Source organism: Pyrus communis, chromosome 13 (genome assembly GCF_963583255.1).
Source record: "Pyrus communis chromosome 13, drPyrComm1.1, whole genome shotgun sequence".
In the NCBI taxonomy this organism is placed as follows: domain Eukaryota; kingdom Viridiplantae; phylum Streptophyta; class Magnoliopsida; order Rosales; family Rosaceae; genus Pyrus; species Pyrus communis.
The window spans coordinates 916618-1053523 of record NC_084815.1 but is presented as its reverse complement, the minus strand read 5'-3'; the positions used below and the strand labels follow the sequence as shown (position 1 = coordinate 1053523).

Genomic DNA, 136906 nt, shown 5'->3' with positions numbered 1-136906 from the left:
TTTTTAGGCGAGTTAATAGAAATTTTTCAAATTACTCAGTATTTGAGCAAATACTTTATAGTGGAGGTACACAAAAAAAGATGTAATTTTCTCTACTTGTATTTTAACATGTATAGTACCGCCTAATGTCTGATACTTGAAAAAATCTCTCTAGTCAAAGCCGCAATGCTGTTACATAATACACAGAGCAATTTCAGGGGTCGGTAGACCTTGTTTCGTTGCTCGGGTGCTCTATTTTTAGGAAAGAGCTAAATGACCGGCAGCGAGATCTCCGAATTGCATTGCATCATGTAGTTTCTAAGTTGCGTGCAAGTATATAGGGTGGCAGTTCTCATAGCCATTTATACATTTAGACTGATTATTTCTGGCTTTTATTTTTTGAGAAATGAATAAGTAAATCATAAACATAAGTAAAACAACGTAAAAAAATAAAACGAAAATGTGAAAATTACTGTCTAGTATGTGTTGTTACTATAAGGGGCCACGCACTTTGGAACGTGGTCTCATGATTGTTCAGAGTCGGAAAAATATACATGAGAAGATCTTCTGAAAATCCTCCAAATATTTTGTACAGGTCCATTTTGTACCTTTTAAGTGTTTGAAGTAATACCTGTGTGAAATCCCGTTTTCGGATTTCACTGTTATAATCTACGTATTTGTATTATTGAGATTTTTTTATTATTTTTCAAGAATTTATATTTCTTTATTTGAAATTAGATTTCAATTAAATTAGTTACGAAGAGTGAAGTTTGGAAAATTATTATTTACTCGTTGACCTTTTGAGGTCACAAGTAATGTTTTCGAATAGGTCTCGAAGCCACGAGTGAATAGGCGAAAGCCGTTTGCGAGTCCGGGTTATAACGGTATTTTTACGGAAGTTTGAATTTATGAAACTATAAATTGTGGAAATTATTTTAATTTCCACTTAGAGGTAAAAAAGGCCCAAACACTTTTTGGAATTAAAGGACCGGCCATTTTAAGTGGAAAAGGGGGATCAATTAGAAAGAGGAAAAGAAAGGAAGGACCAATGGGGGAAAAAGGATTTTTTTTTTTCCCTCCATTCCCGTGAACCCGCGCCAACCCGGAGTGGTTTTCGGCCACTTCCACCATTTTTTAAGGTAAAATTCAACTATCCACCACCTGCAACCTCTTCCACCATCTCCCATCTTCCATTTCCACCCCAGGTTGAGGGTTTTGAGGTCCAAAACCGTGTAAAAACCGTGCGGGTGACCCATGGAGCTTTGACGGCGATTCCGCCATTCTGGTGAGTTTCACCACCCACCACCACCCTTAGTCAACTCCCCTTGGACCCAAGAACAAGATCCAACAAGTTGTAGGGGCGTTGGGACACCAAGGAAGTCGAATTAAAGAACACCCACCTTAGGGTTCTGGCGGTTCGTCGCCAGTTTGGGGTGGCCGCAGGTATAAAGTTTACTCTAGTTGTTGAGATCTTCATTCTTGTGAAATTTGATAATTTTTGGAAAAAGTCGAATTTTTCGATATGTAACATTTGATTTATAAAATGTTGTTGGTTGAGTATATTTTCGATAAGATCCGCCACTTGAATATTCTAACAATTGACGATCTTACCTTTGAATTGACACCAAATTTTAGTATGCTATTGTAGATATGATTTACAGACCTTAGGGTATTACTAGTGAAAATCTAGTGGGCCTATATTAGTTTGTTAGCGACTTGAATATATAAAATATGTTTATTATCTTAATTTCTTTTATTGGTACCAATTGTGAATAAGAATTGGTCTTATGAATATGATTTATATTGAAATGTGATTTTATATATTTAGCCATAGACCTATGTTTATTAAACATGATTTGGCTTATGTACTGATGAGGATTGTGATATGTGATTTGACTTGCATATTTGAATGGTGGTTGATGTGCTTAGATGGTATGATATGATAAGATGTGGGTGACTTTAATATATGTGATATTGGTAATTACCCATGTTTGCATAATTATGATCCGGTGTGGATATGAATTGGTTTTATGAATATGTTTATATTGAATTGTTATTTCCAATACTGAGACATTGATTTAAGTTTATGGCATGAGATTTAACATGTATATATTGAAAAATGGTTTGATTGGTTTGCTTGGCATGTTGTAATGAAATGTGAGGACTAGTGGTATACCGTTAACCCGTGGTGATGGGGATTTGTTGCTTCGATATGGTTTTATTTCCTGTTTTGTTGATTCGTTCTAAATTTAGTATTTGTGCCTTATTTTCTTTGGTTGAACTTTTGTAAATTAAGTAACTTGTGCTTGTCTTATTTCTTTGAGCCGTTGTATATATGGTTGTTGGCCCTCCACGATTCCGTTAAGTGATGGTCCGAAATCGTATCCACTCGGATTCCGTGAAGAAATGGTCTGGAATCCCTCCTACTCCCCGATTTCGTTGAGTGATGGTCCGGGATTGTATCCACCTTGGGTTTCATTGAGTTTGGATTGAGATTGAAGATGTAGGCTTCGGCCGAACTGCATCCCTCGAGCCCTAGATTTTAATGTACATATGAACGATCGATTTTGAGAATCTTGTGCTTTGAATTAGAAAAGTCGTTGGATGTTCGGGTGACTCATTTGAAGTTGTCAGTGACTTGATTATGATTTCATAAAGCATGATTCTATATTTGATGTTTATAGATTGTGAACGATGACACTAATTTTACATGCGAGAAACTGATTGATAGTTTTGCATTCCGTTGAGTGGTCCGGAATCCCTACTCTTGCTCATTTCCATAAGTTAGACTTGTACCCTGGATTCGAGTGAATGGGAATTACCCACAATAAATCTTGTGAATATAAACTAGAATTATCAAGTTATTACTTGAAATCCAGGGAGGGAATTATACATAAGTCCTTTATTAATTATGAGCATTGAGATGTGATCTGATTTACTGATTAACATAATTAAATGTTAATATCGTGCCTCCTTGATATCTTGGAATGGGTTACTTGAGATGATTGTGGAAGGATGTTGAATATGATTGTTGTTAAAATGATTAGATTTGTGATCAATGCGACTAGAGGATACTATTGTGCTTTATTGATTCGTTGATATATTACATGATATGAATAACGATTTTATGTTGAAACATAATGATTTATATGATGGATGAAATAGAAACCTTGACTGTCTTGCGGGTTGTTATGTAGTTTGAATCGAATAATTCATGCTTGTCAAGTCCAAATGTTTGATTGAGGAATGTTATGCATTTTGGCTTAAACAGAATGTGTTATATGTCGAGTTATAGCAATGGTGAACTATGAATGGCTTGATCCCTAATGAGGGTACGTAGGCAGTCTAACGAGGAGGTTAGATGTAGCCATAAAGCATACAAAAAATTACTATGAGATTTGACTCTCGAGTTGTGATTTGCCATATCTCGGAGATGGGTATGTTGGATATACGAGTATTTGGTGAAATCGCGTGTCGATCCGGGACGTATGTCGGGATTGGGGCGTGACAACCTACTAGGCATATCTCAACATATTGCGTTGACAACACTCGATGAATTCTCTCAATATCACTTATCAGATTGCTTTGACATATGTTGATATTTGTTGATATGTGCATTATATGGTTTGCTGATGACAACAAGCCCAATAGGTGTTCAATGAAATGTTTTAGTGAATAAACTGAATTTTTTTGTGCGCTTCGCTCAGCTTCTATCTAAAAACTTGACCTTTAACACCAAAACGCCCAATATTTGAATCCTAAATCTGCTACCGATTACTACAACTACTCAAAAGACGATTGGTGTAATTCTCTTTATGTTATTTGTTTTTTTTTTTCTTTGTCCTTCTGAAAGGATCCAAATCTTGAGCCTAGAGATCATTGATCCGACCGGTTGAAATTTGATCCAACGGCTATAATTATTATAATTTTTAGTGAGACGATATGTTTGTAGCCGTTTGATCAAATTTTAACGGGTCGGATCAATTGATCCCTAGGCTCAGGATCCATAGATCCGGAGAGGATCTGGATCCTTTTTGAAATAGTATTGACTATTGAGGCATTTACAAAAAGGCAAATAAAAAGTAAAAAGAAGCAAAAAAGGGAAGAAATGTAGTCGGTCCAAAAATCATGTAAAAGCATCGGTGTTGGTGTTGGCGTTGGCGTTGTCCGTGTCGATGGAAGGAACAGCTCAGAAGGTTGAAGGTTCTCGTGTGGCAAAACCTTTTGGTGAACAAAAACAAATTAAAAAGAATAAAAAAAAAGAAGATGATTATGTTTGAGAGTATGGTCTTTGTTTTGTTTACTGATCTCAAAACCCTACTTCTAAGCTTAAATATTTTGTATTAAACATAACAATTATTGGATGTATGGTTATTATTGTTGAAATATTTCACATTGATCGTATTTATTAGAAAAAAATTTAAATATCTCCACCCACTTCAATTTATACTGAGGTCTTTTGTGATAAAACTTCAAACATGACAGGTTGTACATGTGGTAATTAACAAGTTGAGGATACTATCAGATTGTTGGAAATGGAACTTGAGCCTGTCGCTCTGATAATTTGACAATCATGTATAATTTGATATAATTAATTAGACAACAATTTATCAATCTGGGCATTTTGATAATGAGCTAATTATGAATTCGTCTAAGCAGAAGAATTAGGGGTGGGCGCGAGTTGGTTTGTGTCGGTTTTGGGCCAAAATCGAAATCAAACCGACCTATTCGGTTAGGCCAAAATTGCAAACCGAAACCGATAAAGTTGGGTCTAAAACCGATAAAGCCGGTAAACCGACAATGGAGGGTTGGATCGGTTTTCGGTTTGTGTGAAGACGAAAAATACATAACAAATTGTTTTTCCAAAAGCTACATAACGTAGCACCAATATGAGTGATTGCTCAAAGAAAAACACAAATGATGAAACTCAAGGAGAGCACCAAAGAGCAACTACTACCTTCTCCAAATGGTGGCCCTGTTTTCCTTTCATAATTTCATTCCTCTCAGCTTTTATAGGCACATAAAGGTTACCTTTTCTTTTTGCTGTTTGCCTTTTGAAAGAAAGGAAAATGGACTCTTAAACTAATTATGTTTTATTTTTATGTGGTGGATACAGAGTAAATCATAAATAACTATTTATTTATATTACTACACACGTATTAATTATGGTTATAAAAATAAAACAAGTATATGCGGGTCAGTTTGGTTAACCACATTCGAATAATTTGGAAAATCGCCTGCCAAACTGATTAAGATCAATGCGATTCGATTTAATGATCGGAAAAAAAAAAAAAAACCAAACTAAATCAACCCATCGGTGCAGTTCAGGCGGTTCAATCGATTTTTTTTTTAAATGCCCAACCCTAAAAAGGTTGATACGCATAAATCGAGAAGTTGTTTAAATTTTTTTACAACCAAAAAATTTAGAGGTAAAGGTATTCACCACTTAATTCAACCATACACTAATGTGAGACTACTCTTTGCGGTCTTCGTAGATTTATATCGAACCGACGTACACCAATACAATACAGTGTACATAATTTAGGTAGAGATATTGGCCTTAAAAACGACAGAGAACGTAACAAACTTGGAGGAATATGAAATTCAAAAACCAAATTGAATAATAAATGACAAGTCGCCGTTCACAAACACTAAACCTAACGACTACCACTTACCCTTATTTGTGTATGACTGTGAAAATTTGCGTCCAATTTACAATTAATTAATAGTTATCTCTCTGAAAATAAACTCTTAATTAATAGTCACCTATCTATCTTTTTCATCACCTAAAACTAGTATGTTGTTCAAAGCATATCCAATTTACAATTATTTGCATTAGCATTTTAAATTTTTAATGTCACCAATGAACAAAATTTTTCAATTTTGGAATGATCCCCTTTCACATTTCAGTCTGCAGTGAGTTCATCCGTATTAGAAAAATAATCAATAATGTAATTAACTCTGTGTGTCTAGATTTATTATGTCAATTATATCAACGAAAACTATTGATATTTTTCTTAATTTAGAGGAGATGATACAAAAAACTAGTTAAGATTTCTTTTAATAATTGTTTTTAAATCAAAGGGCAATGTTTGACCAACTATTTAGACTAAATTTTGTAAACCATATGGCATGGATGTTGATTATTGGAGTATTACTTAAGTGTTGATTAACATGTTTATTTATTATTGAAGACGCATCACATGATTAACCTGTTTCTTTTTTTTATTTTTTATTTACTTTTATTTTGGAAATAAATAAATAAATAAAAAGTTAGTATACTTAGCATTACTCTAAAGGAAAACCAATCAAGTGAAGTATTTGATTTTGCTATGTTTTGTACATATTTTTTTAAGATAGTGCTATTTACACACTTATTTTCACTTCCCACACATGATTGTTAATTTTTTGCCATTAATCTTCTTCCAATTCATGACTGTTGGAAATTAAGAGAGGTGTGTAGGAGGTAGAAGTGGGTGTTGGATAGCACTGCCCTTTTTTTTTTCTTTTTTTTTTATTGTGGTTAGTGCACTTAACTTTTTTTCTTTTCAAATAGATATATAGCTCGTTTGGACTTTTTAAAATGATTAAATGCGTTTTTGGTAAAAATGTTTTTTAAACTAATATTTAGTGAAAATACAAGTAAATCCTAAAAAAGTACTTGAAGTACTTCCTAGAATAAACACATAACAGACGTTTCTTGCATAAAGCACTTCAAATGCTTATAAAGCCCAAAAACATTTTGTCAAAAAATGGTATATTTTAGTCACGTATTATTTATTCTGTAATTATTTTATATTTTCTTTTTTTTGGGGGTCTGAGAACTTTTTGGTGGGCTTGAAGCCCATATGGAATATTGTAGAAATGATATCCCATCTACCATGTTTTAACAAACTTGTTATATAATTCTCTTTGATGTTGTTCACTCCATGTTATCTAATGTGGAATATGTCTTTGTTGAACTAGACACCTTACCATATTCCACTCATCTCACACCCATTTTGAATTTGACTCGGAAAGTGTGTTCATAAGTCCCTTTCACCGTATTGTATAAATAGAAAAAAGTGAGAATAAACGAAAGGCGAAAAAAAAAAAAAAAATCAGCGTTTGGACTTTTAAAATTTGTATTTTGGCCTAAAATGAAATTATAAATAATTTGCCTTGGAGTTAGGCTAAATGTTGAGAAGGGATTAGGTTAGGTCAATGATTCGATTCTTATTTTTTCCTCTTAATCACAACAAACTTTATGAAAAACTTGAAGCTAGTGCACAACATGTAGCAATCTCAACAAGTTAAGTTTTATCTTTTTCATGGCTAATTTCTTGTTTTGTATGACATTAAGAAAATTGTTGAACTTTGAAATTAAGTAACCTAAATGCGTACATTTACAAGCAAAATTCTACAGTAAGGAGAGGGAGAAGGTTTGAACCTGGTAACTAGTGGGTTGAAGTCTTGAAGAGGAAAACTTTAACCAACAGAGTAATCCACCACTTGTAGCAAATTTCATATTTTTTTTCTTGTACAAAACTTGTTATTTAAGTTGCATTTTGACTTTCCGTTTCATTAAAGAAATAATTTCAACAAACATTTTTTCTACTCTTTGTAATTTTTGTCTTCTAATTTGGAAAATGTAAAGATTTGTACAAGTTATCCCTTAGTCACCATTTTGTGAAAAATCGTTAGGTATGAATATGTTAGACACCTGTAACTTATATATTCTATCCAAATATCATAAATAAATAACGATGTGAAGGGTAGAAATTGAGTACGCAATTCATTTCTCTTATAGATTCTAAATAGTGAGCTTCAATCTAGATGATTAACCATAAGAAATTGGCCGAAGAGGATGGTGGCTTAAAATATTAAATTTGTGATCACTTTTTGAGTTGATTAAATTTGCGATCTTCACTTTGGATCCCTTTAACAACTTTTTTTTACATTTTTATGGCTAATCATTTCAAAGATCATTTCCAAGCCAGCTGAGACTCCATTGACGAATGCAATGCATGCTAATCATTTCTGCCATATTAGGAGATAAAGGGAAATAGATCCCATTGCTTAATACAAATCATTCGACACGCACATTCTTGAAAAAACTTCCCCGTATTATATCTAATAACGGATCCAGGAATTATCATTTCGGGCGTCAATATGAATAGTGTGTGCTACGGGGATTTTTTTTTAATGGAATAGCATGTTAATTGACATGTCATCGAGTCTTGGTAGATCTGATGTTATTTGCTAAATTATATTGCACTCCTATCGATAGATGCCAACAACTTTGGAGCGAGTATGTCGACAGATGGCAACATATGTCGAGTGAGCCTATCGAAAAATGCCCATAATAACACATACGAGGTATAAGGCTAACCACTACCCTGTCCAGTGCCCGCATAAGCAATTCGTCGAGCAGTTGGAAGACAAATTTCAAGAGCATCTTATATTTTCAAAGACTAGCACCCAGCTCTCGTGTGGAGGAATTATAAGCTTGTGGGGTCAGCTAATCCACCTAGTTCCAAATTGGATCTGCCCTTGATTATATCTAAATTGCCAGTTTCATAACATAACATTTCATACCATTTTTTTTTTTTTAATAAAGAAAGATTAGGTGAGATTAGTTATTTGACAATATTCGTGTGCGAGACACTTACTCTTCCCCAAGATTAGTTCCAAGTGAAGACCATTACACCTACATAACCCCCAGTCCGTCCATTCTCCACCAATTTTATCATATTGTTTAAAAAACAACAATACTTCATCGTATGATTAAAAATTGAATTGGCGGCAAACGAATACAAACACATAATTAACAAACTTAACGTAATTGTTAGTTTGTCAATTATCATTAAAAAGGTTGGAACGCCCCTTTTGCTTCAGATATGCAGAGAGCCAGAGACATGATTCGTTTCAGCAACCAGCCATCAAATCATTCTCTCTTTAACTTAAGACTCCTTGTGCTGTCATCCATTTTGTTCTTCTCTGGAATAAAACCTTGCATATGGCTTTCTTTATCTTCAAATAATAAATTCAAATGATTGGACAATTCTGGTGAGAGATCCACAACATCTCTAACACGTGTCACTCGAGCGGTCAAAATATCCTTATACTACTTGAAAATTCAAGAGCACAACAATATAACGTGCATTGCTGTATTTAACAGCTAGGTATTTACTGCAGAATTCCAAAAAATTTAACAGGTGAAACTGCACCGCATAAAAGACAATGCATGCTATACATCGATGTTTCGTAAAAATCTTGTACTTGTTTAATTGAAATTCACAAAAAGTCAAGATTAGAAAAACACTTTCAAATAAACTTGCCAATAAATTTGGATTTTCAACGAAATTTGGTGTTTTGAACAAGGTGGTCAATGACTAATGTTAGCTTCATATAGGAAGTTCATATATCACGAAAACAAAATGCTGAGACGATGATGAGTCAAAACACTTACTCCATAAGATTTTTTTGGGGTGAAATAATCCATAAGTTTAGAATATGGAAAATGATGTAAAAAAGACTATAGAGTTGCATCAATTAGCCTATTTTTTCCATACGGTTCAATATTTTAGTAAATGAGTCTCGAGTTAGAAACTCTTTCTTTTTAATTATTGTAATAATTTCGAACTTTTTATTCTTTTTAACGATAATAATTATTAAAAAAAAAAAAGTGTGGTATCACTCTTGAACTTCCATGTTGGACAAGTTAATGCTTCACCACGAAACTGTTGCATGGGAGTGATGTGATGAGCTGGGTCACCATTTGGATTTTATCAATTAAATACTAGAAGATCGCTTCATTTGATTAAGGCCTTAGCTATTGAACATGATCTTTGTTATACAGTATGATTCCCTCTTCTTCAAAATTTTCTTTTCTTCGATCTCCACTTATTTGAACTGCCACAATTAAATCACGTCAACATTTTGTATTGACCTTTTTTATAGAGAGAAAGAAGAAAGTGAGGAGAGAGGAGAGAAGGTGAGGCGAGGGCAATAGGAGGGGAGGAGATTGGTTGGACAATTTTTTACATGACTCGTTAACTCAACAATAAATGACATGAAAATAACAAATTTCGGGTCAACCTAATAAGGAGTCGGGTCCTTATCAAGTAACCCATTAAGAACCTATTAACGTGTTGGGTTGCTATTGTGTCACAAGTTAAGAGCCGAATAAGATATCATTTGTCAGATTTAAACATCAAGCATGATAATTTTTCACACGACCCGTTGAATAGGGTCCTTATTGGGTCACATATTAAAAACACGTTAAACCTGTTACGATAACAATTATGACACGAAAATGACACAAACTAAACAAACACAACTCATTTCCTAGACCTAAAAGAAGGGCAGCTAGACAAGCATAAAATCAACAAAGAGGCTTGAGCATGAATTCTAATGTCCACATGATCTGTATAAAGACCCGTTGCTTTGCCCTTGCTTTGAAACATATGGGTGCTTTAGGCCGAATTTCGTTGTTTACAAGCCCAAAGCAGCATTTTTTAAGTTTTAAGTTTTCCACTTAATACTACATTTAATAATATTCTTCTTCACTTGTATGTGAGCTGACACACCCTGATTCAGAATGTCCACTAGGACTCCGAATTAGGTTGTGTTGGCCGACACCTGGAAGATGACGAAGCCATAAAGTGTAGTGATGTGGAAAATGTAAATAAATTTAAAACCTGAATGTGCCTAAATACAAATTGCGCTAGTGAGCGGAAATGAACCCATCTCACACATGACGTCAGAGCATAAGTAAAGTACAATATAATGTATAAGGATTATACTCTCAGAGGTAGCCACCTACGTTGAGATTTGCCAAGAATCCTTATCGATACAATCGCTCAGCAATTAAAGCTTGGAGGGGCGAAAAACAGAAAATGTGAGTGGGAAAATATAAAGCTTTTGAAAACACATTTCTCTTTCTAAACATAATAACCCATCACCGTAAAACCTGTATAATTTCCCAGAAAATAACAATACGTACGTATATAAAAATCATGCTCGAGAGCAGTGAAAACCAAGTATATGCTACGTCGAGTATCTCAGTAATATATATGTAAGCTAGGTGAAATGACTCAATGTAAAATGATATGTCAGCCAGAGTCATCTAACGTGACCTGTACAGCTGAATCTATAGCTTATAAATCTATTCCTGCACACGAGTCGGAACCACCTAATATGGTATGTACGACAGGCTGGGTGTAAATAAGTACGCTCAAGTGCTACAATCACGTGAAAGTTGTGCGAAGTATCACAAATCACCTACTAGTCGGAACCACCTAATGTGGTATGTACAATAGGTTGGCACCTACCTTGGATCCAAGGTGAGCATGTGGTGCGGGAGGTGAACAATCACGTGAAGGCTAGGCCCTGGCCTCGAGCAGAGCACTAACATCGGAGGGCAGGATAATGAGTACTAAATGTATCTAATCACAATCATATACACTGCAATCTCTATCATCAACATCTACTCACCTGAAACTTACCTGAGCATCTGTAGCGTCATGCAACATTATGCATATCTATACTATAAATTAAAATGTTATGTATTTGACATGGCATTTAAAATGTAGATCCATTTAAAACAATTTCTGGGAAAAATGTAAAGCATATATACATGTGTGTGTATATATATATATATATATAACACCAAAAGCCCACTCACCTGGATTTCGCACTACAACTTCCTAGCACACACATCGAGGCGTCACGAACGATCAACGCCTAGAACAATTATCAAATCATGTCTTAGAAATCTTATCAAAAGAACACGTAATTTACATAAAATACATTCCCAAGGACGTTCTAGAATGATTTGAGACCCATTGACTAAAAATCAACCGTCGATCAAAGGTCAAAGGTAGGGTCCATAACCCTACATAACTCGATTCGGAAGATCCGCACCTCGGATTTCCGATCCGTTATTTCCAAAGATCCACATTATGCTTCTATAGTAACATACTAAAATCTTACTATGATCCGACAGTCGGATCTCCGCCAATTACAAATTCAAGTGACGGTTAACATTTTATTTTACAAACTTACAAATTTAATTCGGAAAGATCCGTACATCGAATTCCCAACCTGTAAGTTCCTATGATCTTCAAATATTACATACTATAATGTATTAAAATTTGGTAACGATCCAACGGTCGGATCGTCAAGTCCTATAACGACCCCGGGTTTGGATTTATTTATTTTTTTTTTTCTTCTTACTCCTCACGAAAACCTGCATTTTGCAGGTTGAAACGAACGACTTCCAGAGCTCATTTCGAGCTCGATTCTCACCCAAAATCAGTGCTACAAAAACCCACATGAAGCTAGAAATGTAGGAAACAAAATCATACAAAGATGGAGCCGAGATAAGATCGGTGTTGGCCGGAAAAATGGCCTGAAAGTGGCCAAATGACCACGGGTCCAAGTTTTCCAGAATCTGGGAAATTTCATCCCAACTTCCAGAGCTAATTTCTAGTTCGATACTTAACCATTTTTAGTGTTCTACCTATGTATTTAAAGTTAGTAATGAGGGAAACAGGATACTACCAAAATCATAGCTCAATAGAGGTCGTAGACGGTCGGAAAAGGGATCTGAAAGTGGTCCAACGACCACGGTTGGTTCCTTCCAAAAAAATCTGGAAAATAATCTCCGATGTTCCTGTGTTCCCAGCTTCACCAAGGCGACACTTAAGGTTAAATATGAATAGATCAAGCTATAACAAAGAAAAGTTTGAGGAGTCTCGAAGCTCACCATGGTCAGAGAGATGAATGAACAGTGATGAAAGTCACTGTGTAGTTCCATTTGGGTGTCCTGAGTAATTGGGTACGAAGGAGGTGGTCTTCCGCGAGATTGATGGTTCAGGTGGTCTGAGGGAGAGCCAACAAAGATGATGATCATGTTGGGTGGTCCTCGGCATGGTTTGTACAGAGTGGGTAGAGAGTTTGAAAGTTGGAAGGTGAGGGATGAGAGAGTTAGAAGAGAGAAAGGATAAGCGTTTGAAAATACCCTTCACCTTCCTAGTTTCATAAAATTTTCATCGTAGCTCTAAATTTGATTTCGCTTTGGACTACGCATTCGTATCATCGAATACTTCAAAAATACGCTAAAAGAACATTTCGTAAGTCCCACTATAATCTGACCAATGAAAGTCAACACCCTCACTTCTAAGACATTTTCATCAATTAAAATAAAAAAAAGCGTAAATTTATGAACGGTTTGTCACATGAGCAATCTTAAATTTGAAGTTTTGCCAAACACAAATTTGAATTATATTATGACTAATTCTATCGTTTCTTTTTAAAAAAAAAAAAAAATTGGAGGTGGATGTGCAACACAAACCCGAAGGCGCAGTACATGCTTTATATAAGCCCACATGATTTGATCTCCCACAAGATTAGGTACCAAAATTTAGAAAGGCATACATAATTTTTCATGCAAAACCAAATAATTACACACAAGACAGGTCACAACATTTTAATTTTAGTAAGCTCTTCTAGTACACCGTTACGATCTGCAACTTAAGTCTTGAGGTGACGAGGACTAACCACCTCAACTCTAGCAACCCCCTTCCTGTCCTCCGCCGCCTTCGCCACCTCCACCTCCCCCACAACCAACCCCGCCGCATCAGCGTCCTCCCCCTTCACAATCTTCTTCTCCGTCTCCTCATCCACGTAGTTCGGGTCCCTCTCGTCGATCGCCGGCGGGACCGGGTCCATCTCAACTTCCACCTCGTCGCCAGGTCCCTCCCACGTGTACTTGCCGCCGTGGCCCGACTTCGGCGGCCGCCTCCCGATCCCAGTTCCGTCTCTGGGGTGGCGTTCGAGTCGCTGCACGCCTTTGTCTATGAGCTTCTTCTCGACGTACTTGATGCTGTCGATGTTGTGGGTGGGGAGCTCCATCTTCTCCACCCTCTTACGGCCCTCCTCGTCGTGGGTCACCGCCCGGATCGTCACCTTGTCTTTCTTGTCGTCGATTGGCTTCATTTTGTTATGCTCTTCAAGTTTTGATGTTATGCCTCAGTGAACAAAAACCCAGGTCTCCGTCTTCACTCTTGGGTGTGTATATAAGAGAGAGAGAGAGAGGAAAGAGAGAGAGAGAGAGTGCTAGAAGGTGCTGGAAAGGTGAGCTGTTACTACAACCTTCTGCCCTGTGGAGGTATGGGAGACTCCCACGTTTTGTTGTGGGGATTATTATCCTTTTTGTGGTAACTTTGAGAAGCTTCTGCACAAAATTTGAAGAAGAATTTTGGACCATGGTGCATGAATTCTGTCTTTACAAGCCCAATTGTTAGAAATCTTTGTTGTTATAATGGGCTAGCAAGAAAACTGCAATTCGGGCCTCTTTACTCTTGGGTCGGTTAAAAGAAGTGGATATCCTATTAGAGTTGTTGGTTGACTATGCTTCAATACGTGTCGCGTGACGAGAAATAAAAAAACATATAACTCCATATGACAATTGTGTGAGTAGTGATGCAGGGGCAACTAGTCCAGACTGTTGAATGTTGGAGGATTTTAACTAGTTATGGGAATAATGTTCTACTTTAAAAGTGGGAAGATTTGGACTAAAATAATCAGTAATTACAATTAGATATTAAACTCGTCGTCTAAATAAATAAGATTTGAGAGGCTCTTTTTATAAATGAATAGTAATATCATTAGATCACGATTAATTTTTTTAGTCAAATATGCCACGTCACAAAAAATGAGTGGCATTTTTCAAGTCATTCTCGTCTTTCTACTCGACTAAGGTTTCCAAAGCCATTTGCAAGACCATTTTTCTATTGACTCTTTGGTTTTTGCCACCATTTACTCGATAAAAATATACAGAAGATGGAAAGCCAACAGTCTCTTCTTCCTCTATAAATTAACTGACAAACATTTTGCTTTGGTTTTTGCCACCATTTACTCGATAAACATATACAGAAGATGAAAAGCCAACAGTTTCTTCTTCCTCTATAAATTGACCGACAAACATTTACAGAAGATGAAAAGCCAACAGTCTCTTCTTCCTATATAAACCGACGACACCATATGTTACTCTGCAAAATTGCTACTTGATACATCATTGCTTTGAACAATGGCTGATGAAAAGATCTGTAAAAACAAGCATGAATATGACAGCGATGACGGCGACGATGATGGCAACGAAGACACCGGAAGCGATTGCGGCCTTTCTCTGGAGAAGCTAAACATAGGATCAAGGAAGAAGCTTGTAATCTTTAGCCTCAATGGGTTGATAGTCCACAGAGTTTACATCCACAACAAGACAGAAATTCCGAGCAATCGTACTCCTGATTTCATATTTGGAAGCTATCTAGGTACGTACCACAATCTTTGAATTAGAGTGTTGTTCATAGCATTTAAAGGTAATTTAAATTATATTTTGTAAACCTAAGGTGGTTGATGATGGTTGAATTATTATTTAAGTGTTATTAGACAGAGGAGAGTGGAATTTCATGTAGGAGGACATCTGAAGATCTACTAACATGCATATTTTTTATTGCTGATACATCACATGATTTGTAAATGTAGTTTAAAAAATTTGTCTACCTAATATTACACCTTTAAAAGGTTTACCAACGACAAGTTTCTCTTGTCTGCTAGAGCTTGTTGCATGATGTCTACCAAGTTTAACTTGTCATTCTCTTAGTGTGAATTATAATAGTAATATCGCTTGTACTAAAAAACATCAGATAAAAAACAATACTTTGAATACTACATGTTACATTCGCAATTTACAATGTACATTCGTTTTAGGTTTGACCACCCTCTTCTTTGACGTTGCAGTTTTTAAGAGACCATTTTGTGAGGAATTCATGCAATTTTGTTTTGAAAGATTTGAAGTTGGAATATGGAGTTCTGCCCAAGAGTAAGTGCACACACAATGTTTTAGATTCTAATTAACTTTTATGGCATGTTTACTATCAATTATGACTTTTGGAACTTATAGTAGGGTAACTTAGACTGGCGAACTGAATCAATTTTTGTCTAGTTGATCCAATTTTTGGCACCGAAAGTATTTAATTCCTGATTTTTAGATGAAATCCACATATTATTTTTTTAGTTCTTTTTCGTTTTTGACTGTAAACATGAAGAAGTTAGGAATTAGCACGATATCATTTAGTCTTGGTTCTCGTTTTTGGTAAGTAAACGTGCTATTAATGTTCTTGTCTATCAGTTATCATGCCTAGTTATACTTCTGTTTCTTCATGATTCATTTGTTATATACTAACTATTCACTTTGTTTATTATGCTATGATGACTGATTAACAGAAAAAATGTGGATGGTGTTTTGGATTGTGTAATGGGAAAGCTGAGAAGACGACTGTCATTTGTTTGGGTAAGAGCTGTAAGATATATAAAGCTATACACACATATACGTATATTATTGGGATATATATATAGTTAAATGTTTGGTGACAAGATTTACTGATATGTATTTCTTCAATAGGATCAACATGAATGTACTGACTCCGGGTTGAAGTCGCTAGAGAATAAAAACAAGCCTCTATTTTTCAAAGAACTGGACAAAGTGTGGAGCTATTTTTGCGGGAATTATTCAGAATCTGATACACTTTTCATTGATGATCAACCATACAAGGCTCTATTGAATCCTGTATGGTCATCACAACTCTGCCTTTCTCCCGTTTTCTCCCTCTGCACTCCATTTTTTTCCTAGGTTTTGGATTGAATTTTGATGGAGAATCAAATGACAGAAATGGAAGGAGTGCAGAAGGGGAAAATGAGAGTGTGACAATGGCTATCCTCAATTATTCTAAAGTTGCTTTCTTTTTTTTTATGTCACAGCCTAACACAGGGATCTTCTTGGGGTCATATAATGCTGAGAATGACTATGACAAAAAATTAGGTATGGCGAGAATTTTGATACATTTATTATTTTGGAAGTGATTTTCGCATTCTTATTTTCTTCTTCTGCACTGTATATTTTTAGCATATAAATTGGCTTATTCGGATATCATCTTCTTTGATAATTAACATTTGAAATTCTACACCTGCTTAACCTAAAAGCCGATTTTTCTTTTTCTTGGACTGTTGGAAATAGATCCAAAGGGAGAACTTGGGAAGTATTTAGATGGCCTTGCAGATGCAAAAGATGTGCAAATTTATGTGAAGGGAAACCCTTTTGGAATGCCTGCAATTTCACCTACTCATCCGGATTGGAAATTCTACTCGAATGTTCTTCGTAGACTCGGAAAGATGTACAAGCGTTGAGAGACTCGGCTTTCATGCTTTAACATGAACTGTTATCAACTTTAAATTTCAACATATGCTTTTTGTTTGCAGCACCTGAACTGTACATGTTGTCTTCTGGTTCTTTCTGTGTTTGTTTAGCTGTTACTCTTGTTGCAATACTTTCTGTTGGATCGTGACGGAATCTTTCTTTGATAATTTTGTTCAAGTTATTTCTAAGTCATAAATGTATTTCGTACAAAATCGCCAATTTATATTAACAACTCCGATCGAAGGGATATATCGCTTTTTAAATTTCAGAATAAATAAATTAAGAAATTACAACGAATGGCGACTTGTAGAGAAGAATGTAGCCATTGCCAAGCAGTATGGGGGGCGTGGCACAAGCAGATGACGGACCTAGTTTCTAGGTTTTTGGATGGAAAGGACGCACTAGTTACAAAGTTAGCTTCTCTAAAGATGTGTCGAAAGAGTATATTAAAGAATTGGCAAGAAAGACATTTTTTGTAGTTGTGGGAGTGCTTTTCTATCCCTCCTAGAGTAGGGAATTGGCCGAGCCGAGTCTAGAATTTCAAAATTAGGTTATTTTATGACAAAGATAGTTGAGATTTTATTATAACACGAAATATATGTGGTTATTGAAAGAGTTGAGATTCTATAATTATATCATCCGCAATAAATAAAATAATTTAAATCTTTATACAAACACGTACTTTTTGAGATATTTCTTCACCACCAGTTAGATTTTTAAATTCTAGGCCCTAGATTTCATGCTTATTATTTTAGTTTTTTTTTTTTTTTTGGAAACTATTATTTTATTTTTATTTGAAGAAAAAAATTGATCAATATTAAAAAAAAAAAATAAATAAATCTCCAACCCAATAAAAAGTAAATGTGAAAAAATTGGCAGTAAAAACAAAAGATAAAATAAAAATACATGTACTTGCTGATAGAATTTTTACCACCTGCACAAAAGGGTTAAAAACACATAAAATACTTGCAAGAAAATCAAGGTTATTGTAGTATAATTGGCTCAAGTAAGGTCGTTCTTCACAAGGATTAATTTAAAGAGATCAAAGTGAAATCAATTCTCAACTAATTAATTAAAATAAAGTTTTTGAAAGAGGTGATTTAATGACCTAAATTAAGAAAAACGAATTTAATTAAAAATATTACTTAAAAACGACAACTTTAAAGAAGATAAAGGAAACAATTTTTAGAATTCAAAGTGAGAAAGTACTAGGGTTCTGCCGTCACCCTAACAATCCTATGTAGCTCTTCTAAATTACTTACGAACCATACATGCATATTTTGAAGGTCAGGTTTTCCTACAGTATATCCTACTTGGAACCTCCAACATAGAATGTATATATAACATGCAACCCGTCCATGGTGTCCAGATCGAATGTGGATATGCAAGACTCATTAAGTTTTTTTGAAAACCCTTAGAAAAATCATATAACCCTTAAAACGTGTCGTCCATCCTAAGAGGTTACACATATTAACCACAAAAAGCGTTAAGTCAATTTTAGGGACAACCCTCCGCTAAAATTGCATCAAATTACTTTTCTAAATATTCTAATGGTCGCGAATCACTAAGACAAATAGATAGTTTAAAGCATAGTGATTAACAATCCAAAACTTGCATGCATAAATTCATAAGCAAATTAAAAAGAAACTACATATTTTTGCTCAGGATCATGACCTCACCCTAACAAAAGAAAATTAGTTACGCATATTCATACTAAAAATCATAGTCTTTATTGAAATAGAAAAATAAAATAAAAATCATAGTCTTTGCCCCAAATGTTCTCTCTAAAAATTGCATGCGTTCTCTCCTCTCTAGAAACCCTAGATCTGCCAAAAGGCTTATATGTTCTACCCTCATTAAAACCCTCCTAATAAAATGGTCTTAGAATAAGACTAGAGAACTAAATAAATTAAAATAAAATAGGAAACATAATTCTAAATTGACTTGGTAAATTCATTCAGAAATCTGCACAATCACATTTTGGATTCATATCAGCTTCAAAACTGGCTCAAAATAGCTGGATTTAAAGCTTTGACTAATCTGAACACTTCTCCAGAAAACCACGAACCCATCTGAGGTCATCTTGAGCCCAAAAAACGCAGTTCAAACCCAGAAACGTCACTTTCCAGTAACACATACTGCTCATTCATTTAATCTCTGACAAATAACCGCTTGGTAGAAATTGCTGAAATTTTGACACGAACAAGCTAAGGAACACACGAACGTCTTCCAATTTGAATCACTCCAACATTTATCTGTTTGGTCACGTTTTGCTCCAAATGAAGTCTAAGGTCCTATGTTAAAAATATAAAGTAAAATATCAAAATTCTACTGTAATAATTATCAAATTATACTAGAATAAGGTGAAATATATAATATAATATTAACTCATTACTTGCCGCCGTGGCCGGACTCAGGTGGCGGCCTCCTGATCCCGGTCCCGTCTCTCGGGTGGCGTTCGAGCTGCTGCACGCCTTTGTCTATGAGCTTCTTCTCGACGTACTTGATGCTGTCGATGTTTTGGGTGGGGAGCTCCATCTTCTCCACCCTCACGGCCCTCCTCGTCGTGGGTCACCGTCCTGATCGTCACCTTGTATTTCTTGTCGTCGATTGGCTTCATTTTGTTATGCACTCCAAGTTTTGATGTTAAGTGAACAAAAACCCAGGACTCTGTCTTCACTCTTGGGTGTGTATAAGAGAGAGAGAGAGAGAGAGAGAGAGAGAGAGAGAGAGAGAGAGAGAGTGAGAGAGAGTACTAGAAGGTGCTGAAAAGGTGGGGTGTTACCACAGTTTAGGTGATGTTAAGTGAACAAAAACCCAGGTCTCTGTCTTCACTCTTGGGTGTGTATAAGAGAGAGCGAGAGAGAGTAATAGAAGGTGCTGGAAAGGTGGGGTGTTACCTCAACCTTCTGCCCTGTGGAGGTATGGGAGACTCCCGCGTTTTGTTGTAGGAGTTATTATCCTTTTTGTGGTAACTTTGCGAAGCTTCTGCACAAAATTTGAAGAAGAATTTTGGACCATGGTGCATGAATTCTGTCTTTACAAGCCCAATTGGTAGAATTGTTTGTTGTTATAATGGGCTAGAAAGAAAACTGCAATTTGGGCCTCATTAATCTTGGGTCGGTTAAAAGAAGTGAATATCCTAGTGTAGTTGTTGGTTGACATTGTTTCAATATGTGTCATATGATGAGAAAGAAAAAAACATACGACTCCATAGGACGATTGTGTGAGTAGTGAGTGACGCAGGGACAACTGGTCCAGACTGTTGAATGTTGGAGGATTTTAACTAGTTATGGGAATAATGTTCTACTTTAAAAGCTGGAGGATTTGGACTGGTATGATCAATCACTACAATTAGGTATTGAACTTGTTGTGCTTTTTAGGATGTGCTTTTAAAATGACTGAATGCATTTTTAGTGAAAATGTTTTTAGAACCAATTCTTAGTAAAAATGCAAGCAAATACTATAAAAGCATTTAAAGTGTTTCCTAAAATAAGCACATAGTTGGTGCTTTTTACATAAAGCACTTTAAGTGCTTTTGAACCAAAAAAACACTTTTAACCATTTTAAAAGCACATCCAAACGAATTCTAAATGAGTAACACTTAGAGAGCCTCTATTTTATAAATAAATAGTAATCACTTATTAACTTTTTAGTCTAATATGCAAATGAGTGGCATTTTTCAAGTCATTCTCGTCTTTTACTCGACTAGGGTATCCAAAGCCATTTGCAAGACCATTTTTCACTTTACTCTTTGGTTTTTGCCACCATTTATTCGATAAACATATACAGAAGATGAAAAGCCAACAGTCTCTTCTTCCTCTATAAATTGACCGACAAACATTTACAGGAGATGAAAAGCCAGCAGTCTCTTCTTCCTCAATAAACCGACGACACCATATGTTAATCGGCAAAATTGCTACTTGTTACATCGTTGCTTTGAACAATGGCTGATCAAAAGATCTGTAAAAACAAGCATCAATATGACAGCGAAGACGGCGACGATGATGTCAACAAAGACACCGGAAGCGATTGCGGCCTTTCTCTGGAGAAGCTAAACCTAGGATCAAGGAAGAAGCTTGTAATCTTTAGCCTCAATGGCTTGATAGTCCACAGAGTTTCCCTCCACTACGGGACAAAAATTCCGAGCAATCGTACTCCCGATGGCACATATGGAAGCTATCTAGGTACGTACACCAATATTTGAATTAGAGTGTTGTTCATAGCATTTAAAGGTAATTTAAATTATATTTTATAAACCTAACGTGGTTGATGACGGTCGGATTATTGGTATTATTACGTAAGTGTTGTGAGACAGAGGAGAGTGGAACTTCCTGTAGGGAAATCTAAAGATCTACTAACATGCATATTATTTATGGCTGACACATCACGTAATTTGCAAATATAGTTTAAAAGTTTGTCTACGTAGTTTTACACTTTCAAAAAAATTTACCAACGATTCATGGATAACGATGAGTTTCTCATTTCTACTAGAGCTTGTAGCATGATGTCTACCGAGTTCAAATTGTCCTTCTCCTAATGTGAATTATAATAGTAATATGGCTTGTATTAAAAAACAATAAATAAAAAAAATACTTAGAATTAATACTACATGTTACATTCGCAAGTTACAATGTACATTCGCTTTAGGTTTGACCACCCTCTTCTTTGACGTTGCAGTTTTTAGGAGACCATTTTGTGAGGAATTCATGCAATTTTGTTTTGAAAGATTTGAAGTTGGAATATGGAGTTCTGCCCAAGAGTAAGTGCACACACAATGTTTTATTTTCTAATTAACTTTTATGGCATGTTTACTGTCAATTATGAATTTGGGAACTTATAGCATGGCTACTCAAACTGACGAACTGAATCAACTTTCGTCTAGTTGATCCAATTTTTGGTTCCGAGAGTATCTAATTCCTGATTTTAAGATGAAAACCACATTTTTTTTTTCCTTTTTCATTTTTGACTGTAAACGTGAAGAAGTTAGGAATTAGAACGATATCATTTAGTCTTGTTCTCGTTTTTGGTAAGTAAACATGCTATTAATGTTCTTGTCTACCGATTATCATGTTGAGTTATACTTCTGTTTCTTCATGATTTTCATTTGTTATATACTTGCTAGTCACTCTGATTATTGTGCTATGAATGACTGATTAACAGAAAAAATGTGGATGGTGTGTTGGATTGTATAATGGGAAAGCTGAGAAGACGACTGGCATTTGTTTGGGTAAGAACTGTAAGATACATAAAGCTATACATTCATATACGTATATTATTAAGATATATATATATATATATATATGTATGTATGTATATATATGTATTTGGTAAATGTTTGGGGACAAGATTTACTGATATGTATTTCTTCAATAGGATCAACATGAATGTACCGACTCTGGGTTGAAGTCGCTGGAGAATAAAAACAAGCCTCTATTTTTCAAAGAACTGGACAAAGTGTGGAGCTATTTTAGTGGGAAATATTCAGAATCTGATACACTTTCCATTGATGACAAACCTTACAAGGCTCTATTGAATCCTGTATGGTCATCACAACTCTGCCTTCCTCCTTTTTTTTCAGATTCCCGTTTTCTCCTTCGGCACTCCTTTTTTTCCAAGGGTTCGGATTGAATTTTGAAGGAGAATAAAATGACTGAAATGGAAGGAGTGCAGAAGGGGAAAACGAGAGTGCGACAATGGCTATCCTTGATCATTCTAAAGTTGCTTTCTTTATTTCATATCACAGCCTAACACAGGTATCTTCTTGGAGTCATATGATGCTGAGAATGACAACGACAAAGAATTAGGTATGGCGAGAATTTGATACATTTATTATTTTGGAAGTAATTACCGCATGCTCATTTTCACCTCCTACACTGTATATTTTTAGCACACAATGAACTTGCATGTTCGGATATCGTCTCCCTTGAGAATTAACATTTGAAATTCTACCACTTGCCTAACCCAAAAGCCGATTTTTCTTTTTTCTTGAACCGTTGGAAATAGATCCAAAGGGAGAACTTGGGAAGTATTTGGATGGCCTTGCAGATGCAAAAGATGTGCAAATTTATGTGAAGGGAAACCCTTTTGGAATGCCTGCAATTTCACCTACTCATCCGGATTGGAAATTCTACTCGAATGTTCTTCGTAGACTCGGAAAGCGGTACAAGCGTTGAGAGACTCGGCTTTCATGTTTTAACATGAACTGTTATCAACTTTAAATTTCAACATATGCTTTTTGTTTGCAGCACCTGAACTGAACATGTTGTCTTCTGGTTCTTTCTGTGTGTTTGTCTAGCTGTTACTCTTGTTGCAATACATTCTGTTGGATCGTGACGGAATCTTTCTTCGATAATTTTGTTCAAGTTATTTTTAATTCATCAATGTATGTCGTACAAAATCGCCAATTTATTTTAACAACTACGATACGAAGGGATGTACCTCTTCTAAATTTCAGAAGATATAAATTGAGAAATTACAACGGAAGGCAACCTGAAGAGAAGAATGTAGCCCACTGCCAAGCAGAATGGTCGTGGCACAAGCAGATGATGGACCTAGGTTCTAGGTTTATGAATGGAAACAATGCATCAGTTACGAAGTTAGATTCTCTATAGATGTGTCGAAAGAATATATTGAAGAACCGGCAAGAAAAACCTTTTTAGTAGTTGTGGGAGTGCTTTTCTATCCCTGCTAGCGTAGGCAATTGGGCGAGCCGAGTCAATTCTAGAATTTCAAAAGTAGGTCATTTTATGGCGAAGATGGTTAAGATTTTATTATAACTTCTTATGAGCTTATGAAAAATTTAGTAAACTTTATATTTTAGAACACTTCTCACAAACTAGGTGACGTGAAATATGTGTGATCGTTGAAAGAGTTGAGATTCCATCATAATATCATTTACAATAAATATTATAGTTCAAATACTTACAAGCATGTACTTTTCGTGTGAGATATTTCTTCGCCGCCACTTATACTTTTAAACTCTAGGCCCTAGCCGGCTGTGTTCGTACTTATTATTTTAGTTTTATTTGAAGAAAAAAGATTGACAAATATAAAATAAAAAAAAATCTCCAACCCAATAAAAAGCAAATGTGAAAAAATTGGCAGTAAAAACAAAAGGTAAAATAAAAATACGTGTACATGGTGCGGGCGGGGGCGGTCGAATAATCCGAGGGTCGGCCGGCAAAAGAAGACACTACCCAAAAAAAAAAAAAAAAAAAAAAAAAAAAAAAAAAAAAAAAAAACGATCCCAAAAATAAAATGCCTTGATATTCGGATACCCGATTAAAAAAAAAAAACAAAACCAAAAAATAAAGAAAAGAAAAAGAGAAAATTACCAGCAGCGAGCGTTTGATCGGCGAAGGAGGAGGAGGCGCAGACATGGTCGGTCAATGAGCTGCTGCGTTGCACTGGACTGCGTTGGACTGGATTGAGTTGGATTGGACTGTTAGCCCTAACCGCAATGGAAGGTCAGCCTTTCATCTCCTCCACTCTCTTTCTCTCTCTCTACTCGGAAATTTTGGCTGTTTCCTTTAGTGTTTGTCATCTCTAGGGTTTCTGTGTTAGGCAATTTCTTATTGTTTCAGTGTTTTTTGTGCTCAATTTTGAATTTTGAGTAAATTCAAGAGCTCGATTTTGTATTTTTAAAGTGAATTCAAGAGCTTCTTCCTCAAAAGGAAGTAACATTAATGTGGCCAGCTGAGTGTTTGGTGGATGAATTATGGGTTTCATTGCACAATGACCCCAATTGTGTGACTGTAAAATTTATGATATGAATTGAATGTCCAAAGGCAATGGGTGATGGGTTCACAATGTCATTGTTGCAAATAAAAAAAATGATCCAAATGATACGTGGATCCAATGTACATGGCACCTTGTTGCAGAAGAGACAATAGCTATGATTTATGATAGAGAGACAATTATTTATCGGGGAGATTTGGAACCATGTAGGTCTGTTGTTGGAGGAGGAGGAGGAGGACATGGTAAGTGAGGAAAGGTATTTCTTTTGGTAGAACTTGGGGATAGAATAGTGGATGAAGATTAAATGTAAAACTAGTTGGAAATTGAAATACAGCATACTCGAGAAAGTCAGCGAGGATAAAAATTAGGAGAGTGGTGTGAGAGTAGGAGTAGGGCCCAAGGATCACAACCATGAGATAATGCTTTACGTATGTCATATAAGGATGACCAAGAGCAAAAAAAAAGAAACAAATATTAAGTGCTAACGCGGGTTTTAGTAGGGTACGAAAAGTCTTATGAGTCTTTGATTTTTTGGATTTATGATCAATTTTATTTCTATTGTTCTCCGCTCTTCATAATAAAACTTGTGGTTCTTATAAAAGTGAATAGAAAAAGGTACAGATGGACTGATGGTCAAATTTTGGTAACTGCACAGCATTTCTATAATTTTTTAAGTCAATCAGCAACAATTGTTTCTGTCATTGGTATATATCAACTGTGTGGATGCACTTGTTAAGAAATAGTACACAAACACACATGTAGATTCATGTGCATTTTCTTGTTTCGAACCCCATTTAGCTGATCTACATTATTATACTTTCTTTGGCAGCTGTGTCGCCAGACCAGGAATCAGTTGGGTCTGGGACAAAGAGGTCTAGTGCATCATCTGGCAGTAGGTCTCGTAACTGCAAGGAGTTTCTTCATAGATTTGTAGACAGTGGCATGCTTACTGCACAATTAGAAGACTGGTTTGAATCTATATCCAACAAATCGGAACCAATGAAACCGGCCTTTGATGTGCCTTTTGAGTTGATAGAACTTCAAAAGTTTGACTATGCATTGGAAGGGATTTCATTTCAGCAGGTGATTAGGATGCCCAATTCCGTTTATGCTTCAACATCGGATGCTGTTGAAGAAACTGCTTATCTTGCCATTGAAGATTTTTTACATGCTGGTGCGAAGGGATTGTGGGAAGCATTCTGGAGTCAAGATGAGCCTATGCCTTTCTCTGTTGCTTGTCTATACAATGAAAACTTGAAATTCTACCAGGCTGAGAAGGCAATTGCAGATGGTAAACTTGGAGGTCTTTGTGCTACTGGTTTATTGCTTACAAACTCTAGACATCCCCGTGGGAAGTGGGATCATATTCTTGAACTGTCTCTTTTAAGGCCTGATATCAGAAACTTTTCCATGGATAGTGACAGGCAGCTTTCTCTATCTGTTTTAGGCGAGGCCCTTTTCTATGCTCTACTTGTATTATTATCAAGAAGCTTGAGCAGAATGAACTACTCTCAGAGTTCAAACTCTGTGTTTATTCTTCTTGTTGATTCTCAGTATGGTGGGGTAGTAAAGGTTGAAGGAGATGTAAATAAGATGGTGTTTGATGTCAATAATGTTTACGAATGTGCTGCTGAATGGATTACAAACCATTCTAGGATTGCGGTCTCGTCCATTGATAGGATCTGGAACAAACTTGGAAATGCCAACTGGGGAGACATTGGTGCTTTACAGGTACTCTTTGCTACCTTCCATTGTATCGTGCAATTTGCTGGATTTCCCAAGCACTCGATAGAGGACTTAGCTGCTGACCATGGTCCTCGCCTCCAAGCAAGAAGGACTGAGAGGCAGTTGGGGAATTCCCGGGCGAATGGAAATGGTCTGTATCGGTTCCAGCAGCGCAGTGTATCCCCAGAAATCGTTGAAGTTGAGGATGATTCTGCTAAAATTGAGACCGAACAGTTAATGAAGCTAGAAGCAGGATCTGTATTATGGTTGGAGGATTCTAACTGGCAAAAAGGTTACCAGATCAATCAAGTCTTGAATAACAGTGAACATCCATATTACATTGCTTCTCCGGTTGAAGAACCTCAGAAAAGTTTGTTTCTATATGTTGGTTCTCATCCTTCCCAGCTGGAGCCCGCGTGGGAGGATATGAATCTGTGGTATCAAGTTCAGAGGCAGACGAAAATATTGACTATTATGAAACAGAGAGGTCTATCTAGCAAGTATCTACCTCAGTTAAGTGCTTCTGGCAGGATTATTCACCCTGGTCATTGTCAGAAACCCAGCTCGGGTGGAAACTGTGATCACCCCTGGTGTGGCACCCCGATTCTTGTGACGAGCCCAGTTGGTGAAACAGTGGCTCATATGACAAGTGAGGCCAGATTTGGTATGGAGGACGCGATCAGGTGTTGCCATGATTGCTTATCTGCACTTTCAACTGCTGCTTCCACAGGAATTCGCCACGGAGACATCAGGCCTGAGAATGTGATTTGTGTCAGGTCTGCCGAGAAGCAACCTTATTTTGTTCTTATTGGTTGGGGACGTGCTATTCTTGAAGATAGGGACCGCCCTGCAATGAACCTTCATTTCTCTTCTACTTATGCTCTCCAGGAGGGAAAGCTATGCTCAGCTTCAGATGCAGAGAGCCTTGTTTACATGCTTTATATTTCGTGTGGTGGGGTTCTACCTGATCTGGATTCCGTTGAGGGGGCACTGCAGTGGAGAGAGACTTCTTGGTCCAGGAGATTAATTCAACAGAAGTTAGGTGAGGCCTCAACTGTGTTGAAAGCATTTGCCGATTATGTTGATAGTCTATGTGGGACACCATATCCCATGGACTATGATATATGGCTAAGAAGGTTGAGGAGAAACATTAATGAGGATGATTCTGGGAAGGAAATTGATACATCGGGGTAAGACCTTTTTTCAAGGGCCACTGTATTAGAATTGATCCCTTGTGGATCATCTGGATCATAAACGGTTCCTGGCTGCAATAACATGAAATTTTGTAATAAGTTTTTGATACCTGATGTCGGTTGTCCAATGTGATGGTCATCTGAAGTCTTTTGCTTGGAAGTTGGAACAGAATATTTGTGTAAAAGGACGGAGACATACGTTGGAACAGAATGTGATGTTTGTGCTGTTCCTTGCTCTGGAAACTATTTTGGGACTGCTTCACAGAATCTGCGCAGGTGAGCATCATTTTCGCGAAATTTCTGAGCTTTTAGGGTTAGAGTGTGTTCGTGGCGGACCTGAGGATTTAAAATTATATGGATATGTTTGCATACAGCTCCCTAGTAACAGTAGGGGATCGAAAAAAATCATTGATTTCTGGACTCGGGAAGAGTTTTGGTTAAAAGAATATTTGCTGTATCTATTTATTACCATTCCTTTGTAAAGATAGATTCAAAGTTGGCCGGAATATTTTCAAATGCTACGGCGCGAGTGGACTGAAGTATTCCATTGTGTCCAGGGAATCACCCTTTTGTGTAAATGTATGAGCCTTTTTAAGTGTGTATTGAAAAGTCATTTTAATGCAATTATCTGGCATCTTGGTCTTCCTCTAATTTCCACTAGTGGCTTTGGTCTTTCTTCTTCTCACATCAACTAAACCGTTACCAAAACGACCAAAATTATTGATTGAGTGGTACTTCTGTTCTCCATGTTGGAAGAAGTTCCAAATTGACTCGTTCCGGTTGATTAAAAATGGCTGGGTGGGGATTCTCCCAAAATATGCTTGACAGAGATCTCAAAGGAGTTAGCCAAATGGTGGATGTCTCAAATAATTGCGCGGGTTTAGGCGCCTTGCAAATTATGGTTGCCTTACAGTGTTTCCTCTCAACTAGGGTGGTTTAAAACATGCCGAAAGTAACAAGGGTATTCGACAACATGTTGCTGAACTTTACATCAAGCGTTAAATCCTGGTGTGTGGGGATCAAGTTGGCTAGGACAGTGTACCTTCCTTCTCAGCGCTTAAGTTGGAATCACACTTCCCGCAATTTATAAGAGTTGGCAATTCGAGCTTTACTAAGTATGAAAATTTGTATGCCACTTAGTATTACGTTCTAGTAGTATTCATCTTCACTTGTAAGTGAGAGATCTTAGGTGAGAACGATTCTCACCAAAGATGAATTTGAACCAAATGATTGTTAGCCTATTGTGAGGCTAAGCTCCTCCCTTCTCTTTAGTGTAGATAATATCGCTTGTTCATTAAAAATAAAAATAAAAAGTACCAAAATTTGTAGTTTTTTTTTTTTCTTGGCTTATTAATTGAATTGCCCCTTACACTACCATTTAGTTTCAATTCATTCTCTGATACTGATTTTGTCTCACTTTGCCACTTGAAGCTACCATTTTCAACTCATTAAATTTCTTTCTCTTCTTTTGTGAACCCTAATTTGTTTCGCCAATAAGATTAGTTGATTGAACTAAAAGGCAGGACAGAGGCAAGACAAAAAGGTGTGTAAAAAGTAATATTGTCCAAAATACCCTTGAATTTAAGCTTTCTTAAACGGATGAGGTGAAGTGAGACCAAAAAAGTTGAAAACGGTAGTTTCAGGAGGTAAATTGAAACTAAACGGCAGTTTCATGGAACAACTCAATTAAGAATTAGTTTTATTTTAAAGAAAAAAAAGAAGTTATGTTCTTTGTTGTCAATTCACACCTTGGTAAAACTGGAAAGTCTGAAGATAAGTAGCAACAAAAATAATACTGTATCTTAACAACCCAAAATTGCAGAGACCGATATCGTATGCCTAATGTAAGGTTGCAAAATCGAAGCACAAAAATGGCATGTTGGCTGCTGAATACTTCATATGACTGGATTACATTAGTTCGGATGAAATCCCGAAAAGGCAGCGACGAAGATTCATTTACATACATGGCTCCCTGGAAATTTCTGAATCCTGATTCAGAGAAAGTGAAGTAAATTAGATTATAGCATTAGCATATGAACAGCAACGAGATGAATACTATTCATATCATAGGGAATTCAACGTGAAAAACGGAGTGCCGGCTGTCGTTTCTATCCAAGATCCTTTCCACCATGCATGTGGATGATTCAAAGTTTCTAACTTGTATGGCAAGCAACATAAGAATTTAGGACAGACGGTTTTGTTTCCGTGAACTGCAGAGGTTTCGCTTTCTCAGCGTACCGCAAACCTAGATCCTCTCATGAACGTCAGGTTCAAATCTCTTTCTGCTCCTACAAGAACTATGTAACACAACATAATGATTTGTAGAATATCTAATTCGACCGCTAATGACCAACATTTCGAGAAGAAAATAAAATCTTCGTTTACGGTTTCTAGCATTCTCTAGACGAACCCAACAAAGTTTAAGTGAAATGATGCAACGTCGAAACTGATAACACGATATGCCACAACAGAACATCTTAAATCCAACAAGAAACATCTTAAATCCAACAAGCCACCCCAGAGAGAGAGAGAGAGAGAGAGAGAGAGAGTAGATGATACCTTGAATTTTTATGGTATTCCTTCATTCACTAGGCTGCATTGGAGTGTCTATCCGTACCCTCTACGTCATGGCATCTCCAGTATCGGAAGAACTGAAGTAGTATCTAAATGATATTAAGGTACAAGAATATCATATTGTTCAAGATACTGCACTTGTTCTGCAAGAAAAAAGTTCAACGTTCGAAGGAAACTATAAGAACAAATCTTTGCAGTATGTGAATGCACTAGTACTATTTAACAAAGTATGCTATACATGTTCGAAGAAACATATGAAACAGCGACGATAAAATAAGGATACAAAAATATCCAGAAGCATGCATCCTCCAGCATCCACCAGCCACGCGAGGTTCGGTCTGATATTCGACCACTCCATGCTGTTCACCAAAATGCTGCACAACAAGGAACCACAATCGTTCGTGAAACAGACTAAAACTAACACTTGAAATATTCCCACATTGGTAAGAAAATACATCAGTAACTTTCGAGCTTACGCTAAAGTAAATGGCTGTAAACCAAAAGGATAAACAGTAGAAAAAGAACTATGAACGTTTAAGCAATATTCACCTTGCGATGTAAGTGGTATTGCCAACAATAGCAATGATGAACATGAAAGGATTAAGTCCCTGCAAATTATAAAGGAAAATTATATCCCTCAACGGTACTCATAACCCCTATACTCGAGCTTATGCCTAACATAAACACAGATTAATTATTTTTCCACCCATTACTGACTCCGAAAAAAGAAGGTGAAAATGCTTACGTCAACATTGCCCTTCCGGATCTGCAAAAAAAATGATCAAGAATCAGAAGTTAACATTGCTCAGACAACTGAGACAGAAGACGCGGAAGAAATTAACTACTGTTAAGGATACTACTCACATTTAAGTAAATTTGAGGAAGCCGTCCGCCAATGTAAATAGCTGTCATTCCTGTTAGTGTGAATCTGATTTTGCTGGGTTTGTTTTTAGAATACTAAACAGAAGCAAGAAAGCAAGCAAGCAGAAGAAGCTGAACCGAAAAAGTTTTTCTTTTCTATATGTTCTCTCTGCAAAAGTATTGCAGAGGAATAATCTTTGTACAGCACACACTATGCGCACTCACCCTGCTTTACATTTAATTTATGGCCTTAGCTTTAGGACCACACAAAACACTACTTTTAATCTTAGTCACTCATCACCTAATTACATGGATCAAATACCACATGGCACTCATGGCCTTACATCATTTAACCTTACACTTGGCAGATATGCTCAAATGAATACACACATTAAAACTCATCTTATTTCTAATACTTAATCAGCTAGAGACTTATAATTCAACACTCCCCTTTAAGTCTTGAGCTGATTTCAATCCTAGCATGCTCCTGAGATAATTAAACCGATCTTTAGGCAGAGGTTTTGTGAAGATATCAGCAAGTTGTTCATTAGTTGGACAGTACACCAGATCAATGATGCCATCCTTCAGTGCATCCTTGATGAAATGATATCTTCTGTTAATGTGTTTGGTCTTCTGATGGAACACAGAGTTCTTGGTGATTGCAATTGCTGAGGTGTTGTCACAGTGCACTGGAGTGGCTTCGGTTTGAAATTCTCCAAAGTCTTCAAGAACAAATCTCAACCAAATGGCTTGAGTAGTTGCTTCTGAAGCACTGATGTACTCTGCTTCTGCAGTGGAAAGAGCAACACAATTTTGCTTCACAGATGCCCAAGAGAATACTCCACTGCCAAAAGAGAAAGCATAACCAGAAGTACTTTTACTGTCCTCAATTGATCCACTCCAGTCACTGTCACAGAACCCAATTAACATTGAGTTCTTGCCCTTCACATATTCCAGACCATAATCAAGTGTACCCTTAATGTATCTTAATACTCTTTTAGCAGTTCCAACATGCTTACTGGTAGGGCAGTGCATAAATCTGGCTAACAGACTGGATGCATACATAATATCAGGCCTGGTTGCAGTGAGATATAAGAGACTTCCCACCAAACTTCTGTATAATTCTTCACTTGCAGCACCACTTCCATCATCCATGGTTAACTTCTCAGTTGCAACCAATGGAGTAAGCACAGGTTTGCACTCTTTTAGACCAAATTTGTCTAACAAAGAGCTTGCATATTTCTTTTGGTGGATGAAAATGCTTGAAGTGGTCTGAATTATTCCCATTCCAAGAAAATGATATAGAAGACCCAAATCAGTCATCTCATACTTTCGTTTCATGTCTTCCTTGAATTCTTCAAGCATTCGTTTGTTGCTCCCAGTATAGATTATGTCATCCACATAGATCGACACAATCAAAATGCCTTCCTCTTCTGTCTTGATGTACAGTGTTGGTTCACTTAAACTTCTTGTGAAACCACATTGTGAGAAATAGGTATCTATTTCTCCATACCAGGCCCGTGGTGCCTGTTTTAGGCCATACAAGGCTTTGTGAAGTTTATATACCCTGTCTTCCTCCCCTTTAGCTACAAAACCATCAGGCTGCTCCACATAAACCTCCTCCTCTAGAACACCATTCAAAAAAGCCGATTTGACATCAAGTTGATAGAGTTTCCAACTCTTTTGTGCAGCCAATGCTATAAGGGTTCTGATTGTATCTAAACGGGCAACAGGAGCAAAGGTCTCGTTGTAATCTATTCCTGGTTTCTGGGCATATCCCTTTGCAACAAGCCTTGCCTTGTTCTTTTGCACAGTTCCATCCAGGTTGAGCTTTGTTTTAAACACCCATTTTACTCCAATTATAGGCTTGTTACTTGGCCTGTCCACTAACTCCCAGGTTGCATTCTTTTCAATCATGGAGAGCTCATCCTTCATAGCATTCATCCAAGATTCATCCTTAGCTGCATCTTCATATTTCTCTGGTTCTATAATGCACAGATTACATTTAGCAAGTACATCATCCAGCCTTCTCCATTTTAATGGAGTATGATCAAATGCCTGAGTGTCACTCACACCTGCACTTGACTGTGAGTTGATCTGTGTATCATCAATACCACTTGCAGCTTCTTCCAATATACCAGGTGATAAACCACTTGAAACTTGAATGTCATTTTCTGTATTCTCACTTCTTGATGTATCAACAGAGTCAAACTCATAAGTAGGCAGTGACATATATCTTTCTGTGCTTCTTTCCCATTCCCAAGCTGAGTTTTCATCGAACACAACATCTCTTGACAAAATCAGTCTCTTAGAGATTGGATCAAATACTCTATAGCCTTTCTCACATTTTGCATATCCAACAAAGACTCCTTTTATACTCTTGGGTTCTAGCTTGTGTCTTAGCTCAGATGGAGTATGGACATAACACACTGAGCCAAAAACCTTCAAGTGAGCAATACCTGGTTTCCTTTTGCTGTAAGCTTCAAATGGTGTTATACTATCCAGTGATTTGGTAGGACATCTGTTTAACAGATAGACAGCAGTATGCACAGCTTCTGCCCACATATAGTAAGGCATTCCTTTGTCATGAAGCATAGACTTGGCCATTTCAATAACCGTTCTGTTTTTTCTTTCAACCACTCCATTTTGCTGTGGAGTGTAAGAGAGAGACAGTTGCCTTTGGATTCCCTCTGTGTCACAGTATTGCTTGAATTCATTTGATAAGAACTCCCCTCCTCTATCACTCCTTACACATTTTACCTTCATTCCACTTTGCAACTCAGTCATGGCCTTGAATTTCTGAAAACAAATAAAAGCTTCAGATTTGAATCTAAGGAAATACACCCATGTCATCCTGGTTGCATCATCTACAAGCAACATGAAGTACTTGTTTCCTCCAGTAGACTCAATTCTCATCGGTCCACACAAATCTACATGAACCAATTCAAGTGGAGCACCAGCTCTTTGTGCTTGACCACTAGGAAACCTTTCTCTGTGTTGCTTACCATATTGGCAGCCTTCACACACTTTGTCATACTCATCTAGATATGGTAATCCATGAACCATGTCATTATCCTTCAATTTCTTGATTCCACCAAAGTGTAGGTGGCCTAATCTTCTGTGCCAAGTCAGAGAACAATGAGCAAAACTGGTCTTCAACACAAGTTGCTTCTCAGGCCTTAGAGATAGAGGATAACACCTGTTTTCTTTCATTTTTACACAGATAATTTGACATTTCAGAGAAGGACCATCAAAAACAGTACACATATGTCCACCAAACACAAGATAATATCCGTGCTCATCCATTTGTCCTACACTTAATAGATTCTCTTTCAAACCAGGTAGGTACATGACTTCTCGAATGTATTTTCTTCCTCTGTTAGTCTCAATTTCCAGTGATCCCATTCCTGCCACATTAACTAACCCTCCTGTTGGCATTTGAACTTTCCCTGCAACATTTGTATTCACATCAACAAGAAGATCAACATTTCCTGTCATATGATTACTGCAGCCACTATCTATGTACCAATCTCCATTAACCTTAGTCTCAGCAACTGCACAATTTGCATAAAACAAGTTCCCTGTTACTTCCATTTGACTTGCACAGTTTGCCTTTTGAACAGACTTTCCAACAGTACACTCTCTGGCCCAATGACCAAATCTATCACAGTTATGGCACTTGGATTTCCCCTTATACCTACATTCACCATAATGAAACTTTGAACACACCTTACATTGAGGTTTTACACTCTCTTGACCCATACCCTGTGAGGAAGTACTATTTTGTGCAACATTTGTGTATGATTTTTGCTGAAACTTTGGTTTTGACTCCCATTTCTTGCCCTTTTGATTCCAATTTCTTTGTGGTTTAAAAGTACTAAACTGAGCATAACTTCGATTCTGCCCTTTTGAACTAACAGTAAGAGAAGAAAATGCTCTCTCAGTTGCATCTGAGGAATGCAAATCAAACCTCTGCTCTTGACTCTTCAATATAGCTAATACCTCTTGCAGTTCAACAGATTCTAAACATTTGGTATTTTCTATCACTAAGCATATAGGATCATATATCTTAGTGAGACTGATTAATACCTTCTGTACTAGTCTCTCATTTGACATAGTTTCACCAAACGTTTTCATTTGATTTATCAGATCATTTAACCGAGTAAGATACCCAGTCAAGGATTCATCATCACGCATTCTAGTGTATTAGAATTCTCTTCTAAGATTCTGGAGTTTCACAGATCTTACCTGATCCCCACCGTGATATTCGCCATATAACAGATCCCATGCCATTTTTGCTGAGTCTGCGTTTGCGATTCGAGGGAAAATCTGGTCAGAGACTGCGTTTTGAATGATTCCGAGAGCTTTTGCATCTTTCATGAAGATTGCAGCCATTTTCTCATCATCGTCAGCATCAACATCTGTATCTTCATCAGTCTTAGCTTTCTTCTTCTTCGAATCAGAAACTGGAATCCCTTTTTCCACCAGGTTCCACAGTCCATATGACTTGAAAATGGTAACCATTTTGATTCTCCAGAACTCGTAGTTCTCACCGGAGAAGATCGGGGTCCTCACTTCAGCACTCCCAGATCCAGCCATCGTGAGCTTGTGTGAATCCAGAAAACACGTAGTTCTTAGATCACAGACAAGCTCCGGCAAACTTCACCGAGTCCAGAGACGGTGATGTTTGAGCTCACAGAAACACGCCCAGATCTAATCGAAACAAGGCTCTGAGGCCATGTTAGTGTGAATCTGATTTTGCTGGGTTTGTTTTTAGAATACTAAACAGAAGCAAGAAAGCAAGCAAGCAGAAGAAGCTGAACCGAAAAAGTTTTTCTTTTCTATATGTTCTCTCTGCAAAAGTATTGCAGAGGAATAATCTTTGTACAGCACACACTATGCGCACTCACCCTGCTTTACATTTAATTTATGGCCTTAGCTTTAGGACCACACAAAACACTACTTTTAATCTTAGTCACTCATCACCTAATTACATGGATCAAATACCACATGGCACTCATGGCCTTACATCATTTAACCTTACACTTGGCAGATATGCTCAAATGAATACACACATTAAAACTCATCTTATTTCTAATACTTAATCAGTTAGAGACTTATAATTCAACAATTCCCCAGCCAAGGAAACTTCCCATCCCACAGCTATCTTTAGTACCCGTTTCTCGCAGCAGCCCACTACTCACCTGAATTCAAATAGCAGTTCAACAGAAAAGAATAGAGCTTAATTTTTCAGTCTTCCACGTTGGAAAGGTTTCTACATAAAAACTATCATAAAACTGAAAAAATATGTATAATGAGCAAGACATTGACCCAAGCTTAAACCTTTTGTCCAAACTCGAAAGTTGAGAAAAATAATGATGATGATGATGATGAGAAAAGATAAAGAGGCAACCGAGAGCGAAAACTGCTTAACGATAAACACTAGTGCTCTGTGCAACAAGAACAATGCTGCTTGACCTGTTTTCTCTATAGAATCTTAAGAGTAATAAAATTGAAGTAAATTAATACTTTGGAATGTCAACTACCTGCAACAGCCATCTTCCTACTTGCATCACTACTCCTCGATTTGGATTCTCAACACTTAAATCAACTGATTGGTGATTAAAAGTGCCAAATAAGGTCATCAGCGAGACCTAAAGTCAAAGAGACAAAAGTTTACATCGTAAGATCAATATTAGAACGATAGAATATAAATTTTACGATCAGCAGTATAGAGCTCACCACACATAGCGTAGTCTTGACATTATTAGATGGTGCAGATTGTGTAGATGCAAGTGCACCAAGCAAGGGCACTTCATTGGGATTTCGATTATGATTCAATGTACGAGTTGTTCTTTGTGCCGCATGAAATTCTTCTGTAGAGGCGTGACTCCTTGATAAAGATCTTGCTGATCTGATGAATTCATAATAAAAAAGATTTCCAATTACATGATCATGATTGTCAACAATGAAAAGTTGATAGATCACTACACTGCAAATTTAAATTTTCATGTCAGAATGCATCTGATTATTGTTTCAGACGTTCTTTAAAAATGTTGCCAACTATTTCAGCTTGCAACATTTTGTTTCAAGTTTTTAAGCTTGAATATGTAGCAAGGGTGAGCAATTGACCAAAAGCTCCATCATGAAAATCAGAGAGGCTTGAGTATCAACAAGTCTCGAGCATCTGTAGACGCACTTGAGAAAATGCACATTTTGCTTTAGTGAGCCAAATCGAATTCTCCATCAGTTAAATTATTAAAAGCAAGACTATAAGAGAATAATATATGACTCTGATGGGAAAAATCAGTTACATGTAGTATGATTCTCGTCCGGGAGAAATATTGGGACAAAGAATGGGTGAACTTGAAACATTTCCTGCAGAGGGGGTGTCAATCACAATAGTCCTGCCACTAGCTTTTCCTGGAACCTCAGCGGGATTAGACTTGGAACCCTAAATTACAGATTAGTGCATTAGAGGTATTCGCTTGCTTTCTGATATAACGATCGTAGGTAAAGGGAAAAAAGAAATTAACAAGCAGAAAGTAGTTTAATAAGCAAATATACCGGTCATAAGTAAATTACGTGCACCAGTTATATACTACTGTTGTATACTTCAGGGATTAGGATATTCAAGTCTCTCTGAGATGAACTTGAACACCTCTCTAAACCCAAAGTTATAAACTTGAAATGAACATAAAAGAAAACATGCAGGAGTGTCTAAAGATATATAAGAGGAGACGAGGACGCCAGATGCTAACCTTTTTCAAATTGTACTTAAGACGAGGATATATGTAACGATAGTATATGGTCTGTGCAGAAAGAACTGATGTGGTTGCTGTATAAAACTGCATACCAAGAAAACAGTGCACATCAACTTATTTGTTAATGACCTTAAGTAAATTTTAATAAAAAACCTATGTTGGTTAGTTATCAAAGTGCAGCTTGAGTCGATATTCCTACCATTGCTGTATAGTATTGTGTTGGAAGCTGCATAAGCAAGTATACAAAGGCAGTTAGTCACCAAACGAATATAAACTGCCCAAATGAGCGCGCATTACACAACACCGAGTCACCAAACGAATATAAACTGCCCAAATGAGCGCGCATTACACAACACCGAGATAGACCAACACAAACTTGTCCCTGAGTTAAACGTGACCATAAAGAAAAACCACGACGCTACCACACCAACGGAAAGGAAAACAAAATGTGGTCTTCTTTGAAGCCATGTCACAAGTATTGGTCTTCCCATCAGCAATTAACGAAACTAATAGTGACTAAAGGAGACATGTCTACGGCATAAGTCCTAATGAGCCCTGGAGACATGTCTACTGCATATGTGCTTTCGTTGTAAAGTTGACACAAAATCATCAAGAATAATACATTTCCATACCAACGTTAATTAAAAGCTAAAAACCTTAAACAAAGTTTCGAAAGCTATGAAAACAATGAAACATTAAACACTCACAGTAGCTGGTTCCAACAGGCAGCCAAAAAGGTTAAACAGGTCTCTGCAAAAGAATTTGATATAAAATTAGTTACTGGTCCAAATAAGAAATTGAAATTCCGGTTTGATAATGTAACGAATGATCCAAACACATTCAAAAATTCAAAAAGTATACAAAATCATCAAGAACAAATGGATTGGTGAGAGTGAGATACTCTTGGACTATTACAAAGCAATTAATCTTACATCAATATCAAAAGTGCAAGGACGTACGAAAGCGAAAATCGTAGAAAAACACAATCCCAGTTTGTCATTTGGCCAAAAGATAAACTACAAGAACTTCAAGGTTGCATTTGGATAATATAGTTTGATAAAAACACTTGTAACTCAAGTGGTAAATAATATTTATGCATGCACCGAGGTTTTGTGTTCGAAAGTATTTGGAATGACATTGACGTAACTACTAAATAGACGTGCGTTAAGCTAGTTGGTTAGTACACTGTACTCCACCTTTTAAACCCTACACCCTAAACCCATTAGAATATTACCCGAGAATCCAAGTCATCAAGAAAGCAAGAGAGAGGCCGTGAGTGGATTTGGCTTTGTAGTTAGTGATGATTTGGGGAATCTCAGCGACGCCCCAAATGAGGACGCTGATTACACCCAGCGCCAACGACATGAAGTCCTTCACGCTGCAGAGTTTGTACCCCAAGTACTTCCTCCCCCATTCCCAGCAATGCTCGCCCACAACTCTTCCCATTCCCAGTCCCAATGGGATCGTTGAACTCCCAAGAAATCCCATTCCCGTTCCTTCTCTCTCCCCTCTTTGCTTCTCTCTCACTTCCCTGCTGTGTTCGAGTTTTTCTATATGTTTTGAGTGGGAGAGAGAGCTTTTTTATATTAGGGGGAGAGAGATTTATTAGAAGGAAATTCTAAGGTTTTAAAAGATTTATAAATTTATGGTGTTTAATGGAGTTTTATAGATTTCATGAGGTGTAAATTTTAAGTGCAATATTTCAAATTTTAGGAGAGACCTCATTTCTTAAAGTCTAAAAAACACTATAAAACCTTTAAAAAAAAAAACACTATAAAACCACTCCAAATTCATTAAAATCCTTCACCTTATAAAATACTCTAAAATCATATTTTATTGAATATAGAGTTTTATGAAATACTTTAAAATCTCATAAACTCTACACTCGGAAATTTATAAACTCTTTTACAAAAAAGGATAATCACACACAAAAAAGGGTTGTTATTCATAAGTTTATGCCAATCTTTGTTTGCTTAAGAAAAACATATCTTTGAATATCTTTTTATTTATTGAACAAAAAAAAAAAGAATATTTTTTTATTTAAAGAATGATTGGAACTGAAAGTTACTGGCAATTTTTGCCGGTTTTGCGAAACGTTGAATCGCTCGAAAATAAAGGGAGGATATTCTTTTCACTCTTAAATTGCAAATTTGCAAAAATTGGTTAAATCGCCCTTGTAATTATTAAAAATTATTATTTATTCGTCCTTGTAATTATTAAAAATTATTAGTTATTTTCCTTTTTGGCTTTTACTTGCCACCACTCCAAAATTGTCTTCACATGCAATACAAACACCAGCTGTGTTACACTACATTCTCGTTTGGAAGTAATTTTAAAATGACTAAAAACACTTTTGGTAAAAATATTATTGAAACTAATTCTTAGTGAAAATGTAAGTAAATCTGAAGAAAAAAAAAACATTTCAGTTAGTGCTTCTTGGAAGAAGCACTTTCAATCATTTCAACAACACGTAGATATCTCACCTTTAGTCGTTAGATAAGGATAGACAAGGTTCAATTTGAAATCAGTTTTAACCTCAAAATATGACCCAACCAATCAACCGTTAAGTGGTGCAATTCAGTTTGATTCGAGCTGAAATCGAACATGAAATATTGAAACACAGACACCGAAAAAGCACTGTTGTTCATTCCATAATATTCATCCTGCACTTCATAATGGAAAGTAGCATAGGTTCCGGGTTGAAGCACAAACACCGAAAAAAGAACATCGTGCTGATAACGTAAAAAATCAACCCTGGTACAGACCAAAGAAGTTAAGTGAAAATAAAAAATAAATCGTGTAAGGCTTCAATAACATTACCCACTGAAGGGCACAAAGAAGGTTGTATAACCTAAACCAAATGCTGATCCTACAGGAGTATTAACATTGTGGTTTACTTTTGGAGACCTGGTTCCATTGTCTGGACTGGTGGGGCTGTAACTACAGCCAGACTCAGGTCAGGAGCGCCGGAATCAGACTTTTCACGGATCTCCCGGTACTCTTGACAAAGTGCACACAGATGGCAGAAAAAATGAGTGACGAAGTCTCCACATGGTGCTTCCTACAAAATTCAAGGACAAGAAATGATAAGCCCTAGTGAAGTAAAAAAATTAAGAATAAGCAGTTGTCCCACAAAAAGTTTCGAGTAGTTCATGACCTCCCGCAAACAAATATTTCAAAGTAATCAAATACATTATTTTCCACCAATGAGCACAATATAAAGTCACATTCCCTACCACATGAATGATAATTACATCTTCCCTTAATGATATTATAATCCTGCATCAGCAACCTGAAGCCTTTCATTACTATATATGAAGAACCTTTTTTTTCAAATCTTAGAGTGGTAAGCCTTATATATGGTGTCATGCACAGGCATGAATTGCGGTTGGAAGCTCAAACTTGAACATTGTATGAGAGCACTCAATCAACGTGTCAAACCCAACTTCTACATCAATAATCAATCACATTTTTGGTAATCATTTCTATTTCTCAAACAGTCGAAATGCAGATTGAAACTCAGATGAAAAGTAAAACAAAATTCAAGACAGAACTGAGAGAATAAAAGCACAAATCAAAACTTTTCTACTCTTAAAAAGTTAACAGACTTTAAGGTTGTAAATTGAAAAACGATGTTATACCTGAAGATTATACTTTGTTCTTAGGGCACTGCGGTAGCCACAAGCATAACATGCAACAAAGCATCCCGGTATGCCCAAAAACAGGCCCTCAGTCAATAAGCAGCAGGCGGTATTAACAAGTGCCCACAAAATAAAATGAGTCATGCATGATCCTAATAATGTCCCAGAACCCAGAAATTCTGCATTCTTTCCAAACAGAAAGCATGGACAAAATAGACCTACACAACCTGTAAAATAAAAAAATCAGCAATCAGATGGTCGTTATTGGTTTGAAAGTCATTATCTGGAGACATGATGGATGAAGCTCCTGCTACTTTTACGAACATATTTGGCAATGGTTGTGTACCTAACAAGCAAGTGTTACGACTTATAGTGATAAACAAAAAAACAAAAAGTCAGATTACCCTCTGCCCATGTACATCCTCTAACGTATTCAAAACATTATCATCTATTTATTCACCACTAACAACACAGAGTATATACCAACAACCAATGCTTTACCTCACATCAAACTGGATATCACATCCTTAAAATGAGGTTTAAAGTACTCAATATATGGATCTTATTAATAATCTTTATCCGAATTTTATCCAAATTTTGTCCATGAAAAATTCAAGGTGTTAGTTTATCAATGTACACTTCGTAAGTTCTGTTATTCTAACCTACTGTTCTCTTCATGTTCTTGTCAAGTTTGATGGGATAGTATATACTGTTTGATCTATAAAAAAAAATCTGCGCATGGTTACTCGCCCGAAATTTAGATATTGCAATGGCTTTTAACTAACACAGAATGAATACCAATCACAAATTTAGACGTAAAAGAGGTCCTCCATATATTGAAGAGTACTCAGAGAACAGTAATGCATAAAAAATAAGAGGCGAGCATATAGTAACATATAGGGTTAGTTAAATAATTCAAGTCCTCTCCTAGCCTTGCTTAAAGAATCCTCGTAAAATTCATGTATAATGGCAACAGGCTAATTTTTGTTGTCCCTACTCAAGAAGGCACCTTCATAATTTTCCTTCTGATAAATCAAGGTCACAAGGCAGAAAGTAGCGTACAGCTCTGCATATCGTCACAGCATGCGCAGATTCCAGAAGACCATTGTTTGGGCCCATCAATGCTGTTCTGCTGATTGGGCGGGTCTTCATTTCGCAAAACAATCGCTGAATCAGAATCTGACATTCCCAACGGAATGTAAGCAGGTGGAGCGTAACTGCTTTGGCCTTTCATCTTCTTTCTGGTTACACAAATGATCTGTACCAGTACCCAAAAGCACTGGAAACGGATAAAAAAGAAAATGTAACAGAGTCAATGAATGTGCAATCCCGTAGATCTCAACCAGTCACAAAAACACTTTTAATAAGAATTACCCAACAAACACGAAAGCGAAACAAACACAATGTGAGAGGGAGAGAAATCATCAGTTGGGGCAGCGACGCTTTTGTCAAGATTTCAAAGGGTCAGACGAGCGGCCCACTACTAATCACACAAATACCATCCCCAACTACCATCTTATGGGGTTTCATCACTAAAAAGCCCCGGTATCATTAGGATCAGAAGCATTCGTTACATACTGTAATTTATTTTGTCAATTTTCGATGTGGGATTCTTGTATTCTTCAACACATACAAATGCTAAGATTGTAACTCTTTGAGTAACAAATTCAACGAATTCGAACACACAATAAAGCATCACATCAAAAGTTGCGATTTTGGACACAAAATTTGAGATTCGGAGCTAGGATTTAGATAAGAAATCAAGCTATGCCATGCCCAACATAATTACAAATGAGTTAGGAAAATAAATAATAAAGAAAATTGAAAGCGAAGAACAATGAAAAAATGGATAGAAATCGGAAAATAAGATTCTTACCGGGCCGGCTGAGTCGGTGGTGGAGGAAGGAATAGTAGCGCCGACGATCCACCTGTTCTGTTCGGTGGTTGAGAGAGTGGAAATGACGGGAGCTAACCGGGTCCGAGTCGATTGGAGGAGAACCTGGAGTTGATTCCGTTGCTTAAATTACCTTTTTGGGCTTTTGACTAAACTAACCTTTTTTCTTGATTGAAATTTAGACATACGGCCATATTATTTAGTGTCACTCGATATTATCATGTGGTTGTGTTTGTTGAAATATTTTTATTATGTAGTTGTATCATCAATTATAACATCTCTCTAATAGAGATAGAATTCACTTGCGTTGACGGATTATATCTCTATTAGAAAGATGATACATTTAAAAAAATAAAAACGATAGTATCTACACTAATGGGATGGGGGAGTGAGGTGGTTCAAATTCGTTTTTAATGAGTATCGAACCCAAAGATACAATTAAGTGGTAAATATAGCATTACTCTTTTTTTCAATTAAAAATAATGCAGGGTTGAAAAGTTTGGAGGGCTAGCTTTGTGGGAGGGTTAAAAGTGGGAACCCGGAGGATTTTGGAGATCCGTCAATCGTGTCTGTTTATCGCACATCGTACAGTTAGAAATTATTTTAAGTATTTTTATTTAAAATTAAACACAAATAATACTTGATAAAAACTGACCACACGATGTACGATAAATGGACACGATTCACGAATCCCTAGAATCCTTAGAGCAGTTCCACCCCAGCCTAATAGGCTAGCACACAACTTGAAAAATGGATTGGCCTCCCCTTTTTTTGCTCCACCCCAGCCTAATAGGTTGGCACCCAGCCTAGGCCAGGCCATAGACCGACCCAGAATTGACAATCCTATGGGACGGCCTATCTGACGCTATGCTGATGTCAGCGTGGCGTCAGAGGGAGAAGGATGGGAGGACGAAGCGGACAACGCAGCCCTGGGTGCACTTGATGCCCTGCCATTGGCAGTAGTCGAAGCGCTCGTTGAGGGTGTAGAGGAGCTTAATGTTAAGGTCGACTTGGGATTTGAAGGACAGAAGGACAACGGCGTCGGAGGATGAGATGAGGAGGTTTGGAGGCGGTGGTGGGAATGGAAGGGAAGTGGAGGGGTGGACGGCAGTAGCAACGAGGAAGAAGGGTGGAGATGCAAAAATTAAAAATATTTTAATAATAATAATATTATTTTATTAAAAAGTCAGAAATTAAAAGTCAAATTATTATTTTATAATAAAAATTGATAATATTTTAATAAAATTAACTAGGCTTTTTTTTTTTAGGGGTAAAGATGCATTTGGCGTATTACTGTTCACTATAGTCTATCACTGTTCACTAAGTGGATTAAATGAGCTGGGTGCTAGCGCATTTTTTTAGGGATGGACTTGCTCTTAGTAACAAAGCTAGCCTTCATGTTCAAGATAGGTTTTGACACATTTTCACATATATCGTCAAGTAAGTCAAACGAAAACAACACACTTCTTAGGAAAACGGAACAATAAACACAAAAAAACATGAATATATAAAAAGAAAAAAAAAAGGTATTTAATCATCATTTCTCATGCATTCTTTTATGATCACTATAGTAATTAAATCCTTTTTTTTTCTTTTTTTTAAAAATTTTTTTTAATCAAAATAACCTTTTATTTTTCCTTATTTACGTATAAACGAGACTTCTTAGGTCCAATTCTCGTCAAAACGATTTTCAACTACATTATTGCAAACAAAAACTTAGGAGGGTGTATTCAATTGGGAATTTGAGAGATTTTAATAGATTTATAATTCATAGATTTTTATGAAGTTTAACTAATTTGTAGAGATTCCATCCATGTAAAATTTTGATTTAATTCCCTCAAAATCTCATCGGGAGATATGAGATTTGTGGATGATTAAAATACACTACAAAATCTCTCAAATTCCATATAATTCCTCAACTTTTCCAAATTCTAATTAAATACAGCTGAATGTTATAAACTTATTAAAATTCTAATTGAATATATTCGGATTTCTAAAGATTAAATGGAACAATCTTCAAATCCTGATTGAATACACATTGAATTTCAGAAATTCACTTAAAATCCAGATTGAATACCCTGGATTCATTAAAATAATCAAAATCCTTCAAAATCACAATTTAATACACCCTGTTAATATATTTTGTTAAAAAAAAAAAAAACAGAAAATTCGGGAGGGTATAATGGGGAAAGGGGAATTTTCTCCTGAAAATGAACCGCGAACCGCGAAGCATGAAGAGAAAGGAAGCGGCCATGGCGATGCCACGACGTTGAATAACCCAACCCTTCATTCACCAAGACGAAACAAATTTATAAACCCTAATTCCTCAATCCCCAATTCACAACTGAAAAATCGAATCCTAATTACAAAGAAACCGAATTTGATCGATCGAGAAAAATTATCAAAAACGAAATCATGGATCACTACAAGGTATTGGGGCTGGCGAGGAACGCGAGCAAAGCCGAAATCAAGGAAGCGTTCAGGAGGCTGGCGGTGAAGCTTCACCCAGACAAGCACTCCGCATCCCCCAAGGCGGAGAGAGACAGAGCCACCGTCCGATTCAAGCAGGTCTCCGAGGCCTACCAGGTCCTCATCGACGATCGCAAGCGCGCCGACTACAATTTCCAGAGCTCGCACCGCCCCCACAACAATTACAATACCTACACTCGCACTTACAATTACGGTTACGGATATAGTGGTGGTAATAGTTACAGAAGAGGCGGTGGCTCCGGAGCCGCCAGTGGAGCTTCCTCCGCCTTTGAGAATTTTCTCCGATATGTCACAACGCGCGCTTTCCTTCTCAATGTCTCCGTCGCAGGGTAGGGTAATCCTTTTTTCCCATTCACTTGTCTGTAAATTTCCGCGGTTGATTTTTACAGTTTTACCATTGAATTGCTTATTTAAGTCCATTTGAAGCAAATATAACGGCTGTGAAAACAGAGGGACGGCTGTCCATTACCTGACTGCCTCTTGTTTTTTTATATCTGGTTTGGGATTGGCAGCGTAAGATTATACAGGTGGAGTTTATTTGTAATATTCTATTCTATAAAAATAAAAATAAAAAACTGAAAATAGTTTGAAAACTTTGAGTTTTAATCGACAAAGAGGTATTGTAAGTGAATAGTACCAAGAGTGATTTTTTAGAGTAAAAATATTTTTTTCGTTAAAATGAACAGTACCAGAAGTGTTTCGTTAAAACCCCTGACAAAAACTCGTACATTTGCCCGATGAGGTGAACATGAAATTACATTTAACCGTGCCCAATTCGGCATTTGGTTAATCAGTGTAATATGTTGGGTAAATTTCTCTTTGGAAATGCTTCATTGGAAGATGAATTTTGTGCAGGGCTTTCTTAGGTGGTATAGCAGTTGTTAATTTGGGCTGGGATTCCTTATGGAAGATGCATAATCATGAGGTACGTTGCTCCTTATAATGCTGTTGGTATCCGTCGATTGCATGTTTATAGAAATTGAGCCTAAAATCGTCGAACGAATCATTCCAACATTGTGCCACTGACATGCTCTTCATTTGCATTCAGAAATCATTTGAAGAAGCCATGAAATCCGTTCGAAAAGCCAAAGCACGTACAGAGAAGCCGTAGGAGCCGTTTGCTGAAATCACACAATTACATACAGATAAAATCAGAGTTCTCATTAGTTTTTGAGGCCAGAGTATGTCTCATTCAAAGTATTTGTATGATCTGTCTATGCTTGATTCGTTATTTTTCTTGTTCTTCTCTGCGATAATGTACTATTCATGTCGATAGAAGATAGATTACAATAATTGGAACGCTTTGGTTATGTATTCGGGTTATGTGTCATGTATAGGAAATTTTCCTGAGGTATCATTGTATGCATGAACCAAAGTGCTCTTGTAAGTAGTAATACAGTACTAGTACAAATAAAAGCAAAGTTCTTGTTAGTTTCTGAAGATCAAGTATGTCGCTTTTAAGGTAGTTACATAATCGATTGACGCTTAATATATTGTTTCCTTCGATTTTCATTTTTACTCTTCGGTGTTGAATTTCTTTCCGTTCATCTTTAGTTGATACCCATCTTTTATTTGGTTGTACTGGTGTAATTAGCTTGGTATGTTATTACAATTGTATGAGGATTGGTGGACCAGTGATGCCGATTTTGCCGCCAGCGGCCTTGCACTCTTGGTGTCTTGGGGTACAAGAGTCACTGATATCACAGGTATCCAGTAGGTCTGATTTGATGCATTCTCAAGGTTAGTGTTTTTAAGTTTATATCGTCTTTTGTTTCTTATTATTTTCCCAGCCAACCCGAGAAGGATGAATATGTAAGGATCGAGGCAGCAGGAGCCGAATGGATACTGATTCAGGAGACAAGGTCTTTACTTACCATGTACTGTTATCAATTTTTGTGCTTGTACAGAAGACGGGAATGGGATACATATTTGTGCTCGGCTAGAAGGAAACCCTAGCACGAGCGCGTGCAGTATCTTGACAGATTACGCTCTCCTCTCCTCTCCTCTATTCCGCTTGTCCAATCATCCTTTTTCTTTCTCTGCAGTCCTAATCGTCCTTTTTCTTTCTTGTTACTTTCCCAGCCAACCCGAGAAGGATGAATAAGCAAGGGTCAAGGCAGCAAGAGCCGAACGGACACTGATTCAGGAGACAAGGTCTGTACTTAAAATGTACTGTTATCATTTCTTGTGTTTATACAAAATACGGAAATGAGATACATATTTGTGCTCGGCTAGAAGGAAACCCTAGCCCGAGCGCGTGCAATGTCTTGACAGATTATTCTCTCCTCTCCTCTATTCTGCTTGTCCAACTGCTTGCGGTTGAGCATCATCTGCAGCGACCTCAGTTTTCTCATCGGTATGTGTAGTTGTTTGCTCTGCTACAAGCTGCCCAACCTTGTCATATTTTTCGATGAATTTATCTTCCCAATCCTGCAATATGCCAAGTTCATCAGGCCCCAGACCTTCGAGATTGCCGTTTATGTCTTGGGGTTTAAAAGACAGAAGAGCCAGCGCTCTGCTTGCTTCCCTTCCAGCAAACATGGCGTACGGTCCTCCTGGTCCGTAAAAGTTCCTGCATTGCATGTTGTAATTTGCTTCAAATTATGATCTTCTTTTGCACTGAAATTGCCAGTTTGTGTTCGCTTTTCTAAAATCTGAACAACCAATTAGAGGATAAATAATAACAATATCTCCATAAATTTTGAATACTCGGATTAAAAATCCGTAAAATTTGTTCGAATTTGACGAAGGAAGTGATTTTTGCACTCTCTTTTATCTTCATGCAGAGGAAATTGGCGAGGTGTGAAAATCAGTTTCCTTTGACTAAGTGTGTAGCTTTGGTCGTTGACGTTAATAAGAATTTCCGTCAAATTAAGCACAAGTTGTCACGTGATTAAAAAAACATACACAGTTATAAGATTTACTAAAAGACTGCTTAATAACCGTTTAGTTTTTAGTTTTTGTTAGCATTGTTTATTGATGATAATAAGAATTTTCGTCAAAATTGAGTGTGTTGTGTCACATGCCTAAAAAACACATGTAAGTTACAAAATTTGATCGCTTGATAACTATTTCGTTTTTAATTTTTATGTTTACTATTAAACGCCGAGTTACTGTCCTTATTTTTTACAAAAATTCTAACGGAATTGGCATGAAAGACCAAATGGTCCCAGTGTGCTTTTTGTAAATTTCAATTAAGTGCAAAATGAAAGAAGGAAGGAGAAGCAGTGAAGGTACCTGGAGGAAGACACGTCGTATATCTGAGCCCTGATAGCCATAAGCAGCGGCTTATTGGGGTCAGACCCGCCGTACTCTCTCAGCTGCTCCTCCGTCATGTCTCCCATTTGGACCGACGAGCCTCTCGCCGCCCCCGAGGAATTGAAGTATTTATTCACAAAATTGGATTTGGAATCAGAATCGACGGTGTCGATGGTCGCCGCCACCGGAGGCTTGTTGTAATCTTCGGGACCCACAAACATGCCGGTGACTATTCTGTAAACCACGACCATCATCCCGGCGATTGTGAAGAAGGCCGCCGGTGATAGTCCGGTGTACCGCCCTATCTCCTCCATCACTACTCCGTACAATCCTTCCATTTCTCTCCCCCTCCTCTCTCTCTCTCTCTCTCTCTCTCTCTCTCCCCTTCTTCTACTTGGAATTTGTGTATGGGTTTATTGCTGCTCCAACTTCTTATTTTTGGTCAATTTACTACTATAACTTCACCTACCAATTTCAGGCTCACCTACCTACTCGGCTACTCCTGTACTTTTTCTTTAGTTCAACTTTTCTACTGTAGACTCACAGCGAGGAAAAACTGTAGAAGGTATTTTTTTTTGGGTGAAGTGTTGAAATTATTTTTCTTTTTGAAACTTGGAATAAAAGAAGTCGGATTCTGCTACTTAGTACTACTGCATAATAGTATTTTTTATTTATTTATAAGTTAAATGTTTTATGTTCAATTCTCAATAAAAAGCGAATTTGAATTACATTATTGTTAACAGACTTGCGCATCTCATATTCTTTAATGTAGATAATATCACTTATTTAAAAAAAAAAAAAAGAGTCGGATTCTCTACTAATCTTGATCACAAGCTACATTATATACTAATTTAAGTTAACGGAAATTGATTTCAACTTAGAACGTAGTGGGCTGAAGAATAAAATTCTAACTAGTAGGGCAATCCACTTGCTGCTAACTTTATTACCCAACAAACTGAATTAATTTAGAAATTCTTACACTTGGTTGATTACAAAAAGTTTTCTTTTAGTAAATGAATTCTGCGTTGAAATTAGCTATAATGTATCAAGTTTTAACTAGTATCATTTTAGATGGTTGTATTCTATACTATGAAGCATGAACGGTAATACGATACGATGATATAACCTTGATATGTATCTATCAAATCAAAGTCATATGACCATGACATGTATCCAACTAGTGTTGTATCTAATAAAATATCAAATACTAAATACACGACCAAACTAAAGTATCCATTCTTCATATGCCTAATCAACTAGCATTTTTATGAACCCAGATCTAAAAATATGAGCTTAAGGATCAAACGATCTGGATCGTTGAAATTTGATTTAACAGCTACAAATAGGAAACCCTCTAAAGTTATAATAATTATAGTCGTTGAATCAAATTTGAATGATCGGATCATTTAATCCTTAGGTTCAAAATTTTTTAATTCAGAAAGGATCTGGGTTCCATTTTTACCAAACCTATTCCATGCTTCATAAATTCTATGGAGCAAACTACCAAATTTCCGTCAAATTGACTTTAAAAAAAAAAAAAAACAAAATTAGTTTTCTAAAAGAAAAGTCCAGGGAATAATTAATAGTACACAAGTACATGGGTGTTTCCACTGTCTACTCTAAATCGAATGCAGAGAAAGAGGGACAAGCTCACAGATTGACTTGGCTCGGAAGAACAACTACTTCCTTGCTGCTGCGTAGGGCTGGGACGACGATCTGAAGTGAAAGGCCTCAAATTTACAGAGCATGGTGTGGTGTGAAAAGGGGCTGTGATATGTGAGAACTGAAATTTTACCTACTTACCATTTTTTCTAGGGTTTATGAAAAATGGGTTTGATGGAAGGGAATCTGATTGCTCTGCAATTGGTTGCGCCTCTGATTGTTTGGTTTTTGCTGGGTGCATGCGATTCACAAAGGGTAAGAAAAGTATGGTAATTTAATTTATTTTTTTTTTAAATATTTTTCTCTTTAATTTCAACTGTATGCTTTACATTGTGGATTCACTTATTGAAAGCTACACTCTCGTTGTTTAGGTGTATAACGAGCCGATTCGCAGGTATTTGGTTGCTTCTGGAACAGAAGAAAGTAAAGGTGTGAGTAACCCTTTTCAGCTCGAGTTCTAAATTTTACTTTAGAAATCCTAATTGTTCATAGAAATTTCACTTTTTCGCTTTGCGGAAATGGGTATTTTGAGTAGATAGTAGACAATAGTTGAACAAAAACCAGTCTTCATTTGTGTATATTGTGTTACCTTTCGAAGGATGGAATATTGTTTATCACCGTTAATGTTGAGAGTTGTCCCATGTCGGTGAGGGAAAAGGTTTGCTATGTGCTTATATGGTTTTGAGGTACTCCCCATATTGCCAATTGGTTTTATGGTGGTACCCTAATTTCATTATGGTATCAGAGCGGGTTGTCCTCGTGTGAAGCCAAACAGCTACTCGTGCTCCACGTCACCCAGTTGTTGTCTATGTGTAGGCTTGAAAATCTGCCACACATGCGGGGGCGTGTTGAGAGCTGTCCCATATCGGTGATGGACAAGGTTTGCTATGTACTTATATGGTCTTGGGCTACTCCCCATATTGCCAACTATGGTTACATGGTCTTGCGGGAGAGTGTTAGAATTCATTTGTCCCACATCGGCCAGAATGCTTGAGAACAAGCCCTTTAAATAGAATTACCCCACTCTAACTATTACCAAGGCCTTTTGTGATAAAACCCCATACCTGACAGATTGAGCAGGTGGCCAAGTGGGGACAGTATCGATGTTGTCTCTAGAAATGAATAATCTTAATGCTCCTAAAACCGACAGCGTACTGTTATACCATGGAAATTAAAGGTGTTGGATATATTGTTACCTTATAAGCTGCGTTCATGAGCATTCTATTTGATAGCATGCTGGTAGTGAGCATTTTGATCATGTTTCGTTGTGTCAAATATAGAAAGGTGTTATTGTTAAAATAGATTGCATTATAGTCTATATCCGTTTATAATCAATATATTATGTTCAATTGCTTGTGAACAGAACCATGCCCTGCTGGATGGATTCTTGGACCTAATAGGAGGAAGTGCTTTGGTTATATGAGAAGCCCCCAACCATGGAATGAGTCAGAAACCCATTGTAAAAGTTATAATGGCAACTTAGCAGCATTCAAAACATCTCAAGAACTTACGTTTGCTCAAAATATATGTGCTGAAACCAGTGGCTGCTGGGTTGGAGGCAGAGGTGTGAACTCTACCATTGGTCTTGGCTGGAATTGGTCTGATAATACTTCCTATTGGAATGGGTCTCTCTTTCATGTGGAACCCCTTCGGTCAATTTGCAGTAACATCTCTTGCCACACCAATAGGTTGGTCGATGTATGCATATTGGTGACTAATAGATCCATGTCTCTCTTGGCTGAAAGATGCAATACGTCTCATGCTTTTATATGCATGGTTGATTTAGGTATATTTTGTAATTTTTTATTACGAACTCCAATCTTGAATTATCTGTCCTGCTGATTTAATTTTGCTCCTGTTTCTTTCAGGGAACAGATGTTACCACATGCATTGCCACAGAGAATATCTTATTATCCTTGGAGTAGTAAGTGGGTTGATTCTCTTCACAACATTAGCTGTAGTGATTTGGCTTCTTGCATACAAGCGTAGCAAGAAGCGCAGACGTTCCCGCAAACTATCTAATCCAGCAGAAACTGCATTAGTCGCTCCATCATGGAAAGTCTTCATGAAAGACGAACTAAGGTCAATTACAAAGAACTTTAGTGAAGGAAACCGTCTTCTGGGAGATGCCAAGACAGGAGGCACGTACAGTGGAATTCTTCCTGATGGCTCAAGAGTGGCTGTTAAGAGGTTGAAGAGATCTAGTTTTCAAAGGAAAAAAGAGTTCTACTCTGAAATTGGAAGGGTTGCAAGGCTTCACCACCCAAATTTGGTGGCTGTGAAAGGCTGCTGTTATGATCATGGTGATCGCTTCATAGTTTATGAGTTCATAGTTAATGGGCCTTTGGATAAATGGCTGCATCACATACCTAGGGGTGGTCGAAGCTTAGATTGGGCCATGAGAATGAAAATTGCCACAACTCTTGCTCAAGGAATTGCGTAAGTTATACATCACTTTTCCTCTTGGTCTTAGGTCAAACAAAGATCTAAAATCTGAGACTGATTTGTTCACTTAGATCTTCTATCTCTGTTGCATCTATTTCAAGGCATCTTATGATCGTGATAGTTCTCATTTCTCCAAGAGGTCACTATCATTGTTCACGTAAATTAGAAATCATAATATTGTGTAGATTTAAATCAAATGGGAAATTCTCAAATTACCTCCTCAACTTTTGATCGAGTTGCAATTTTTCACCTGGAAAGGAGATCTGTTAAAAATATATAAAAATTTGGCATAGGTTAATTGTTTATTAGGGATTTTTCATGGTTAGATTAGAATATATCTCGACTCTCGCATCTATTTTTTCGGAAAGATTTGTTTCTGATATGGCTTTCCCATGGCTGATACATTAGTGTTAGCTTGGATGTTTGCCATACATTTCCGATATGGATTTCCCTTGCTTGTTTACTTGGGTGCCTTTAGTGTTGGTGATTATGCCATCATTGTCAATCCTCATTTTTGTTTCTTGTTTCGCTGAAAATTGTCAATCCTTATTTCATTAGTACATTTCTACCTTCGGATGCAATGGGAAGGATTTGAATGATGCAGAATGAATTGTGTTTAATTGGTGGTTCACCCGTTCATATGTCAAACAGGTTCTTGCATGACAAGGTAAAACCGCATGTCGTGCATCGTGATATCCGTGCCAGTAATGTACTGCTTGATGAAGATTTTGGAGCACATCTAATGGGGGTTGGTCTGTCAAAGTTTGTGCCATATGAAGTGATGCACGAGAGGACAGTGATGGCTGGTGGCACGTACGGGTACCTTGCTCCAGAATTTGTCTACAGAAATGAGCTTACAACAAAGAGTGATGTTTATAGCTTTGGTGTGCTGCTGCTTGAGATTGTGAGCGGACGTAGACCTGCACAGGCCGTTGATTCGGTGGGTTGGCAGAGCATTTTTGAGTGGGCAACACCTCTGGTGCAGGCTCATCGCTACCCGGATCTCCTGGACCCTCATATAACTGTTTCTTCTCCTGAGATTCCGGAGGCTGGTGTCGTTCAAAAGGTGGTCGACCTCGTCTATGCCTGTACACAGCATGTCCCATCAATGCGCCCGAGGATGTCTCACATTGTTCATCAACTTCAACAGTTAGCCCAGACTCCTGTTCCAAAGTAGTTTAATTTAGCTTCGGGCTAGTATTTATCCGTAATTCTATGCAATAATGAGAGTTTGTAATTTGTAATTTTTATTCTCCAGTTGGTTAGGAGCCATAACCGGAATATAAGGTTTAGGGTTTAGCACTCTAGAGGCCATAAGTTCTATGTATTCAGTATTTAATCATAATATTTGTCTTTGGCAAGTTTTGTCGATATTTAACCAATGTCGGAAATATCCACAAAATCTGTCGATTTTAGTCGAAATTTAAGAGTCTCTCTGACGTAGAGCTTAAGTCCCTTTTCATATCTTTCTCTGATTTTTCCAAAATTTCCTTAGAACTGTTGACCGTTTTGAAAAAATTTCAAACATTGCTTGCAACAAAACAAGAACTAAGCTTATTCTTGTATTGTAGTAGTGGGAAACCCCTAACGTCAATCCATGAGGAAATTCGACAAATCAAAATAAATATGTACATGAATGTTTCCACTCCTATAAACACCGAGGCTTTTTGCATAAAATCTCATGCTTGACTATGGAAGCGATTTAGTTTGGGACAATGTTGGTGTTGGACTAATTAGCAGTTGGTCACTAGATAGCCTATGAGAATGTAACCGTATTTCAAGTCTATGTTGTCACATGCTTAATTACTCACGTGACACCGCAAAATAAATCATCATTTTGAGATCCCAGTTGCGTGTACGTAATTACGAGGTCACAATCACTAAATTTTGGATTATCAAAATGTGGCCACTCGTGAAAAAGAGCCGTTAAAAAAAAGAGAAGAAATTGTAATATTGAGTTTGCTTGAGGAAAAATTCAACTAACGGTCCTAAACCTGCTCTCCGTCCACCATTGTAAATCCCAAACGCTTGTCTCCAATTCCTCCACGTACTCACCTTTCTTCTCACCTGACACCTGCTGGTTAATTTATAATAATTCAGGCCAAAATAATTCTTTAGAAATAAAATAAATAAAGAATTTGAAAAAAAAAAAAAAAAAGAAGAAGAAGAAAAGATTAGAAGGGATAATGCAATACGTTTTTGTTCCTTTTTTCCCTTATTTATCGAATCCAAAATCTGTTACTTTCCCATCATTCTATAAATAATAATATTATTAATAAATAAGAAAAAAAAAGAGTGATAGGAATTTTCAGATGGGGGAAATATTAAATGGATATTGATTTCGATATTTGCAACTAGCTCTGAGTTTTGCATGGCAAAACAGGTATTAATTCTTTTATTTCTGTTTCAATCTTTACACAGATTTTCTTGCAATTTTATCGATCAATTTCCCGTCCTCATTGTTTTTCTTCTTCTTTTTTTTTTTTCTTAAAATTTTATATAATTTTTCTAATTTGTTTTGAATTTTGCAGTTGTTTTTTGGTGATCGATTGCGTTAAGATTTAGTTCCATTGAAATTTTTTGAAAGATGTCGTTCAAAAAAGGGGAAAGCACAACAGATAAAGCATTGTCACATGAAGAGCAGCTGGCCAAGGTATAGATTAGGTTATAAGATTTTGTTTCGTGGGAAGTGATTTTCGCACGTCCTTATTTGTGTATGTCATTTGGATTGAAATCTATGAAGTATGGATACGGACACGGTAATACGACATGATAAGGGGATACGTCAAATTAATAAGAAGAATTGATGTATGACAACAAAGGAATGCATCATGATACGGAGACACGATACGGGGATACGAAGGGATACCACCGTGTCCATGCATTGTAGATTGAAACGAGAATCAATGGAAAATCAAGGGCAAAAATAAACAGGATGTGCAGAAAGAGAAAGGGATGTGCGGAAATCATTTTCTCTTTGTTCGTTGTGCGTAGCGGCGATTGAGAACGTCAATGAAGTAGTAAAGTTCTATGTATTTTTGTTTATTTTGAATCTTTTATCATAGGAAATAATTTGGCCCTTCTGTTCTTTAGATTTATGAAGTGAGGAAGATGATGGGTCCTATTGTGGATAGGCTACCAGCCATTTGTTCAGAAGCTTCAATCTCAAGGTACCTAAGAGCGCGGAACTGGAATACGAAGAAGGCGGGCAAGATGCTGAAAGAAACCATAAAATGGAGGTTGGAGTTCAAGCCCGAGAAAATCCGATGGGTAAGCAATGTGCATGCATCTTTCAAAGATCTGAACCGTTTATTTCTAAAAGCATTGATGCATAAATTGTTCTTGCAAAAAAAAAAAGTCCATATTAATAGACGAATGTAGTGTTTCCATGAATATGAAAATGCCGTGGTGATAATCATACGGTTAAATGATTTTTAAATTGATAGATTTTTAGCAGAATGATCTTTGAGCGAACCTTTAAAAAAATAGGCAGTTCGGATCTTAAAAAAATCGGTTCCTTCTCCTAGAGTTGCATGTTGTTTGTAGTTCAAAGGTCTAATTAAACCGTCCATTTTTCAAAACTTCATGGAGTAATCCCATTTGAAAGTGATTTATTCTTATCTTATATAGGAAAACATTACTCAAGAAGCGAAGACAGGAAAAATTTACAGAGCCAATTACCATGACAATTGCGGAAGGACAGTTCTCATCCTGAGGCCTGGTTTTCAGGTAGTTAAATCACACGAAAAGCGTCTACGTTAATGTTAGTAGTTGTTAGCATTTTTCTGTTTGATTTGTGAAATTCTTTCGTCGTGTCAGAACACGAATGCGGTAAACGAGCAGATGATGTATTTGGTATACTGCCTGGAGAATGCATTACTGAATACGAATCCAGATCAGGAACAAATGGTGTGGCTAATCGACTTTCAACGGTGGAACACGTCAAGCATATCGTTGAAGGCGACTAGGGAAACAGCTAAGATCCTGCAAAATCATTACCCTGAGAGATTGGGAATTGGCATCCTCTATAATCCACCAAAAATATTTGAGTCCTTTTGGACGGTATGTTATTACGCATCTATCTGCAATTGTTATTGTTTTCTTGTCTAAACCTAATAATTCTTCAAGTTTTATGATATTAATCTTTGCATTTGATATTAGGGTTAGTGTAGTGAGGTATGTTGGAAACTTGGAACGTAAGCAAGAGCTTCACGATTAACGTTTTGTTCAATATATATGGTATGAAGACAATAGTAGGTCAGGGTTTCCTTATGGATTTTCTGGGACTAGAGCTGATACCGGGGCTCGTTGGATGACGAAGAACAAGGACGAGAAGGTAGAAAACTATAGAGAAAAACCGGGGCGCGGATAATCTGGCCACAGAACTAGTTTCTGTATCCAGATTTATCTGCCAGCAGACTCTAAAGACGAAAATAAACAACTCAAACTAGGTTTTTAAAGACGAAAATCTCTTGCCAACTGTTTTATGGCATACTTGGTTTGTTAGAATTGTCAGTCATTAGTCACCAGTTTTGCGATTTAAGCAGATCACATCGATACTTTCCCTCGTGTTTTCTGCGTAAAAACTGACCACAATGCTCCTCCTAATTTGGTTTGAAATCTTTATTAAAATGATCGTTTGCTTAGCTTTATCTATATTGGTTTTTAAGTAATATCGAAACCTCTTTGTAGTAAGTTCGAAAAATCTGGTGAAACTTTCTTTGAATTGCAGTTGGTAAAACCATTTCTTGAGCCGAAAACACACAAAAAGATGAAGTTTGTGTACTCGGACAACCCGCAGAGCCAGAAGATAATGGAAGATCTTTTCAACATGGACAAGTTGGAATCCACATTTGGCGGGAGAAGTTCAGTTGGTTTCGACTATGAAGCTTACGGACAAAGAATGCGAGAAGATGACAAGAAAATGTCTAGTTTGATCGATTCAGGTTGTTCGCCAGCCTATTCGCCAGCTTATTCGCCATCAATCATGTCTGAGTTGCAGCAATTGGCTTCTGACCATTGTTCTGAGGTCTCTGATGAAGGCGGATGCTCGTCGTGCGATGAAGCAGCCTCGTCGAACTTGGAGGTCGTCGATGAGAAGGTACAAGGACAACCGCACGACAGCAAAGATGTTGCAAATGACTGCACAAAAGTGGCTGCATGATGAGCAATAGGTTTTAGGGTTTGGTTTTATGATATTTCACCTTATGTAATGAAACATTTAACACAGTTACTTTTACAGCTCCTTTTTTTTAAAGATCAATACTTCTACTGAGATTGGAATTTCGAGAATGTGATGCCTTGAATCCGACATCAGCAATGCACTGTGAAAATCTTGATAAGATATTCATACGAATATTCTCTTCAGCATCGGAGTACCTTTCACGAATTCTCTTATTTTACTAATCCTTGGGGAAGTTTTGCAACCACATATATTTTGTTATCAAACAATCTAAAGAGAATTGCAACCACTTATGTTTGTAATTTTTGATTCACACGCCAATACATTATTGGATTAGAATGTTATGGTGGAATTGTTGCTTGTAAGTCTTCCTCGACATGGAAAATCAAATCGGGTGTGGACTAGAGTACATCATCTTATTCGAGAATTTATATTACGGGATGAAGAATTTAAACTAAAAACGATGACCAACTATAATAATTTGAAATCGAATTTCCCACCCACAAAAATCGAATTCAAAACCTTTTTACTCACGAATCAACGAATAAAGATAAATATTACTAGATTAGCAATAAGCTGGATATCAAATTGATCATATGGATCAAATTCAAACTCGAGAGGTATGAACCTCAAAAAAAGAAGATTGCGCAAATAAACTGGTAAGCTCTCCCTCCAACCACAAACCCTAATTTTCAAACCTTCAGCCGCCGGTCCCTTACTTAGGCTTGGGCCAGCGGCAGCCCCTCCCTCCTCCTTCTAGCATCCCCCCCCTCCTAGTCTCTTCACCCCTTGCTTCCTACCCCCTCTCCTCTTGTTGCGACCCACACATTTTTTCCTTTCTTTTCACGCCCCGACCCCCTCCCCTCGTTGCCTTCTTTTTTTTTCTCTGTTCCTTGGTCTGCCCAGCACCTTCTCCCCTTACTCTTCTATGCGCAACCTGTTTTCATGGCTTTGTTGCAAGCCTTCAACCCACTTCCCTGATTTTATTGTCGTACAAGGCTCCTCCCTTGTTTGGGGCTTAGATCTGCAGCTTTGGGTTAGTCTTTGGGTTGTTTTTGTAGGTATTTGACTTGTTGTTTTTTATGTTTTTTGCTCTTCTTGCTTGGTTGGTGGCGGTCATACCTAAGGTTTCATTTATTCGGATTCGTGTAGTTGTTGGTTCCTGGGTAGGGTTATACATGGAGCGTTCCCGGCGGCAGCTTCCGGGGCACCAGCAGTGATGGTGTGCATATTTGCCAGCAGAATTTTCTCTCGGTTGTTTGGACTTTTCGAGGGCTCTACCCTTGGAACTATTGTTTTGTCCTCTTTGGGTTCGTGGTGGTGGTGGGGATGGCGGTGCAGGACGTGGGTGGTCTTGGCTTGGCAACCCCTCTACCATCCATGTCGTTGCCTCTATTTCTTGCCATAACTGTGACCAACACTAGTTGGAGAAATTTCTGGTGGCTCTTGGTGCTATCACGTTTTATGCAGGTTTTTGGATTATGGTGGCGTTCCGACGACTTTGGTGGCTCTGTCTAGATTCCCTTCCGCCCCGCCCCTCTGAGTTTGTCCCAACTACAGTTGGCCTCGCACACCTCCTGACGTTTCTACACGTGCCTCTGCCTCTGCTACCCATGACTACTGCCAAATTGCATCTACATCTCCATTGTGGGCACGTCACCTTTTCTTTTATTTTTTTTTATTTTAGTTTTTATGATTGGTCTATGTTGCTTCTGCAATTGATTTGTATCGCTTCTGTGATTTGTAACCTCTCTGGTTTGGTACTGAGGTGATTCTGAAAAAAACTGGTATAAAAAAAAGCTGGGAGCTTTTTTTGTGTTTGGTAAACATTCAGCTTCAGCTTTTTTTTACAGTTTTGGGTGAAAAAAAGCCAAAAACAAGTTTTGTGTTGGGTAAACATTCAGCTTCAGCTTTTTTTTACAGTTTTGGGTGAAAAAAAGCCAAAAACAAGAAGCTGCAAAACCCAACTTTGAAAAATCGGTTTTTTTTCACATCTGTTTTACATAAAAGTTTACCAAACACTATCATACTGTTTTTTTTTTCATAAACACTTTTACAAAAAAGTTTACCAAATACTCTGTTGCTTTATTTCATAGCCGCTTATTCTCACAGCACAGCAGAATCAACTTTTTTTTCAAAGTACAGCAATACCAAATCAGCCCTCTGTCTCGCGATGGTTTTGGTGCTTGATATGTCACGTCTTATTTATGTGACATATCAATCTCATGATTCTTCTTTCTAGTGGTGTGATTTGTGTGAGAGTTTAAAATTATTTGTAATTTGTGCTTATTATCTTCAGATCAAAAAATTGATCACTGGAGTATATGTACCAATTTAGCCTTTTAAGGAGTTAGTTATGGACCGGTAATGAAATTCTATCATTTCTGTTAAAAATAAAAAATAAAAAAATAAAAACCCGAGAGGTGCGAACTGCGAAGTGAGTGCCAACCGCGACCCGGGTTGCACCTTTGAATCTCTCGACCCACCACGATCAGACCTCCCTACTCCTGCCTCTTCTTCTCTCTCGCTCTCCTCCGCCAATCTTCGCTGCCTCCGCCCCGATCTGCCCTCGGTTTCAAAGGTTTCAATTACCTTCTTTGAATCAAGAGCCTCTTCCTCTTCCCTCTTTTTCGTTTTCCGAAATAGTCCTCGGAAATGGCAGCAATTTACAGCCTCTACATCATTAACAAATCAGGCGGCTTGATCTTCTACAAGGTAACAAAAACCCCAAATCTTGCAATTCACTTTCTATTTGTTTCTCAATAAAATTCAAGGATTTCTTTCAAAAGCTTCGATTTTGCGTCCATTTTCCTCCGTTTTCTCGGCAACCAAACAGGAAATTAACCGATTTTGATGGGTCTCTTTGTTTGCTTGGACAATCTTAGGACTATGGGTCGGCGGGACGAATGGACACGAATGATAGCTTGAGGGTTGCAAGCTTGTGGCACTCAATGCACGCCATTTCTCAGCAGCTGTCGCCAGTATCAGGCTGTTTCGGCATCGAGCTCCTCCAAGCTGACACTTTCGATCTTCATTGCTTTCAATCACTCACCGGTACGAGTCGAACTTTGATCTTTTCAATTTTCAAAGAATTTGTACTTTAGTTTAATCGGTATCAATAAAAAATTCGACAATGCACTGGTGTATAGGATGCAATACTTCAGTGGATGACTGGATTTGCGTGCTTTAACCTATATATTCCAATCTAACTGTTGATAAAACTAGTGCATCACATACACCGGTGTATTGTAGGACTCGGGTTTCAGTAACATTCGTAGAATTTGGAAAAAGCGGGTGTAGAACAAGCTGCAAAGATGATGTAGGTGATTTTGTAACTCAAATAGTTGTCGTGTGTTAAATATTGTTAGATATCCATATGAACTATTGCAGCCAGCATTTTAATTGTAAACTGTAAATTTGGTGAAGTTCTGAGGAGGTTTGTCAGATTGACACAACTCTGTAGCTTTTCAATCTGGTGAGATTAATTTGTGTTCCGAAGAGATAAATTGGGGATCGATCTGTTGCTAACCTCGTAAGCCTCATCTACTTGGTTTAAACTTTGAAGCGAGTCTTGTGAATTGCATTAGTTTAGGCTGTAATGTGGTGAATGACAGATAGTTATTACGGGGTGATAAAATGATAACTGAGGTGAGTGCTAAAGATTGTCATTGAGCGAGTTGATGTTTTAGACTAGTATTAAGGGTGGCGTTCTTAACATGTAAGCAGTTTCTTTACGATTTAGGCAAGAACTATCTCACTCTCACCTCACAGTTCTATGTTTTTTTGTATGCCTCAATGTTTGAGACAGGGTGGTGTCTGTAAAGTTTTAGGCAACAGCTGTCTTGCGGTAATGTATTTTTGAAGATGGATTACACAATGAGAATTTCGGTCCACGTGATTTGGTGTCATGTTAATGATTTCCATACAATTAGGATCTTGTTTGTTCTGGTTAAACAATGTCTGAACAGTTTGTTTCCTCAATCTAGTCATCATATGTAGCAATCCCCTTGTTCCCCGCATCACATTCTTGCAGTAAATGTAGGAATTTTTAAGTTCTTTACTTTCTTCCAGCGAAGAAAATATGCTAGATTTTAGCAAATGGCTCAAATAGTACAAGGAATACGATATGCTAGATTCAACACTGTACATAGTAGTAGGCGTTTTGACAATTGTTATTACTTGAGTTGCATCACTCGGATGAGTTTTTATAACCTGGATGGCAAGTCAGATCCATTTGCCGGTCTGAGATTTCCCCAGCACGAAGTTAATGTTTGTTTCAGCGTTAATATCTTTTGCTTTTCATTTTCACAGAGTAATTGTGTCTGCTTTTTCTGGTTTGGCCTTTTTTCCTTCCGAATTGAACCATTATTTTAGAGTTCGACGTTGGTTGCACTTTTTCCCCCCTCCCATGACAGTTCAAGAAGCGAACCCTGTACTTGAAATTTTCAATAATGCATGGGATTGCAAAAATAGTGCTTTTTGATAAGATAGTTTCGGTTTTGCAGGGACAAAGTTCTTTGTAGTGTGTGAGCCTGGGACACAGCACATGGAAGGTCTCTTGAAACATATCTATGAATTGTACACCGATTACGTCTTGAAGAACCCCTTTTATGAGATGGAGATGCCAATACGATGCGAGCTCTTCGAAATCAACCTAACGCAGGCAATACAGAAGGATCGTGTTGCCTTGTTGGCCAGATGATCAATTTTCTTCCATTCAAACATACGTGATACTTTCTGTTTGATTTGAGCAGAGCTGGAGTTAATCGTTCATTCCCCAATCTGTGTACGAAGTCCATGAAAAAGACAGTGCGCAGAAGAGTCTCGTTCTATTAGTCATCCAATAATCAAATATACGTGGTCACCTACCATTGGATTTTTTTATGCTGGTTAATTATAACGTGTGTACAATCATTGTTAACCTTAAAGAGTATGATGTATACCTAATATGTGTGATAATTTGAGAAGATTTACACTTATAGACCGGATGTCGTGTGGTTTTACACTTTTTTTGTTGCCGGAATTAACCTTACGAGTAGCCAAATGTCGATCGAAATTACAAAGATTACTCCGATTCTGAACTTAAAATAATAAACGTTGTTTCTAATCCAGTCCCTCTTAAAAAGATGTAACAAACGGGGTCCAATATCCAAACAAGAACTCTATATGCTCCTCTCATCACTAGTCCATTCCACTTCCTACTCCCATCATTACGAACCCTCCTAGAGCCACCAAATACCCCATCCAATCGAGAAGGTTTCGTGTGAGGCCACCGTTTAATGGTGGGTTGTGAGTGTTATGTGAAAAGGGTAAGAAGCAAATAAGACGAATGAATCTTGCAAAATCAAAAAGATAAGTTAGGGGAAATTTTTGTATGTCTTGTTTGTAGGAACATCTGATTTGGTATCCGGACCAAAGAATTTCTCCATCAGGCCGTTCGTGACTTATGAACTTGAACAAGCAAAATGAACAGTGAATGTCCGCCCGAGGATGTAATGATCATCCAAACACGCGGTTTACCATCAACATTCTCTTTTTTAATAATTTGTTTTTTTATTCGAATTTTTAATAAAATAATTTGTTAAACAGAGACTATGAGCTCCCACGACATGTGAATATGATAAAGAGATCAACGGTAGGGATACGGGTATCACAAATGTCAAATGAGCGGTCAAGATGTAATAAATTTTGGGATGTGATATCTACGTATTTTTTTTTTTACCTTTCACACATTCTTATTATTTTTTATCGTCGAATTGGATGGATAAAAATTAACAAGAAGTATGTAAAAAGTAAAAATGAATATATGGATAACACACCCCTCAAATTTTAATATAAAATTTTCAACATGCTTATGCCGCTGTAAAACAGAAACTCCAAGAAATGAGAATATCATAATACGAATTACTTACTATTATAATTTAGTAACATATTTCTTTATTTACAAATGAGCGGATTTTTTATATTCGAATTCATAAATAATAAGTTTGACGCAAAATTAAGTCTTCTAATTTAATTTGAAATATAGAGGGAATTAAATTATGGTGCTATTTGGGCCCAAAATAGTATTTTGGGCTGAGTTTAGAGTCGTTCTCGGCCCAGTAACATTCATCCAGAATCTTGTCATGGGTCGTCTAGTCAAGGTCGCCCAAGTTCTTGTTGTGAGGAGGATTGGTTCAGATAAAGGTGAGGTAGTTGAACCCTAGTGCAACAAGGAGTCTTAAAGTTGAAGATGCTTAGAATTAGGGAATGAATCTAGTTCGTTATGGAGCCTGGTTCAAAGTCCTATAGGGGTTAGGATTGGGCGAAACCTGATTAGTTTGGGTTGAGGAGTTCTAATCCGAGTACATTTCTAGTTCGGCCATGAAGGGGGTTCGCTGCTATAAATAGAGAGGGGAGTGCATCATTCAAATCATCTTCAAATCAACACATAAATTGCCCTATGCAAAACTTCTCAACAACCCTAAGATTTTTTCCTCTCCCCCTTTCTTCTCACCAACACATCTTCAATTTGGATAGATAGCACTGTGAAGGCAACTGGCGACATCTTCAGTTTGGATAGACAGCACTAGAGCCGTAGAATCAACTGACCGAGGAGCACCTTCAGTTTGGATAAACAGCACTGGTTCGAGGCCGATTGGTTATTTATCCAAGTTTCGATCAACAAGGATTTCCGAGTCCTTATGGGTAGAGGTCATTTCATCAGCCTTCTAGGCGAAGTGAAGTGTTACCAAGTTATTACATTCAACACATTGAAAACCGAATTTGAAATTGAACTTCGCAGAACTAGCAGCCTTGTTTTCAGGTTCTAGAACTCGAAGGCTGAGACATGTTCCTTCCTCGACTGCAATCGCAAGATCAAGAAGTCAGCAACGTGCCCAACGCCACATTGACATATTTACTCCTCGGCTAAACTCGGCCGACAAGTTGACACACCCCGCACACAACTAAAGGACGTAGTTAGCTTATTAATTACTCGGCCTGCGCGCCACGTATGCTTGGTAGTTTTTAGGGTCAACAGGTGCACAGGAGAATTTTGAGCATGGTAGTTTGACTAGCTTCAAAGAATGACTTCTTTGGTTCTTCCAAACCCACTTTTTGGTTGTCATCCCTCGATTACTTTTTATTGTCACCGAGTAATTGTTATAATGGACGATCGGGATAAATGGAGAAAATTTTAAGTATGACAGCCTAACTCTAACAATAAATTGAATATGTGCATTAAAAGTTATACTTATGTGAAGTTAAACGTTAGTTTACTTACAACAAGATTCATTTCTTTGCGAGAGTAACAAATGATATTAAAAAATCCGAGTATATTACTTTGTGGGAGTACTGTGAGTACTTGACTATCTAACTAGTGAAACTACCTTACATAAATTTCTCTAAAGCCTAAGAAGAATTTATTAAATAGCATGGATATACCTGTACGAAAGAGTTGCTTTACGTACTTCTATTTTTGGAAGTTTTAACGAAACACTTATGGTACTGTTCACTTTTAACAAAAAATCATATTTTTATCTTTCTCTGGTACTATTCACTACACCTTTATTTGCCATTTTTCATTAAAATTAATTTTTTTTAAAAACTTTTCATTAGTTTTCTTTTATTTTTTATTGATACAAAACCTCACGTACTTTAGTCGTTCACCCCATGTAGGGGAGCGAGACCGTTATGTTCTATGTATTTTATTTCACAGACAAAGAAGTTGGTGTCGTGATTGCGTTTGACTTTATTGACTGGGCAGGCTTCTTTTCTTCTCCTCTTTCTGTGCCGCCCCATTTTCCTCTCTGTCAACACAAAAAAATCAAATCAAACATACCAAAAAGCACAGACATGGGGATATAGAATTATAGGTACATACATACATACATACATACAGCTTTCCTTAGCTGCTTTCCTTCAAAAGAAAAAGCTCAAGAGATTCCCATTGCCCTTTACTTTCTATGGTTTTTCATCTGCCCTCTCAGTCTCCATTTCTCTTTCCCTTCCAAAAAAAATCTCAACTTTTGCCATTTTTTTCTCCAATTTCTGCTTTCAGGTTTTGGATTGATCTTCATCTGATCGCGTTGAATTCCCATTTGGTTCTTCTCTGAGGTGGGTTTTTCTTTTCTCTGATTATTTCCTACTTAATTTACAAGTTTTATGCTTTTGCTTTTAGTATGTTGATTGATTGGTTTAATTTTCTGTTCATACAGATTGGAACTGCAATTAGTATTTATACCCATAATCCACTGAGAAAGTTAAAAAAAATGGGGTTGGTGTTGGAAATTCTTGTTAATTTCCGGAAAATTGTGATGATTTCACACAGAGCATGTTACAGATCAGTTTGCAATCATCCGTTTCTTGCTGGGTTGCTTCTTTTCCTGCTATTTCTGTACAGATCGTTTCCTTTTGTGTTTGCCCTTTTGGTTTCGGCGTCCCCGGTTTTAATCTGCACTGCTGTTCTTCTAGGAACCCTTTTGAGTTTTGGCCAAACCAACATACCCGAAATCGAAAGGGAAGAGAAGATTACCTGTGATGATGTTGCTTCTCTTAGGACTAGGAGTTTAGGGGATGACACTGTTGTGCTTGAGAGAGATGGGAGCTTTTCCGCAGAAAGGTTCATGGGAGAGGCCAGGGATGTTGTTGATGCATCCGTGGATAAAAGTAGCGATGTTGAGGATCGTGATGGTTTGGGTGTTTATATGCCACTTATTAGTGAGGGTTTGCAAAACACTGATAGTAAGAAGAGAGTGAATGAGGATTGCGATGGTTCGGTTGTTTATATGCCACTGATTGATGAGGATTTGCTAAACACTGGTGGTGAGAAGAGAGAGATTGAGGATGCGGAGAGAGAATTAGAAAGTTTGGACTTAGGAGAGCGGAGAAAGATTGATAACGATCACTTGGGGATTGAAGGCATTGACTGGGATGTGGGAACTGTTAATCAGCAGTACAATTTTTTTCAAAAGATTCGAGATGAGATTCGTCGAGTGGAAGGTGATCATATATCTCCTCGAGGGTCAGGCTATGCTCATGAGGGTGATCACTTGTATTCTTCACTGCTTGGCAGTGGTGGTGGTGATGGTGAGGCTGTTGAGCAGCAATATACTTCTTTTCAAAAGGTGCGAGGTGAGATTCATCGAGTCGAAGATGAAGATATATGTCCCCGAGAGGTAGGCTATGCTCACGAGGGTGATCACTTGTATTCTTCGCTTCTTGGAAATGTTGGTGATGATGGGGCTGGTGAGGATGTGGATGACGATGCTTCAGATTCTGAGTCAGATCAAGCAGAGAGTTCCTCACCAGACGCTTCAATGGCTGACATCCTTCCGATGCTTGATGAGCTGCACCCTCTTTTATACTCTGAAGCTCCACAGCCAGCTCGTGTGTCCCATGATCATGAGCCCGATGCTGCTTCAGACCAGTCTAAAAGGAACAATGCTGGCAGTGTTGAGTCTGATGTGGAAAGTGAAAACCAAGGCGGAGAAGTAGCAGAGGACGGGAATGATTATAATGATGGTGATGAGGAAGAGGCACCGGGTGGGAAGGATGATGAAAGCAAATCTGCGATCAAGTGGACAGAGGATGACCAAAAGAATCTCATGGATTTGGGGAATCTGGAGCTTGAAAGGAACCGACGATTAGAGAACCTTATTGCAAGGAGAAGAGCGAGAAAAAGCTTCAAAATAACTGCAGAGAAGAATCTTATAGATTTTGATATAGTTGATCTTCCGTTTAATGTTACACCAATCTCTACAGCAAGACACAACCCATTTGATCTGTATGACCCCTTTGACAACTTGGGGTTACCCATTCCCGGGTCTGCTCCGTCAGTAATGTTGCCAAGGCGAAACCCCTTTGATCTTCCGTACGAGTCGAATGAAGAAAAACCTGATCTAAAGGGAGACCCTTTCGAGCAAGAGTTTGTGCCATTTCACGCCAAGGATGCAATCTTCCGAAGGCATGAAAGCTTCAGTTTGGGACCGTCAACCTTAGGGCAGGCCAGGCAAGAGAGGCAAGATTTTAAATGGAGACCTGTTTTTGTACCAGAACGGTTGGCTTCTGAAGGACCAAGCAGTTCCTTATTTCAAAGACAATTAAGCGAAGTTAGTGAATCAAAGTTGAGTTCTGTTCCCGATACCGAGTCAGTGAGTTCTGCAGCAGATCTGGATGAAAGGAAGTTCAATGAGCAAGACTTTACTAAAGAAACAGAAGTGATATCCAACATTTACCATGCTACTGATGATCTTGTTGTTGAGCACGGAAGTCAATCCTCTGAAGACGTAGATTCTCTGGAAATGGAACAGGCCGGAAAAAGAGATGTTCAACATGATGAGCTTGAAGTAAAATTGCTTGAATCGCAAGACCTGGAACCGAGCTTGGCTGGTGCAACGGGTACTCATGTGGAACATATTACTAATGAAGTTCATGTCAAACCAGATCCTATTGAAGAGGACAACAGCAGTACGTCAAGCTTGTCATCATTGACAGAAGAGGATGAAAAGATTGCAGATGCCGTGGAAGGTGGATCAACCCGTTTGGAGGCAAGAGGTGATATTGCCAAGGAGTTTGTAATTTTGCCGCAACCTTCACTGAAGGAGTCAGAAGTTCAGTTTATGAGCAGGACAGTGAATGAAGAGAAACATGATGAGCCAGTCTATGACTCAACCCCCCTACCAACTGAAAAGATCCTTTCCTTCAACTCTATTTCCTCTGATATACAAGCAGATATATCTGAAATGGTTACACCTCCAGGATTAGCTGAAGTGCAAGTTCCGTCTGTAGACCGGGATTCTGAAGTGTATGGTGAGAGCAGAGACAAAAATACTCCCGGTTTTGTAGAGATAAGTGGTGCCACCTCAAAAGTACATGCATCAGATGAAACTGAAAGAAGCTTGGGGACAAGCAACCAAGTCGGTTTAGTGGGTTCTCATTCAGAGGAGGATATCTATCTCCCTAAGATTTTTGACGCGAAGACGGCAGATTGTAGTCATCAATCCGTTCTTTCTGAAGAACAGCCACCATCAGAGCACGGAAAAGTCCTTTCCTGGTCAGATAAATCCATGGTTGAACCATATGTTGATCATGTCGAAGCACTTATTATTAAAGAAGAAGTAGGTGAAGTAAAGGAGATTGATGCAGGGTTGCTGTTGGAGTTAGATGCAGTTGGGGACTTCAGTGTGAATGAAGTTATCGGTGAGCCATTCCATACAGATGAGCTGATACCAGAGGAAGCAAATGTTTCAAGCACTGAATTCGGTGATTTAAACCCGTCAGAATTGAACCAGGAGCTACCAGTTCTTGAAGCAAGATCAATTAAAGATATTAAGCAAATTCATATGGGACTAGCTGGTGAGGAAGTCGTTCTTCCCAGTGTGGTTGACGATCAGCCAGAGGTGGAAGCGTCCGAAAATACTGTCCAGACCAGTTCAGAGTTGCCAATTGTTGAAGCAAGATGCTTGGAAGATTCCGAGTTGCCAACTGTTGAAGAGAGATGCTTGGAAGCATCCGAAAATACTGTCCAGACCAGTTCAGAGTTGCCAATTGTTGAAGCAAGCTACTTGGAAGATAATGTCACCGGTTTAAAGCAAGATTCAAATGGGAATGTTAATGAGCTGCCACAAGTGTTGGAACCAGAGGATGGATCAACAGAATTACCGTTGGAATTTAATCATACTCTCTTGAAGCAAGTCTCGGAACATAATAATGTTGGTGAGCTTTCCAATGGGTCGGAAGAAGTAGGAACTACTGCCGTGGATTCTACAGAGGAGATTGCATCAAGCAATACAGTATCAAGTGTTCAAGAAGATATCAATGCAGATACTGCTTTGGAGCAAGTCTTAGAAAGTCATGTTGATGAGTTGCCAAAAGTGACATCAATTTTAAATGATGGGTCGGTAGAAGTACAATCTAATGCCATGGGTTCTGCAAAGGAGATGGCATCAAGCAATATAGTATCGAGCTTTCAACAAGAAAATATCATTACTCCGAAGCAAGTCTCAGACAATCATGTTAATGATGGGTCGGAAGAAGTAGGAACTGGTGCAGTAAGTTCTACGGAGGAGATTGCATCAAGCAATACAGTACCAAGTATTCAAGAAGATATCAATGCAGATACTGCGTTGGAGCAAGTCTCAAAAAGTCATGGTGATGAGTTGCCAAAAGCGGCGTCAGTTTCAGATGATGGGTTGGAAGAAGTAGGAATTGGTGCAATAAGTTCTACGGAGGAGATTGCATCAAGCAATACAGTATCAAGTGATCAAGAAGATACCAATGCAGATACTGCTTTGGAGCAAGTCTCAGAAAGTCATGTTGATGAGTTGCCAAGGGCGATGTCAATTTCAAATGATGGGTTGGAAGGAGGAACTGATGCAATGGGTACTGCGGAGGAGATTGCATCAAGCAATATGCTATCGAGTGTTCATGAAGATATCACTCCTCTGAAGCGAGTATCAGAAATTCATGTTCATGATGGGTCGGAAGAAGTAGAAACTGGTGCAAAGGTGGAGGAGATTGCATCAAGCAATATACCATCGAATGTTCAAGGAAATATCACTACTCCAAAGAAAATCTCAGAAAGTCAATTTAATGATGGAGCTGAAGAAATAGGAACTAATTCAATGAGTTCAACGGAGGAGAATGCATCAAGTGATATGCTATCAAGTGTTCAAGAGAATAGTACTTTGGAGCAAGTCTCGGAAAGTCATGTCGACGAGCTTTTAAAACCAACATCACATTTGAAGGAGGGATTGGCAGAAGTAGGAATTACTGCAATGGCGTCGACTGTGGAGAAGATTGCATCAAGTACTACAGAACATGGTGTTCAAGAAACTATAACTAGTCCTATTGCTTTCGAGCAAGTCTCAGGAAGTAATGTTGATGGTGAGCCGCCAAAACCATCTGATACACAGGACAGATTGGCAGAGGTTGAGAATATAAAACACGAAAACTGAAGAACGTGTTTGGTGGATTGCGACTTCAAGCTCTTTGTTTTCTCCGGTGTGGTGTGGTTATAATCATATTTTGGTAAGTGCTAGTTTCGTTCGCTGATTTTTTATGGATTGGTTTCTTCAAGAATGAGTTTTTGGTTTGATTTCTTGAAGTGTGAATTTTTCGTGTTTTATCCTACATTTTGTGAGAGTTGGGTGAAAGATTGGCTTTGATCATCAGTATTGTACATTAAGTTTTGGATGTAAAAGTTGAGGTTCTCGTATTGTTTTGGCTATGAATCCGGGTAGTTTCTTCTGTCCCGTTTTCTTTTACATTTCTTATCAGATCTCGCCATCGATTCAAAAAATTTCAACTACTAGGCTGCCTTATGCAGTCTGCAAGTATCCAAAAGGGAGCCGTTTTGTGTTTGACACTCCAAAAACCTCATCATGTGCTTCTTTCTCGTGAAAGAAAACAAGGAGGAAGAAGTGCGTGATGACTATTTGTAGCGTTAATAACAAATCCCGTTTGAAGTTGTAAATCAACGTTATTGAAACCGACCAACCTGTCACTAGCAAAGCATCCGAAAAAATGCACAGGAGTGGAAGAGTTTGTTGGTCTCCTTTCAAGTTGTCTGCCGACTTTGCTACTTTTTGGATCAGCTGAACGTTGGTCGGTTACTTAAAGAATAAGAATAATGAATACACGCGAGCGTATGAACGATTGTCAATTGTAAATGTGTGTGAGACTTAGGACTGGTTTGACATTGCTGTGCTTTGAAAAAAAAACTACTTCTGCTGTGCTGAGAGAATAAGCTCATTTTTGTTACCTCATGTTTTCAATTTTTTTTTCATCCAAAACTATGAAAATAAGCTGTTTTTACGTGTTTACCAAACACCTTTTTGAGCTCAGCTTTTTTTTTATACCTATTTTTTTATAAAAGCATCTCAATACCAAACCAGTACTTACACGCATCAACTGAATGCATGTAATGGTTTCATTTCACTCGAAACTTCTAAATAACGGGAAATGCTAGCTACCTTCGCGTTTGTGAATGGAGACGGCAAATGCGTCCATCTTACTAATGTTTCTAAAGGACCAAAAAATAAATAGAACAAAATAAAATCTTATGCACGATATAAAACCAAATGATCCGATTGCTTTTACTTCACTGGTCACAGTGAAGAAAAAAATCTATTTCGCTCAGTATCCAAACATATTGGGATGTTAGACGTGTTCGCTATACATTTAACGATATCAAACCAAATGATCCGATTGCTTTTGCTTCTTCTGTGATGGCCCCGAAGTACCTCCAACCTGAAATACATTTTCCACAACAGAAGCTCAGATATATCGTTCTGCAATAACGGTAAAGAAGCACAATACCTTAAATTCTCACATCAATATTCATGAACAAGGATTTGCTGAACTGTTAATCTGTTACAATCTTTCGTTTGTTCAGCAGAAAATGTCTTCTCAAAGAAAAAATATACATCTTAGGAAATAGATGCGTTTTCTCGGCATTTCTAATGTTTCCAGTATAAAGAAACTTTCGTATTTTCCATAAATTTTGGAAACTAAAGTTTGCCGGCAACCAGCAGAGGGTAGTCAGTTCTTGGCAGCACCAACCAAAAGGTGACCACTTATAGGAGTATTTGGGAGTTTTATTTGAAGCCCAAATATGGCTCTCTTGTAAAGCAAATCAGGTCATCGATGTTTTTTGACGCTTGTTGCTTATGTCCTTTACCTTCTCGTTTCTTTTCTCTTCCGCATTCTTCTCCATCTATCTAATTCCTCAAAAATCAAACGAATCCTAAAACTTCTGTTCTATATGCACATCCTGTTTGCTAAAAATTCTACCATCTAAAGCTGCCTGCGATCCTAAGGGAACAAGGACCTTGTGAAATCTTTCATCATCCCTATATCTCTATGGTTCAGATGAAAATTTTGGATAGAACGAAGGCCAAATGCTCAAATAAGTTAGAAGAAAGCATGCCTACCATGCTTGAGAGTTTTTCCTTAATGTATGTCAGTGATCTCAGCATAGCTTCCAGAGTGTCCCTAGTCAATTGAAACTTCACCTCGGTTTCATCTAATGGAGATTTGGTATAATCTTGCAACTACAAAAGTAATAGTAAAAATAATTAAATAGAATAAAATCATGTGGCCGAACAAAGCCGATTGAACAAATTAATGAGACTGTGAAAGGGATGAGAAATAGATATGCACGCACTGACGTGTGCGCGCGCGCACACACAGATATTAACATACGTCTTGCAGTTGATTAGATTTCATAAGTCTTATCAAACATGAGATTTTGAAGGCTTAAATTTTTACGTGTACCTTACATCTGGCATATACTTATACGTATACACACAACACAATTGAAACCTTCATAATGTATTTCAACTGACTTGTTCAAAACTCTTTCGGGAAGAATCCTTCTCAGAATTTGCCTACCTTTAGAGTGATGACGGCCACTTTATTAGCCGGTCCTGAGTTACAGTTCTCCATGGTCCAAGTCATTGACTTTAGGCGAGGTAGAATTCCCTGTATATCGAGGAAATCCATTAGTTATATCGTTTCCAAGCTTAATTCCCCTAAAGGGAAGGGGAGGAAGAACATGAAAATAATGTTCCGCGGTTTCCATGTTCAGTGATATATTTGAAAGATAAAACAGGTGCATACTTTCCACAACAAAAAACATCTTTGGTTTGGAATCTGTTGAGAAACCAAGATCATATAGAAAACAAGAAACTTCCCAAATCCTACGAAATATCATTAGAACAAAAGGTTCCAAGCATAAGTAATTAGTTATAACCAATGAACGCCAAAGTATACACACCACCAGGTTTGCAGGAGGCATGGAAGTGAGTTGAGATGCATCAGTAGCAGAAACAAGCGGCGTTGTTGAAGCTCCAAAATCATTTAATGAGCCAGAGGAACCCAAAGATGTGAAGGTCGGCGGCACATTTGCCTTGACCTGATATGCAACACTAGCCCTTGGCAATGAACGCTGGAAAACATCAGATATATGAATCAAAACACCAAAGAGAACCCGGAAAAAATATGCAGTAAGCGATCAAATTGCAATAGTTTTGAGATTGACAGATATTTCAGGGCCAAAGTAAGGGCTCGGGATATTCTTATGGAAGAAGCTCTTGTGCTCGTAAGTGCTTCTACTAGAAGTGCTTTTACTATAAACATGTAGAAAGCAGTTCTACTCGTAAGGGATTCCAAAAGAAAGTCCATTGTCAAAGTAAGGGCTCGGAATGCTTATGGATGAAGCACTTTGCACGTAAGCACTTCAACTAAAACTGCTTTTACGACCCATGAGCGCTTTTAAGGTTTTTCTAAGCGCTTTTGGTTGTTAGAAAGCACGTTTAGCCCTTCTAAGCAAACCCAAACAGTCCCTGAGTGTGTTACCTGTTCTGTAGCTACTTCGTCCTTCCACTGAACCTGATACTTCTGGAGCAACAAAACCAAACTGCTCTGCAAATCGAGCGGCAAATCGGGCGGAAACAGCTTCAAAACGTCGTCGGCGGTGAAGTTCTCATGTACCCATTTTCTGATAAGCGATCGAAGGCATGCCAAAACCTGTAATTTTTCAATTTATCACTAAAAACAACAAATTGGTATGAAAATTTGATAGCTTTGGTTGCAGAAATTTAGAGAGAGAGACGAACGGGGTCGAGTTGGGAGAGAGAAGGGAGATGGAGGAGAGATTGGACGTGGGATTTTTGGTGGGGAGAGTGGAGGCCGGTTTTCCTGGTTTGCCATAGAGTGGAGAGCAACTGGTCAAGTGCCGCTTCCTCTGCGGCGGAGAGCTTGTGCAGCTGCAGGTACAGTGTGTCTTCCACCGTCGTCTCCATTTGTATTTGCTCTGAGATGGTTCACATGCTGATGCTAATAGCACAAGCGCATTCCAGCGGCAATGAGTCTTTAGGGGCTTGGGCCTTATTAGTATTGGATCTTGAGGTGTCAAACACGGCCCAAGCACGTCATCGGCACGACTAATTATGCTTGTCGTATTCATTTGATTTACGGTAATTTCTTTTCACTGATTTTCTTCAAGTCATTCGAATTCGATAATCGAAATTGAAATAAGAGTGAGAAAAATAAAAATAGGTATGTAAGTAGCACCATTTAACTCCATTGATTTAATACTCGTTGGGTGAAAATAACCTTCTTTAAACGATACTTTTTACTCAATTTAGTTCTTAAGACATGCTCTAATGAGCAATGAGACTCAAACACAACATATCTAAAAGTGGTCACAAAACAAGAGACTTATAAACACACGTTCTTTTTTAACTTTCACATATTTCTGTTTAATCATATTCGTTGGTTCTATTTAATTTATTCAATATGGTGACAAAGGGTTATAACAATTTTCGATGAATTTTAGTCAGTAGGTCTGGAGGCTGATCAAGGGGTCCTGTATTCGTCGCTGATAGTCTCATAGTACTAAAAGTTAAGTGGCCAAGTCCAGACAAAAGGCCCTAAATGCCGAGTGTTTAGACAAAAGGCCCTAAATGCCGAGGTAAATTGGTTGATAAGAAATAGTTTTAAGAGAGTTCTAGACTTGCCATTTAGTACTACGGTGTAATTGTATTTTTTTTTGTTTGTACTTAAGAGGTTTTAGGTTCGATTCTCGCCAAATGCGAATTTGAACCACATTATTATTAATCATTGTGAGCTAAGCTCACTTCTTCTCCTTTGGTGTAAATAACAGAAAAAAAACCTAACCTTTTTTTACCGAAGGTACTTAAAAGTGCATATGCGATTGAAAAATACATTTTTGGTATCAATTCGAGTTTTATGTACTCATTCATAACATATTAAAAGGTAGTGGTTAAATTTAAAAAAATGGGCAAAGTTCGGGGCTAACCCATATTTTTATTTATTTTTTGCTTGAGGACTAGTTGAAGGTTTTGGGAAAGGGAAGAGTAAAGCAAATATCGTATATAGCCCGGCGTCGTTTCAGCCCACATAGGGAGGAGAGGGACCGAACGCACTCGGGCCTTGGCAAAAGTTGCCGGAAGAAGAGAGAGAGAGAGCGACGTCCATCCGCTTCTGCTCCGGTAAGTCCCCGAACCATGCCATCCCTCCTCCTTCTTCATTTCCGTCCTTCTCTCCGATTCGATTCCCTAACGGCGTTTCGGTTCGAAGCTGTGCGTGGACGTTTTTTTGTCTAAACCCTAGAATTTGGTTAATTTCAATTTTTTATCTAGGAAATGGGTTATCTTTTTTATTTATTTTTAGCTCTGATTGAATTGAAATATGTTGCAGGATCAGTGTAAAGATTGTTTATTCTGTTGATTGAATCCCATACTTGAATGGGTCGAAGAAAGTTAAAAACTTTACAAATTGTACGTAAATTTTAAATTTTTTACATTTATTTAATTTGAAAATTTTAGTTTAGGAAATGGGGGATTTTTTGTTTATTTAGTGTTTATCTCACTGTGATAGCATGTAAATATGTAGCAAGACGGGACGATATTGAGTACCAGGATTTGTGTAAATAATTGTTTATTCTGTTAATGCAATCTTGTACTTAAATGGGTGAAAATAAAGTTAAAAACTTTACAAGTTCGAAATGCATTTTCAGCATTTATTTTTAGTTTTTTTAGCATACCAATACAGTTATTGTGGCAGGGGATGTAAAAAACTGAGCAACAGCATAATGAGTAACGTTGAAGCATTTGACGGACAGATATTGGCTGACAAGCTTTCGAAACTCAACAGTTCACAACAATGCATTGAATGTATCCTCTTAAGAAATCCCCTCTGTATAGTACTACATGGTTTAGCTAATTTATGTTATGATAGTCATGTTTACAATGAGGGAATCATATTTGTTTCTGTGTGGCTGTATTACGCATCTACTCTTTAACATACTTTTTTATAAGAATTTTTTGTTAGAATAACATACTATATTTACATTTTATATTACTTGGATCTTGCTAAATCTAATTCAATACAAATTTAAACTTTTCCCTAATTTTAGATTTGTGAAAAAACTTGTAATGTTAAAGTTTTTGCCTTTTCTGTATGCTCTTGTTTTCGGCTGTATCAACATTGCATTAGTTGGTGACATTTCAACTGTATCTATGTTCTCGTTGTGCTATAGTTTACTAGCAACTGTCACACATATATTGCATGTTAGAATGACTGTTATTGTAGGAGGAAAAAAAGAGATAAAGAGAGAGTGGTGGTTTTTACTGTAGGGGAAGAGAGAGTGCTGAAAAGATTGTGTAGAGATTGTTGTATTTTTATTTTATTGGATGAATTTTAGTTTCTAGTTATCGATATTATATATTTTATTTTCTTTTATTAAGGGTAAAATTTGTAAAAAAAAAAAAAAAGCATGTAGGAGGTCCATTTTATATTGTAGTGCCTATATTTTTTGTTTTTTTGTAAAGTTGGTCCTTTTTATGTCTATACTTCCCTTAGTAATAGTATAGATTATGTAAATAACTTCTGTAATTCACTTTTCGATAGATACTATTTTGGTGTCATAGAATATGATTCTTATTAAGTTTGACTGTACTGTGATGTATGTTCTGGGGTGATATCTTGTCCACTTTGTTTGCACTTTGTTGAGTAGCAGTAACATTTCTTTCTTATAAAAGGAAACATAACTTTTAAATTATATGGAGGACTATTTTTGTGCATATATATGCTCCCACCTTTTCCTCCCCTTAAGGATATATTGTTTCTCGTTCTACACTATAATATTTTGTTTATAAAACTTAAGTGTTGCAGTGATGATGTCAATAACCGTTAATTGATTATTTTTATGATCTCGATATGTTATAATAGGATTTTTATTTTTTATTTTTGGTTCTTATTCATCATGAAGTTATATCGTATGCTATAGAAAATGGTATTTCTTTGGTACGGTAAACATATTTGATGGGCACATATATTGATTTCTGGATGTATCGACAATACTTGTAGTTCTTATTTTATGAGATTTGTTCATAGATATAATGTACTACCTGAACACTTAGCTCCAACTTTGATGTTTATATTATGTGCTTCTTTAATCATTTAACAGCTCTGTCTCATTGGTGTATTTCTCACCGAAAGAAAGCAAGGCAAATTGTTGAAACATGGGATAAATGTTTTAATTCTGCCCAGAAAGATCAGCGTGTGGCTTGTCTATATTTGGCTAATGACATATTGCAAAACAGTAGGCGAAAGGGCAGTGAATTTGTGAATGAATTCTGGAAGGTCCTTCCTGCAGCTCTCAAGTATGTTTATGAAAATGGTGATCAACATGTAAAGAAAGCTGCCACAAGACTGGTGAGCATTTATGAATGTTCTCTTTTGTTTTACAATTAACAGTAGTAAATGGCTGTATGATTACCATAGATAGATATTTGGATGTGTGCATGCATGCATTTGCATGACCTTAGACTACAATGTTAAGTGACTTAAGTCTATAGCATGGGCCTGAGAAATTTTAAAGATTCTGCAGTGTTTGTAATTTCATCGAAGTGGAATCTGAACCTAAGTCCTTTTTAGACCTCAGAGGATTTCACTACCTAACTGAGTTAGCACCTCCTATTAATCCAAAAAAATCTTAGTTTGCTCCCACTCTTCAGAAGACAATCTCCTTTCTTTCTATGTAATGGACTAGAGGGAACCATTTTAGTGTCTACTCTTATTTATGCTTCCTTTTGATTTGTGCCTAGCAATCTAGTCTCATTATTTCATCTGTAAGCTATCTCGTTTGTTCAGGTTGACATATGGGAAGAAAGGAAGGTTTTTGGGTCTCGAGGGCAGAGTCTTAAAGATGACATGATGGGAAACAATCATCCCGCTCCACCTGTAAGCAATGGAAAGGGTTCAAATCCTATCAAGATAGTGAAGAGGGATGCACACTCAGTTAGACTTGTAAGCACTTTGGGCAGTCTTTAATGTTGATTTATATTCAATGCCTATAATTGTATTCTTATTTATTGTGAGCTTGTACATGCCTTATTATTCTTCTAAACCTCAGAAATTGGCTGTTGGAGGTCTGCCAGAAAAAATACTTACCGCATTTCAACCTGTTCTTGATGAACATCTTACCGAAGAAGCTGCTTTAAACAAGTGTAGTGCTGCTGTACTTTATGTGGGTAAAATTGATGAAGATGTTGAAAACACCTTGATTCATGGTAAGAGTTAGGACATGTGGTTAAGTTCACAAATTTTGTTTATATGTGACTTTGTTCGATGAGTCATAGGATTAGATGACAAAACAGAAGACTCTTACGGTGTGAAAACTAGGTTCTGTTTATTTTGACTTTGTTTCAATGCCCTAGGAAATATGTTTCTCAGGGCTATTTCTAGTCTCCTAGTTCAAAATTTGTGGTTCGTAATTGGACTAGAATCCAGTTCTGGAGGATACTAGGGTAGGTGATTCATCCCCTTCAATTTTCTTTCCTTTGATCATAGATATTATGTGATCATAATCTGGTTTTGTCCACCTTAGATCCATATTTTCCTTCTTAGCCTTGTCTTGGAACTTAAATCATCCCAAGAAACCCAAATGACAGGGTGTTTGTGGATGTTTCAAATTTGTTGTCTTGTACCAATAATATATCTTTGAGTTAAGCTTAGCCTGATAGAAAGCAGTGTTCTATTCATGTGTCTGGGTACTTGTGCTACACTTTAAAAAGATCCTATGTTTCCTTATCTCATTGCTGTGGCTGTTTAAATTAGCTGGTGAATCAACAGGGCACATCTTTTTACATTGCTCCTGCAGTTCACAAATATGTTGTAACTTGTTGCATGATTTTTCTAAGAATAGCTATGCATTGTTGACAGGGGTCTTTCTGTGGGTGGGGGCCAGTAAGAGATTCTTTAAACTCTGGCCACTAGGAGAGAATTTAAACTCTGCCCACTAAGAGAGCTTTTAAACTCTGCCCAATAGGAGAACCTACTACATGGTTGTAATGGAAGAGAATAATTTTTGAAGACAGGGAGTGGTTGACTTTTATGCCGGACGAATTAGATTTTCTGCTTCCTCTTTGCATTTTATGGATGCTGTGTATTTAGTGTACTGTGTAACCCATCTGGATTGGTTGCATTTATAGTTGATGTGATCTAGGTGGAATGTATTGAGTGTGGTTTTGCGTGATTCTTATCTGAAAGAAAAAAAATAGTATATTTTTACTAAGATGGTCATTATATTTTGATCTGTTTGAATGAACACTCATGTGGCTTTATTAAGATGGTCATTTTATTTTGATAATATGAGTGTCCTTTCAAAAAAAAAAATTTGATAATATGAGAGTGAAAGATATTTTTGGTCTTATTTTCTTTTGATAGTTTAGGAAGAAGATGTTTTGACCCTATTTCTCATTGTATAGTTGTATTATGTGGTGTTTGTGAGGGAGAGGAATGCTAGAAGTTTTGAACCTTTGAGGATACTTTGTAGCAGTTTTTGGCCATTTTTGTTTCGTCTGTTCTTCAAATGGATGTTAGTGCATACTTTAGAGTTGTACATTAAAAGAAGCAAACAGGAGCAAAGCTTTTAAATATGGCTAGACAATACAAAGCATCAAAGAAGGAATAGCATCATTTCCCGTTCTTTGTATAGAATTTAGATCTTAGTTTGCCCCCTTCCTCACCTTCTCCCTTCTTCCTTCTTGATGCTCATCTCTTCCCTTCTTCCTTCTTGATGCTCACCCCTCCCTTCTTCCTTCTTGATGCTCACCTCCTCCTTAGACCTCTCTTTCTTTGACCTGGTTGTCCGTTCAGCCAATTTCTAGTTAAATTAAAATTAGCAACTTATCTCATTTCCAAGTCGTAGAGAGGTTTAATTAATCTTTGCCAAGTGATTGAAAAGTCTCACATCAGTATGACAGGCTATCTGTCTCTTTTTTTAATCACATTATTTCGTTCTTAATAACTTGAGAACTATGAATAGGCTTTGTATTGTACCATTGGTTCATGGTCAAGAATGTTGTCCAAGTTATTTTGTGTGAATTTTCATTTTTTTTCATGAGTTGATCTCAAAAGGCTCTGTGACTTGTCTATTTTTTGGCTCAGATGCAAATACGCATCATTAATAGACTGCTAGGGGAAAATTGAATTGGTTTATATGATTGCTCAAATGGTCTCATCTTTGTCTTTTACAATGTCTGTCTCGAGTGTAGTTCTAGGAGTAACAATTGCAAGGTTCAGACTGAGAAAAAAAGGAAAATCCTAAAACAAGTATTATTTGAAATGAGTATCCGTTTCTGGGTGTTACTATTTAGGAATGACCATATAAATAGAATACGAAGTTGCTATCCATTGAATCTACACCTATCTTTGTGTATGTTTTGTTTCCCTTCTGTGATTTAAGTTAATTGAGGAACTTTAAAACCGTTAGTTGCTATGACCTTATGATTGTGATATCTAAAAGGTATTATTTGATAACATCAATGTATTATTTAAACAGTAAGTCACAAGCCATACCCAGGGATATCAGCAACCTGGATACTGAAAATCATTATACAAGCCATACTTAAGGGGAGAGAGTGCAAGTTTACCTTCACTCCTTTGTCTTTATCACAAGCCATACCCAAGGATAACAGCAACCTAGATATCACCAGTTCAAGTTTCTATTACTAGTGGTGAAATACGACTTGCAATGTAAGTTACATGTTGCAAGTTGTGTTTCATCAGTTACAGTAACTGACAAGCAATACCCCACAGATAATGAGCTACAGTCATGGGCCATGGTTCACTGTTCTTGGGTTGTGTGGGTCATGAGCAATAATTTTTAAATTAATTGAACTGCTTAATTGAAATCCTATGTCAAGTTAACCAAATGGATCTGAAAATCTAAATCCATCCAGACACTTAAGATCAACGAAAAATCTTCCTTTGATAGGTATGCTGATATATACAATGTTTTGATTTTCATGTGTGTAATTTAGTGAAGATGGTTGAACTCTTTGATGCTTTCAGTAAAAAAATAATTCTGTCTCCTGAGGTATATTGTCTTAGTGCTGTGTAGAATGGTTTTATTGATTTTTCCCTGTTATAAACTGTAATCAGGAACTCAGCCGGTATCCACATTGTTGGATGATTTGAAAGAGCAGGAAGATGTACTTAATCAATCTGTTGGGCAGCTTGAAAGTTCGGAGGCAACAAGATCTACCTTGGTTTTGCAGCTTAAAGAAGCACTCCAGGATCAAGTACAAATCTTTTTTCTATTCCACTTATGTTATCACTTCTGCTTCTGCTGTTTTGTTTAAGATTTCAGAGACTGATGTTTACTTGCTAATATAACTGTTACAGGAATCAAAGCTGGAAGTTGTTCGCACTCAATTGCAGGTAAAAGTACCTAACTAATCTCTATTTAGCCCTCTTAAAATTAAGAAGTCTGTTTATTGGAAATGGTGTGCATTTACAAAGCCTTTATAATTTCATTTACGAGAGTTTTTATCTCTGAATGTTATCGAGATCAGCTAGTCGTCAACACCGGTTCCTCATAATCTTTTCTAGCTAACAGAAATTGTCGTATTATAAACCCAGTGCCTTGATTCTGTTGATAATGAAATCTTGAGTTTGATTCCTGCATCCCTCAAATGTTGAGATCTATTGATTGAAAAGGCTAAATGATGTTTGTAGTTAGAATAAGAATTAATTTGGTTGTGTTTTGTAGGAACAAGTTAGCTTGAAGGTAAACTAAACTGTGGGAAAACTGAATCTTGATGTGACTCCCTTCTGTGCGTGTGTATATATTGTAGCTGAGAATGGAATATGATACATGTGTATCAACTTTAGGTCTTAATTACCATATGCATTTAGATGTGCATATATCCAAGACAATTAATTATGATGAGCTGTCAAGGGTGTTTAGTTCGTTAGTGATGCTAGTTTGTATTTTGATGCATATGCTCTCTCTTTTTCTTTACTTTTGTTTGCTTTAAATCTTCCCTATGTGAATTCTAATTTGTAATTTTAACCCAAGTCAGTTTGGTTCAAATCTGTCCTGTATCAGTTCTAGGTCTCTCTTCGATGCATCTGATCTATTGAGCGGTTCTGTTTTAGTATGTGTATTGTCTTTCGTCCTTTAGCAGATGGGTTTTTGCGTCAGCAAGTTTTAGAAGTCATAATCTTGAGAAGGGTTGAGAAAACAAACTTATTTAGAAGCATATGAAGTCCCAGAATAGAAGTAATATTGAATTGAAAGACAATTTTAAATTTTGATTAAAAAGTTCAACGATTTTAAATTTGCCCAGAAAAATTTAATTGAATTTGGGTCTGCAATAATGTCATCAACATGCATCAATTTTGGCTGACTCTCAGACTGACTCTGTAAAAGAAAATAAACAAGTAAAATGTTGAAGGCATATAAATTTCTAAGATCTTTGATTAATAAGCTTTTCCCATCCTACTGGATGTTCATTTTTTACGACTTTAAATAGAAATATTATTTCGTTGAGTGTTTAGGTTGATATAAAATGATCTCTAAACTCTTTTTTTAACTGTACATTAAAATACGGGCAATACCTTTCCTCATAATTTACAATTTGGTTTTTTATTTCTTATGGCCTATCAGGCGTTGGCAGTGATAAAGATGTAAGAGTTTTCCACTCTAAGTTGAAAGAGATTTTTGAGTGTACCTGGAATACGAGGCGGTACACCACATGTCATAATATATGTGGAGGGACATGAGAAATATACCCTAAAAGTGTGACATATCAACCATGTCGTCCACTTATATTATGACATGTGGTGCACCACTTTGTGTTCTGGGTACACATAAAAATCTCTCCTAAGTTGGGACTTAGCTGGGGTTGGGCGGTAATTATTTTGCTAGAGCGTTTAATTTCTATGTGTTGGAGCTTTTAGGTCTGGTTTGGTACTGAGGTGATTCTGAAAAAAGCTGGTATAAAAAAAAGTTGGGAGCTGTTTTTGTGTTTGGTAAACATTCAGCTTCAGCTTTTTTTTCACAGTTTTGGTGAAAAAAAACCAAAAACAAGAAGCTGCAAAACCCAGCTTTGAAAAACCGGTTTTTTTTCACATCTGTTTTACATAAAAGTTTACCAAACACTATAATATTGTTTTTTTTTTTTTTCAAAAGCACTTTTACAAAAAAGTTTACCAAACACTTTGCTGCTTTATTTTACAACTGCTTATTCTCATAGCACAACAGAAGCAGCTTTTTTTTCAAAGCACAACAATACCAAACCAGCCCTTAATTTGTATGGGTTGGGCGGTAATCACTCCAAGGTGGTTGTGCCTCACAACACAAGCAGGAAACCCAAAGTTCTTTTCATTAACACTTATTTTCAAAAGCTTACAAAGTAGCCCTTTTTATAGGCTAGTTGGTACATGGATATGGAAAGATCCACATTAATATGCACAAGTATTTTAAAGACTGAATTTGTGACACCTAATAATTAATATTGTAACATAGAGAGACACAAACTCAAAGAACTTGCAGACTAACTGCATTTATTACAAAAGAAAGTAGAAAGACTTTAACCTATTGAATTTATAACTTGGCTCCTCCATCGTATTGGTTCTTGTCTTATACTTAAACCTCACCTTGCTTAGATGCTGTCTTGGTTCTTGGCTTGATTTACTTGAGGATCTATGGTAATAAAACTGACAGAAAGAACTCCCTCGTCTTTGGCTTTGTGACTAGCTGTGACTAACACAAAATTGAATAACCGTAAGTGCTTTTAGTAGGCTCAAGTTGCTCAAGTTTTTCTGAAATCTCGTAGCATGTTCTTGATTTTGTTGGGTTTTTTCCAGCCCATGATAAGTTGTCCTAAGTCTATTGGGAATTAATAGTCTTAGAGGATTAAATTGTTTTCCCAATTGGAGCTGTTTTCCCAATTGGAGTTAGTTTCTCAATTGGAGAAGGATTCATAACTAGATTTCAATTAGGATTAGTAATCCTTATTGAAGAAGACCTTTATTATGTCTATATAAAGGGGCTATTGTACTAGTTTTGAGGAAGGAGCAAAACAATAAATTGTATACCACTCAAGGGATTAGAGTGAGAGAATATTGTAAAGTGTGTGCGAGAGAAAAGAAAAGAAAGAGTGTATTTCTTGTTCTTGTTCTTTCAGGTTTATCGTCAAGTCCTAGTTCTAGAGATTTGGCAAGATTATTGGTTGTACTCATTATTGATATAGGGAAAGATTGTTGTTGCTGTCCCTTGGACGTAGGCACATATTGCCAAACCACGTAAATTCTTGGTGTTATTTATCTTGGTTATTTGTTTTTCGATTTCTGGAGTTTGTTCTTGTTTTTCCCATTCTTAAACGCTATATTCTCATCAGATTTCATTTGCAGCAAGCTGGGAGTGAGATCCTTCTGTTTTAGGGATGATTGAGCTAATTTGGTTTAGCTAATTTGGGGGTGCTGATTGAGCTAATTTGGTTGCTTTGATTGAACTCATTTGGATGATCTCTGAATTTTCATTCATTTTTCATTTTATTTGTGGAACCAGTAGGCTGTATATTATTACTCAGTTGAATCAATGAAAAATATGATGCTTCCCCCTACCCCCTTCTTTATTATCCATCAAATATAAAAGAAGTCCTCAGGGGTGATGTTAGAATCACAGAAATTTAGTGTTCCTGCCCTGTCAATGTTCTAATAGTCCTTTTTCTTGAGAAGCATTATGGAAGCTATATAGTGAAGCTCTCGGAGCTCCAAGTAGTTCCAGTGCCTTGGCTTCTAGAACTGGCCATCAAGGATGTCAAATGGAGACACTGATTTAGGTAGCCCTCATTTAACTCCAAATAGCAAGCATAAAGTCCCAAGGTTCCCAGGAGACGGATGAGGCAATAAGAATAAGCTGATTACTCTTGGACGCTAACACTTGCAACATCAGTTATAGTGATATGTCCTCCCCTAATTAAATCTTCTAGTTCCAACGTTACAAATTTGAGCTAATCTTACATGGAGAAATCTTTGCTTTGCTTTTTACAGTGTGGTTGATCATTTATTGTTTCCAAGTTATAAATCCACTCATCAGGTTTGAATATCTGCTGAAAGGTGTAACAATATCAACAATTTCTTTTCCTTTTCCTTTGTGGTGATGCACTTATTAGGAGACGCAAATGGTTTGTCTGTTTATAAAGTTGGTCCAAAAGCAAAGCGTATCAAACCATGTCTTATAATGCAATTCCTTTACGTGCTAGCTACTCCTTGTGATTAATAGGAACTATTTGTTTCCATGCAGGTTGCTCGACATCAGATTGAGAGGGTAGGTAATATTAAAAAGAGACTGAACCCCGAAAGCAATATCGTTAACATGACACCTGAATCTACCAGGGATTTAGAACCAAATATACCATTACGTCAACAAACTGGCATCCCACCTCATCCTCCAACGCAGGCCGTGGTTTCTTTTGCCCCTGTCAAAATTACTGATGAAGAGAACAAGAAAGCAGCTGCAGCTGCTGTTGCTGCTAAGCTTGCTGCGTCTACATCTTCTGCACAGATGTTAACGTCTGTTCTTTCATCTCTTGTTGCTGAAGAAGCTGCCTCGATGACCAGTAGCCTAACTTCAGCTGTATTTACATCAGGATTATCCATGTTTCCTCCAGAAAAACGGCCCAAGCTTGAGAAACAAATGTCTGATGTTAACAATCCTGATGGCGGCAATGCAGCCTATTTTACGTCTCTCCAGCAGGCAATGACCAGTGTTCCAATTGCGTCCCCAGCAACGATGCAGCCCATGTCCCAAAGTAACCAGATGCAAAATCCTTTTGGTCCACCACCACCACCTCCAGCGCCATCACCATCTACTGCAACTCCACCACCGAATCAATACGTCCAATCCACTGGTCTTATGGTGGGTGGAGTTCCTTACGGATATGGATCAAATACTTTACCGCCTCCACCCCCCATACCTCCACATATTTCAATGAGCATGTCGAGGCCCAGTCAACAGCAACAGCAATCGCAGCCTCAGCAGCAGCAACAACAGCAGCAGTTGCAGCCGGCCACTGGGGGTTATTATCGGCCACTGGGTATGGGGTTCTACGGGCAAAGTAATCAGTCAAATACACAGCCAGTACCTCGACAGTAAGTTCTGTTTATTTTACCTAGTCAGAATTTCCTATCCTGGATCTCCGGCAAAACCAGCGAAGGTACCCAAAACTTTTGGTGACAATATCGTCGTGGAAATCTATGGACCCGGTGGAATTTCTCAGAGGCGTTGTGTTATTATGTAAATTAGTAGAGAGTAGCGTCTGGTCTTTTTAAACACCTAGGTCCACCTCCCCCTTGCCAATTTATGCACAGAGTCCTTTGATGTGTCGTAGAACGTAAATTTTCGCGGTAGCTATATTTCATAGACATGAAGTGCTTAACTTGAAGGTACCTGTGCAAACTTCATTGGCGTTGTAAACAGCGTTTGGGGCATATTACTAAATGTGTACTTTAAATCTTGGACATGCCTTTACCTTGTTAGTGTTTCTCCAGCTGCTTCCGGGAGGCTGCGTCCCGATCGACATTCATACGATGAATAGTATTGGGAGATGCATTTCGTCGACTCCCCTCTCGAGTGGGATGATGCTGCTTTCTTGGCTACAATTGTGCTTTATACACTAGTTATCTTTTTTATTTAATCTTTTATACACCGTGTTAATTTTAGGAGGGGTGTGGATAGCATCTTCCATAAAAATTTTGCTGGGCCGGCCCTGAATTTTTTTGGGATCGGGTCTGGCCTTAGTGTCAATCAAGAGGCCTTGAATTTTTTTAGAAAAAGGAAATTGTAGCAATGTTCCGCAACTTTAACCGAATTAAAATAATAGTTATTCAACTAAAATCCATGACTATTAGTTTCTTAACTCATCAAAATGTGCAGTTATAGTTCTTTTCGTCAACTCCGTTAGAATTTTCATCCAAATAAGTTACATGCCACGCAGGCTGAATAAATGGGCGAATATGGAAAACCAAATGTGAAAAAAATTGTAGCAATAGTCCCTCAACTTTAACCTAATTGGAGAAATTGTCCCTTAACTTTAACCCAATTGAAGCAATGGTCTCTCAACTTTAACCCAATGGCAACAATGGTCCTTCCAACATGAGTTATTTCGACGGAATTGACGAAAATGATCATATTTGCACGTGTTTATGAGTTAAGGGACTAATGGTCATGAATTTGTAGTTAAGAGATATTTGATTAAAGTTGAAGGACCGATGCTATAATTTTTTCTTTTAGAAAATATGAAGAAATTAAGGACTTATGGTATCCATTCTGAAAACATATCACATTTGTAAGATAAATTAGGTAGTAAGAGTGCATCACTATAAGATGTGTACATCCCAACTAGGTTGGCCATTGGCACCCACACACTTCATTTTGTTGGGAAATCGTCTTGCTATTGATTTTCTTTGAACAAAACATAATGGAGTAATATGGGAGACCAGGTGACGGCACACCGAATAAAATTAGACTTTCGTCCTATATAATTTTTTTTTTTTTTTTATGTGTATTGAAAACACTTACCGTATGGTGTATTGGAACTCGTTTGCAAGTGTTTTTAAAATGACTGAAAACGTTTTTGGTAAAAATATTTTTTAAACTAATCCTCAGTAAAAATCCAAGTGGATTATAGAAAAACACTTTTAACTTTTCCTGCAAGAAACACATATTTGGTACTTATTCCAAAAGGCACTTAAATTGTTTTTCGAACCCAAAGTCAATTTCATCAAAACCGCTTTCAGATATTTTAAAAAGCACTTCCAAACGAACTATTCTATGTGTTATGTATACGTAGGCGACAATGTTATACACTCCATTTTTAAATACTCATACATTATAATATGAGTGGAATAATAACACTAAGGGTGATGCTATCCACACTAAAACTAATTACTTTTCGTGTATAGCGAAAGATTGTCCGAATGCATGGGCATGTAAACAAGAATAAAATTTAAAATTAGTCTACCGAAGATGAGCAAATGAAAGGCTTTTTTACAAATTGTCGTAGAATCGAGAATGAGTTTTCGTTCTATGCATGCTATATCATGAATTAGTAACTGCATCCAATTTCTAAAAAAATTCAATTCTTTCAAACTTTCAACATCTGAAATTGAATACAATACTAACATATATTTAATACAATCATCATTTCAGACAATCATAAGCTAAATCCTTAACCTTCACTTAATTTATCGAGAAATTAAATAGTTAAGATTAAAATCAAATAATCTAATCTAAGATAAAACAAGTAAGAACAAAAAAAGAAAAAAAAAAAAAAAAAAAAGCTGCAAACTTTAAAACGTTATGGGCACGTCACCTCGGCTGTGCTCGCATTGAATTGGCGTCAAACTCCGGATTCGGAAAGTCGTCTTCACCAATACAATACTCTGAATAAACGCACACATACGCAGAATCGATAGATATACAATTTTTCGATTTCTCAGAATTTTGGTTGAAGAATAAAGTCACATACAGAAGAGCAAGCTATTCGATTTGATTGTCAGCACAAAAATCACTGAAGAACGAAGGGCTATTCAGTTTTGGGTCGTCTGCGGAAGCCATAGGTAACGTAAGGTGAGGCAGCAATGCTCTGTCTTCTCCTTCTTCTTCAACTTTTGATTTGTTGGTATTTCTTCGTTTTTGCTAATGTAAACTTGATTTATGGCGCTGAATTGGAAGATGACACAAACCCATTTGATATTCCGAACTGAGTCCGAGTTTTTTCAGTGTTAGGGTTTATGGAATTGAAATTGTGGGTGTATCTCAGACTCTCAGTAGCTCTGGGACTGTATGCAGTAGTGGATTCGTCTGAAATTGCACTTATTTAGTGGTTGGGATGTATGTGCTTACGGGTTTGTGATTTGGTTTTCGATTGGGTGGAAAGTTGTTAGCTTTAATGGAAGTTTGGAGAGAATCTGGTATTGGGTTGTTTGCCAGTGTGTGAAAGATGCTGCATTTGGCTTGTAACAACGCGACTGATGAGATGATTTGTTTGGAAATGCAGTCTGATTATATACGAAGTGCCATGGCGTCGGCAACTTTGAGGAAAAGGCTTCATCATGGGGATGTTGATGCGAAAAAGATAGAGCATTTGGAGACCTCGGAGTCAGATGAACTTAATGTGCCTCTACTGGGAAATTATTCAGATAGGCGTGCAGTGGTGAGGCTTTTATTTGTTCATTTAAATGGAGGATAGGATTTTTAATTTTTTTCCGTAATAGTTATTTTTGGCCTTTTGTGATTGATATCTTTCTGGGATGCACCACAGGAAACGACGCTTGAAGAGATCTGGGATGACGAGCGGAGAAAGGAACACCTCCATTGGACCCTTCTGTTTTCTCAGTTGATTGCGCAGTGGGCACGGTGGTTAGGTATTCATGATTTTTGTTGTCAATAAGACTTTACCGTTTTACTGGAAAGCTTTTCTCAACTTTGCCCATAAGTGATGGGGCATTATACAGCTAGATTTTTAGAACATGATCTCACCAAATAAACAGCAACTATGAAGTTTCAAAATATGGAATCATTCTTAGAAAGGTACCCACTTGATAAGCAACCATTTAATTAAGTGATATGATTCCTGGTCAGTCATCCTATGATTTCATCGAATTTCAAGTGTTAAGTTACTGAAATGTCCTAAAGGTTGGCAATATTTTCATTGGACGAGTTAAAGTACCCTGAGGATCATTCAAAATTCTGTTGAGGAGTTCGATATAGTTAAACTTGATAAGACACAGCTGATTCTGCATATTTCAGATCGTGATCATTTTACTGTTCATACTATGTGAATTTTGTTCTGTATTTTATACAGTGGAAATATATTTTTTGTTTTGGAACTTAATTTTTCTGGTTTTCTCTTTTGTAGCAAATATTGTTCTTGGATCTGGATCACTTATTGGTCGGCTTTTGACCTTCTCTTCAACTACACAAAATGGTGAAAGCTCTAAGTTGTTTGCTCCTCCCCTTAGTCCTCTGCAAGTATGTCCAATGAAATGATATGATCTTTATAACCTTTGAGAAATGAAATGTCTTTACCTTTATGATATTTTTTTTCTTTCTCTTGGGTTATATTCAAGGGGTGTGGTCTCATTTAAAAGATCTCTATCATCTTATATTTTCAAGGAGTGTGAGCTGGTTTAAAATTTAAGTTTATGAATTTGGAACTGTGAAAGATAACTTTGGCTTACTAACTCTTGGGGGTCAGAGTAAGGACTGTAGAATACTTCATCACTAATGGGTGGGTTTGTGATGAAAATTACAATCTGTCGTTAGAAGCCGGTTTCCAATTGCTTTGCAAGCTGGTAGTTTCTTATTTGGCTTTTCATTTTGTTTTGATTCTGGGCTTGGAGGATGGTGTAATTCCTTCTAGTAGATCTCTTCTTTGATCGTGACCCTCCAATTTGATTTTTAGTTGTTGCGGGAACATGTCTGTTATATTGATGTTTGAAACAATGGAATGACAATGCTTTATACTGTTTTTGCGTCACGGAAGTGTATATATTGTATAATATATATTTTTTGAATATGAGGTTCACTTGTATGGGTGTTTGTGCCCTCTAGGAAGCAAGACTCAGATATCTACGACAAAGGCTTCAAGTACCCTTTGATGGTTCTCGTGTGGAGCATCAAGTATGTCTTTTTTTTCCCATTTCACAGCATTTTGATCATTTTTCTGTTTGTATTACTAGTACTACTGTATCACACTTACTGTGGGTTATTATTATCATTGTTTTCTTTTGTTTTGGTTGACTTCATGCCCAAAATGTCTAAACTTGTGCTCTTTGTTCAGACAAATGTAAGTATTTACAGTAAGATGGTTTGTTTAACTTTAGTCCTGTCCCAAGATGTGCATGCATCCCTGGTATTCTTTTCATATAAATTCTGGATGCAGTCGCCATGAAGAAATTGGGAAAATAATGAACATTGTTTTTGTAATGATACTATTCTATATATTCTTTATATTGTACCTTAGGATAACCTCCTCCTGTGAGTTTAATGGAAATTTTGGATGCAGCCATGCAGGTTTTAAAACTTTACAAACTTCTCATAGTTGATTTTTCTGGACTGAAAATTGATTATGGTGATAAACAATGTCCAAGTAATTTAAAAAAAAAAAATAGAAGAGTTGTTTGTACTATTACTGGACATTGAATTAATCAATTTAGTTTTGTTGTTTCAATTTTAAACACAAATTGAGTTTGTTAATTGCAGGATGCGCTCTTACAGTTATGGAGGCTGGCTTATCCGGATAAGGAGCTCCCACCTCTTAAATCAGAGCTTTGGAAACAGATGGGCTGGCAAGGTTCAGACCCTTCAACAGATTTTAGGTGTGTAGTTTAAACGAGATGAAAGTATCGTGATGTCACATATTTTTGTTTCATATTTCCTTTGTGAAAGAAAATGATAATGAGAAATTTCAAACTTTATTTGCAGAGGTGGGGGATTTATATCATTGGAGAATCTTATCTTTTTTGCTCAGCAGTATCCGGTTTGTCTCTTTCTAACTTAATTTATTTTTTCAATTATAATAGGCTGGTAGGTTCTATTTCATTTTAGCAAATAAATCTCTCAATAGTAGATAAAAAAATTGTATGCCCTTGATATATTTTCCTGTTACTTCAAGATTTATCCCGTGTTTTGTTTTTAAACCTTTAATTTATTAAGCTTGAGCCATCCAAATTTTTATGATTTACAATGAACACTGATTACTACACAAGTAAACTTTCATTGCAAGGCTGAGTGGAGAATCCTCGCTGCATTTGAAATTTTGGGTTTCACAAATATTAATGGTTCTGAAGTTGGAAATTTTCCTCAGTGCTTTGACTTTTAGAGAAAGTCTCTGTGATAAGGATGAAAGTATCGGCCTTGTCTGAGATATCAGTAGATTCAGTGCTCTAAGTTACAAAATATCGACAAATATTGTAGCAAGGGTAGAGTTTCAGTGTCCCACATTTGTAGTGGTGTTATCAATGCAGATATTGGTGCTATTTTGGATGCCAGCCCTTTGATAAACTGGAAGTCTTGCCCTTTTTTATATTTTGGTGAATTAGTACCCTTCATTATCTTCGCGTCAAAGAAAAGAAGGGTTTGAGTTCATTCTATTACATGAGAGGAATGCTTTTGGCTTTTGATGCTGGGATTGTTGGGTTAAGTGCTCAAAGGAGATGCTGATTTTTCTTATTGTTATACCTTATAACCGGAATAATACCACTCCCTTCAGATTTACTTTCTTAGTCTGGCTGCCTATCTTCTTTGTTTCCCAGCATCATGCTTGCAAGACATTCTGTCTTACATTTCTCTCGTATGTTCAAAACTTGTAGGTTATTGCATACATGATGCATATACATAGAAAGATTGTTCTTTCAATGCTTTAATGCGTATGGGTGTCAAAATATTGCTTTCTTTTGAATGTAGCGTGCAAGACTTTCTATTTTAATTAAGTTTTTCATTTTGTTCCATGTTTCCGCAGAAGTCATGAAAGGGTTAATGAGTTTCTGATTTGATCCTATTACAGGAATCATTCCAGAGATTGTTGCACAAACAAGATGGAACTAGAGCTGACTGGGAATATCCCTTTGCTGTAGCTGGCATCAATATTTCTTTTGTCTTGGCACAAATGTTGGATCTTCAATCAGGTACCGTTAAATTTTTAAGCGAGAGGATGGACGATCTTAACCATTTGACAAGAATGCGTCAGCTTAGCATGTTTATCTGAAGAGTTCTTTGTTTCCTCCATCAAATTCTGAATGCTGATGCTGTGTTTATAAATAAATAATCGGATATACTTTCTTGCAGCAAAGCCAACTACTTTGGCTGGAATCCGTTTTCTCGAACTGCTTGAAGAAGATGAGATGGCATTTGACAACCTTTATTGTGTAGCCTTCCAGATGATGGATGCTCAATGGCTCGCAAAGCGTGCTTCTTATATGGACTTCAATGTAAATCATTGTCACTCCGCTCATGAATTTAAGATGCAAAGCACTGTATTCTTATTCTGATTCTGTTTTTAATTTTTTCCAGGATGTTATGAAGTCTACGACAAGTCAGTTGGAACGCGAGCTTGCACTCGAGGATGTCTCCAGTGTAAAGGATTTACCAGCATACAATCTGTTGAGAAGATGATCCCTCTCTCTTTTGTAAACTTCTAACTTTAGTGCTCTCACCATCTGTATTTCTATCTGAAAAGTAAAGTTACATATGTAATTTTCTTTCGTCCAAGTGCCATATCATCATCAAGGTTATGACATTAATATTTCCCTTCTCATTGATGAAGGGGTCGGTAAATTTCGGGTTCCCCGCCCTGTTCGGTTAAAGTCTTGTCTCGTGATGGTTTGCCCTGTCCTCCGGCACAACTGGGTCGGAGGATGGGCCATTTTTTTCTCCCCCTTTCTTTCGGAAGCCATTTTTGGCTATGATATGGAGCTTCGAGCCATCTGGGAGGATTGAACCTCTTTGTTTTGGTCCAAGTTTCATGTGTTTCTTTCTACGCCTCACCTTTGTGGGATTTTATTGTTCCGTCTTACTGCTTCCCGCTTTTTAAATAAATTTAGTGTAATTATCCTATTGCTTGTGACAAAAAAAATGCCAATGGCCATTTTATTTACCGCCAAAAAAAGGGGCCAATGACTATTCGGCTTAGCGGTACCTAGAGTCCATGACTCTACTTTGTTGAGAATGCTCTAACGTCCAGTTTCATAAATGAAACTTGTTTGAATCAAAGAAAAATTTAGTGTAATTATCCTATTGTTTGTCGACCAAAAAACGCCAATGGCCACTTTATTTCCCACCGAAAACTGCAAATGACTATTTGGCTTAGCGGTATCTAGAGTCCTTGACTCCACTTCGTTAAGAATGCTCTAATGTCCTTCAATTTCATAACGAAAGTCGATTGAATCAAAGAAAAATGAAAGGCAAAATGGATAACACAATTAATCCTCAAAAGATCCTCTGCTCGCAAGAAGTATTACTTCTGTGCGTCTTTCTCGTGGTGGGCCTAGAACAACTGAAGAACGATAAAAATCAGACATCTCTTCATGTGTCGGGATTCGATTCTCCGTTATTTGTGTCGGGGTTCGATTCTCCGTTATTTGTTTGACCCCACCTGCTAACGCGGTTACGAGCTATTTCTACCTGTAGATGTTGATACATGTTTTAGACTCTTGGTTCTGAAGAAAGGTTCTTCAGTATGTCATGTTAATTTTAGTGAAGGATGCATAGAAAACAATCAAATATTAATTCTACCTGTTTATCCCAATCAGTCTTGTAGGTGAGTATCATTAGCACAATAGTTTGGACAAGTGTTCCAAACAACATTCCAATCCAAACACCCTGCAGAAGAGGATTGATAAAATGAGTTATTGCAAAGAGCAAATCGAAGAGAAAACACGACTATTGAAGTGATTTGGTAGGGGGCTCGTTCGATAACCATTTCAACGTCACAAAACATGCATCGGACTGCAGTCTCAAAAACCCAGTATCGGGGACCCCAAACAAACCCTAACAAAAATTAGATTGAGTGAGAAGAAGATAGAGAGAGTAGCTTACCTTGACTTGCATTTTTAGAGGCCAACCAAGCACAACTCCAACAGGGATCCCTATAATGTAATAGCAGCCTAGGTTCACATATGCTACGTATTTCTGCCATCCAGCTCCCAGAGCAACTCCTGTCGATGAAAGATTCGTTACGTTATGAACTCTTCAAGATTTATAATACGTTCCTTCGGAAACAAGAAATGTTCTTGATAATTGCAATATACTTGGTTAACTAATCAACTGGTACTTGAAGACACAGAAGGAAATTGTTTTCTTCATGGTATCGACCTACCTAATCTAGGCGAAATAATATGATTGCGTATTTTAGAGAAACGGAAACAGTACCAGAGAGCACGGGTTGAACGCTGTTCAACAGTATGGAGAAGGCCAACAAGGGAGACAATTCAGCAACCATGTCAGCTACTTCCTCATCGTTGGTGAAAATGTATGCAAGGTGTTTCCTCAAGAATAAGAAAAGCACGAAAAGCACCAATCCAATGGCGAGTGATACCGACACAACAACTACAATCGAGAACTTTGCCGCCTTTGAGCTACCTCTTCCAAGCTCGTTTGACACTCGTACACTAGTGAAAGATATCAAGCACACTTCAGTACAACAGTACATTACATAAAAACATATGAAGTTCTAAGAATGTGTCAAAGAAAACAAAGCGTATATTCAAAAGTGAGGCACTGCTCGGATGAAGATCTTATATAATTTTCATCGCGTTTGCAGAGAACAATCTTCTGAAGAACGAGAATAAGTACCTTGCTGTAGCCATGAAACCGAGAGATATCATCATTTCCCACCCCACGACGTTGAGGCTGCAATTATGTCGGAAAATTTAGCATTGGAAACAGTTGGATGATCACAGATTAAGATTCACAAGGAAGAGGAAGGCACTAAAACTTACCAAATAGATAGGGCATCGATAGAAACTTCAGCGTTTTCCATGTTTCCCGTTAAAAGGACCAAGATTGTGTTGTACCAAAGCTCAAGACTGTAAATGAATATCAGTTATGTGATTTGTGTCTATGTGAAAGCTCCTAGTTCATAAGGCCTCCATGCAGAAACTATATATGACCGAAATCAGTAAATTTATAACTTATACGTGCACGCTTAAAGAAACCTAAGGAATAAGGGGCAAAATAAAAGCCGAAACAAATAGAAATTCTTACCAAAGCATAACGCCGGATGACATAGAAAGCTTGACGACATCCCAGAGATCAGTAAAAGCTAACATCGAGAAGCCTGTCCATGTTTCGGGGCATCCTCCGCACAGAATAAACAAAAGCTGACCCACGTTGGGTAACCAATATGATATAATCGTCGACACCATTACACCGGGAACCCCAAACTTAAATTTCACACTCAAAAGCCAGCAAAGAAAGATGTGGATTCCAATTGAAATTGCTGACACGTATGCAACGATCATATTTTTGCTCTGCGCTTGTAAGTACATTTGGCAGGTAAATGATACAACAAAGGCAAAAAGCACAGGGATTACCCATAGAGAAATATATCCTGCAACTTTTGAAATATAGTCTGCTTGGCCCAAAGCCTCAAAAATGGGGGTTGTAAAGACGCAAAGAGGAATAAGGAATAATGTGCCTACACACAGTACTACCCATGACCTCTGAAGATGTATCCCGAGCATGTTGTACTGTTTTGCACCATTCGATTGACCACAGAGAGTTTCCAGCGCACTTGCCATGCCAAGCTGTAGAGTAACAGATTCAGAAACATCGATCAGTCAGATCACATGGAAAAGCCTAGCTGTTATGGTTAAGTTTTCGTAGAGCAGATAACTTCGTGAACTAATTGGTACAGTAGCCATTAGAAAATAACGCTCATTTCACATTTGCCTCTAAAATTTGGAAAACAGATGACAAACCAGAAAGTAGTTGGGTAATACATTTTTCAGCTACAAGTTGGGGTACATAGATCATATGCAAGTCATAAAGTAAAGAAAACTTGATGAATACTCAATCGCTGACCTTCGAAGCCATTATTATGAATTCGTTCATTTGAAGTACATCAACAATACAACTAAAAACAGTAAGTGAACACGATCTTGAACTAGTCTTTGAGACAAGCACGAACTTTAAAACTTTATCTGCTATAAACTGAAGATTTTAGCACTAAACAAAAATTTATCTGCTTTAAATGCAACTTCTTTCAAATTAATTCACTGTGGAGTTCAAAAACAGCGAAACGAAATTGAGAGTGGTATGCCGATTGCAATTTGTCCCCAAGAACATGTGAAAAACAAGATCAAATAAAAGAAATAGTAAAGGGAGCCAAAATAAACATACCAAGATGCCGTTTGCGAACCTGACAAGTACTGTGAACACGAGTGAAAAAGCCGCTAACTCCAGAGAGCCAATGTGACCGATAAACGCTTGACTGATGACATTTGTTCCGAAAGACGCAACTCTGGTGAATATAGCAGGGCCAGCCACCACCCACATCTTCTTGATTTCAATCCACACCCTTCTTTTCAGTGACAATTCCTCTTCGCCATCAATAACTCTAGTCTCTTCTTCCCCGGCACTTGTCTCTTTTTCCAATAGACTCCTTCTAATGTCTTCTCCCATGTGAAGTGATTGAGTCTGGTTACTTGATCTGCAAGGCAAGTGCCAAATATAAATACAATTGCCTTCAGAAAAAAGATTGGATCTTATTCTGATGGAAATTATTTTAATTCATTTTTGCACTACAAGGAGAAAATTTTGGAGACTGGGTTTCTAGTCTCTAATATTCAAGTCTCCAAATTTGGAGGCTCACAGCCGGTTAACAACGGTGAGAGTGTCAATTCGATATCGGGGAATTACAAACATTTAAAGGTCTTATAAGGAGTTGGATTACTCATTTACAGCCTATTAATTTTAGAGTGAAATTTCAACTTCTGTTTTAATATTAAAGGAGGTTAACAGACATGTTGAGCTTAATGGCCCACATGATTTCACATTTTTTCCGTACAAATGATAAATACAACAACCACCACTACTCCATGCATGTTTCGTGACATAGAGGGTGAAGTACACTACTTTAACTAACTTGACTAAACTAAGGTTTGCGCTCCCACATGTTATGAAATAAGATAATTATATTAATATATTTACTCATTAGTAAGTGAGATGTGAGATATCTTATACTCTATTGAAAGACATTAGATATATATATTTTTTCGCGCTATTACGGATACGAAACTTGAATTCACTTGGCAACTGTTCCTATCAGAATCGGAAAATAGGATTGATGACCAACAATAAAAAAAAAACAAATGCAAAGCTAAACGATTATGAGCTATATCAGTTAGAGAGATAGAGAGAGAAAAGGTAGAATGGTCAATTAAATGCAAATTATCGTGAAGCTAGATATGCCACGTAACAACTAGTCAACAGCAACGACAGCCGTACATTGCTTGTCAAGATTGAACCCACCTAACTCCTCCATTCACGGCAATGTTCCTCAAGTTAGTGAACGTTTACTTGTAATTAATCGACTAGCTACCCTTCTGAAATGGTAATAAGGTTTTTAATCACCATACTAAGCAGTTGCTAAAATAACTAGACATCCGCCCAGAACTCGGGTTTTACGTCGAGCTCTGTTCAACTCTTAACAAAATGCAGATCGACAGAAAACCAACTATATATCTATACATACATATGTATAGAAAAACTAGAGTGCTAACTTATCAGTAGCTTAATACGACATCAATCACTCATCAGTCCATAGTTATGAATCATTTCATATTCCTGGTATCCTATCTAAACCATCCAACCAACCAACCAATTATGTTTAGAAAATCATACCCAAAAACTTTGCAGCATGGTAAGAGAGAGAGAGAGAGAGAGAGAGAGAGACTAACATACTGGAGTTGCTTGCAAATTAACCCAATGACACTCCCCAAGCGATGGATGAGTTGGAAGACTCACAGTCAGAGAGAGAGAGAGAGAGAGATGGAGAGTGTGGAGGAGATGTTTACTGAGAGTATGGAGCTGATGAATGAATAAAATAATTGGCTATCAACTCTATTTTGTTGGAATTATGGGCTCTCATTAATATGGTCTATTTTTTTTTCTGGGAAGTCCAAAATTAGAAGGAAAAAAAAGAAGATTGGAGCGACGTCGATGGGGGTTGAGGAGTAGAACGGCGGGAGATGTTTTGAATGGTCTGAAACCTACCACGTCCGATTAAACCTCATGGGCTATCTACTTTATATAAAAGCAATTATACTTTTCAACTAACTTGATTTTTTTGGACAGTTTGGACTTTGGAGTTTGAATATGGGATGGGTTCACCGATTTTGGAAGAATGGTTGTTGAAAACTTTGATGTAAAATTAGGAAGTTGAGTCGAACTCAACACAATAGTGCAAAAGACATACTTCTTTTCATTATTGTGATAGAATGTCACTTGTAAAAAGATTTCAACTTTACTCGTTTAATCTAATACGTCTGTGAGGTTTTTTATTTTATTTTTTTTTATAAAAGGTCTTGATGTAGCAATTAGCTTATAATTTAATGTCATTAATTAGATAGGCTTTTTACACTTTTTTAGACCACCCGTGAAATTATTATTATTAAAGAAAGAGAAGAGTGTTGGAAATTATTACATAAATTTAGAGTTTAGATAGCTTCAAAACCACATTTAGATTGAACCCAAAATCTAGTGCGGTTTGATCTCTATGATTTCTCTCATCTCAAACAATTAATTATTTAACTTATTAAAGCAATTATTTGTTGAAAAAACAATTTTTTTTCTACCTCGATGTTCTAACCATCGGTATTATTATATAGAAGATATCCTATTTTTGAAAATCTAGTAATAAAAAACATGCGTGGTTTTGTTTCGTCCAAGTTCATTGTCATGTTTTTGTTTTTATTTATTTTTTCCAACTCATTTGTCCTTTTTCTCTTCTGGTACAAGATCCCCTCTGAAATAGTGTATTTGTTGGTTACTTTTTGACCAAAAAATATAAAAGAATAACAAAAATAAAAGGAATTAATCGGAATGTTCACTTAAAATGTCAAAATGTCTTTTTAATGAAGTTAAACATATCCAAAAAATATTGGTAGGGCAGAATGTCAATGGGTTGCCAATTTTGAAAGAATGGTAGGTGGCATAAGCTTATTTGTTTGGCCAAAAGAGTCCTCCAATATTATGTTAAAATTTTATACACGTTTAGCCGTCTACTAGTCAACATTGTTACAAAAAAAATATTTCAGACTATGAAATTCATGTACCATAATTTGTTAAGAGGATTATTTTAAAATTGAGATTTTTTATAAATTTTTTGTCAACTTAGAATTTAACATCTATTTTTTATCCCAACATTATAAAATTTATATAAAAAATATGAGTTAATAAAAAATCCGTAGAGTGTTCTACTTTTGAAAAAGTGACTCTAACATTTCTCTTTGTTAATCATTTTAGAGTTTGAAACGGGCTCCATCGAGCTCTTTAGAGAGTGCCCCAAATAACTACAACTCTATTATTGTACTGCAATTGGTGCTCTTTGCCACCTTAACGCTCTTGGGGTGAGAAATTTCTTTCCTTCTTTTCTTTCTAAGTCGAGGTGAAAAAAAATACCATTCTACTAATGTTAATCAGTATTGATGTTGTCTCCAATTTAATTATTAATGCAATTCCGTAAGTGTGGGTTTTGTTTACAAAATGTTCGATACAATAAGTAGTGAAACCAATTAGCATAATGACACACCCCGATCGAGATCAGGGAGTGCTGGCCGTCACACGAAGGTGACGTAACCATGTGCACGTGCGGAAGCTAATAGAGTAGTAATATGAAAAATACGAATAATTAAAAACTAGCATACAAAGTACTAAAACAAGTGCTAGCGTAAGTGAAACACAATTTCAGAGCAAGTCTACAGCAGTCCAAAAGAAAGGATGCGACAATAGTACACCCGAAGGTGACCCTACGCTGGTGAGTGTCTGTCATAAATGCCGGAAAAGCCCTCTGGGAAACCACCGAAACTGCTAATCAACTAGAACCTGGAGGGGCGCAAAACAAAAGCGTGAGTGGGCAAAAACAAAGCTTTTCGAAAATCATTTAGTAAAATACATTCTAACCCCTCGCCGTAAAACCTGTATACTTCCCAGAGAATAACATATATACGTATGTATAGATATGCCAAACATGCTCAAGGGTATGCCAATCATGCTCAAGAATATGCCATGTCGAAACCTCATAATGAAATGCAAGTGCTCAGGTATAGATCGTAATCATAACATATAATCTGGCAGCCGGAGTCACCTAACGTGACCTGTACGGCTGCATATAGAGCTCAAATCTCAAACTCAATAACTGAACCTGCCCACGAGTCGGAACCACCTAAAGTGGTCTATACGACAGGCCTGGGTGTAATACATATATACGCTCTAGTGCTACGATCACGTGAAGGCTGTGCGAATAATCGCGGGTCACCTACGAGTCGGAACCACCTAAAGTGGTCTGTACGACAGGACTGTGCACCTAACTTGGATCCAAGCTGAGCGTGTGGTGCGGGAGGTGAACATCACGTGAAGGACTGTGCCCTACTTTGGGCGGGAGCACTAACACCGGGGGTGCATGTTATGAGCTCTCTAAGCATCTCAAACCACTACTGAAATATAAACATGAATAACACTTACCTGGCACTTACCTGTGCGTCCACAGCACCCAATAAGCATATGTATGTGTATGCAACTAATAATGCGGCTAAGGGTGCAAAATCAATAATAATAATATGCATGGCATAAGACAAATAACCCTTTTTACTCAATTTCTGGGAAAATAATTGTATATAGGTATATACGGAAAACAAAAGCCCACTCACTGGTATGTGGAAGGGTCGTAGCCCCCCTGCCTCGAGTGACCACGCTCGTCCTCGGGATACGTATCACCTGTGCAAACTGTCCAAAACCGGCCAACTTCGAACCAGGCGATTCCGACGTCCAAATTCTTCTAACGAAGCACTCTGAGGCTCCTTGGGTCACCACCAAGCTACCTACGAGCTGAAAATGGTACGATCGTGCTCCTCTCAACCTCACGAGTTCGACAGTGTCCTTGGTTCCCTCGATCTGCTAAGGTTTGATGGGTTCTTGGTGTGTCCGTACGTTTGAAGGAAGAAGAAGAAGGAATGGGAGCACGGGGAGAGACAGGGAAAAGACAGAGGGAGAGGGAGAGTGACAGTGTGTGTGTGTGTGGCCCAACACATGCCAACACCACACAAACAACCAAACAACATAACGAAAATAAACTAGGGGCAAAAGGGTCATTTCGCACGTACGTTTTAATAATCTCGGGACGGGATGTCACACATAAACTATAGTTAATTAAACATGACATGAAACTTTACACTCTTCAACATATTGTGTCCTTAAATTAATGACGAATTTATTATCACTAAAAAATTTCTTTCTAATCTAGTTAAAAACTGTTGATCCACCGGTCGTCTAGGTCTCACCTGGTTGAAAGATTTCAGTCAGTAAACTCAATCATATATAAATAAACAAGCGAGTGAAACAGAAACCTAATTCTCCACCGATGGACTTTACCTTAAAATAACTTATCGAGACCTACTAACAAAGATTAAGCAGCTACTAAGGTCATCTCCAACCGAATGAGGGTCAGATGACTCTCTTTAACCCTATAGGAGGGTCAGAGAGCTCTCTTTAGCCCTATAGCCCTCTAAAAATTATATATTTAATGAACAGTGTCATACCATATTTCATATCATCTCCAACTGAATGGGCCAAAGTGCCATAGGCCAAACATAGCCTTGTGACAGAAAATCATCTCCAATCAAGGAGGCCAAAAGGTCATAGGCCAAACATAATTTATTATTTTAATTGAGTTAATATAGTTAATTAAATTAAACACCATATTAAAATAAGATTTTTGGACATATTGGAAGATTATTGAAAGAGGTGACCATTTGAAAATTATTGAAAAAATTAAAGGAAATATTATTGGAAGAGAATAGAATGTGAAGAATTGAAATAAAATGAAGTAAGATAGTATGGAATGGTGAAAAATATGTGAGAAATGGTGTTGGAAAAAAATTAGAATTTTTAAAAATAAAAAAAATTCATCCAAAAAAACAAAAGAAAAAAAAGTGGGTTGGGCTCATCGGGCTGGTTGGAGATCACTGGCCTAATTTGGTGGTTTTGGCCTGATGAGGCCCACAAGCCCTTTGGCCTAGCCCTCGGTTGGAAACGATTTTCATATCATTTCGAGCTATTTTTAGCCTTATAATTATCTGGCCGGATTTGTTGGAAATGGCCTAAATCCTCATCTTGTCGAAGATTCAAATACTTCGTTCATGTGTAATTATGCACGTTGCTCTTTTCTTTTCCTTTCCAACTTATTTGTCCTCCCTCTGCAATGGGATTCCTATATCCTTGGTTGGTAAAAAGACTAACTAGCTTCTAGCATTGTAATATTTTTCATTCTCACCGTGGAAATATGAATGTAGAAATTTTCATTATCGTTGATAAAAAAAAAAAAATTGGGCACATTATGTGTCATAATACAAGTGGAAGGACACTAGAAAAAGTTAGTGAACTTTACATAGATAGGACATCATGAAAAAATTATTTAGTTAGAGTAGTACTACCAATTCACATGTACCAAATCTGATCAAAACTCTGAAATTAAACAAGTTTGGACGACAATAATACTAAAATGAGTGTCATCCTGGAAAGTTACCATGTTGCATACCCAACCTCATGTTGATTACCCAATAAAAAAAAATAAAAATTAGAAATTTAGAATGGTGAAAGTCAGACGTTTCATGTGTCGGGAATCGATTCTCCAATATCTGTTACGTACAAACCACTTGTTAATACAGTCACGAGATATACCGCTACCTGTAGATATACAGAGAGTTAAATTTTATTAATTTTTTGGTGTGGAGAAAGTAGCTAGGTACTTGAGAATTTCTCATTTAATTTAATTATAGTGAAAGAGGCAAATAAATCAAACAATCAAATATTAATTCTACGTGTTTAGTGTTTATGATCTCAATCAGTTCGGAGGTGATTATGATTTTATTTTATTTTTTTTCTAAAAAGGGATTAGCTGGTAGTTTCGTCACAACAAACCACTCTTTCAGGAGTACGAAAAACTCAGAGGCATTTCAGTTTCCTCCTAACCAATATCGTGCGATTTAGCAATGCCATAAATCGAACACAGAACGTACTATGTGAAATACGGGTCTGAAATTCATCATCAACTACTATGCTACCTGGTGGTGGTTCGGAGGTGAGTATGATGAACTTTAGTTTGGGCTAACATTCCAAACGTACATTCCAATCCAAACCCTGCAGAAGGGTGGATAAAATGAGTTGTTCAAAGAAAAACAAAAGAGAGGAGAGAAAGACGATTATGTCAAGGGGTTATTATACAAAATGGTTCCTGAGATTTGCATGATCAATAGAAATGGTCCCTGAGATTGAAAATCAATAGAAATGGTCCCTGAGATTGTCCATCATCCATGCTTTTGGTCATTTTGTTAAAAACGATTTTGGGCAATTTTCAAAGCTTTGTAACTCAATCGTTTCTTAACAAAATTCGACCCATAATATATCAAAATGTAGATAGAAAAGTGTAGAATAATATTATACCTATTTAGAAGCCCAATGGTTGCCGGAGATGGCCTGAAAATAACCTGAAAGGTGACTGGTCCGGGGGAAAACTGGAAAACTCGCCGGAAACTGGGTAAACTTTAAACGTTCATAACTTCTTCAATACTCAACCAAATTGAGTGATTCAAAAACGAAAATAATACTTCTTGACGAGGCGAAGAGCATGGTACCTTTTTCGAAGGCTAACTCGCCATGGTTTAGTCAGAAAACGACTCGAAAGTGGCTAACCATTTTCGAGTTAGCCACTTTCGAGCAATTTTCCGGACAAACCACGGCGATTTAGCAGTAAATAAAGATATTATTCTCTTCCTCTCGTCTAGAAGTATGATTTTCGTTTTTGAATCACTCGATTTCGTTGAGTATTGAAGAAGTTATGAACGTTTAAATTTTACCTAGTTTCAGGCGAGTTTTCCAGTTTTCTCGCGGACCAGTTACCTTTCAGGCTATTTTCTGGCCATCTCCGGCAATCATTGGGCTTTCAAATAGGTATAATCTTGTTCTACACTTTCTTATCTTCATTTTGATATATTATGGGTCGAATTTGGTTAAGAATCGATTGAGTTACGAAACTTTGAAAATTGCCTAAAAAGTTTTTAACGGAAGGACCAAAATTATGGATGTTGGACAATCTCAGAGACCATTTCTATTGATTTTCAATTTCAGGGACCATTTCTATTGATCATACAAATCTCAGGGACCATTTTGTATAATAACCCTTATGTCAAGCCATACTCTCCACTTAACATTGATATTGATAGATTTTTTTTATAGAATTATCAAAATAATTTACGGTAGACAAATTCAGGGACCCCTTCTATCGAATTTCATTGTTGTGGATTAAAATGAGAAGTTATGCCAATTTCATTAATCATTTTGACAAAAAAAACCCTTATATATTATCAATTTTGCAATTTAATAAGTCTATTGGTTAACACGAAACATGACACCAACATAAATAAATAATCCAAGCACGACTCCATTTCCACCGCTAAAATCAGGCTATGATGGGATTATGAGTTCTGAATGTCTTCTTTCTCTTTCCCTCTTCTTTCTTTTTCTTTCTGGTGAAGACTACCTACCAGTTTTCTCCAGAGTAACTGTGACAGCAATGAAAACTTGTTGAAAAGAGCATTGCATGCATGCATATGAGTGAGAGGAAGATAAGTCAGCAGCCAAAGTCAAATACCAAAGTTAGTTATGAGAGGAAGATAAGTCAGCAGCCAAAGTCAAATACCAAAGTTAGTTATCTCATCAGTTTTGTACGAAACTGCAATGAGTTTTGTACAGTTTTGTTTCGGGTAGACAGTTTCAAATATTTAAACTCAGCAGATTTAATTGCATAAAACCCTAATAACTTCACACATCCAGTTCTATCCGGTCTTTTATTAATAATATTCAAACCACGTTAGTTACAGAACAAAAAAAAAAATTCGAAAATTGAGATTTCCTCTTCTTGAACGCGTGAAGCTTTTTTCATATAAAATTTTACAACGATTGTGAAAAATTTGAAACGTGTCCCTCTCCCTTATTCATACGCGAAAAGGAAAAAACAAAAAACTAAGGAGGAGAGAAGGGGACTGAACGATCGGGAGAGATGGAGAAAGGAAGGGGATGCCAATGAGAGAGACAATGGGGGAAGAAGGAAGGTTTCAACGCGATAAGTTTTTAATTTAGGACTCATTTGAAAATACTTTTAAAATGACTGAAAGCGCTTTTAGTGAAAATGCTTATGAAACAATCTTTAGTAAAAATCCTTGTGAAGCCAAAGGCGCGAACTTGACAAACTGGAGGACGGCAAGTGAGAGAACCAGAGGGAGCTTGGAGTGAGATAATGCTTGCTGCTGTTGCTGGTTTGACTTAGCCGAAAAAGGTATTTTAGAGTTGGGCGAGGCGGCGGAGGGCAGCGGTGCAATTGGCTATGATGGGATTATGAGTTATGACATTCTTTCTTTCTTCTTCTTTTTCTTTCCGGTGAATACTACATAAAAAAAAGTTATTAGAAGATTGACAGATTTTTCTCCGAAAAATTAATATAATTTTCACGACCGGATCATTTTTATTATTAGAACTAAAGTGAGAGTTATCTTAATCTCAAATACCACTTTAGCTTCCTTTAACTTATAACGATGAGATGTTTTTCACATACTTATCTTTACTTCTATACTTTGATATTAGTCTTAGATAAGACTACATTAGTAGATTGTGATGACTAGATGACATCAAACTGATATTAGCCAATCATATTTTTCCCACATCAACATTAGTCATTTGGGGTGTGATATCCACACACCCTTTTTTACTTCTCACACATCTCTTATTAATTTCTGTCCTTTGATTTTTTTTCAATTCATTTGATTCGACAGTCGAAAATTAAGAGGGTATGTGAAAAGTAAAAAATGATGTGTGGATAGCACACTCCTAATCATTTACTTAAGTAAACAAAATATAAGAAACAAAAATGGATAAGCAAAAAAAGCCACACCACAACAAAAATTCTTGAACTCCACCCACCGCAAGGGTGGATGTAAATTGGAACCAAAGTGGTCCTAGGACCACTCGGAGGGTGGAAAACACGCGCATGAAGGTCCTTTGAAGACCCTTCGATTGTTTGGTACGTACGCATATCTCGACAGACTGCATCAACATCACTCGACATATATTCTCGATAACATTCATCAGATTGCTTCAGCATATATCGTAACTTGTTGACATATAGGCAACATGGTTTGGTTTCGTCAATAAGCCCACTAAGCGTTCAATGAAATGCCACAATTGAATAAAATGAATTTTTTTAATGCGCTCCACGCTTTGTTTCTTTAAAAAAAAACGTGAACCTTTAATGTTGGGACACCAAAATTTTGAATCTTAGATCCCCCATTGCCCACAAGCCTCCCTCACGGCGAAGTAGAATTGACAACATCAATTCATCTTCTCCCTTTACTATTTATTCATCGTGCCTCTTTTCTCCCTCTTTTTCTCTATCCTAGTCTCTAATTTCCTCGTGACTGTGAGCCGTTCTCGATCCGAATCCAGCAAGTTTCGGGGATCATTCTACAACTGGGGTTTTCAAGTGGCGGTGAACCCGTTTTATATGAGTTCTACTTAAAATATAATTTATCAACCTAATCGTCCGTTATATTATCCCACGTGTTGTAACCTTGTGTTCCTTCCGATAGTCATAAAAATTAGTTTTAAAAATTACTTGAAAGCATTCTTAGTCTATCTGTCTTTTTTTTTCTTTTTTTTTCATAGAAAAGTATTCTCAGCACTCTTTTCAATTTCTTTTGTTAGGGATCTATATTTTCTTTGGTATACGCAATAAAACAAATCCATTTTATTGAAAGAAAAACAAAGTCGATAGTAAAAGCAATTCATTACTCACTGTTCACACAAAACAAGGAAATTGTGGAATCAAAAGCAACAAAAGAAATCACCAAAAGCATCCAAACGAATTCTAAATGCTCAACAACATTGGCAACTAGTTCTTAGTCTAGTTGCATTTTATTTCCCGACATTTGAAAGATATTTATAGTTTGAATCTCCAATGACTTCGGGAAGCACACTTTTTATTTTTTAAGTAATTATAGAGAAGGAGTAGACGAGATTTACCTCTCATAAATGGTCTAATGCAGAGAAGCATATGCAAGCAGGTCCTGGTTGGTTTCAATCATGACCATATCTTCTTTTTTCAGTGTTATGTATGCATCGATGCCAATGCCATCACTTGCATCCAACAATAACATTCTGTTTTTGAAATCTTCATTCCAAGGGATACGTATGCATGATGCCTTTCCCCATCCAAAATTGGCCGAGCCGAAAGGAAACCTACACAAACTGGTGCAAATATAGTTGTCCATGTCATCCTTTTGAAGGAGCTCACTATACTCCTTCAGGAATTGAACTACTTCCTCCCCTCTAATTTCATTGGCATATTTTACCTTAAATTCCTCAACGCTTTTCCTCATTTTTGCAACCAAGGTTTGAAGATCATATACTTCATTTTCTTCAATCTTCATCATGGTAAAAAACACAAAATTTCCTTGTAAGTTTTCTGCGAAAGGCTAAGCCAATATTTTCCTCAGGTTCACAGAGGACCGCCATGTAGATGGCCTTGCAAAACCCAAGTTCGATGTTGATGCTTCCAATGCGGATTTCCAGATGAGCGCGGAAACTGCTTCAACTCGCGTCGGATTTGGCACTGTGGCACTGGCAGCTTTGGCCTTGAGAGCAGCAATCTTTGAGGCATCAAACACTAGCCTCCGTCCGATAACATTGTCAATAAAAGGTAGCGTGAGGGGGCTCTTCGGTGAGTTAAAAAATTCTTGTGGGGGGAACAAAGTAGCTGCGACACCAAATTCTGTAGGAAGTACTACGTGATGGTCAGTAGTGCTGGCAGTGCAGCGGGCAATTTCAGCCCAGCTTTCGATGAATTTGCTGTTCGCTAAGCCATCGGCGACCTTATGCGAAATGCTGACACCAATTGCCAATCCACCACATTCGAATACGTTGGCCTGGACTAGTACAAGATGCCCTACTTGTGCTTGTTTGGAACGCATAGGAGTTGGAATCAGTTGTTTCAGGATCTCAGAATTGGGTTTGTCCAGGATCTTGGACATGGGACGGTTGACTTGGGCCTCAAGAAATAGAGCTCCGCGGTCATCGCAGTTGATGGAAACGTTATATTTGAATTCCCCTGCAAAAGGGTAGAAGATAGTGAAGGCCTCAGATAATGATTTCTTTAGAAGCTCGGACTTTTCAGCGACCAAAGAATGTTCATCACTGCTGCTAGGATAGAAGAGAACTTGCGGTAGATGCAGTTCAAACATAATCTGGTCAAAAAGGGAGAGGCACAAATGTCTAAGGTGGTGTGGAGTTGGAGAGGATGGTTTAATAATTTCTTTGTGAATCACTTCAACCTTGATCATCTTTTTATTTTCTCCAAACTCCTTAGTTACAAATTTGAGTTTGATCAGAACAGATGCTGGAGTTGGTTGGCAGCTGAAAAGCCCAAGGTCAGACTCAGTCCCCAGGCGATGGATGAGTTGTATAGAACTAACAGAGTGAGGAGTGGAGAAGATGATAGAGAGAGAGAGAACTGGAGAGAGAGAGAGAGAGAGAGAGAGAGAGAGCTGGAGTGTGTGGAGGAGAAGTTTACAGAGAGGTTCCTGAGCTGATGACTGAATGAATAAATTATTGGCTATTCATCGTACATGGCACATTCTTTTTCTGGAGAAATTTTTAATTGTTACGAAAATACGAGTAGTATAATACATGTTTTTATGTAAGCAGTGAAAAATTTTATTTTTTAAGTTATTAATTTTTTAATATTCATATCCTACCATTTGTATAGTGACACGTGATATATCATCTCGTGTTCTGGTCACACTGAAAAATCTCTCATTTTTCTGGAGATCTCAAGCATTCCATGATCGTGATCGTTCATCGTTCATCATGCGATTAAAAATCATTTGAAATTTAAAATTAAATATATAGTATAATAAACAGTCACGATCACAAAATCTTCGAATTCCTAAAAAAAGAATTCCCGACGAATCCTTTTCCATATATATATATATAACCGTATAAAGTACAATAAACGATTACGATCATAGAATCTCTGAATTCCCAAGTAAAGAGAGGAGTGGGGAAGATGAGAGAGAGAGGTACTGGAGTGTGTGGAGGAGAAGTTTACAGGGAGGTTCCTGAGCTGATGACTGAATGAATAAATTATGTGTGTGTGCAGGGGTCCCCATAGCAGCTCTGCCGACATGAAATTGATTTATACACACATATGTACACGCCTGAAAATTAAATTGCCCAGGAGGTTTTTTTTTCATATGAATCTTCGTATTAAATCTAGATAAGTAAACTTAAATAATTTTTTTTTACACGAAAATAATGGATAACCGTGACTTACTATTATTTGTCCTCTTTTTTTTTTTTTAATTTTTTTTAACCAATTAATTACATAGCACTAAAAAGTTTTAAGATTGTGTAGTTTCAAAAATTGGGATCTCATTCTTTTTGAACACGTGAACCACAAAATCAAAAGAAATTAAATCGTGGACCATCGTGCTCTTTAGAGCAGTTCCACCGTGGGAAAGACCCTCCAGGCAATACACTATGCTATCCACCCAATGAACAGTAATTACCCTTAATGAACAGTAACCGCCTTTTGCATCTCCACTGTTGCACTTCAATAGCCTTAGTAATAGACAATAAAATATTAGTATTTTTTTTAATTCATAAAATAATACCAAGATAATTATAAAAAGACAAAGCAAAAGCAGCATCTCTCTCTCTCTATCTCTCTCTCTATGTTGAAATGAACACCAAGTAATCGACAAACGGCGGAAGCCACCGCCTGTGGCTCTTCTTCTTCACCTTCTTCACCCTCGCATTCACCCTCACTCTCATCAGCACCACCATTCACCAAACCCTCCCCACCTCCTCCCTCACCCCCACCTTCGTACTCCCCCTCCCGCCCGCCGTCCTGGACCCACTTCTTCACTACACCATTTCATTATCAAACACCTCGTCAGCATCCCACATGTCCCCGCCGAAACTCACCTCCATATCCTCCGCCCTCACCCACCTCTGCGCACCCAACTGCAATTTCCTCATTTTCGGCCTCACCAGTCCAGAACCTGATAGAAAAAAAAAATTAAAAAAGGCGTCTAACATCAGCTAACATCAGAACCACCTCAGGCTCTCGGGCTGGCACGAATCCACCAGCCTGGCGCTCGAGCCTGCTCGGGCTCCCTCGCCAGTCAACGCTGGACTTCCTCCCTTGGGCAATAAGGCCCTGTGCTGAAGCCTGTCCATCGGGCAAAAGCTCCTACTGGAGCTGCTTTTTGATAGTGCCCCCAAATAAATACAACTCTATTATTATTGTCTGGCGGTTTGTACAACTCTATTATTGTCCAGCTGTTTGTACAACTTTATTATTGTACGCCCGTGCAGAAGATATTCTTCGAGTCACGACTTGTTACATGCGACTTACATATTTTAAATGTATTTATATACGTAAATTGACAAAAGAAAAGTCAAATATTTGAAGTAAATGAATAATCTTAGATCATGCTAGAAGAAACCTCTCATAAACCAATCAAAACAGCTGAATTCACATATTAAAATCGATTTTTATTGAATTTACATTAAGAATAGAGAAAATAATATTTAATAAATAACTGATTGAATCACATTATTGCTAGCCCATTATGAGGCTAAGCTCACCACTCCTCCCCTTAGTGTAGATAATATTGTTTGTTCAAAAAAAAAAAAAACAATCATTTGACAACTAATTTAATCACATTATTATGCACGTACGAAAGACCTTTTTTAGAACAGGCATTACACATCTCTTAAGATGTTTTAAATGTGTTTAAAAATAGAGAAAATAATATTTAATGAACAACTGATTGAATCACATTATTGCTAGCCTATTGTGAGGTACTAATTATTAAAAAAAATATAAAAAAATAAAAAAAATTAATTATTAAAAAAACACTGTTAAAATGACGAAAATACTCATGCCACATTTGATGCATTATTTTGGGCTGTTTTCAAATTTTTTTGTTTAAGGGGCATTTTTGTCCATTACTTTTGATGAAGCTTGTGACCCCAAGAGGAGTTGTTGGCTTTATATATAAAGATTCTAATCAACATCAACATCGATGTTTGTCCTTCATCCTCCCCTCCTTCTGTTACGCTTTGTGACTTTTCTCGCATGTGTGATTGTGGAGGCTATAATTGTGTAGTGGATTGGTTTTGCGCAATACTTTCAGTCTAACTTTTGGTTTGGGTGTATTTTTTTTTCCAATTTGGGGTGATATCTTTCTTCGCGGTGTTAGCGACGGTGGTTACTGGTGTTTTGCTGCTGGAGATTAGGGCTTTATTATTGTTTTTCTTTTGTTGCTTGTGAGCCTAAATTTGTGTAGACATCCTTTTGTGTCTTGGATTGTAGCTTGTCTTCTATTTTATGTATTGCTTTGTTTAGACATCCTTTTGTCTTGGATTTGTATAGAGTTCTGTGTTTTGTTTAGGCATAGGCCTATTTAGCAAATTGTATTTCCCCTTTCATTAATGAAGTTTTATTTTCGACAAAAAAAAAAAAAACCTTCAATGATTGTTTCCAACTTAATCATTAGTGCAATTTAGTATGCGTTATGTTTACAAAAGGTTCGATACACTTAGCAGCAAAACCAATTAACGTAAACTGTATTTAATTAAAAATAATGTGAAACTTTACATTCTTCAACATATTATGTTCTTAAATTGGTGATGAACATTGTCATAGAAGAAATTCTATCTTGAAAATCTAGTAAAAAACCGTCTAGGTCCTACCTGGCCACAATGGAAGGGTCAGGTTTTAGTCATTTAGCTCAATCATAGGGACTTGAGAATTTCACATTTAATTTATGTTTTTTTTAGCCAAAAGGATTCCTAAAATTGACATATCTCTTCACTTTAGTCACTGATATTTAAAATCGATAGAACTGGTCATTGAGTTTGTCCACTGTTAATCATTTTAGTATTTCCATAAAATATCTCCGTTAAATAAGAATAAAATAAAATAAAAACACTCTCAATTTTTGTCAAATCATTTTGACCCGTTGTTTACTAGAATTCAGGACAAATCTAAAAATAGCTTACCTTGACTCGTAGTTTAGCCGAACACAATTCAACATGCCCTACCGTTGGCAAAAGTTCATCATGTTGCAGACTTTTCAAGACTCTTTTTTTACCAAACAAAGGAAATGCTCTTAATGCACTTAACAAATCATGATGAGATGCGATTTTCACACTTATGTTTACTTGTGAACTTTGAATTAAATAAATTAAAAGGACAAAATAAAACATGTGATACAAAAACAGAGTTAGGATTGGAAGAAGAGCGTTGATAAACTCTTTAACATTTTTCATGTTTCTGCTACCAAGCGTTTCAAAAAACATGATAGAAAATGTTTTTGCTACAAGAAACATGTTAGAAATGTATAATTAAAAGTCCAAGTGTTTCGTGAAAAAGTACTTGGATGTGCTTTATGGAAAAGCACCTAGCAAATGTTTCCTCAGAACTCGGTTAGCGTTTTTAGCTATTCTAGGAGCAATTCCAAGCAGAATATTACCCAACATTCATTGCAAAACAACCATAACAAAAGAAAGATAACTAAACCCTAAACCCTAAACCCTACCGTAGACCACTAGGAAAACCCAAAACAAACATAAATTCTTACCGGAAAGTTTGTAACCCTAGATGTACTCCATTGCCGAGAAACTTTGCCGTGGCAAAGTTCGTCCGAATTTTAGCTGACTTTTACATCCACGAGCTGTTTGAAACATGTTGAAGTCTGTGAAGTTAATACATTTCAAGACTGCATGAACTTTAAGTGGTACATAATGTAACTGATCACGAAAAAGAAACAGATACTCCAACTGATGATTTGATAATGTGGTAGGCACTAAACATTCAAGGACATCCAAATCACTACACAGAAGTTACCGTGCGCTCGCTTTATCCGATGGTTCGCTCAAAAGCAGTATAGTTCTCTCAGTAGAAAAGAAAATTGGCAGTAATATGCCACCAGAAACAGCCACACCCACCAAAAATTACTACCCTACTGATTGAAGTACAACTGAAGTTACTATTTCTGTTGCAAAACTGAACTAGACTCAATATATGGTCTTTAAGCTGACTCGGTTCCCTTCTCGGTGGTTTCACTTGCATCCTGTTCCTCAGATGGAGGTACTTCCTGCTCTACCTTGGCAGGCCCTGGACCAGCCGATACCTTTACCATGGACGGCCGCAAAAGCCTGTCACCGAGCTTAAACCCCTTGCGAAATTCATCAATTATAATACCTTCTTCGTATTCTGAAGAGTCCTCACGCATGATTGCTTCATGCAACTGTTCAAGAAAATTGCAAGTTTCAAGGTTAGAAATTGCATAAATTCTTTTTGCCTTAATACATTTAAAGACTGCATACTGAGTGTGACATCAAACGATCACAACATTTAACGATTCAGTAACTTTGATGTCACGTGTTCAATCTACTAATGCAAAATAGGCCATATGTAGTTTTCACTCTCGTGAACTCACCAAATTGGCCCGATTCAATCATGACTTAAAACCGTATCCAGGTCTTCATCAAACCTGAACAAAATCGACTAACTACTTGATAATAATCATCAAGTAACTGATTGAATTTCGAGCCAACTTGGTTTCTTGCCTGCATAAAGCCAACCATAAGACACAAGTCATTTTGTCAACCAACAAAACAGCACAATTCCACACATGAACTTATTGATCACCAAGACATAGTGTTCGTCAGGAAATCATATGCCTTACTGTAATTGTTGCGTCCAGTAAAAGGATTAAATGTGAATTTATGGTTATGAGTATGCAATTCTATTGTCTTTCTCTTCAACAACTACTTATAACTAAAGTGGATTCTTTATTATAGAATATAGACTGAGAAAATAAAGGAAAATGTCCAACGCTGAATGTTTTCCTATGCTAATAAATCTTTCACCTATGCATAACCATGAAGTTTGAACGACTTACCAATGGATCAAAGGGTTTTCCAACCAACTCAACAGGGACAACACCAAGAGAGTTTAAAATCTCTCCAAACTGTTTATAAATGCTCTGGTAGCTATTGTTGATCTTCTCCTCTCCCTCTACCTCCACCTTAACCTGGCTTTTTGCCCTCTCAAAATTATCCACTACAGGCAACAAACTCTCCACAACTTCCCCTTGAGCATTTGTTACGAGAGAAAGGCGTTCCCTTTCTGTCCTTTTCCGGAAATTGTCAAAATCTGCACTTATTCTGAGAATCCGAACCTTTTCTGCTGACAGTTCTTCAGACAAAGAAGCCACTTTCATTTCAAGTCCTATTTTTTCATCTTCAAAAGATTTTAGGAAAGAACCTATTTCAGTGACTTTTGATTCATCATTACTGGCTAAAGCTTCTTTGTATAGTTGGAGTGACGCTGTGATGGTGGAAACAGATTTTTCCTCAGTATCACCTTCACCATCATCAGTCGTACCACTTTCTTCACCATCACTTGTACTATCTTCCACAGGAATTGCACCATCTAAAGAGTCCTGTTCCATAAAACTATTAGAAAAAGAAAGAACAGTAGGGAACTGTAAGCAAATATAGAAAACTAAATGCCTTGAGAAGTGTGGAAAATAGAGACTTCATAATTATACAAGAATTGTAGTACGTGATGCACATATAATCTTTCATCTTTTACACTGTGCCAAAAGTAAGTAATCTGCCAGAAACCTCAGGATGAAAGCTTCGTTTTTAAGAGATATACAAATATACAAATACATATACATATATAGAATATTCTTGGTAACACGACTCACTATGCATAGAGAATCACAGCCCTCATCATCATCCTAGTATCATGTGGATGTCATGCTATATGCCCGAGAATACATGAAACAATTAATAGTGAGAAAAAAAAAAATCCTTTTAGTCTTCAAAGCTCACGAGTATAAGGCCTTGTTTGTACACATGATTGGATTGGAATAGATAAGGCACTATTTTGAAGGTATGTTGAAAGAAGAAATGAAAAATTGTGACCAACTTAAAGGTAGGAGAAGGATTACTCATGAAGAAAAGTTATCCATTCCAATCCTCCCCAAAAAGGGAGGATGAGATGGGAGAAGTTTTCTTCATATCTAATCCTCTCTAATTTCCTCACAATCAAAATCATTCTAATCTACCTTCAATATGCCTTGAATTTAGAGAAATTATCCCTTCCAATCCAATCCTTTCAACCAAACGAGCCCTAAGAGTCCAAGATGACTGTGCAATCTTACAAACTGATTTAAAACATGAAAACCATCACTTAAAAGAGAATCCATGTGAACTGCGGATTGAAGTAAGGAAAAGCATCAGCCAATGCTCAATCTTTTTCTAATAAACAAGCACAAACAACTGAAGGATACACAGTGAATCATCAAACTGAACTGAATGAGTTTTAAAGAAGTAGAATGTAGGAGATGGAAACCGAACTTAGAGTGACAGGCCCTGAAAATTTGAGTATTAACGGTTCTGGGATTGACTTTGTGCTTGAAGGATAACTAATACTTTTTCCATTAGACCAAAAAAGTGATACTTTTCCAACTAGTTCTATACATTGTTATAAAAATCCCCGCCTAGGGCCACCTAGGCACCAGGCGGCTGGCCACTGCTCCAATTAATCCCAAGACATTTGAAAATTAAGAAAGGGCGCCTAGACCTGCTTAGCCGCCCGTCTAGGCACCTAGACCCACCTAGGCACCTATTTAGGTCGTGACTCTCACTTGGACAAAAAATAGATAACTTTTATTTTGCATTTTATTTTTTTCAATAAATGGTAAGAGACTTGTTGAATACTTGGATGAACACTCAATATATTCTGGTTCCTCATGTTTTCAATATGTCCTAATACTTTCTAACCTATATGTCATTTTATTTTTCAACTACGTATACCAGCACAATTATGTATTTTCAAGTATAAACACACTTTTTTTTTTGTCAAATAAACACACTTATTCATATGATATATAATATGTTTACTTAAATCAGCCTAGTCTACCTAGGCCCTAGTTCGCCATCAAACTAGCGCCTAGCGTCTTTTAGAATCTTGGTTCTATATATTTCTATATGTTTCTTGTCAGACAAAATCTGGGTCCAAAATAGCCTTGTTACACATGTAATGCCTTGCGCTATGTCTTTGTTGTCACACAATCCCTTTTTTACAACAACAACAACAACAACAAAGCCTTATCCCACTAAGTGGGGACACCTATATGAATCCTAGAAAGCCACTGAGCTTGATTTTGAGTCAAGTCTTCTGTTAGCTCCAAGTGCTCTTAGGTGCCGCAACAACCAATACCAAAAAGCACCATACTTTCCAGCTAAAAGTACATGACAAGAAGACATGATAACACTCTTCCCGAACTCTTACACAACTACACCAAGGTGAACAGAAAAGGGATCCCAGCCTCCACTTTTGGAGTAAATCAAGTGGAGAGGTAAGGGAAATGGGTTAGGATTAATAAGGTCAAGGGTTCGATTCCCTTCCGTTGCAAACATCAGAAATCCTAGTGTAATTTGTTCAGTACATTATGAAATAAGCTAAGCCTTCTACTTTCATCACTTGTTCACAAAACATGAGAAATGATTTCCGCACACCGTCTTTCTTCTTCCCTTCACTCTCCTTTGATTTATTCAATCCAAAGGTCAGAAACAAACAGGATATGCAAGGAAGTAAAACGGTGCGCAGAAATCACTTCCCTAAACATTCTCCAATTGGTCCATAAATAAATAAATAAAATATAATCTCATGCTAGTTTGCTTTCTAGTTTGCTAAAAAAATAAGTAAACAATACCTCGATTTCTTCGCCCTTCTGAACTTCCTTCTCCACCGTCTCAGCCGTCTCGGTCTCACCTTGTGAAGCCAAAGGTGCGAACTTGACGAACCGGAGGGACGGCAAGTGAGAAAACCGGAGGGAGCTTACAGTGAGATAAGGCGTGCTGTTGCCGCTGGTTTGATTTAGCCGAAACGAAACGGACGAACGTTTTCTAGAATTGGGCGAGGCGGCGGAGGGCGGCGGTGCAATTGGCGCCGAGAAAGGTGAAGTTCGGAAGACGTTGGCCATTGGAGAGGTTGCGAGAGGGGGCGAGGGATAAGGGGTGGCGATATTGAGTGTGGGTGAAGGATAATGAACAAGTTCGAGATCGATTTCCAACCATCCGGTGGGGTTTTTAGTTGGCTGATCGTACGCTTTGTATTTTTTATTCTTTTTTTCTTTGAGAAACATTTCTCTATTTTCTCTCCTTTTACTTTATTTTTTTTCTTAGTTTTTTTAATTGATAATTAGTAAATTCACATCTTAATATAGGTAAGTACATATTTTAAACCTACTTTATTTTTTTAAACTCGTACATGTGCAAACATATTTTTCATGTTTAACGCCCATTCAGAAGTGTTTCATTAAAATTCTTTTTCATTTTCATAATATGCATAAAGTTTACGTTTTTTATGCTTACAATTAATAAAAAAAAATTGTATAAATATATTTTTGACAAAGTTTCTAAATAATACACCTATGTAATATTTTTTTGACAAAATTTATACTTAAGTTTAGGAAAAAAATGGCCAAATTTTAAAAAATATTTTTAAAATAAAGTTGCTGAATAATACACCTATGTAAATTTCAAGCACAATACACGTTGCATATTTTACCAATTATTCTTTTATTTACCAAATAGTGACGTAAATACTTACCATAGATGCGGAGATAAATGTTTTTACTTATTTGGATTATAACTTATTTGTATAGAAATGTATTGAACAACAAAGGTAGAAGTAGGAATTTGGCCAAACAGAAAAAGGGTAGAAGTAAGAATAAATCATGAATTGACATTCGACCGTTAGGGTAACTTTTCAAAAGTCAGCTAGGCCACCATCAAATTTGAAACAAAATAGGCCACATGTGAAAAAAAAAAAAGCAATGAAAGTTGTAGAAGATATTTACTATCATGAATTTGATTTCTCAAGTATAACCGGAGATTAAGGTTGCTCATGTTAAAGAAAGTTTTTAACTCAGTCCTTCAAAATCGTCTTATTCACCATTCGATCTTCACTGACGAAATCGTATTAACATTCAACACGTGTATATTTGATTGGCTACTAACACTACTAGAGTAGTGTTATATGAAAATACAGCCATGATGAAAAACTTATCACTATTACTAGGTAGATCAATTATTTTTCTTAAAATTATTATTACAAACGTGCATACAGCGAGTAGAAAGAGAAAATAAGTGTGCGAAAATAAGAACGAAATTGTTTGAAGTTTTTTTAATTGAATGCACCTTTATGAGCTGGGTGCGTTTGTTTGAACCTTGATCGTTTATTTACTTAGATATTTATTTATTAATTAATTATTAATCTTTTACAAATGCCAATAAAAATAAAAAAAAAATTAAAATTTATAAGGGAAAGGCAGCGAGCGCTTGCTGTCCGGTCCTCGAAAGCAGCAGATTCAGATTCCAGAGTTCCTTTCCCCTCTCTCCCAAATTCAAAAAACCCCAACCGAACCAACCCTAAAGCCTTCTCATTCCTTCCTTCCTTGTTCCTTCTAGAGAGAGAAAGAGAGGGAGGAGAGAGAGAGAGGAAAGAGAGAGAGGAGGGAGGAGCGCAGTTCAAATCCACCCTCCGATTCCGTTCTTTGTTTTCTTCTGCTTCTTCTGGTTATAGGGTTTTGATTTTGTTTCAGAAATGGGAAGCAGAAAAGAGGAAGAGCGAAACGAGAAGATCATTCGGGGCCTCATGAAGCTCCCTCCTAATCGGCGATGCATCAACTGTAATGGCCTGGTACTCTTCCCTCTCTCTAGTTTTCTCGAATTTTTTCGGGTATTTATTTTGTTTTTCGCAGCTGGAGGATTTTATTTAATGTAATTTGGTTTGTACATGCAGGGTCCTCAATACGTCTGCACAAATTTTTGGACTTTCGTTTGCATGACTTGCAGTGGCATACAGTGAGTTTCTTCAAAATCGTTTGATCCAATTTCTTGTTTTTAGTGCATAATCTTTGCCTCGTATCGAATGTATTCGTCCTGCTAAATTTGCGTATTGAGATGCACGCTGGAGTTAGTTTTTTTTTTTTTTTTTGGTGGAAATGGAAAACCGAAAACCTTCCTAATCTGCTATTTTTGACTGAGGGTTTTCTGTTTGGTCAATTGTATCTAAAGTTTGCAACTTCTTTACTATGCTATAATTATTAGTTAGAAATTTGAGGATGTCGAAGAACTCTGCTTGCTGCCATCTGTGCAACAATGCCACTAAAATGGATATCGAAGATTAAGATAAAATATGGAATGTTTATATGATTCTAAATGTGTACAAGTTTAGTTGACTACAAAAGTTTCAATTTTTAGACCCATACATGGATATTGTAAGGGAAATTATTGCAAGATAGGATTTTCGGTGTTTATAAATCACGAATGATCTGGTCAACCGTTCAATGTTTTTAACATGTTTTGGTTACCATGCTTGTTGTTTGACGCTGATCTATAAACTTTGTTATCAGCCTCTGCAATTATAGAGCAAGTTTCACAATGTTGCATATGGGAGAGGTTTTGAGGAAAAAACAAGAAAGTTTTAGCCTACTTAACTATGACTCTTGGAAGTTTAGCTTATTCTACAAGTAAAAAAAAATTCAACTGTGGGGACATGATTTAAAGTGTTAAATAAGACAGACATCCCTAATACCAACTTAATACTTGTCCGTATGTACTGTTATTATCAAGATCACTTTAGAAACTTTTTGGCATCAAGTTGCATTCCTTGTATAACATCCACAAAATAAACCCGATTGATGTCATTTAAACAACTATCTCTCCCCCCTCTTTTATTGATGAACATACACAAGACTGTTCTCTTTGGAATGTATTGAAATTAACAGAATGACTGAGGTCCATACTCGCAACAAAAATACAATTGATTGTTTCTGAAGTGGGCCAATTTCTTTTTTTAGGGTTACCTTAACTATAGGAGATGCATGATACTCATGCAAGTGCAGAAGCTGTCCGTCTGCCTCCATAATAAATACTTTGGGCTTGGGAATGTGCTGGATTGTTGAGATCCCTCTTGGGCCATTCACCAAGTGCTGTTGTGCCGTCTAAATGCTCTCTAATAAGGTTGCTGGACCAACTAAACAAGTTCCAAGGATTTTGTACTTAGGTGCAAGTCAGGCTTTGAATGGATTGGTGTGAAACGTACCACTACCCACATCAAATTCAGTTAATTTTTTTTTTTAAGCTCTTACCTAGCCAAAACGTCGTGAACTTCAAATAGCCTTTTTAGTATTTAAGAGTAAACTAGGTTTCTTAGGTTGAATTCTTTTGGTTAGTTGCGTAGAATGTGTTATAGGTTCTAAACCATCCAATATCATAACTGAGTAGGGATTTTTCAAATTTTTAGTTTTTCATTTTATCAGTGTATTTCAGGCTTTCAGCTTTGGATGAAGTGAAGATTTCCTCTTCATTTCACTCTTTCGGTTGTAAGCTTCTTTTGAAGATGAATGTATTGAAAGTCCTTTGAAAGATAGATCAACTATAAATTACCTAAGGTGGTACTCTTTTTTAAAATGATTAGGGGGTAAGCACGAGATGACAATAGATAAGGGTTGATTCTTGCATTAGGATGGTATCGCGCATGCCTTTTGTTCTCTTAGTTAATTTTCCTTTTCATATGTATCAATACTTTTAATGTGCACAGGCAAGCTGTGTGCTTCATTATGAAATCTTGATTGTTAAATTGTCATACTTTTGATTCTGAATAATTGCTCTTTAGATCGAGCTTTTGAAATGGAAATATATTTCTGTGCTCGGATAATTAATTCTTGGAGTTTGGCACTTATCTTTACCCTTTTTCCAACTTTCAGTACCATTCATGGTAAAACGATTCTCCGAACCTTGAGCACATTGACATCTAACGTTCTGTTCGGATGCAGGATTTAGGCTAAATTAGTTAGAAATGCACTACAAAACATTTAGATAAAGGGATTGAAAATGCAATACATGAGCATTAAAAAGCCACTAAACAAAGGATTTTCAAATTACTCCTTCAAAGTAGTCATTTATAAATCCCTCTCAGTGTATTGCATCTAGTCATTTGAAATCCATCTATATGTTTTGTAGCACATCTCTTATTTATGTAGTCTAAACTCATCATCCAAACACAACATAAATGTAGTTTCCTTCAAGTAAAAACCGTGGCTCTTCACATATTTTAACGTGCAGTCTTTTCCTGTTTGGTATGTTGTACATATGCTCTATCCACCTTTCCTTTCTTTCCCCTAATAGAATCATACATATTATTTTGTGATATAGTCGGGAATTTACTCATCGTGTGAAGTCAGTATCCATGTCCAAGTTTACTTCACAAGAAGTTGAAGCACTTCAAAATGGTGGTAACCAGGTACATGCTGAATTCTCATTTTCTTTGGAAGAAAATGTTTGCTTGTTTTTATTCTAATGGGTCATTCACTCTTACCAGCGTGCAAGGGAAATTTATTTGAAGGATTGGGACCTTCAAAGGCAACGATTGCCAGATAGCAGGTAATAGAATTGCTACAATGTTCAGCATGCTCATTTTGGGGTGTACACTTATGTCATGTTTTTCTTCTTGCAGTAAGGCTGATAAAATCCGTGAGTTCATAAGAAGTGTATATGTAGATAAGAAATATGCTGGAGGAAGGACCTCTGAAAAGCCTCCAAGAGATATGCAGGTAATAGTATGGATTAAAATATTGATATGGGCAGATATATTGGTAGTTTGGATTTGCAAAAATATCAGTGGTAACATTGATATTTCTGAAAAAAGTAATAGATTTTTGTTAACATAAAATTGTGTACCCATGCTAAATTGAGGTACATAATTGAGAGAGTGAAAAGGCAAAAGGAGTGCCAATGATAGTATTTACTATATACTACTGTGCAAGGCTTTACTTTCTTAATGTGGGTTCTCTCACAATTGATGTATATTATATTGTTATGATACATAAGATTTCACTTAAGGAAATATTTATTTGTAATAATGCGGTAAAATTGACTGTAATTGAAAAGAGTTTTCATAACTGTCCAGTTCATTTGTTTTGTGGGGCATAACAGCGGCCTGCTCCAGTTCGTATTTGATTCTATTGAAGAAATTACAAAACAACTAATTGTTTTTTCTCTTTTAAGATTCAGAGACATCATGCACACCATCAAAAGAACAGAATGAATAGGCTGTAACTGTGTACACCAATAATCTCCTTATGTTACACTTTGACTTATTTTTTTCTGCAACGGTTATGGGCCTAATCTATGCTATTCCTTGTAGACCTATAGAATCCGTGAAGATGAGACAAGACGTGCTAGTTCTTATCATTCCTATTCTCAAAGCCCACCTTATGACTATCAGTATGAAGATCGACGGTATGGAAAACAAGCTGCTGCACTTACTAGGAAGCCTGGTTCTGACCGAGGTCGATATGAAGGAAAGATGTCGAGTTTTGTCTACAGTGCTGGCCGTTTAAGTGAGCAAATGTACGAAGACAGGTTTGCGAATGAGGGCTCTGGTTCAAGAGCTTCAGATTTCTCTGTGTCAAGTGGAGGTGATTTGTCTAGATCTGGAGTACAGTCTCCTAATTTTCAGAAGGACACTGGATCCAGCAGCCCCACTTTCGTGCCTTCATGGGATAATCTAAATGAAGTAAGACACCAATCAAAGGATACATTTCCAGAGGCAAATGTCAAGAGAGATGCAGCAGGGATATCCTGTCCACAGGTCTTTTTCTTGTAGAATTGCTTTTAGCATTCAAAATGATTAGCTGTATCCAAGGTTCCCTTTAAAATTACAGCTGTATACCTTTTAATATTCTTGTAGGGCGGATATATATATTTCTGTAGCATTGATCTATATCCAGCTAAAATAAATTTAACTGTCTTTGGGGCTTAAAAGGGGAAAATTTAAGATCGGATACATGTAGTCAATGATTTGGGTCATGTTTTCTTCAGATAGGCATTTTTTGATCGCTCAATTAGTTAAGTGTTGGTGTTGGTAAGTTGAGCTCATACTAAGTGGATTTATTTCCTCATTTCATTAGTGCTATGTTAATTGGTGTGTGTACCTTAATTCTCTGCTTTTATCTGTATATATATATATATATATATATATATATATGTGCGCTATCCTATCTGGCTAGCATCATTTCTATTTGATAATCATCTTATGCTGCCCTTAGTTTTTCCATCACCTGACATTTGTTGCTTGTTCAGAGAACTACATCCTCAGGAAATTTTGTCTCGTTGGATAGCTATTCCATGTCGCTCAAGTCATTTAATTCAGCCGGTTTAACAAATGCTGTTGAACCTGAACAAGCTACTGTAATCTTCCCGGATAAATCAACTTCTTTTACAGGATCATCTCAGTTTGGAACTAGTGATAATTTGGACCTTTTCAAGGCCTCGGTTAAACCAGAAGTCTCGTCTGCAGCTTGTTCCATTGATTTGTTCCAGTTACCAGCAGCATCTTTGTCTCCATCCATAGATTTGTTTCAACCATCTATATCGTCTTCCAATTCATGTATGAATATAGACCAGCCTCAAGTTTTCCAACCTTCCTTGGAGTTATTTGCTGATTTTCCTCAGCAGCAGTCAACTCCAACCTTGGATAAACAAGTAGCCGAGGCTGCCCCTAAAAGTGAAGGATGGGCAACGTTTGATGCACCTCAACCCTCAGCTTCTATTCCAACCACCAAAAATATTATCCTTGACAATGTAGCTTCCAATGGTGGAGGTTCTGTTGGAAATTTTGATGCATTCTCGTCATCGAACACAGGCATGCAATGGCCATCCTTTCATGTAGCTTCCAATGGCGGAGGTTCTGTTGGAAATTTTGATGCATTCTCGTCATCAAACACAGGCATGCAATGGCCATCCTTTCAGTACTCTAGTAGTCGTGGACCTTTTTCAGATGTTTCTAGTCCATGGAACGATAGTTTGCACAATGTCACAGATCCCAATACTAGAGGCACCCAGGTAAGCATCATTATGATCAAACTACACCTGCACCAATTACTTATTTGGATCTTCAGGATAATGGTTTTTAATAGATCATGGCTTTTTATGTACTTCACACCCCACTTGAGTTGTTTTTTTTTTTTTTTTTTTTTTTTTAATTTCTTTATTATAATGAATATAAAGTTTACTTAAGATAGTGGCATGCCTTGATGTGAAATATGTTGTTTTTAAGTAGTCATGGAATGCTTTTGAAGATTCTATTGGCCATCATCCATTGGAGGTCACTAAGAAGGGCAGTGAACCAGGAGTAACAGACAAGCTTTCGTCAGCTGGTGACCGTGATTTTGGATTCAGAATTTCTGAGGTTTCTGCGTCAACCTTGTATTTCTCTCAAATTATTTATTTTCTTCATCTGATTGTATGGAATTTGCTTGCAGGGATCTAATAAAGAGGGGATTCGGGGACCTGTTTCCCAAGGTGAACCCTGTGATCCTGGTCTGCCCGTACATGCTGTGTTGGGGCAATCATATACTCCACAAGTGCTTCCTCAAATGGTTTTTACTCTTCAATTTCCTTCAGCATCTTTCCTGTGGTTTTCAATATGCTTAGTTGTATACTAATCTCTTATGTTCCACCCTAAATTACAGGAAGAAATTAAGTCACATGCCACTGACCACAAATCAAATAACCCATTTGATCTTCCTTATGATACAGATCTGGATCAGAACAGTATGGTATGTTTTTGTTAGTTATTGTATCAGGGATTGCCTCTTTCCTTTGTTCTTTTGGTGAAATTGTGTTTCTATTATAGTGCATTGTTCCCTATTTCTATCAGCTTTATGTGAGTTTTTGTGTGTTTGTGTGAGAATTTTGAATGTGGAAGCTGATTAAGGGCATGGGTGGAGTTATGATATTATTTGTTTACCATAACTGTCAACTGTCGAGGATAACCATAGCATGATGCTTGGTTGATAGCGGAAATGAACTGTACTTCCTGTAAAAGTTGTGAATTAATAACTAAAGTCAAATAGTTGATATCAGAACTGTACGTTCTGTGAAAGATGAGTTCTATTAGTGTAATAAATGCTGCAATCTATGTATGCCTCTAAGGTCCAGTCTGAAAATTAAATATTAGACCATTCTATTAGACTAATTCATGGCTTAAAAGTGTTGCTGAATAAGACACTTGTTGCATTTTTCATTCTCACCATAATGTAATTTAAATCTCATGGGAAAGTCACAATGGAAGTGGTGTGATTGATAAACTGTAATGAGTTGGTACGAATCAGTGTCTACCATATCATTCTTAGACGGTATCATGTTTCAATTAAATTAAAGAAGGATTTGGAATGGCGTTTTCTAGCAACTAGCATACACATATACAATTCTTAGATTTCTCGGTTCTAATTTTGTCTTGTGTTCTCTTTCAGTTTTTGGACATGAACTCCTTACAAGCCTCTCTCCCAAATGCTCATTTGCAATCCTCTTTCTTCGATGCATCTCAGGCATGGTTTCCGCAAAATCCAGTGTCTGGGATGCCGTATATTCCAGCTGCAGCAGAAGGTAAGCTTTTCAGTGCCAGCAAAATGCTACATTCCTTTCTCTTTCTCTTTTGTTGTTTTGTTCCCACAACTATCGCCAACCAGGTTGCGTATTTTTTAATCCAATGGCTGTTGGACGCATCAATTGGTTGCCAGAGAAAATTGCAGGACCATTGAAATATTCGGCCACAACAATCTTATATTTTTCATTCAATTCGATTTTGATTTGATGTAGGTGGTTTGACATATATGCCAGGGCATGCACATGGTTCTCAGATTCCGTAAGTTTATCTACTACTAATTATTTTTTAGCCTCTTCATTATCTTTTAAGACAAAGGTCTAAAATTGCAGACACATTATATTATTCTCATAGGTTTGTGTGGTTACCAACTTCATATGGTAGAGGATCAGCAATCCATCACCAAAACCGGATAATAACTAGGTTGACATCTTAAAGGAAAATGGGTAATAACTAGGTGGAGGAAGGACGGATGATGTTGATGAAAGTGGGCCTCTAACACGAGAGAAACTTAGTGCGGGGTCATTGTGGAGTCGAGTGGGACCAAACTACAAGGGGTCCTGTGCTTTTGTGAGAGGTGCCTTATGGGCTATGGATGACGTCGTTGGGGTGTCCCTACCAAAGTTTATAATTGAGTCAAGAAGGAGTGCGCAAACGAAAATCATTTCTGATTCATGAATTTACATATGACCAGTTCTGACAGCTGTAAGGAACATGTTCGAACAGGGTTAGTGAGTTTTACTTACAGCACCATGTTTTGAAATATATTGGATGAATACCCGATGTAATTGTGTCAGGTTGTGAATGATGTATCTGATGGACACAGTATTCTCTCTCTAGTCACTGCTTAGAGTTAGAGATTGCCTTACCAAATAAGTTGAATATCCAAAACTACAGTACAACGATGCTAGATGGAGTTTAGAAACTCAACTTGGCTGGCGTTGGATGAGAGATTGATGCTCGACGTTGTTGCTGTCATGGATTAATGTGAAGTTGCTTATTTTTGCAGGAATGTTCCAACACAGGAACCTGTTGCGTCCATCGGAGGAAATCCTTTTGCATAGGAATATGGGGAGGCCAGAATAGTCTGTGGAATCATTCAGTTGGTAGTGTAACTTCTATATTGAATTTGTACGCCGTCGTTTTAATCAATAGGACAGATTGTTCTCGTGGTATTTATTTGTGGAAATAAACGTTTGCCATGAATATTTTTCAGCCTGTTTGATATGCTTCTTCAAATTCCAGTATGTGTTTGTATTGACAGGTACAATGTGTATATATTTTTCTTTCTGTACTTCTTCTACACGTTCACGTGTGCGTTTATTTCTTTCACAAGTCCAATATTAGGGTCCCATTTTCTCCTTCACATGCTTCGTTTAATTATGTTCGTTGTTTTTGCTTAATTTATTCTTTGATAACCGAAAATAAAGGGCTGGAGGACAAGTCCAAGGCAACCTGGAATGAAGCATCTCTTCTTTATTTTTTTTTGGGTGTAAAAATTCGTAAAATTTAAAAGCATAAGGTCATAATTCATTTAGTATTATGGTCTAGTGTAATTTTAATTCATTTATAAGTGAGTATTAAGTTCAATTTTTGTTAAAGGCGAATTGATCAAGTTTGAACAAAAGAAAAACTATAATCACTGTCTTGAAATTTGTTACCGTGTGTGTGTATGTATATATAGGAAAGAGATCATCTCCGGATCTTTTTTATCAAGGCAATCAAGTGATTAGGGTTCTTGAAATTTAATTAAACAGATCAAATTTCAAGGGCTTGAATCACTTGATCTGGTGGTATTGGTGGAAGAGATTCGACGAGGATCTCTTTCTATATATATATGGTATATTACATTTTACCCCCTCATGTCTGAAGTTGATTTCAATTCCTTATAACATCTTTAAAACATTTCACTTTCATAACTCAAGTACTATTTTATTTCAATATAATAGATTCGTTACATTTTCCATCCATTAGTCATTTGGAAGTTAATGTGGATGCTACATTTGTGCGGATGTGGCTGTTAAATTTATGCCACGTGACAAAAAAATATTTTTTTATACATTTAAAATATTATAATAATTTACTCTTAAAAAAATTAATTAATTTAAAAAATAAAAATAAAAAAAATAAAAAAAACCTGAAACCATCTTCCCCGATCCTTTCTCCCTCTCCTTCACTCTCTTCACCTCCCCTCCCATCCAAAAAACCCACCCCTTCCCTGCAACCCAAATCCCCCATCCCACACCTGACCTCTCCGCAACCCCCCCCCTAACCCCACCACCCCCCCAAAAAAAAACCCCAAAAAACCCAGATTATTTGTATGAAACCTACAAAAGTAAAAAAATAATCCACCGGTGCTTTTTCAGCGATGCTTGGAAAGAAGGGCCGACATTTCCAAGTTGTTGACGGCGCAGACGGTGATAGTGGTGCGGTCATGATGTCGACGGCAAGGTGGGTGAGGATGAGGTAGTGGTTGAAGGTTGAGAACTAGGGATTTTGGATTTGGGAATTTTGGGTTTTGGATCTGGGGATTTTGGGGTTTGGGGTTCGAGAGAGAGAGAGAGAGAGTGAGGAGAGTGGAGGAGGGTCGACGTGTGATGTTGTGCGTTTCGGTGAGGGTGGTGAGGAGTGTGAGCGTGAGGAGGAAGGTGCCGGCGGTGAGGAGTGTGAGTGTGAGGGGGATTTTGGGTTCGGGGTGTGCTCGGGTGGGGAGAAGGGGTGGGGAAGACGAGTGTTTAGCTGCATTGCAGCCACGTCAGCACAAATGGAATCCTTATTTGCCACGTTATTACTTATCAGTTTACTTAATAGATTTTTTAAAGGATGTATGAAATTGAAATAAAATAATACTTAAGGTATGAAAGTAAAATGTTTTAAAGATATTGTAAGGAATTGAAATTGACCTCAAACATAAGGAGATAAAAAAAAAAAAAAAATATATATATATATATATATATATATATATATATATATATATATATATCCTTTGAACTAACGTACCACTGGGCCACTCCCTTCCACTTCCGCAACAAAAATTGTACTCAAAATTTAAGCCGTTCCATGAACGCATTGCTATGTATCTCCAATCATTTATGTGAGGAGAGATTATTCGGTACGGTCGGAATACAAGATGTTACGTTACATATCATTATATAATTAGAAAACTTACAATTGAAATCGACCTCAAACTTGAGGAGGTAAAAAAAAAAAAAATATATATATATATATATATATCCTTTGAACTAACGCACCACTGGGCCACTCCCTTCCACTTCCGCTACAAAAATTGTCCTCAAAATTTAAGCCATTCCATGAACGCATTGCTATGTATCTCCAATCATTCATGTGAGGAGAGATTATTCAGTACGGTCGGAATACAAGGCAGTACGTCACATATCATTATATAATTAGGAAAAAAAATTTAAGTGCCTTTAAAGCCTTGAATTGTATAATGGCATACTGTCCCGTGTTTTGGTTACACTGAAAAATCTCTCTCATGTGAAAGAAAAAATGAAAATTCTCTCTCATGCTCACTGTTGTAAAAAATCTCCGCCTAGGCGCTAGGCGGCTAGCCACTGCCCTGATTAACGCCTAGGTGTTTGAAAATTAAGAAAAGACGCCCAAACCTGTTGAGACGCTCGTCTAGGTTGTGACTCACTTAGAGAGAAAATAGATAACTTTCATTTTGCATTTTATTTTTTTTCAATAAATTGTAAGAGGCTTGTTGAATTCTTAAATGAACACACATTATATGTTTGTTCATCATGTTTTCATTATGTTCCAATACTTCATAATATATATGGTATTTTACTTTGTAGTTTACGATGAAATATACATATTTTAAGTATAAACAAAAACTTATTTACACGAGATATAATAGATTTACTTAAATCCGTCTAGTCCGCCTAGGCGGCTAAGCAGGGCTCCAACTCGCCGCCCGACTAACGCCTAGCGTCTTTTAGAACCTTACTCATGCTAGACGATGTTATCATTCCCGACATGTATACATGCTTTACTAACACACAAGGAATGAAAAAGTAGTAACTCTCACATTGAAAATAGTTTAGGGTTTACGTTTTAGGTGTAGTAAGAAATCCTTCTTAAGGACCTCATTTAATAGTTTGTGTTTTCATACATGTCATCACCCAATCATTTTTTCACCATAAGTAGGGAATTTACGAGGTTCACGATGCATGCGTATACTGATACAAAAAGCTATGGATATTTGAGGGAAGACAGTTGAAGAGAGAGTTCATTTTAGCCACACGATCTATTACGGACGGCCAGATCGGGTGAGCGGACGGATCCGGAGAGGACCCGAATCCTTGATCGACTTCCCCTTCTGACTTTGGTTTCTACTGATCGACTGTATTAAAGTTGTTTAATAACAAAGGGCAGATTACTCAGCGAGGTAGATGATCAATACACACACGTATATATATACATGCATGCAAGCATACATTCATACATTTACACACACACACACACACACACATACATGCATGCATACATTCATATATATATATATATGAGCTCATAACATAAGAGTACTATTTGAAATGTTTAGGTCTGTATTTTAGGTCCTTGGGAGAGGCCAGAGATCTAGAGAGAGAGAGAGAGAGAGAGAGAGAGAGAGAGATGGTAAGGCCTCCTTGCTGTGAGAAGGTTGGAATCAAGAAAGGTCCATGGACTCCAGAGGAGGACATCATCCTTGTTTCTTACATCCAAGAGCATGGTCCTGGAAATTGGAGATCAGTTCCCACCAACACTGGTAATTTTATCATAAAATTCAGCATTTATCTTTTCACTCGAGGTCTTGGGTTCGATTTCTCCCTTCCCAATTTTAGCTTGTGTCAGAAAAAAGTTTTAAGCAATTTAGTTACTATTATATTATGTGTTATGATTTTTCCTTTTAATTTCTTTGTGAATTGATGTTTTGTACATTTATTCAATTTTTTCTTGACTTTTTGGGTGCAAAAAGGGTTGATGAGGTGCAGCAAAAGTTGCAGACTCAGATGGACTAATTACCTCAGACCGGGAATCAAGCGCGGTAACTTCACACCTCATGAAGAAGGGATGATCATTCACTTGCAAGCTTTATTGGGTAACAAGTAATTCATCTTCAAACTTCTTCGTTCATTACTTCTTTTTTTTCCTGTCGACGATTGTCAATAATACAACATAATTGTTATTAGCGAGAATCAAATGTTGTCGGAAAAGGCATTCTGCTATCGGAAAAGGTTATGCGTGAGTGTTTTTATTCTTATAGGTGTGTATTAAATTGGTGAGTTTAATTATATGAATAATTAATACTGGTTTGATCGAGCAGATGGGCAGCAATAGCTTCCTATCTGCCACAGAGAACCGATAACGACATAAAGAACTACTGGAACACTCACTTGAAGAAGAAGCTGAAGAACTTTCAATCAGCTCTTGATCCTCACACAACGTCAGATGATCCGTTTAACGTAAATGTATCAAGGATGAGTTTGAGTGATGGGAGCTTAGATAATATGACAAGCCATGCCTCCTCAATTGTTCTGAGGAACAACCAATCCTCCTCCACATACGCCTCAAGCACTGAGAACATTTCGCGGCTCCTAGAAGGTTGGATGAGATCCTCCCCAACTCCAAGGACCTCCAGCCTCAAACACCATGCTGCAAGTGGCGATGATCAAGGAAAACCTAGCGGTATTAGCACAGGAAATCTAGCATCTAACGAGGAGTTTGAATCGATTCTGTCGTATGAGAACTTGAACAATTTTGCTTCGTGGGACAGGTCTACTTGTGATTCATCTACTTATTCTAACAACAAGGCGTCACAACTTAGTATTAAAGTTCCAAACAATGGAGAAATAATTCATGATCGCCATCTTCTGCGCGACGAGGATCAGAAGTGTAAGCAAATTCTTCGATGTGAAAGCAGTAGTACTAACTGTAACAATCCTCCATTGACGTTTCTTGAGAAGTGGCTGTTGGATGAAAGTGCTGGACATGTAGAAGATGATCAGATGATGGAATTGTCTCCAATGTCCTTGGTTTGAGCTTAATTAGCTAGCTAGCTATGCCTTAAGAGGTTAAGCTAGCTGCTTAAACATAACCCTAGTAGGAAAAAACTACAACAAATGAAGGGTCTTAATTTGTTAATTGTAACTTCTATTTCTTTTCTTTGTGAATGGATGGAATATTTCAAGAAAGTTGATCATCATTTATCTTTGGTGTGTGAAAGTTTTATTGTTCAAATGACAAGGGTCTTAATGCTGAGTTGGTTTTACACCTTGCACTCAAAGTTCTGAGTTCGATTGCCGGTGACTTGGTTGAATGCAGTCTAACAATAACAAAATTGAGTTCCAAACCCTACATTTAAAATGGAAAATAAATTGACTTAAAATATTTCATTTATTGGGTGGCCCTTGATGCTAATAGGATGCAAGAGCAAATTGGCCTAAGTAAATGTGCAATTAATATTGAGTAAATATATTGAAATGTAGGTACCTCATTGACTGATATTCAAGTTTACAGGTAATTGCTCCATGGTAATTAACTACTCCTATACTTCAAATAATAAGTAAATGTGCAATTAATATTGAGTAAATATATTGAAATGTAGGTACCTCATTGACTGATATTCAAGTTTACAGGTAATTGCTCCATGGTAATTAACTACTCCTATACTTCAAATAATAAGTAGAGAGAGAAGTGCATATTTGAAAGTGTTTTTAAAATAATTGAAAGCGTTTTTAGAAAAAAAATATTTTTGAATTCCGATAGCACTTCAAGTACTTTTCTAGAATTCACTTGCATTTTTACCAAGGATTGATTTCAAAAAATATTTTCATCAAAATTGCTTTTAACTATTTTAAAAGCACTTCCAAATGAGTAGTTTCTAATCATTCTTTTTTCTTATGTGTATTTAGTTATGTTAATTAATCATATATATATATATATATATATTTTTTTTTTTTTTTTGGGGAACAGAATTAATCATATACTTGAACAAAGATGGAAACAATTAGCCAAAAATCGGGGAGAGTGGGATTTGCGTGACGAAGGTCTCGTGCATCCAAAAGAGGTAATTGGTTGCCTCAAAAGTCCCTCCTTTTTGGGGAAAATGATGTGAGCAAATTACACGTGAGCTGATTTACCTTTCGGTGTGAGAAGCGAGCGAAAGCTGTGATATCTCATCTCTCATTGCAGCCTCCAAACCCTACCTACGAATCAAAGAGGATATGTCAAGGAGATGTTCGAAACAAAACCTAAGTGCATCGCTCTCACACTCATCAGTAAAGTCAGGAACTAGTAAATTTGTGGGCAAAATGCTGTCACTTTGACCACTGCCTCCTGCTAGGCATATTTTGGCAGCACTCGACAGGTTGTATTGTGAACATTTGTTAAATTCTCTCAATAACACTTATCAGATTACTTCGAGATATGTTGATAGTCATTGACATGTGCGCAACATGATTTGACTAACTACAACTAGCTCACAAAATGTTCGAAGAAATGGCTTGGTAAATAAACTGTTTCTTTTTTTTTCTTTTTCTTTTTTTTTTTCACACGTCGCGCTGTTTCTATTGAAAAACTTGACCTTTAACTCTGAAATCCCCAACTTCAAATCCTGGATCCACCCGTGCCAATATAAATCTTCCTTCCCCACCTCCTACGTACGTTCCAAGCAATGCAAATGCGAGAAAAACTAAAAAGTTTTCACATGACGTAGGAAATAAAAGGTTTTGAGTCTCATGTCCTGTATGTGCATGCCTTTACAGACACCAACAACCAATCACAAAACGCCATCTTCTTGTTGTGGTCCATCCCTCAAAACTTTCACAAGAATTGATATGGAATTGGATCTCATCCGGATCCACTTTGTTAGGGATTCCCACATCTTAACCATTCATCGTATATCGTGAGGTTAGGAATTATTTGACTTTTTTTTATTTAAAATTAAACACAAATAGTATCTGACGAAAACTGACCGCACAATATCCGATGAACGGTTAGGATGTGGGGATCTCTAGGATCCTCACAAACTGGATCCGAAGAGAATCCTCTTCCGATTGATATAACCAATAGTGATTAAAAAATTAGTATATTAATTACTAACTCTATTGGACAAAGAGCCCTTTTTAATCACTCTGAGCAGAAAAGAAGTAGCCTATTTTGTAGTTTGTGGCTACTCCTGGGGTCTTGGTTCTTTTTAACCGCCTTTTGTGGGTTTAGAGAATAAGGCTACCATTGTAGTCCAAAGATCAAACCTTATGTGTACGTGATTATGTATTGGAATATGATAGCAACTCCGCCCCCGTGCGGATATGGTTTTAGTGTTTTTAGGCTATGTTCAAGCGATGGATTTTAAAATCTGAAGGGATATGCGGGGTCATACAAGAGACCTAGTGATTAGTAAGGTGAAAGACTTGGATACACTAGTTTAAAAAATAAAATAAAAAATAAAAAAAAATAAAAACTCTCAAATCTCTTGATATTTAGAAGTTGACACACAAACATAAACATAAACTAAACTTAAGTTTCCCCTTTGCTATGCTAATCAATTTTGTTTATTTCCTTAAAAATACATATGAGGTGATCCATTAATTATGGACTCCCAATAAAGGACATTGTGACAAGTCTTTATTACTACATCCAATAGGATTATAGGACCAATTATTCCCCCATGCTTGATAAGCCACCTTAATCTCCCAACTTACCCGAAATTAATGTTGTCTTACAAACCTTAGATTACGTAAGGCCTTTAGTCTTTCAATAATTTTACATACTAAGTTTGGGATTAGGGGTAAGAGGTTGTTTAGTTGCTTTTTAGAGGTGGATTTTTTTATACAACGATATTTTACACTAATAGAGTAAGGATGACGGAGAGGAGAGGGGAGGTGGACTTCAGCTACACAATGGGTCAGTTATAGTTCGGTATCAAACTCAATGCAAATGTCATCATACATTTGAGTTGAACCTGGAAAGATAAATTATGTAGAACTCTATCTTGGAGGACCAGAACTCTATGGACAAAAATCCTAAATCTTCCCTAAACGGGTGCGTATCCGCGAGAAACG

General features: G+C 37.2%; 20 protein-coding genes across 28 annotated transcripts; 11 read left to right on the top strand and 9 right to left on the bottom strand.

Annotated features, from left to right (window-relative positions):
* Positions 1 to 13412: 13412 nt before the first annotated feature.
* LOC137712035 (uncharacterized) lies at positions 13413 to 14158 on the bottom strand. Its single transcript, XM_068451182.1, has one exon. The coding sequence runs from the start codon at positions 13960 to 13962 to the stop codon at positions 13498 to 13500; it is 465 nt and encodes a 154-aa protein (XP_068307283.1). The 5' UTR covers positions 13963 to 14158; the 3' UTR covers positions 13413 to 13497.
* A 6903-nt stretch (positions 14159 to 21061) lies between these two features.
* Positions 21062 to 23601, top strand: LOC137713373 (uncharacterized). Its single transcript, XM_068452662.1, has 6 exons — positions 21062 to 21408; positions 21902 to 21983; positions 22385 to 22451; positions 22598 to 22762; positions 22968 to 23028; positions 23228 to 23601. The coding sequence occupies exons 1-6, from the start codon at positions 21168 to 21170 to the stop codon at positions 23395 to 23397; spliced, it is 786 nt and encodes a 261-aa protein (XP_068308763.1). The 5' UTR covers positions 21062 to 21167; the 3' UTR covers positions 23398 to 23601.
* An 881-nt stretch (positions 23602 to 24482) lies between these two features.
* Positions 24483 to 28507, top strand: LOC137713118 (uncharacterized). Its single transcript, XM_068452376.1, has 2 exons — positions 24483 to 24690; positions 25791 to 28507. Exons 1-2 carry the CDS (start codon positions 24684 to 24686, stop codon positions 27878 to 27880), a joined length of 2097 nt encoding a protein of 698 aa, XP_068308477.1. The 5' UTR covers positions 24483 to 24683; the 3' UTR covers positions 27881 to 28507.
* Positions 28508 to 36431: 7924 nt separating this feature from the next.
* LOC137713304 (uncharacterized) lies at positions 36432 to 39566 on the bottom strand. Its single transcript, XM_068452589.1, has 8 exons — positions 39313 to 39566; positions 38786 to 38828; positions 38278 to 38304; positions 38076 to 38162; positions 37629 to 37768; positions 37057 to 37228; positions 36861 to 36968; positions 36432 to 36518 (listed from the first exon to the last, which is right to left on the bottom strand). The coding sequence occupies exons 1-8, from the start codon at positions 39564 to 39566 to the stop codon at positions 36432 to 36434; spliced, it is 918 nt and encodes a 305-aa protein (XP_068308690.1).
* Positions 39567 to 40710: 1144 nt separating this feature from the next.
* On the bottom strand, positions 40711 to 43740 carry LOC137713673 (protein PLANT CADMIUM RESISTANCE 10-like). Its single transcript, XM_068453004.1, has 4 exons — positions 43596 to 43740; positions 42782 to 42998; positions 41720 to 41946; positions 40711 to 41139 (listed from the first exon to the last, which is right to left on the bottom strand). Exons 2-4 carry the CDS (start codon positions 42951 to 42953, stop codon positions 40972 to 40974), a joined length of 567 nt encoding a protein of 188 aa, XP_068309105.1. The 5' UTR covers positions 42954 to 42998; positions 43596 to 43740; the 3' UTR covers positions 40711 to 40971.
* A 2098-nt stretch (positions 43741 to 45838) lies between these two features.
* LOC137713139 (chaperone protein dnaJ 72-like) lies at positions 45839 to 47933 on the top strand. 2 transcript variants are annotated; one of them, XR_011065276.1, is made up of 4 exons: positions 45839 to 46432; positions 46959 to 47028; positions 47152 to 47284; positions 47698 to 47933. XR_011065276.1 is itself a non-coding variant. In XM_068452399.1 (3 exons), exons 1-3 carry the CDS (start codon positions 46029 to 46031, stop codon positions 47212 to 47214), a joined length of 537 nt encoding a protein of 178 aa, XP_068308500.1. In that variant the 5' UTR covers positions 45839 to 46028; the 3' UTR covers positions 47215 to 47663. The 2 variants fall into 2 exon arrangements, 1 of the variants encoding a protein (XP_068308500.1); XM_068452399.1 differs by lacking the exon at positions 47698 to 47933 and having other exon boundaries at positions 47152 to 47663.
* Positions 47934 to 48250: 317 nt separating this feature from the next.
* LOC137713138 (membrane steroid-binding protein 1-like) lies at positions 48251 to 49831 on the bottom strand. The gene is made up of 2 exons (XM_068452398.1): positions 49341 to 49831; positions 48251 to 48675 (listed from the first exon to the last, which is right to left on the bottom strand). The coding sequence occupies exons 1-2, from the start codon at positions 49697 to 49699 to the stop codon at positions 48396 to 48398; spliced, it is 639 nt and encodes a 212-aa protein (XP_068308499.1). The 5' UTR covers positions 49700 to 49831; the 3' UTR covers positions 48251 to 48395.
* A 1119-nt stretch (positions 49832 to 50950) lies between these two features.
* Positions 50951 to 54850, top strand: LOC137712808 (C-type lectin receptor-like tyrosine-protein kinase At1g52310). The gene is made up of 5 exons (XM_068451975.1): positions 50951 to 51278; positions 51395 to 51452; positions 52387 to 52809; positions 52892 to 53462; positions 54120 to 54850. Exons 1-5 carry the CDS (start codon positions 51189 to 51191, stop codon positions 54643 to 54645), a joined length of 1668 nt encoding a protein of 555 aa, XP_068308076.1. The 5' UTR covers positions 50951 to 51188; the 3' UTR covers positions 54646 to 54850.
* Positions 54851 to 55996: 1146 nt separating this feature from the next.
* LOC137711890 (uncharacterized) lies at positions 55997 to 58724 on the top strand. Its single transcript, XM_068451046.1, has 5 exons — positions 55997 to 56121; positions 56562 to 56738; positions 57099 to 57197; positions 57288 to 57530; positions 58201 to 58724. The coding sequence occupies exons 1-5, from the start codon at positions 56056 to 56058 to the stop codon at positions 58630 to 58632; spliced, it is 1017 nt and encodes a 338-aa protein (XP_068307147.1). The 5' UTR covers positions 55997 to 56055; the 3' UTR covers positions 58633 to 58724.
* Positions 58725 to 61155: 2431 nt separating this feature from the next.
* LOC137713662 (uncharacterized) lies at positions 61156 to 63629 on the top strand. Its single transcript, XM_068452991.1, has 3 exons — positions 61156 to 61365; positions 61536 to 61704; positions 63156 to 63629. The coding sequence occupies exons 1-3, from the start codon at positions 61306 to 61308 to the stop codon at positions 63350 to 63352; spliced, it is 426 nt and encodes a 141-aa protein (XP_068309092.1). The 5' UTR covers positions 61156 to 61305; the 3' UTR covers positions 63353 to 63629.
* Positions 63630 to 66353: 2724 nt separating this feature from the next.
* On the top strand, positions 66354 to 71833 carry LOC137713448 (uncharacterized). The gene is made up of 3 exons (XM_068452741.1): positions 66354 to 66506; positions 66692 to 66747; positions 66849 to 71833. Exon 3 carries the CDS (start codon positions 66903 to 66905, stop codon positions 71586 to 71588), a length of 4686 nt encoding a protein of 1561 aa, XP_068308842.1. The 5' UTR covers positions 66354 to 66506; positions 66692 to 66747; positions 66849 to 66902; the 3' UTR covers positions 71589 to 71833.
* A 778-nt stretch (positions 71834 to 72611) lies between these two features.
* LOC137713746 (uncharacterized) lies at positions 72612 to 75492 on the bottom strand. Its single transcript, XM_068453093.1, has 6 exons — positions 75252 to 75492; positions 74992 to 75162; positions 74411 to 74581; positions 74026 to 74115; positions 73566 to 73685; positions 72612 to 72882 (listed from the first exon to the last, which is right to left on the bottom strand). Exons 1-6 carry the CDS (start codon positions 75435 to 75437, stop codon positions 72823 to 72825), a joined length of 798 nt encoding a protein of 265 aa, XP_068309194.1. The 5' UTR covers positions 75438 to 75492; the 3' UTR covers positions 72612 to 72822.
* Positions 75493 to 76495: 1003 nt separating this feature from the next.
* On the top strand, positions 76496 to 87980 carry LOC137712645 (uncharacterized). 4 transcript variants are annotated; one of them, XM_068451758.1, is made up of 9 exons: positions 76496 to 76649; positions 76858 to 76937; positions 77224 to 77333; positions 78629 to 78876; positions 79315 to 79470; positions 79577 to 79733; positions 82609 to 82748; positions 82852 to 82887; positions 86762 to 87980. In XM_068451758.1, exons 3-9 carry the CDS (start codon positions 77252 to 77254, stop codon positions 87611 to 87613), a joined length of 1671 nt encoding a protein of 556 aa, XP_068307859.1. In that variant the 5' UTR covers positions 76496 to 76649; positions 76858 to 76937; positions 77224 to 77251; the 3' UTR covers positions 87614 to 87980. The 4 variants fall into 4 exon arrangements, with proteins under 4 accessions (XP_068307859.1, XP_068307860.1, XP_068307861.1 ...); XM_068451759.1 differs by having other exon boundaries at positions 77212 to 77333; XM_068451760.1 differs by lacking the exon at positions 76858 to 76937 and having other exon boundaries at positions 76511 to 76649.
* A 1860-nt stretch (positions 87981 to 89840) lies between these two features.
* On the top strand, positions 89841 to 94725 carry LOC137712670 (uncharacterized). Of its 2 annotated transcripts, none has more exons than XM_068451798.1 (10): positions 89841 to 90078; positions 90519 to 90674; positions 90783 to 90885; positions 91380 to 91492; positions 92075 to 92143; positions 92726 to 92841; positions 92948 to 93002; positions 94029 to 94149; positions 94310 to 94452; positions 94535 to 94725. In XM_068451798.1, exons 2-10 carry the CDS (start codon positions 90540 to 90542, stop codon positions 94634 to 94636), a joined length of 957 nt encoding a protein of 318 aa, XP_068307899.1. In that variant the 5' UTR covers positions 89841 to 90078; positions 90519 to 90539; the 3' UTR covers positions 94637 to 94725. The 2 variants fall into 2 exon arrangements, with proteins under 2 accessions (XP_068307899.1, XP_068307898.1); XM_068451797.1 differs by having other exon boundaries at positions 89841 to 90088.
* Positions 94726 to 95359: 634 nt separating this feature from the next.
* Positions 95360 to 100267, bottom strand: LOC137712669 (protein DETOXIFICATION 21-like). Of its 2 annotated transcripts, none has more exons than XM_068451796.1 (9): positions 99922 to 100267; positions 98363 to 98672; positions 97226 to 97767; positions 96961 to 97047; positions 96815 to 96871; positions 96392 to 96630; positions 96059 to 96177; positions 95756 to 95842; positions 95360 to 95644 (listed from the first exon to the last, which is right to left on the bottom strand). In XM_068451796.1, the coding sequence occupies exons 2-9, from the start codon at positions 98642 to 98644 to the stop codon at positions 95546 to 95548; spliced, it is 1512 nt and encodes a 503-aa protein (XP_068307897.1). In that variant the 5' UTR covers positions 98645 to 98672; positions 99922 to 100267; the 3' UTR covers positions 95360 to 95545. The 2 variants fall into 2 exon arrangements, with proteins under 2 accessions (XP_068307897.1, XP_068307896.1); XM_068451795.1 differs by having other exon boundaries at positions 99926 to 100263.
* An 8808-nt stretch (positions 100268 to 109075) lies between these two features.
* Positions 109076 to 110852, bottom strand: LOC137713765 (stemmadenine O-acetyltransferase-like). Its single transcript, XM_068453117.1, has one exon. The coding sequence runs from the start codon at positions 110626 to 110628 to the stop codon at positions 109765 to 109767; it is 864 nt and encodes a 287-aa protein (XP_068309218.1). The 5' UTR covers positions 110629 to 110852; the 3' UTR covers positions 109076 to 109764.
* LOC137713303 (tabersonine-19-hydroxy-O-acetyltransferase-like) lies at positions 109327 to 109719 on the bottom strand. Its single transcript, XM_068452588.1, has one exon. It carries the CDS (start codon positions 109717 to 109719, stop codon positions 109327 to 109329), a length of 393 nt encoding a protein of 130 aa, XP_068308689.1.
* A 4209-nt stretch (positions 110853 to 115061) lies between the features above and the next one.
* LOC137713449 (uncharacterized) lies at positions 115062 to 119469 on the bottom strand. Of its 2 annotated transcripts, XM_068452744.1 has the most exons (4): positions 119095 to 119469; positions 116266 to 116808; positions 115801 to 115930; positions 115492 to 115608 (listed from the first exon to the last, which is right to left on the bottom strand). In XM_068452744.1, the coding sequence occupies exons 1-3, from the start codon at positions 119362 to 119364 to the stop codon at positions 115826 to 115828; spliced, it is 918 nt and encodes a 305-aa protein (XP_068308845.1). In that variant the 5' UTR covers positions 119365 to 119469; the 3' UTR covers positions 115492 to 115608; positions 115801 to 115825. The 2 variants fall into 2 exon arrangements, with proteins under 2 accessions (XP_068308843.1, XP_068308845.1); XM_068452742.1 differs by lacking the exon at positions 115801 to 115930 and having other exon boundaries at positions 115062 to 115608; positions 119095 to 119463.
* Positions 119470 to 120722: 1253 nt separating this feature from the next.
* Positions 120723 to 129132, top strand: LOC137713232 (probable ADP-ribosylation factor GTPase-activating protein AGD14). 2 transcript variants are annotated; one of them, XM_068452514.1, is made up of 14 exons: positions 120723 to 121085; positions 121188 to 121249; positions 123605 to 123692; positions 123771 to 123832; positions 123906 to 124002; positions 124596 to 125042; positions 125534 to 126053; positions 126138 to 126295; positions 126513 to 126641; positions 126715 to 126831; positions 126925 to 127011; positions 127708 to 127840; positions 128054 to 128099; positions 128848 to 129132. In XM_068452514.1, exons 1-14 carry the CDS (start codon positions 120990 to 120992, stop codon positions 128900 to 128902), a joined length of 2097 nt encoding a protein of 698 aa, XP_068308615.1. In that variant the 5' UTR covers positions 120723 to 120989; the 3' UTR covers positions 128903 to 129132. The 2 variants fall into 2 exon arrangements, with proteins under 2 accessions (XP_068308615.1, XP_068308614.1); XM_068452513.1 differs by having other exon boundaries at positions 125534 to 126295.
* A 3323-nt stretch (positions 129133 to 132455) lies between these two features.
* Positions 132456 to 133882, top strand: LOC137711886 (transcription factor MYB60-like). Its single transcript, XM_068451042.1, has 3 exons — positions 132456 to 132609; positions 132820 to 132949; positions 133168 to 133882. Exons 1-3 carry the CDS (start codon positions 132477 to 132479, stop codon positions 133880 to 133882), a joined length of 978 nt encoding a protein of 325 aa, XP_068307143.1. The 5' UTR covers positions 132456 to 132476.
* The last annotated feature ends 3024 nt before the right edge of the window (positions 133883 to 136906 follow it).

What these genes read in the sequence shown, in the direction of transcription:
- LOC137712035 (XM_068451182.1), bottom strand. Translation starts at nt 13,962, where the DNA reads ATGAAGCCAATCGACGACAAGAAAGACAAGGTGACGATCCGGGCGGTG.
- LOC137713373 (XM_068452662.1), top strand. Translation starts at nt 21,168, where the DNA reads ATGGCTGATCAAAAGATCTGTAAAAACAAGCATCAATATGACAGCGAA. An exon ending in GACGACTGGCATTTGTTTGG is followed by an intron (nt 22,452 to 22,597) that starts GTAAGAACTGTA and finishes TTTCTTCAATAG; the next exon opens with GATCAACATGAATGTACCGA. An exon ending in ACAAGGCTCTATTGAATCCT is followed by an intron (nt 22,763 to 22,967) that starts GTATGGTCATCA and finishes TTCATATCACAG; the next exon opens with CCTAACACAGGTATCTTCTT.
- LOC137713304 (XM_068452589.1), bottom strand. Translation starts at nt 39,566, where the DNA reads ATGGGATTTCTTGGGAGTTCAACGATCCCATTGGGACTGGGAATGGGA. An exon ending in GCCTGTTGGAACCAGCTACT is followed by an intron (nt 38,305 to 38,785) that starts GTGAGTGTTTAA and finishes TTGCTTATGCAG; the next exon opens with CTTCCAACACAATACTATAC. An exon ending in GGACGAGAATCATACTACAT is followed by an intron (nt 37,229 to 37,628) that starts GTAACTGATTTT and finishes TGAATTCATCAG; the next exon opens with ATCAGCAAGATCTTTATCAA.
- LOC137713673 (XM_068453004.1), bottom strand. Translation starts at nt 42,953, where the DNA reads ATGAAAGGCCAAAGCAGTTACGCTCCACCTGCTTACATTCCGTTGGGA. An exon ending in CTGTGACGATATGCAGAGCT is followed by an intron (nt 41,947 to 42,781) that starts GTACGCTACTTT and finishes TTTATTTTACAG; the next exon opens with GTTGTGTAGGTCTATTTTGT. An exon ending in GAACAAAGTATAATCTTCAG is followed by an intron (nt 41,140 to 41,719) that starts GTATAACATCGT and finishes TGAATTTTGTAG; the next exon opens with GAAGCACCATGTGGAGACTT.
- LOC137713139 (XM_068452399.1), top strand. Translation starts at nt 46,029, where the DNA reads ATGGATCACTACAAGGTATTGGGGCTGGCGAGGAACGCGAGCAAAGCC. An exon ending in CTCAATGTCTCCGTCGCAGG is followed by an intron (nt 46,433 to 46,958) that starts GTAGGGTAATCC and finishes AATTTTGTGCAG; the next exon opens with GGCTTTCTTAGGTGGTATAG. An exon ending in GGAAGATGCATAATCATGAG is followed by an intron (nt 47,029 to 47,151) that starts GTACGTTGCTCC and finishes ATTTGCATTCAG; the next exon opens with AAATCATTTGAAGAAGCCAT.
- LOC137713138 (XM_068452398.1), bottom strand. Translation starts at nt 49,699, where the DNA reads ATGGAAGGATTGTACGGAGTAGTGATGGAGGAGATAGGGCGGTACACC. An exon ending in TACGACGTGTCTTCCTCCAG is followed by an intron (nt 48,676 to 49,340) that starts GTACCTTCACTG and finishes CATGCAATGCAG; the next exon opens with GAACTTTTACGGACCAGGAG.
- LOC137712808 (XM_068451975.1), top strand. Translation starts at nt 51,189, where the DNA reads ATGGGTTTGATGGAAGGGAATCTGATTGCTCTGCAATTGGTTGCGCCT. An exon ending in GTGCATGCGATTCACAAAGG is followed by an intron (nt 51,279 to 51,394) that starts GTAAGAAAAGTA and finishes CTCGTTGTTTAG; the next exon opens with GTGTATAACGAGCCGATTCG. An exon ending in TATATGCATGGTTGATTTAG is followed by an intron (nt 52,810 to 52,891) that starts GTATATTTTGTA and finishes TGTTTCTTTCAG; the next exon opens with GGAACAGATGTTACCACATG.
- LOC137711890 (XM_068451046.1), top strand. Translation starts at nt 56,056, where the DNA reads ATGTCGTTCAAAAAAGGGGAAAGCACAACAGATAAAGCATTGTCACAT. An exon ending in ATGAAGAGCAGCTGGCCAAG is followed by an intron (nt 56,122 to 56,561) that starts GTATAGATTAGG and finishes TCTGTTCTTTAG; the next exon opens with ATTTATGAAGTGAGGAAGAT. An exon ending in AGCCCGAGAAAATCCGATGG is followed by an intron (nt 56,739 to 57,098) that starts GTAAGCAATGTG and finishes TATCTTATATAG; the next exon opens with GAAAACATTACTCAAGAAGC.
- LOC137713662 (XM_068452991.1), top strand. Translation starts at nt 61,306, where the DNA reads ATGGCAGCAATTTACAGCCTCTACATCATTAACAAATCAGGCGGCTTG. An exon ending in GCGGCTTGATCTTCTACAAG is followed by an intron (nt 61,366 to 61,535) that starts GTAACAAAAACC and finishes GGACAATCTTAG; the next exon opens with GACTATGGGTCGGCGGGACG. An exon ending in TTGCTTTCAATCACTCACCG is followed by an intron (nt 61,705 to 63,155) that starts GTACGAGTCGAA and finishes TCGGTTTTGCAG; the next exon opens with GGACAAAGTTCTTTGTAGTG.
- LOC137713448 (XM_068452741.1), top strand. Translation starts at nt 66,903, where the DNA reads ATGGGGTTGGTGTTGGAAATTCTTGTTAATTTCCGGAAAATTGTGATG.
- LOC137713746 (XM_068453093.1), bottom strand. Translation starts at nt 75,437, where the DNA reads ATGGAGACGACGGTGGAAGACACACTGTACCTGCAGCTGCACAAGCTC. An exon ending in ACGAAGTAGCTACAGAACAG is followed by an intron (nt 74,582 to 74,991) that starts GTAACACACTCA and finishes GATGTTTTCCAG; the next exon opens with CGTTCATTGCCAAGGGCTAG. An exon ending in AGGAAAAACTCTCAAGCATG is followed by an intron (nt 72,883 to 73,565) that starts GTAGGCATGCTT and finishes AATGTATTTCAG; the next exon opens with GTTGGAGGTACTTCGGGGCC.
- LOC137712645 (XM_068451758.1), top strand. Translation starts at nt 77,252, where the DNA reads ATGAGTAACGTTGAAGCATTTGACGGACAGATATTGGCTGACAAGCTT. An exon ending in AAGAAGCACTCCAGGATCAA is followed by an intron (nt 82,749 to 82,851) that starts GTACAAATCTTT and finishes TAACTGTTACAG; the next exon opens with GAATCAAAGCTGGAAGTTGT. An exon ending in TTGTTCGCACTCAATTGCAG is followed by an intron (nt 82,888 to 86,761) that starts GTAAAAGTACCT and finishes GTTTCCATGCAG; the next exon opens with GTTGCTCGACATCAGATTGA.
- LOC137712670 (XM_068451798.1), top strand. Translation starts at nt 90,540, where the DNA reads ATGGCGTCGGCAACTTTGAGGAAAAGGCTTCATCATGGGGATGTTGAT. An exon ending in GTTCTCGTGTGGAGCATCAA is followed by an intron (nt 92,144 to 92,725) that starts GTATGTCTTTTT and finishes TGTTAATTGCAG; the next exon opens with GATGCGCTCTTACAGTTATG. An exon ending in AATGTTGGATCTTCAATCAG is followed by an intron (nt 94,150 to 94,309) that starts GTACCGTTAAAT and finishes ACTTTCTTGCAG; the next exon opens with CAAAGCCAACTACTTTGGCT.
- LOC137712669 (XM_068451796.1), bottom strand. Translation starts at nt 98,644, where the DNA reads ATGGGAGAAGACATTAGAAGGAGTCTATTGGAAAAAGAGACAAGTGCC. An exon ending in ATCGATGCCCTATCTATTTG is followed by an intron (nt 96,872 to 96,960) that starts GTAAGTTTTAGT and finishes ACATAATTGCAG; the next exon opens with CCTCAACGTCGTGGGGTGGG. An exon ending in CGTTCAACCCGTGCTCTCTG is followed by an intron (nt 96,178 to 96,391) that starts GTACTGTTTCCG and finishes TTTCATCGACAG; the next exon opens with GAGTTGCTCTGGGAGCTGGA.
- LOC137713303 (XM_068452588.1), bottom strand. Translation starts at nt 109,719, where the DNA reads ATGAAGATTGAAGAAAATGAAGTATATGATCTTCAAACCTTGGTTGCA.
- LOC137713765 (XM_068453117.1), bottom strand. Translation starts at nt 110,628, where the DNA reads ATGATCAAGGTTGAAGTGATTCACAAAGAAATTATTAAACCATCCTCT.
- LOC137713449 (XM_068452742.1), bottom strand. Translation starts at nt 119,364, where the DNA reads ATGGCCAACGTCTTCCGAACTTCACCTTTCTCGGCGCCAATTGCACCG. An exon ending in AGAAGGGCGAAGAAATCGAG is followed by an intron (nt 116,809 to 119,094) that starts GTATTGTTTACT and finishes TTTATGGAACAG; the next exon opens with GACTCTTTAGATGGTGCAAT. An exon ending in GAAAACCCTTTGATCCATTG is followed by an intron (nt 115,609 to 116,265) that starts GTAAGTCGTTCA and finishes TTTCTTGAACAG; the next exon opens with TTGCATGAAGCAATCATGCG.
- LOC137713232 (XM_068452513.1), top strand. Translation starts at nt 120,990, where the DNA reads ATGGGAAGCAGAAAAGAGGAAGAGCGAAACGAGAAGATCATTCGGGGC. An exon ending in CCAATACTAGAGGCACCCAG is followed by an intron (nt 126,296 to 126,512) that starts GTAAGCATCATT and finishes GTTTTTAAGTAG; the next exon opens with TCATGGAATGCTTTTGAAGA. An exon ending in GCACATGGTTCTCAGATTCC is followed by an intron (nt 128,100 to 128,847) that starts GTAAGTTTATCT and finishes TTATTTTTGCAG; the next exon opens with GAATGTTCCAACACAGGAAC.
- LOC137711886 (XM_068451042.1), top strand. Translation starts at nt 132,477, where the DNA reads ATGGTAAGGCCTCCTTGCTGTGAGAAGGTTGGAATCAAGAAAGGTCCA. An exon ending in ATCAGTTCCCACCAACACTG is followed by an intron (nt 132,610 to 132,819) that starts GTAATTTTATCA and finishes GGGTGCAAAAAG; the next exon opens with GGTTGATGAGGTGCAGCAAA. An exon ending in CAAGCTTTATTGGGTAACAA is followed by an intron (nt 132,950 to 133,167) that starts GTAATTCATCTT and finishes TTGATCGAGCAG; the next exon opens with ATGGGCAGCAATAGCTTCCT.